The 144,179-nt window shown below is 35.9% G+C and overlaps 2 protein-coding genes across 4 annotated transcripts; both read right to left on the reverse strand.

Moving 5' to 3' along the window:
• Nucleotides 1-26,636: 26,636 nt before the first annotated feature.
• Nucleotides 26,637-106,883, reverse strand: PTGER3 (prostaglandin E receptor 3). 2 transcript variants are annotated; one of them, XM_049772058.1, is made up of 3 exons: nucleotides 105,981-106,883; nucleotides 65,238-65,417; nucleotides 26,637-26,786 (listed from the first exon to the last, which is right to left on the reverse strand). In XM_049772058.1, exons 1-3 carry the CDS (start codon nucleotides 106,881-106,883, stop codon nucleotides 26,691-26,693), a joined length of 1,179 nt encoding a protein of 392 aa, XP_049628015.1. In that variant the 3' UTR covers nucleotides 26,637-26,690. The 2 variants fall into 2 exon arrangements, with proteins under 2 accessions (XP_049628015.1, XP_049628014.1); XM_049772057.1 differs by lacking the exon at nucleotides 26,637-26,786 and having other exon boundaries at nucleotides 65,148-65,417.
• A 10,899-nt stretch (nucleotides 106,884-117,782) lies between these two features.
• On the reverse strand, nucleotides 117,783-136,191 carry ZRANB2 (zinc finger RANBP2-type containing 2). 2 transcript variants are annotated; one of them, XM_049772079.1, is made up of 10 exons: nucleotides 136,074-136,191; nucleotides 132,936-132,988; nucleotides 132,668-132,776; nucleotides 131,665-131,747; nucleotides 128,024-128,100; nucleotides 127,072-127,206; nucleotides 124,507-124,676; nucleotides 123,107-123,193; nucleotides 121,063-121,221; nucleotides 117,783-119,628 (listed from the first exon to the last, which is right to left on the reverse strand). In XM_049772079.1, the coding sequence occupies exons 1-10, from the start codon at nucleotides 136,127-136,129 to the stop codon at nucleotides 119,565-119,567; spliced, it is 993 nt and encodes a 330-aa protein (XP_049628036.1). In that variant the 5' UTR covers nucleotides 136,130-136,191; the 3' UTR covers nucleotides 117,783-119,564. The 2 variants fall into 2 exon arrangements, with proteins under 2 accessions (XP_049628036.1, XP_049628035.1); XM_049772078.1 differs by lacking the exon at nucleotides 117,783-119,628 and having other exon boundaries at nucleotides 120,702-121,221; nucleotides 132,903-132,988.
• Nucleotides 136,192-144,179: the final 7,988 nt, after the last annotated feature.

Consider the following 144,179-nt stretch of genomic DNA (forward strand, 5'->3'; position numbering starts at 1 on the left):
AATTACTACTCTCTGGCAGCCAATTGTTATCTATGGCTATTAAGAATTGGATATAATGGTAGTAAAAGGAAGTGGTAATTGACTGTAGGGCAATGAATAATAAAGCACGAACATTGATAGCCTTTAGGAGATAAAATGCTTCCCATATAGGCATAATTCCAAACTACATTCCACAAATTCAGACCAATAGTAGAAAACCGGTCAACTGGAGGTCATTTCAACTATAAAGAGTAGATGTGACAAGTTCCAGAGGAATATTTGGCAAAAACTAAAAGAACAGCAGGTTTGTAGGAGAGTCAGAAAAATATTTCTGGATTTTATTTGTTAAGACTGTTGTTTTAGAAAAACACATAGTTTAGTCCCCATGATTAATCTTTAATATCTTCTTAACAGATAAATAAAATAAGTAAACAATATTGCCTATGTAGGAATCTACCACTTAAGAGGAAAGGGAAATTTAAGACATTTTGACAATTTGTTTTTATATAACAAGATTTATTGTTCTACACTAATGAATATTTCCTACTCCAAATGGGAATACTACATATAAATGAATTTTAATATAGAACTACAGGGGTTCCTTTTACATTAATACTGGTTTCTGCCTGCACTTAGATTGGAAATAATTTAGAAAATTGGGGCCAGGGATATAGCTCAAGTAGAGCACATCCCTTGCATGTATGATATCTTGGGTGTGAGTGGCTCCAAGGAATACTAGCAAATGAAATAAAGCAATAGAAACTGTTTCAAAGAGGGCCAGAGTGTTTGCTTTGCACACAGCTGACTCATGTTAGATCCTCTGCATCCCATGTGATCCTGCGAGTCCACCAAAAGTGATTTCTGAGTTCCAGGAATATCCACTGAGAACCACCACCTGGTGTAGCCCTCCCCCCAAAAAGTTTCATAGAACTGATTAAGAAGACTAAGGCAGTCCTGTAAGATTGATATCATTGCTTCATTAAGTGTTAACTTTCATCTAAATAAACAGAAGGAATGCATGAAATCATCTTTTAAGAGTAAAAGGAGTATGCTTTATTATTTCTTTGAGATAAAATAATATTAAAACACACTTTAATGTGTTTGAGTACAGCTGGTATGGCACTTGCTTTACAAGTGGTCATTCAGGGCTCGAGTCCCAGCATTCCATATGGTGGTCTGGGCCCTGCAAGGAGTGATTCCTGAGTGCAGAGCCAGGAGTAACTCCTGAGTATCACCAAATGTGATCCAGAAAAAAAAATCACAAATTAAGGGGAAAATAGATAAGATACAGGTATTAAAGCATTTGCCTTGTATGTGCCTATCAGGTTCAATTCTACCCCTGCCATCACATGGACTCCTAAACGCCTCACAGAGTAACCACTGAAGATAGTGATTACTGAACTAGTCAGGACTCCCTGAGTACTGAGGTATCACACAATAGTATTTCCCCCACCACTACCAAAAAAGAAAATATTACAAATTAAGGTAGCACCATAAAGGAACAAATAAGCAGTAATAGATAAGAGGAAATTTTCTTGGGGTAGGAAGATATTTTGTGGAGAAGATATTTAAGCTATTAAAAATCAAATGAGTAAATGAAGATGTTTATGTAGAATATACTCTGTCCATGTAAAATTAGAATAGGACATAATAATCAACAGCCCAAAGAAAGGGCCTTATGTCTCCAGAGAGATGAATGGTGTAGGGAGAACTGAAGTGGAAAAATTATTGACAGCTATTGGTGAAAGAGTCTCTTCTTTCATGTAAATGAATGAAAGTGAGCAACATAAAAATATGTTTTAAAGACACAGATGCATTTTGTGGTTGTAGTTGCTACATTTAATTATTAATATCTTCTGCATAATATTTGAGAAATAGTGTTAAATACTAGGAAATGTAGCATTTGTAGACTCTTAATAGAAAACATATATTTTTGCCAGTTTAACGGTTTTGAATTAGAATGTGCTTTATTTCAATAACTAGGGCATCTTATATACATAAAAATTAATAATTTCATTTTATCTAAGAGTTGTGCAAATTCTTCAAGCACTCAGATATGTATCTTTTACACAAAATGTCAAAATACATTTGTAGGTATTCTAATGAATTGCTATGTTAACACTATGCAAATGGAAGGTCTTTCCACGGAATAAAACAGCAACAGCAGCAATTTCTTTTTAAATCTTTGTTTGTTTGGTTGGTTGGTTTTGGTTTTTGGGCCACACCCGGTGACACTCAGGGGTAAGTCCTGGCTTGGTGGGGAGGATCAAATGGGACGCGAGGGAATCTAACGGCGGTCATTCCTAGGTTACTACTTGTGCCCCAGCTAGGGTCCCAATAGCAGCAATTTTGAACAATGTTTTTCCATCATCTAACCGAGGCACTTTGAATGACAAATCTATTTTGTCAACTTTGCTAAAATGTCTATCCCCATATTTAAAATGGCCCTGTCCTGGTTGCTGATGACCCCACTTCACCAAGTCAACATGGAAAAACTACTCAAATTAATAAGATTTGCAGCATAGCTTAAGAGAAAATGAACCTGCTCTTTTAAAATTTACACCTCTGTAATTATTTTTTTCATTTTTTATTATTATTGAGATATATATAGGATAGGTATTCATCCTGTTCATCTCATCACTGCTCTTTTTCTTTCTTCTTTCCTTCCTTCTCTTTTCATTCTCCTTTCTTTCTTCACTTCTTTCTCTTCTTTCTCTTCTTTCTTTCTTTCTTTCTTCTTCTTCTTTCTTTCTTTCTTTCTTTCTTTCTTTCTTTCTTTCTTCTTTCTTTCTTTCTTTCTTTCTTCTTTTCTTTCTTTCTTTCTTTCTTTCTTTCTTTCTTTCTTCTTTCTTTCTTTCTTTCTTTCTTTCTTTCTTTCTTTCTTTCTTTCTTTCTTTCTTTCTTTCTTTCTTTCTTTCTTTCTTTCTTTCTTTCTTTCTTTCTTTCTTTTTCTTTCTTTCTTTCTCTCTTTCTTTCTTTCTTTCTTTCTCTCTTTCTTTCTTACTCTTTCTTCTTCTTTCTTTCTTTCTTTCTTTCTTTCTCTCCTTCCTTTCTTCCTTTCTTTCTTCCTTTCTTTCTTCCTTCCTTCCTTACTTCCTTCCTTCCTCCTTCCTTCCTTCCATTTTCCTTCCTTCCTTCCTTCCTTCCTTCCTTCCTTCCTTCCTTCCTTCCTTCCTTCCTTCCTTCCTTCCTTCCTTCCTTCCTTCCTGTGGGTGTGTACCTATTTGAGACCCTGAGACCCACCCATTTCTGGGAGGGGTCTTGGGAACTGGATAGTAGATGTAACCTTACCTGCGAGACCCTCCCATTCCTGGGAGGGGTCTTGGAAATGTTAGATAAGGCTTGGACCAAGGGAATTTGGCCCTTTTGGCTCTTTGCCCTGTCTGCGCTGCTGTGCGCTCTGGCTTCTGGGTTTCTGTGTTCTGGTCTTTGACCAGCATGGAGCCCAAAGGGAAGATGGCTAACAGGAAATAAGATGCAGGGCTAGCAAAATATTGCTGTGCTTGAAAGGTTATGAATAGGCCACACACACATGGTGGCTAGGGCTTGAATAAAGTTGTTGCTTCCTGACGCCTGACTGTAAGTGATTTCACCTGGGCCTGGGATTCGCCAACTGCATGGAGGTTGCAGAGCCACGTGGACTGGGATGGCACGGAGAGAAATCCACCGCCATCCAGCCCCATCGTTAATTATTTAATGCAAGAATTGGCGCCCGAACAGGGACCTAAATCCTGGACCCAAGAAAACAGCAAATATGGTAAGATTTCTGCTCTTCTGTTTAATTTTCGCTCTGTTCACATGCAGTCAGCCCAAAGTGTATGGCCACGTGAAGCCATGTTCAAAGATGGCCGCAACCCCTTCTAGGGGCAAAAGGGCAAATGAAAGTAGGAAAATGAAAGCTTGCATCACCTCCAGCCTAGGCCCAGGCCCAGAACTGAAACTTTGTTACAAGAAACAAAAACCTCGGCCTGTACAAAAACTGATTAAAAGCTTAAATTGGAAACGGAGGAGAAAAAAGACTGTATTTAAAGTGGACTGATTTTCTGAAAATGACCTGCGGCTTAAATTTGGATTTCAACTTTGGAAATTTCGAACTGAACTTTTAGTTTAAATCACTTGGAACTCTAAACATCCAAAAGCGCCCTGTAAAGAGGTGGGCCATAAACTGCTTCCAAAGTGCGCCCAGAGGGAAGAAGCGGCGAAAAGCTCCAAGCGGCTTGGCTTGCTGGGCTGGGCTGGGCTCAGCTTGGCCCGAAAAAGCGAAAAACCTGAAATCCACCCTCCAGCGAACCGGCAGCGGGCAGCGAAACCTGCAACCTCATGGTCAACAGAACCGTCTACGGGGCCTGAAACTATGAAAGGAAGCCACGTGGTGAGATCAGCGTGGAACAAACCAACATCTAAACTTTAAAAGTTTACAAAAGCCACGTGGTGAAATCAGCGTGAAACAAATTAATCATCTAAACTGTGATTTTAGGTGTAGGGACTAAGCGGATAGTCATATATTTCACTCATAGTTGGTAATGGGATAAGTTTTAGTTAGTTAGTGGTTAAAAAATAAAAATAGGGAGGTAATACAGTTTAACATCTAATTTCTAACCACCTGCATCTTTGTCTTAGTCATTTTCTTTATGATTTAAATGTGTTTTGTTGTCTTTCATAGTTAATATTTTCAATTGCAAAATGTTTTACTGTGTATTTTAATGTACTTAGCCTGTTTTTAAAATGTATATTATGCATGTATGCTGCAGTACTTGTGTATAAAAAAGGTATAGGAACAATAAAGTTCCCCCAATATAGTTTAAAAGTATAGGAACATAAAAGTTCCGAAATAGTGCTTGATAAAAAAGCATTAATAGAATTTTAGGTTACAGGTGTAAAGTATATTTTGCAAAAATATGTTTTTAAAAAGGGCTGGTATATTAATTTTCACTCTATTACGTTGGTGCATAAAAATATTTAAAAAAGGAGGAAATGTGGGTGTACCTATTTGAGACCCTGAGACCCACCCATTTCTGGGAGGGGTCTTGGGAACCAGATAGTAGGTGTAACCTTACCTGCGAGACCCTCCCATTCCTGGGAGGGGTCTTGGAAATGTTAGATAAGGCTTGGACCAAGGGAATTTGGCCCTTTTGGCTCTTTGCCCTGTCTGCGCTGCTGTGCGCTCTGGCTTCTGGGTTTCTGTGTTCTGGTCTTTGACCAGCATGGAGCCCAAAGGGAAGATGGCTAACAGGAAATAAGATGCAGGGCTAGCAAAATATTGCTGTGCTTGAAAGGTTATGAATAGGCCACACACACGTGATGGCTAGGGCTTGAATAAAGTTGTTGCTTCCTGACGCCTGACTGTGAGTGAGTGATTTCACCTGGGCCTGGGACTCGCCGACTGCATGGAGGTTGCAGAGCCACATGAACTGGGATGGCACGGAGAGAAATCCACCGCCATCCAGCCCCATCGTTAATTATTTAATGCAAGACTTCCTTCCTTTCTCTTTCTTTTTGTTCTTTACTTCTATCTTCTTTTTTGATACACCCTCTGTGCTCAGAAATTGCTCCTGGCTTGGGGGACCATTGAGATACTGGGCCTCAAACCCATGTCCATCCTGGATCAGCTGTGTGCAAGGCAAACGCCTAACCACTATATTAGCACTCAGGCTCCTCATCACTGCTTTTTATTTCTCCATTTTTTTGGCACATGGTGGATTTCTATTTACTCAACTTTCTATTGGCGCCATATTCTACTTGCTCTGGAAGCATGTATGAGCTATTATGCCATTTTTCTCCTTTTTTTCTACTACCGTGTCTTGCTATGTTTAAAGCATTTATGAATCTGTATCTCTCACAAGAATCACCAGTGGCCTAAATTTCTAATCCAACTCTCTCTCAGTAAGATTGAAAGAAATTGTAGTTTTAACACATTAAATTTGAAGTTCAGTTATTGCGACTGCTAATGTATAACCTTATTTTTTTGACTAGCATAGGGTACCTTCATGTTCTTGACAAGATGGAAAAATACAGATTCCTAAATAAAGCCATATGAATGTGTAGTTGGTAGAAATGAGGTTTGGATTCAAATCAAGTCTGTTTTAATCCAGTCTTTGCATCTGACTTGCTCTTCAAGCTATCTTTTCAAGTTTCTTTTTGTTTGTTGGTTTTCAGGCCACACCAGGTGATATTCAGAGTTTTCTCCTGGCTCTGTGCTCAGGTGCCACACCTGAGGAACTCTGGGGCCATATGGAGTGCCAAGGATTGAGCTCCAGTTGACTACATGCAAGGCAAGTACCCTACCGGTTGTAATTTCACTCCTTTCTGTCTACAAGTTATTTTTCTCAGCAGCAAAAAAGATATTTGCACACATTTGCCATTACAATTTAATATGCCAAATGATTAATTGTTAAAAAATACTTTGCTAAAGCAAAAATATTATTTAATAAATACATTGTGACTTGCAAAGTTGAGATTTATGCATAAAATAGCCCAGCACCAGTGTTAATTTCCTTCCACCAATGGCCCCAGGTTACACTCCCTCAGTTCTTCCCCCAAGTCTACCATCTTAACAAGCACATTTTCTGATTTAATTTTAGATGCTTGGATTTTACTATTTCAGTATTGTTGACGTTGATATTGGAAATATTACTATACCATTCCTCTAAAACCACTCATTTACCTAAGTCCCCTAGATTCCTAGCATGCTTATATCATGGCCAATCATAGTTGATGTTCAAAGAAAAAATGCTATTTTTGTGATACTTAATGGTAAATATTTTTTAAGTCTAGAAGGAGAAATTCAAGCTACAGAAATAGGAACATTTTGTTGTTTTTTTCCTTGTTCCTTTTTCTTTCCTTATAAGTCTCATGAGCATGACTTTCACTGTACCTTGATTTATTTTCCTGTGTCTTCTTCCTAGTCCTCTCTCACAAACTATTCCTGGGAAAGTGTTCAGCACTCATTGAATCATGTACAAATATAGTTGCATTTTTAACAGGAATTTACTTGCATGAAAGAACTAAAGCTATAAACAGTATTTTAAGTTTTCAAAATGCAACATTTCACCTGAAACAAGGATGGTAAGGAGGATTTTATAATTTATCAGGTGCATTAAGCAGAATATATATCCCAAGGCTATATTTATGGAAGCTTATTTAAAGTTTTTTTAAAGTACTGTCATTTATGGTTATTCATAGTTGAGTTTAGGTATATAATATTTCAACACCAAATATTTTTCATTTAAAACTCATTTTATTTATATTTATATTTATTAGAGATCCATGCTGTAGTCATTTTTGTTTCTCAAAAACTAAGAATTGTTAATATAATTTCTATATGGGAGGATGTCAAAATGGGATGAAAAGTACATTAAACTAAGCATTTCTGCCAACTTTCCTATCTTCTGGAAGACTTTCATTAAGTTTTCTTTTATGAAGATGTCCAGCTTCTTCTGGGTAAAGTATCATGAATGTTTGATAAGACCTTCTATGACTTAGAGTAGAAATTGTTAATTCTGTATGTGTCTCTTAGAAGATGACTTTGTCTTTTTATGCTTGCTACTTCTTATGTAATTTCATGGAAAACTGAAAAAAAAATAGCATTACATCTTTGTTGCAGATGATGAAACTAAAGCATGAAGCTTTACCATAATTAATGAAATTTATATGATTAGGAAGTCTAAGAGTAAAATCCCAAACTGGAATTTCTGATTTAAATTACATATCCTTTATCTGCAATATTTTTTTTTCTGTTTCTAGAGAAAAACTTTGAAATGGTCACTTACCTCTAACAGCATAGCTTATTATAGCATTTTTTTCTCACTTATTTCCTTTCCTTTGTATTGTGTGTGTGTGTGTGTGTGTGTGTGTGTGTGTGTGTGTATGTGTGTGTGTGTGGTTTTGGGCCATGCCCTGTGGCAGTGCTCAGGTGTTACTCCTTTCTATGTGCTCACATATTATTCCTGGCAAGCTCTGGGGACCATATAAAATGGGATGCTTGGGATTGAACCCTCTTCTGCCTAAAGCAAGGCAAACGCTCTACCCACTGTGGTGTCACTCCCTAAATATTTATTTTTAGTCACAGTTGTGACATACATTGTATGTATCAGAAAGAAAGAAAAAAGAGAGAGGACATGAGGATTCAGAACAGTACAAACGTGTTTTGGGGATGGGGGGTGTTCACATGCGGCGACGCTCAGGGATTACTCTTGCCTTTGATCTCAGAAATTTCTCCTTCCAGGCTCAGGGGACCATATGGGATACTTTGAATTGAACTACCATCGGTCCTTGGTGGCCGTGTTCAAGGCAACACCCTACTGCTGTGCTATTTCTCCAGCCCACAAACATGCTCTAAAAAGAGAGTTCAAGGTGAGGTACTCAACATAGTCCTATGGTTTCTAGCTAAGAATTATACCTAAAGTTTTGAGGATTTTAATTTTTCTATATAAAAAGAGAAGAAAGTGGGGGAAATGCTAATTTTAAACCATTTAGTTATTTTAAATCAATTTAAAATGAACTAACTGTTCTTTCTTACTAATATAATTTCTAAGATACTAACAATTCTCAGTCAGTTTTAAGCATGGAATAAAACCTGAAAGTTATAATAAAAACTAAGATTGTTCTCAGATAAACCTGAGTTTAAATACTAGTTTTATTACTTAAAATTATAGATCTTGGGATGGTAAGTTATTTAAGTCATAATTTAGTTAGAGTGCTCAAGTTTCTCACTGCTAAAATAGAAGTTTCTAGGATGTTATTGTAGAAAGAGGTTGATTTTTATATGGGATCGTAAACACAAGACACTTTCAGAATACAATCTTAAAAGTTACTTCTGAATTTTATTCACATCAGATAAAAGCTTATAATTCTTTGATTTCTATTCCCAAGTTTCGGAAAATTAAGTGTGTTTTATTAATTAGTTAATAAGCGTTTGAGAAGAAAGGAAGAAGAAAGAGAGAGGAATTAATAAAGAATATGTAATAAAGTTCCAAAAATATTGCAAGAGATTGGACATTTATTTTCTATTTTGGAACACCCTCATTGAAATATTATTTTTAAGATGTATTCATGGATGAAAATAAAAAAATAAATATATTTTAGTATCCTTGTAGAATTAATTTTTAGACTATTGAATGTTTTTTTTTTTTGGTATATCTAAAAGACAGATTTCTTTTTTTTTAACTTTTTTTAATTTATTTTTTTTATTTAATCAACTTTATTACATACATGATTGTGTTTGGGTTTCAGTCATGTAAAGAACACCACCCATCACCAGTGCAACATTTCCATCACCAATGTTCCAAATCTCCCTCCTCCCCACCCAACCCCCGCCTGTACTCTAGACAGCCTTTCTATTTCTCTCGTACATTCTCATTATTAGGATAGTTCAGACGTAGTTATTTCTCTAACTAAACTCATCCCTGTTTGCTGTGAGCTTCATAAGGTGAGCTGTAACTTTCAGCTCTTTTCTCCTTTGTGTCTGAAAATTATTATTGCAAGAATGTTAAAAGACAGATTTCTAAAATTCAATTTAGGGTTGGTCTCACTGCACTTCTGCTATATGCCAGTTAAATAGCTTTCCCATTATCACTTCTACATGCTTGCAACACTATCTCCAGTATGAGGAAAGATTATATTTCTTATGTAGTCTAAGTATTAAATGTGAAATTATGAAGTACATTGTAGAATTAAGCCCTTAGGATGGGCTTGGCTGTTGGTGGATGGATGAAGGGACCTTTCTCTGCCATCCCAGGCCACGTGGCTCTGCAACCCCCTTCAGCCGGTGTGTATCTGGGTCTAGGAGAGTGGCGGATATAGGACTCACTCACAGGCAGGCTTCCAGAAAGATAACATCTTTATTTGCCCTGACCAACATGTGTGGCCTATATCATATCCATTTATGCTGTATTCAGCCCTGCATAGTACCTTCTTCCTTAGCCATCTCTCTACCTTGCTTTCTCCTCCATACTGCATCCAGGCAAATCCCCCTGCCCTTCCGTTCAAAGGCCTTATCTAACCTTTCCAAGACCCCCCCCCCCCAGAAATAAAGATGTTATCTCTCTGGAAGCCTGCCTATAAGTGAGTTCTATACCTGCCGCTCTCCTAGACCCAGATACCTGCCACCTGAAGGGGGTTGCAGAGCCACGTGGCCTGGGATGGCAGAGAAAGGCACCTCCATGCATCCCCTCCATCCAAGCCCATCCTAAGGGCTCTGATACTACAGTACATTATGCATAGTCTCAGTTGGATCCTATAAATCTATTCCTCTATTTCCTTTAATTATTTGTATATGGAGAACTATCTTGTATAGTATATTAGTATACTATACATTAGTATATGGAGAACTTATAACTATACATATAATCAAACTCTATTTGGAAACCATTTCACGAAAATAATTTGATCTTAACCTGTTTACCAGATTAAGAGTTGGATGTTGTCAAAAAAATTCCTCACTACGAAAGGACAGCAAGAAGTGTTGATATGAAAAGAACTTTAGAAATATGGTGAAAGGTCCACTTTTTTTTCCAAAAACAATTGCATCACATCCTAGTAACATAGAACATGTCTTTTTAACTATGATTTTTCTTTCTTAAGTTTAGGAGAATAAATAATACAGTGATGAAATGAATTATTACAGTCAATGGAATTTTACTGGCACAATTTAAAGTCAGGATCAGAAGAATAATATTGCATTAGTAACAAGCACAGAAGAGCACTCTGTGATCTCAAATAGCCCTTGATGAACTCCAAAGTGGCCACATTGCTGGTTACAACAGCTGGACTTTGATATCAAAGGCATTAGGAAAGTTAGTTGATGCTAATACTTTATTAGCAGCTAAAGCAGAGGTACAATTTCTACTATTCTTTTTAAAACTGTTATACTGTTAGAGAACAATATACAAGTTTCACATGTCCATCATTAAAAATCATCATGCAGCTATTTTACATTAAACTTGCACCACCTAAAAGTAGTGTTGAACAAGTATCTTGCTTGCTTATGTCTGCTTGCTTATTTCCATTCTTGAGAGGTCCCTGTTTTCTTCTCCCCACCTCCTTGTTTTCATTGTGATTTACAGTACTGTTGCTGATAGGGCTTCATTCCTTACTCATTACTACTTGTTAGCACCACTTCCTCCTCCTGGTGGAATGCCTTCCTCCACCATGGATGTTGCCCTTTCCCTGTCCTATCCCTCAGCCCCCTCAAGTGGTATTTTTCTTACTAAATAAAAATGTTCTTTAAATCCATTTTTTTAATTTAATGTAGTCCCATTTGATGATCTGTTTCCACTTGCTCAGTCAGTAGTGTTTTATTATTAAAGATGCCTTTAGTAACAATGCTTCAGAGAATTCTGCCTACATTTTTCTCTACATAACTTATAGATTCAGATGTGACATTAAGGTCTTTAGCCCATTTTGAATTGCCTTTTGTGCATGGTATTAGAAAGAGGTCCAAGTTCATTTGTGTACATGTAGCTGAACAATGTTCCCAGTAACACTTGTTGAAGATTGCTTTCCTTACTCCACCTCATAATTTTTTTTCTTTATCAAAGATCTACTGATCATATGAAAGTTTGTTTCAGGATTATTTCATTGATCTGAGGTTTTAATTTTTCCAGTATCATGCTGTTTTAATTACTACCACTTTGTAGTATAGTTTGAAGTTGCACCTGGCTTGTAGCCATTGCTTTAATGGTTCTAAAAGAATTTTTTACGTTATAGGTATATAGTCACTTTCCATTTCTCTAGCCACAGTTAAAATATGTGTTTGTCCCATGATCCCCAGTTCCAATGGTCTGGCAGAGACAATTGCAACGGAATGGGGCTTCTGGAAACACAATGAAAGATGCTATCCTAGGTGCCATCCTAGGATCAGTGCAAAGACCAAGACCACCAACCACAGAAAATGGATTAAAATGACACTGAGGGAACAGAACTTCTAGAACCACAAAGAAAGACTTCATCATAAGCCCCACTCCTGGACCTGTGCAGATACTGAGATCTCTAGATATAGAGGTCTGATTTTATCACCCAGGAAGGAGCAGAAGTCTTCCAAACACCACGAAAGCACCACTGGTAGAGTAAATGAACCTGAACAGAGTATATAGTTAATCCCATGACAATATACTCCAAGAGTGGAGAAACCCCATATCTCTTAGGCCAAGTGAATTCCTTTTCGAATGACCCCAATAGTTACTGTGCCAGTGCAGGAAGGAAAAAAAAGGCAAAAAGCACAAAACATTTTTTTATATATTATTTTTCTAATCTTCATTTATTATTATTATTTTTTATTTTTTTATTTACCTATCTATTTTTTGTTGATTTCTTTGTTTTGGTGTGGTTATAGAAGTTGTTGTCCCCATTTATATTTTTTTCCTCTTCTTTTCTTTCTTTATGTGCTCTGCCATGTTTCTTATCTCAAGACCATGGTCTTTTTTGTGGTGCTTATTGTTATTGTTGGAGTCCTCACTGGATATTTGACACTTCTTATTGTATTGTTGGGGTGTTTCACCTTCTTTTTCTCCTTCGTCTCTCAAAACGATGATGAGAGCCTCTAGAAGGATTCCACCCATTTTCAGTGTATTAGACTTTTACCCCAGTTTATTACTTTTCTCTTCTTCAAACAAAACCACATAACTTGAACTATCTAGTCCTGCCTCCCAGTTAGAGGGGGAAATAAGGAAGGCACCAAGACCAAACAGGTGCAAGACTACTAAGTAGTAAGCTAGGTACAGAGGGGACCACATATTCTAGCAGCCCCGGGGGTGAGGGAGGCGGATATGGGAGGTAGGACGAAAACAGAGGTGTAGGGAGGACAAATCGGTGATGGGAATTCCCCTGATATTATGTTAATATGTACCTAAAATATTATTGTCAACAATATGTAAGCCACTATGATCAAAATTAAAATTATATTAAAAATATGTGTTTGTCATACATTAGTGTTTGTAAATTTTACCTGGAGAGATTATAAAATACAAATTACTGGACTACGACTTCACAATTTCTTATGTAGTAGGTCTGAAGTGAGGTTAAAGAATCTATTTATAGCAAGTGTTGAGGTGATGCTGCTACTACATCATTGTTGTTGAGTTTGCCTAATGAGAAGAATCACCTGAGAGGAGTTTATTTGAAAACACCAAATCTTAGTGCTGGAGTGATAGTATGGAGGTAGGATGATTATCATATTCTTCTCAGCACTGGGTTTGATCCTAAGCACACCAGCAGTGCTTTCAAGTGAAAATCCAAGAGTAAGCAAGCATACAGGTATGCTCCCAAACTAAAATTCAAAAATAAAAAACACAAAAAATCTTAGTGCCTATGCCAGACTTTCTGATTAATAATTCTCAGAAACTAGGTTTTTCAATTTTAGTGATGGAAAAGTTTGGGAAATGCTACATCAAGTTTCTCGGGGCTCCCTTTTGCTATCTGTTATTCTCCCATAAAATTCTAGAAAATGAGCTTTTTAATCTAGCAGTAGTTACATGGTCAGTTAAGAGGAACCCAAACTTTAGGTTCTGTATCTTTATCCTCTGAATCTATAGGCTAACTAGAGAAGCCACTCCTTTCATGAAAAGTTTCCTGTAATATGGTCTTTTTTTTTTAATACAAGCTGAACTTGGAACTTGAAATGAGCACAGAAATCTATCCTTTAATGGCAACTGTCCTTTATTTTATCCTTCTTGTCTCATAAACTTCATCTCATTCTAAATATTAATGGGCCCTCAGGCTATTTCCTCCTTAACTTCGCAAATACTTACGTGTGAGCTATGCTCTGGGAGTTTTATTTCAAAATTACCTACTCATTTTTACCAGGAATGTTCTTGCTGGTCCCTGCAGAGGAAATCCTACTGGTTCAGCAGGTGCCATGGTAATTAAACTCTTAAAGGATGGTTGAAGATTGGTGAAAAGCTCATAGTACAGTTGTTTAGCACTCTAATATGCCCATATGCTAGTCAAGAACAATTGAAGTTCCTGTTTCTAAAATCCAAATTCCAACCTTTGCTTCTGGGGAGATAGTGTAAAGCGTTGGAGCACATTTTTTTTTAACATGTTGGAGCCCAGATTGGATCCCTATTACTTTATTATCCCTTCTGAGCCTTCATGAATAACCTTCGAGCATAGTTCTAAGAGTAATTATTGAGCACCACTAGTTAGAAAAATATATTTAAATAAACAGAGGGCCCAGACATAGTAAAGTGAGTAAGGTTTTACCTTGCATGTAACCACTCTGGGTTCAATCCCAAATATCCCGAACCTTGTCAGGAGTAACCTGAGCACAACTGGGTGTGTTCCCAAACAAAATATACACATAAACAAGTAACTTCTTTAAAATTGAAGCATTCCAACTTATACCTCTGAGAATGTGGTGTGTCTACATATAATGACATCAAAAGCTAAGATCTTAAAGCTTGAGCTGTGGTTCTGTGGAGTTATACTAATCACCTCAAAAATAAATACAAACCAAGCTGATGAAAAAAAAAACTTCGATTTCTCTTCTTGAGCTTTCAAGATGGTCTTTAAGCAAGGCTGATATAAACACTTCAATTTATTATTTTTCTTTAAGTTTCAGGATGGACTTTAAACTTTTTACTCAAAATAATGTCATGGTATGGTTACTCAAATTTTGCCTATAATCTCCACAGGATATCTGCAATTTTACCTATAAATATAAAGATAACAGGAAAGTCAACAATTGGACAGTTATCCAGAAAAATGTATCTAATTGCCTACTTATAGTAATATAAGGATGGTTTGGACCTTGACTTATCTTGAACTATTGTTTTTTGAGCAAATATTCTACTAATAGTTGTACATTTTTTTATTCTTTTATAACTGCTAAGGATTTGTTGTGTTATGTCATAGATATATATGGAAAATATTTACCTTTCATTTACCGGTAGGGATTTGTTGTATTATTCCATAGATAGATATGGAGATGAAAACTGTCTTCATCTTAGGTAACAGAAAATTGGCAAATAAACCAACAACACACATCAATGTTTTGTATGGAAAATTTTTCTAAAAGCAATGGTTTTGAACTAAAACATGAAAGATGATTGAAGGTTTGTCACATAGGAATAAAAAAGTAGGAGCTGTTCAGACAGAAATAAACAATCAGATATGAATTAAGCAGTTTGGTTTATATAAGTGGAGATGAGAGCTTGGGTCATACTTATCTGTGTAGAAGAGATGAGAGCTTAGGCTGCCCCACAGACTAGAAAGTTATTTTAATGTTATCCTCAAGGACATATAAAATATTGAGAATATTAAGAAGGAAAATAGAATAAGAAACTACTCATTTTATTATAAAAATGTTACCATGGCAGCAAATATGGAGGATTACTGGGGAGGGTGTATCTTAAAACCTATAACAGGCTATTATGCTGAGTAAAGTAAGTCAGAGAGAGAGAGAAAGATGCAGAATGGTCTCACTCGTCTATGGGTTTTAAGAAAAATGAAAGACATTCTTGCAATAATTTTCAGAGACAAAAAAGAGGGAGGCTGGAAGTTACAGCCCACTTCATGAACCTCACCACAAAGAGTGGTGAGTTTAGTTGGAGAAATAACTACATTGAGAACTATCCTAACAATGATAATGTATGAGGGAAATAGAAAGCCTGTCTAGAGTACAGGCGGGAGCAAGGTTGGGTGGAGTGATATTTGGGACATTGGTGGTGGAATGTTGCACTGGTGATGGGGAATGTCCTCTTATATGACTGAAACTCAACCATAATCATGTTTGTAACCAAGGTGTTTAAGTAAAATATTATTTTAAAAAAAAAACAACCTGGAACAGGACACTGGCTATTAGGATAACTCAGTGGGAAATGATGAAAATCTCATTTTAAACCATGGTACTGAAGATAAAGGTAAAGAACTGAGTAAGATAAATAAGATGAATTGAACTTAAAGAATATATATATATACATATATTATAGAAGGATTAATAAATTTATCTTCTTTCCTTTTTCCCCTAAAACTATTTAAAACTATTTTACTACTTTCCCTCATATTATTTATGTGAGATCTACTTCATTACTGAATGTCTAGTCATTATTCTTTTCAGCAGGCACAGCATCTCTTTACTGAAACCACACTAAATGTATATAGAATAAAAAGACCTAAACTAATCGTTGCCCTATCTTCTAAGAAATGTATATCCTCTCTGTACTATGCTCATGCTTTCATTCTGTATTTTAATTATATTTAATGATATTGTGGTTTCTTGTAATTTCCTTCTGTAATTCTTTTGCTTATTAAAATTTTATGTTTTCTATGTACGCTTGCCATTTTAGTTGCTATTATTTTCAAAAAATACTGCACAATTTCTGTACACTCTTAAGAGAGAACATTTCAATTGAGTTAAACTAATAAATCCTCATAAAAATCAAAATCATCAATCACAAACTAAGGAGATAAGGAAAATGGCTCACAGTGGTAGTGTGGTCATATTCGGAACTTCCTGCCTCCAAAAATAAGAAGAAAAAAATCAAATATATATTAAGACTCTCGTGAGCTCATTTCTGAAGAGAAAACACAATACTTTGCTCAAGATCTTCAACATGAAAATTTTATACAGTTCTCATTTATGCGTGTTAGTTTCATTTTATCCCATAGGCTATACATATTTATCAGTATCTTCTTTGTAGAGTGAAAATTCAGCTCCTATGCCAAGATGAAAAGAATGACAACCAAAGGGCTGGAGATATAGTATAGGAGGTAAGGTGCTTGCTTGCATATCACCAACTACAGTTTGGTCCACATCACAAATCATGTGATCACTGCCAAGGTCTCTCCTAAGCACAGAGCACCACCTAATGTGACCCCAGGACAACAATAATAAAAAAAGACTTGTCATTACATACCTGTTAGCACTCTACATATTAAGAAAAAAGAATCATACATTTAAAAAAGAAATAAACAGAATGATAGTACAGTGGTTAGGGCATTTGCCTTGCATGTTGCTGACCTGGATTCACCAGGAGTGATCCTGAGCACAGAGCCAGAAGTAAGTTCAGAAGACCAGCAGAGGTGGCCCCCTAAAACATAAAAAACCCAGAAACAAATAGTGCTGGTGAGTATATGAAATGTCATTAGGAATGCAAATTGGTACAGCAACTATCTCAAAAAAATATAGAGATTCTTAAAAGATTTTAAAAAGGAACTAGCGGGCCCGGAGAGATAGCACAGCGGCGTTTGCCTTGCAGAGCCGATCCAGGACCAAGGTGGTTGGTTCGAATCCCAGTGTCCAGGATCTTTAATACAGAAACATGATACCAACAACAGAGACTGTGAAAAGTGTGTTGGCATTATGGACAATGTCTTGGATTGGACGATTAACTTGCCTGGAGCCTAGAGTTGGTCTTATGCCAGGAAACTTCAGGGATAGGATCTCTTTGTATTTAGGCCAAGGTTATTCCTTTCCATGCCTCTCATATTTTGGTGGGCCTATGCAAACAACAGTTGCCACTCTAAAACCGTTTTTACTGTGCTTTGACTTTAATCCTTAAAAAAAAAACCACTTAAAATATGAGGTTAACTTAAGCTAATATGCATGTACATGGAAATGTAAAAATTACTTGGCCTCTATGTTTAAGGAGTTATGTAAGTTTTATGGCTTTAGATTGCCTTGTGTGCTGTTAAGAAATAGTATAATGTGTTACAATCTGGGAACTTGAAGGACAAAGTAATTGTACATGGATTCTGTTTTATTTATCCTAACATTCTTTGGCTGAAAGTTCAAAGTTAAGATATCAGCAAGGGGACTTCTTCTGAGAATTATGTTATGGGTGATTGTCCTTCCACTGTAACTTTACCTTGTCCTCTTTCTTTGCATCTTTTGTTCTCATAATTCAAAATAAAAAAATAATAATAAATGAAGAAAAAATAATACATAAAAGATGAATCCCGGTGTCCCATATGGTCCCCCATGCCTGCCAGGAGCTATTTCTGAGCAGACAGCCAAGAGTAACCCCTGAGCACCGCTGGGTGTGGCCCAAAAACCAAAAAAAAAAAAAAAAAAAAAAGGAACTAGCATGCGCTCCAGCAATTCCATATCTTCTGTTTATTTCAGTACCCTTTTTAATATCCAAGACCTGGAAACAACCTATGTACCCCTCCCCAATAAGTTAACCATTAAAGATGTGCTATGTGTACACAACAGAATACCATTCAGATGAAAAAAGTAATTTTATCTTTGCTACAGCATAGGTGGATCTTGGGGAAATTATACCAAGTGAAATAAATCAGAAAGGAAAGACAAATAGCATGAAATTCACTCATTTGAAATATAAGAAAACCTAAGCAAACCTTTTGATTCTGCAACAGAATGTTGGATACTAGAGGGAAAGGGAGTAGAAGTGACATGGGGTAGGGATTTGGTTGGCCAATGGTAGATGGTAACTCGGATTGTGTGGTGTAGTATTTTCAGTGATGAGACATGAAGCTGTACTCTCTACCCTGTACACAATTTATGCAATAGGCTAAAGCACTGTAAACTTTTTTAAAAAGAAAAAAATGTACGTGTTAAAATAAAACACAATTTATGCAATAGGCTAAAGCACTGTAAACTTTTTTAAAAAGAAAAAAATGTACGTGTTAAAACAAAAGGGAATTTTGTTTTATTTATTTATTTATTTATTTATTTATTTATTTATTTTTGTTTTTTCGGGCCACACCCGTTTGATGCTCAGGAGTTACTCCTGGCTAAGTGCTCAGAAATTGCCCCTGGCTTGGAGGAACCATATGGGACGCTGGGTGATCGAACCCGTGGTCCTTCCTTGGCTTGCACTTGCAAGGCAGACACTTTACCTCCAGCGCCACCTCACTGGCCCCAAAAGGGATTTTTGTGTAGGTTTATTTTTATCTCATTTGTTTTTCTTCTAACAGCAATCATCCTCATAGTCAACAAATGTTTACAACTGCTTTCCTCTAAAATCTAATGTTGTCTCACTTGTGTTCATACGTAAAGACTGACCAATGATACATTGATAAGGAAAAGAGAAGAGAATTAACTACCAACTTAACATCAGTTTTACCCATCATATAATATGCTAGTCATCTTATGTCAACTCCCATAGATTGTAGTCTAATCACAGCCTTCTCATCCAGTTTTTATTTATAAATGTTTGATGCTTATTTATATTATAGGTACAAGATATGTATATATGGGTCCTGCCCAAAATGAGCTTACAATATAATTAACTTAAAAAAACCTACAAAAGCTCTTAAAATACATATTACAACACATATATATATAAAGCATGCCAGGTAATAAAAAGTAAATACAATCTTAAGATACAAATAAAACAAAAACATTTTTATCCATGGGATGAACCTACAGATATTTGAAGTTAACAAAATACTCAGTTAAAACATTGGTTGATACATACAAAATTAAAATAAGAAATTCTTAGTAATGAAAAACATTAGGCAACCTATACTTTATACATATCTTTAAGGTGTACAAGTTATTATAATAATATTACCATGCATTTCTTTTAACATGTTTCCAACTCCTAGTATATTGCCAAAATTATATCAACTGTTTATGTGCTTTTTATAAGTTGAAGTTTATTATTTAATTTTAAACTAAATTTTATAGGCAATAAAAAGTGAATATTAGCCTCTACAAATAACTACAACCAACACGCCTGTTGACCCATGCTTGGTGGCCCCTCATGCCCCCATCAAATTATGGACTGTTGCATGATACCGGAATCAGTTTCAGCAAAACCCCTAGTTCAAGGACAATATAGGGCTCCGTAATGCCGCAAAACATGTCTCAAACTCAACTATCACCTGTTGTCTTCAAATACCCTTGTTTTATTTCTTTTTTTTCTTTTTAAAAGATAAAAGGGTCACATGTATCTTTCTTTTGTATATCTCAGATGTATTCCCTTAACATCTATAACTCTTTTTGAATATTCTCATATAGTGACAATTTTGCCCACTAGATTAGTTATTTGATTGTTTGATTTTTCCCCTGTGAGATCTGTTTTATAAGCAATACTGGTATAAGAGTAACTTTGTATAGATTTCACGGTTATACCAAGTTACGGAAAATGTTGGACTTTATTCTTCGGCCCCCAGATGCACCAACAATATATTGTGGCATTGCTTCTCTTTTGCATAGGCACATTAAAATGGGAAAATAATACATATGCAAACAAGTTCTTATCTAATAGAGATGGGAACACAAATTTGGTAATGTAATTAGACCTTTTACCCTGAACATTGGCATAATGATTTGGCTCAGGCCTCAGAAGAATGGGCATCGCCCACACACACCTGAACAATGGATACCATCTATGGAAACAACCACAATTGTCTTTAACATTACCAGGATCCAAGCCTCTACCAGAGAAGACCTACCACTGCTTTGGCATTGACTTACTCCAAAGAGTGCTCCCAACACCCAGGTGACTCAGCAACAGTCTGCATGCAGGGCAGATCGCTCCGCATTTAATGATATGCTGAAACTAGAGGATGCTCCACATCAGTCAGACATCGATGAAAAAAATGCACAGAATCCAGAGTCTTTAAATATAAGAGTCTGATACCAACAATAGCTAAAGTGTGAAAAAGTTTCATTGGGACCTTGAGAATGATTGGAGTTGGATAGACTGGTATGCCTGGAACCCAGAGTCTGTCTTATGCCAATAAACTTCTGGGGTGAGGCCTTTTTGTAATCAGGTCAAGGATTTTTTTTCCATTTTCTCCATTTTTCTGGACCTATGCAAACATTGGCGATTGCCACTTTCACACCTTTACTATATTTTTTTACTCTTATCCTTTAAGGAAAAAAAAATACAACTTACTGAACTTAAAAACAAATTACTGTAGTAGAATGCCTGTCTCGAATACAGGCAGGGGATGGGAAGGGGGAGGGGGTAATGTTGCACTGGTGAAGAGTGGTGTTCTGGTTATGACTGTAACCCAAATATGATCATGTTACTTAAATAAAAAATATATTAAAAAGTGAATATTAATCCAACTGAATTTTAATATCCAAGTTTCAGGGACCAAAATCCACTTAAATGTTCTTATGTACATATAACATATTTATATTTGTATAAATATAAATATTTATATGCACACATGTACATATAAAAATAATGACTAATTTCATTTTCTCCTTTCTCTATGGGAGAATTGGGATAATTTAGCTTTTGATGAAAGTTCGGTCTTATAGACCTAATATTTATTCCCCATTGTCTTTTTCCATCTTTTTCCATCTTGGTTCCTAGATATTAGTAAAATTTCATATGCCTTTTTACATTATATATCTCAACTTTTCTTGCTTATTTTGAGCTAATTTTTTAAGCAAAGGATATGTTTTCTGTCAGCTAAATACAAAAGTATCAGATTCACATTTCTAATTTATTGAACAAAGGTCATTCTTAATTGCCTGAGAAATCTCTACCAAATAGTGAATTCTTACAATATCTCCCTTAATATTATTATTATTTTCACATATAGGGATTTAATATAGTGTCACATTAAATTACTCATGATTATTCTGCCTGGCTGCATATTGTGAATAATATAATTTTAACATGGAATTTTTCAAATTGAACAATCATGTGGAAACAATGGGTTTTTAGCACCTATTTATATTTCAGTTGCCAATCTTGTATGTAAATGTTATTGTGTTGAGAGTTCACCAAATAAGTAGTATGATTAGAGGTGTCAAGCAACAGCCTGAATACTATAAATCTATGAAGAAAATATACCAAAGGGGTCCTGCAAAATAGAATTTTATCAGAAAGATATACATAATAAAAATTGCTAAAAATATAATACAATACAGGGGCTGGAGTGGTGGTGCAAGTGGAACGGCATCTGCCTTGCTCGTGATAGCCTAGGATGGACCACAGTTAGATCCTCCTGCATCCCATATGGTTCCCCCAAGCCAGGAGCAATTTCTGAGCGCATAGCCAGGAGTAACCCCTGAGTGTCACTGGGTGTGGCCCAAATATTTTTTAAGAAAAAAATAATACAATATAGTAGACATCAAAACACATACCATATAACTTCAGTGTTTAGGATAGAGATAAAAAAATAATAAAGGTACTTTGATTGTTCAAAATTTAAGGTCAAGGATATATATAAACATGTAGCAGATGAGTAATTTTTATCAATGTAAAATAAAAAATCTTGAACTCAAATCTGAATTTTTACCTATGTTACCCATAGGGGCAGGCCCTCTGTAAAATTGTCCCTATTTTGTAAAAATAAAATACTTGACAGCAGCTGCATAGATCATGGAAAGATAGAGATAACAGGACCATGAATTTTATTAAGGTTGGCAAATACTACATGCACAATAGTTACATCAAATTTAAATCTGAATAAAAGAAGTATGTTCTGTGTTAATTTCATGTCTCCTCAAACACACATTTGAATGAAAATAATGGTAGTTTACAGTTAAGTCACTGGCTCAGCTATTCAAGAAGAATGACTCAACTCTTTTGGTTTATTTATTTGACAGACTAATCTATTTGATAGAATTGTTAATGGAGTACAAGTATTCACAAGATTGCTGAAAACTTGCCATCTCTTTCCAAAATGTCCTTGTTGGAATGACAACACAGTGTCTAAAGAAAGGGCACAATAACAACAACAATAACAAAAAACCACAACTAAACAACAAAAAAAGTTGTATTGAGTTAAGTAAAGAGAAAAACAAAGGAGGAAGAAAGGTCAGAGAATGTTTAAATTCTAAGGAACTAAGGGTATATGCTGAAAGATAATAGATAAAACAAAGTACTTATTTTAAGTTCACATAATCTCTTACTTCATTCAAACAAAATCTATCCCCTTATTTCATTAAAAAGCAATAAAATTTGTGGCCAGAGAAATAGTTGTGTAGATAGGACATTTGCCTTGAACACAGCCACCGAGCTGTCCTGTAAGCACCACCTGGAGTTATTCTTAAGTGTAGAACCAGAAGTAGCCCCTGAAAATCTCCTGGTATGACCCAAAGGCAAAAATAAGTAAAAAGTCTATTATTACATAGCTGCCACTTATTAATTTTTGCCTTTTGCAAGTAATTTTTACTTCTCTAGGCCCATTGTTTGGCACTTCAAGAGACTCCTTCAGGCATCAAAGACAGATCACAATTATACTGATTTCTGAGTTATTCATAGTACAGAATAAGAACACAAACAGGGATTTTTAGTTCCAAATTGAAAGCAAAAAGATCACAGACTTCAAAACATTAACATATGTTTGCAAAACATTCTTTCTAGTTCTCTTATTTATTAAATTCTTCCCTCATTATGTTTGGCTTCTCACTTTCAAACTTATAAATATTTTCAACTTTATAATATAAGATCTAAAGTAAAATATAAAGATATCTATATCAGTTTGAAGTTGGAGATAAATTCCTGGAAGATGGGTTTGTTTCTTTTTTTTTTTCCACCAATCAGTGTCTACAAATTTTTGTCCAAATTTCTTAAATATGTACTCAAATTTCATTCTGAAAAAAAAAAAAAACAGTTGAACACCCAGGACTACAAATTACAATAATAAATCTGGTCTCAGAGAGTATTATTAAGAAAAAAATGTAGCCATTAAATAAAAAACAATAAAAATGAACAAAGAATCCAAATCAAAATATAAAACTCCCCTTCTTAATTGAGAAGAACTATACAAATGAAGGTAGAATTGCAAGACGGTGTAAGGTGAGAGAGGAGTCCAACTTTGTTCCTTCATTGCCTGTTAGAATAGAAAAAAAAATGTTCTGAGTATAGGTAAGGGCACTTTTTTTTATATCTATTTTTATGATTTTATAATATCTATTTTTATGTTTTTTTTCTGATATCTATATAGACATTGAAATAGTCTTTGTCCGAAGAAATTATTTATGTATTTAAAAGTAAAAATATAAAAAGGGGTCAGAGCTATATAGCACATCCAACCAGGATTCAATCTCTGGCATCTCAAGCCTTCCAAGTAGTGATTGATTTTTGTTTTGTATTGGTTCTTTTGTTTGTTTGGTTTGGTTTTTGGGCCACACCCGGTGATGCTCAAGGGTATCTCCTGGCTATGTACTCAGAAATCGCTCCTAACTTGGAGGACCATATGGAACGCCTGGGAAATAAACTACAGTCGGTCCTAGGTCAGGGCATGCAAGGCAAAAGCCCTACCGCTTGTGCCACTGATCTGGCCCCCAAGTAATGATTCTTGAGCGAAGAGCCAAGAGTGACTTCTGAGCACTATTGCATGTCTCCCCCAAACAAACAAAAAGCTAACAAGACAAACAAATAAAAGCAATTTGATAACTGGATTTAGAAATAGGTATGTCTGTAGTTAATTTCTTTGGAAATATATCTTTTACTGATAGGGGAGGGTCCTAAAGTGCTTAGAGCTACTTTAAACACTTCAGGGAATATTTACAGCCATACTCAGCTGTCAGTATCAGCTTGGCTGTTGTGCACTCAAACAGCCAATGTGATTCGACTTGGCTTTGAGAAGAAGCAACACAGTGCCACACCTGATGGTGTTTGAGGCTACTCCAGCTATACCCAGTAGTGTTTGAGGAGTCATGTGATCCTGTGGTCTGAGCTCAATAATGAAAGTCCTTATAACACCTGGGTGTGCCCCAAAATCCAAATCAACAACAACAACAATAATATAGCTCAAGTTAGGGTGAAGTAAAGCATAGATCCATATACATTGATAATAATTTTTTTAATTTCAATAATTCTTCTGGTAAATAGTGAAACTATATATAGTCTTTAAAAAACATAGACTTTAAAATAATAAATGTATTCATATTATTTGCTTCTTAAAGCATAGTTATAGAAGGAATCAGAAAAATAGTAATTAAAGTGCTTGTCTTATGACTAAACCTAGTTTGATCATTGACTTTGTATAAAGTCTCCCAAACACTGTCAAGAATGATCCCTGAGCACAGATCATTACTGACAGAGTAAGCCTTAAGCACCTATGGATGTGGTCTAAATATCCCCTTCTAGACATATACAAATTAAACCAATACTTTGTATAAACATGGATATTTAAAAATTTAGTCTGCATGATGATATAGTTCTATTTGTCATGGTGCCAAATTTAAATAAATATTATGATTATATAAGCTATGGTGAATCCTTTCAATAGATTAACATGTAAACATTAACATTATTTTAAACAACTTGCAAATAGCCTTAAATGTTTATTTTAAATTAAATAAAATAAATTTAATTATGCATGCACAATATTATCATGAGTATGCAAATAAAATCAAGGCAATTGCAAGGAAAAGTGAAGAGAAAGAAATCCACTGAAATAATGGTGGGTACTTCTGAGTAGAGCAAGTAAAGTTTACTAAGCTGCGTTTCTTTCTAATTTCATGTACTTTTCAAAGTTTCTGTAGAGAGGTTGGCCTATTTTTTTATAATGGGTAAAGTATAATGAGATTTAGGGGAAGCATAATAACATTTACTTTGAAACATTAAAAATCAAATTGGAGTGTTTCTACTGTTAATGAGATGGAATCAAGATATCTCTCTTCTTTTCTTGCTTGCAAGAGACTCTGTGTTATAGCAAAGCAGTATAGGGAAAACTTGCATTAGATGCATATATTTGGCAGAGTATAGAAGCCCATAAAGGTGAACTGAGTTTGCCTGTATCTTATTGGCCTTTAAAAATTTTAAACTCTATTACAGAATCAGTTTACGTTTTCCCTTTAATCATATTCTATCCCTTTAATCAATACTCTATTGCCATCAAAGCTACATTTATATCTTTCTCTGAGATGCACAACTGATCATATTTTGGTTATTTCAGTAATGGAAAAAATAAATGGTCAAGGAAATTGGGCTTATTGATTGTCTACAACCTTTATAACTTATACTGAAAAGAGAAATTATTGGACCAAATATAATTCAGGGACATAAAACAAAATGATCATGTTCACAATTCACTAAAATGAGAAGTCCACTTATCTGAAAACTCAAGTGTGCTATCTTAGAAAAAAATTGGAAAATTTCCCTTTTCTCATTTAAAACAAAAAAAATCACAGAATGCAATATTCCCAGAACAATATGAATTCATTTCATTAACTTACTGTCATTACCAGAAATATTGAAAAGAGGTGTTCAAAGAATAAAATGTTCAAAATTAATATGACCAACCATCTGTCATATTTGACACTATGTTCTATTTTCTAGGATGTTCACTTATGGAAATATTCATTTTCACAAAATAGATGTCATCAAAAGGTTAAGCTATAATATATCAGCCAATGAAAAGGCAAGACCACACTGACTTCTGATGATTAAAACAAGGGAAGCTAGCCTTAAAATAGTTCCAATGGAGAGTGTGGTATTAGAATATTTGTATATTTAAAATAATATAATTAACTGTGTTATAAATCACAGTACCTAAAATAAAAATAATTAAAAATTAAAAAATATATAAAATAAATAAATTAGCCCTAAAGATAGATTTTACTATATATAAAAAACTGTCATGCAAGGTCTTTTATGAGAGTTAATCAGTAATTATATTAGGTTAGAACCCAAAATAAGAAATCTTAGTTGAAAGAAATTTAAGTGAAGTTGTAAAAATGACAGTTCCTCTAAGAAATCTTGTCCTTAATCAGGTAACTATGATTAATTTACATCTTGAGTTGTTGAAATTATTTTCAACATGAACTCAGATCATAATAAAGTGATAAAAGAAAGTCATGCGGTCATCCAAGCAGCTTCTATTTCTCACCTTTCCAAATATTCACTCCACATCAGGGTCGAGGAGCACTGGTGTGGTAAGGAGGTGGAACTAGATGCATAGTTGTTTGTGTGGTGCCTGATCTGTGAATAGACAGAGGGTTTCAGTGGACAGAATCTTGGGTTATAGCTCTATTTTGTCAGATGACACTCCTGTGAACATCATAAAGTAAACACAAATCAAAATCTATATATCAGCACACATATCTAAGATCAAGCAAATCAAGATATTTTAGATGATCTTTCTTTTCCCCCTGCTATGATCCCATACTTTTCCTAAATTATTTCCATATTTCATACCATATATTCCTTGAGAATAAGACCATATATCATGTGACTCTTAATATCATGGGCATTTATAACTTTCCTTGCTCTATGTTGAATACAAACTTAGTGAATGAAAGTGATTGGTGTAAGTAAATCTAATTCTCTCATTCAGCAACTTTCATTGACTTTTTGTTGTTAAAGACCAGACTGTGAGCTTGAGGTCATAGGTACTGCCTGGCCTTGACTTGTAATACCAATTTTGTTTTGAGCCTCATCCTGTAACCTTGGAGCTTTGGCATTGAACTTCTGGCCTGGTTGGAGAGAACCTTCAATGAAGTTTCTTGGATGCCTGAGAGAACCACTTGGGAGGTCTCCTCCCAAAATAAAAAACAATAAATAAATAAATAAATAAATATAAACAAACTAGTTAGAATGGGTTACTCTTCTAGACACCCACCAAGTTTCTTAACCTGTTATATTACTTATGTTCTTGTTTAGAGGCTGGCTTTAACTAAGTAAATATACTTGTGTTGTACTATTTGTTGGTTCAACTTGGGCATCAGGTATAATTGAGAATCATATGCCCCTCCAGTGTCAAATAGCAGAAGGTCTAAAGCAATATGGGATTGCAAAGTAATCTGTGAAGAGGTAGGCATGTGGCTGGCTGCCTGTTGTCTTTTTTCCACTCTGGTATTGTTACTGTTGTGGATATTCTACTTGTTTCACATCTGTCATTCTCACTAGGAATTTTAACTTCATTCATCTCACTTAACATCTATGGCTTACCCTGACATTAGAATCAGTCAATTATTGTCATAGTTCTCTTTTATACTATGTTTCGTCTTTAAACTTTATAGTACTGTTCAGGTTCTTCCTTTTTTTCTTCTTGGCTAACATATCAGTTTGTACTTATATGAAATTGATTTTTTTTACTTAAAATGATTGTATTCTGATAATGGTGGAGGGAAGTGATCAACTGGGAGGGGAGGAGTGCTGAAATGTGGTAAAGTACTATACATGCAATCATATGAGTAACAATACTCTAAACTGCAGTGCCAAAAGTTATACAAAAATTATTTATCATAGAGGCAGGCTGGAGGATGAGAAAGAAATACTGATAATACGAGAAGGGGATACTGATAGGGGAAGTGAATATTGGTTAAGGCAGGGGTCTCAAACTCAATTTACCTGGGGGCCACAGGAGGCAAAGTTGGGGTGAGGCAGGGCCGCATAAGGGATTTCGCTTACCGAATATTCGCAATAAAAAATCGCATTAGTAAGAAAAAAATAGCAAAAAATCGCATTAAACATTTGCATACCCCGAATGGAACTGCTGGGGTATGTGAATGTTTAATGCGATTTTTTTCTTACTAATGCGATTTTTATTACGATTATTCGGTAAGTGAATAATCGCGAATACTACGATATTTGAAGGCCAGCTGTGGGCCACAAAATGTTGTACGGAGGGCAGCTAACGGCCCGTGGGCCACGAGTTTGAGACCCCTGGGTTAAGGGATTAATGTTGGAATATTTAGTGTCTAACATTTAATCACAAATAACTTTGTAGCCCACTGTAACTAAATAAAGCTTATACAAATTATTGTGCTTTGGAAATTACATTTTATTTGACATATTAATTAAAAACCTCCAATGTGTCTGATTGGAGTTTTTGTGCTAAGACTATACTATTTCTTAAGCAAACCTTATCAAATCCTAACTATCTTTGAAAGTTCTTCGTTGTTACAGGATAAATTTCTGAAATACCTAGGGTAAATCATTGAATGACTCAAATCTAAACTTCTAGTCTATTCTATATTTCTTTTCATGTGAATATTTATTTAATATCTTAAAAGTACTCACTCCTTAGGAGAGCTGCTAACTTTCTTTTATAACTAATTCCCGTAAAATTGACATAGCATTATTTTTTTTTTTTTTTTTTTTTTTTTTGGTTTTTGGGCCACACCCAGTAACGCTCAGGGGTTACTCCTGGCTATGTGCTCAGAAGTTGCTCCTGGCTTGGGGGACCATATGGGACACCGGGGGATCGAACCGCGGTCCGTCCAAGGTTAGCGCAGGCAAGGCAGGCACCTTACCTTTAGCGCCACCGCCCGGCCCCGACATAGCATTATTTTTAAGACACCTCTTTTTACTTCTGTCCACATCAACACTTATCCATATCTTTCAATTTTTTAGAAAAATTTTATTCTTTCAATCCTATATTAATCACATAACAGTGCTTATAATATTTCATATATTTGAATATTGAATATCTTCAATATTCTATTTATTTGTTATCAGTCTCACATATGCTGGCTTATTGTAATAAACCTGACTAAAGTAGAATTTTCTCCATTTGTTTCTTTTTCAATTGTCAACATAACAAAAGCAGGAAATAACCAGATATTTTAGCATTTTGGACCATCAAGTATGGTGATGTGCTTACAACTTGTATGCTTCCCTTGACTTTAGACATGGATGGGTTTATGATAGGTTTATATACCCAAATAATACTTTGAGACTTCCTGGTTCTGTTCTAACTACATAATGCTCTTTTCCACTAAACTAGGATCAAAACACATAGTGACTCAGTATACATTTTTGAATAATTGACTGACCACAGATGAAGAACATGTGTCTATATTTTATATAAGGAACTGATTAAATTTGTGTTCTCAAGAGAAACCACTAAGGAAATAAGAAATCAGAGCAAAGCAGAAGTGAAATTTTATATTTTTCAAGATTCATTTTAAACCATTCAAAAACTGGAGCATAAATTACACTTCAATTTATCTCAGAGCCGTTGGTATAAGATAGTGTGGGTAGGGTGCTTGCCTGACAGGGTTTGAAACCTAGTACCCCATATGGTTCACTTAGGACTGCCAGTAGTGATACCTGAATACAGAGTTAGGATTAAGCCCTGAATATTACATAGTGTAATATGTACAACCTTCCACAAATTTATCCCATCTACGGAATAGTAGTCTGAGATTATTGGTAGCAAGGTGGAATAAAACTTTCTTGTTCTATTCGTGAGTGATTCTCTGAAAGTCACATGTGACCAGTTAGCAATGAAATAAAGAAGATATAGAGGGCTGGAGCAGTGGCGCAAGCAGTAGGGTGTCTGCCTTGAATGCACTAACCTAGGATGGACCATGGTTCGATTCCCTGGCCTTCCATATGGTCCCCCAAGCTAGGAGCGATTTCTGAGCACATAGCTAAGAGTAACCCCTGAGCGTCAAGGGGTGTGGCCCCAACCCCAGCCCTAAAAAAAGAAGATGATCTATACAGGTATACCAGGCATACATAAAGGCTCTAAGTGGTTTATTTGTGTGGCTTGTAAAACGAAGCAATTATTTGGCATATCAAGTATAGCTGAAGCTGGAAGAGGCTGTTCACATGTATAAATTGGGCAACAGGAAGGGTGTCCTATGGAAAGCAATCTACTTCATTCTCATTGCTGATGCCTTGTGTCACTTTAGTTTGAGGGACTTTGAATTCATATTAAAAAGCAATCTTTTAACAGAAAATTAATTATCTTGGGTAAAGTATAAAAACATTAAATTATAACCAATCATAAGTTAGTTTATATCAATTTAATGAATGATGCCTTAAATACACAAACTTCACACCAAAGCCTAGTGCTTTTCTCATTGTAGGATGAACAACACTAAGGAAGTTCTCTTGACTATTTTAGCTCTTGTTGTCATGCGATTATTTTTATGTTGCTCATGACATTTCTGCTTAAAACACTTCATAATTTCCTTGTTTCAGTCAAACACCTATGTTTGCTGTGTTCTTTACAAGTTGTCAAGTATGTATGATTCCCACTTTTCTTGCAAAAATATTAGTCTGATCATTGGACATAAGACCCAAAAGAGTTCATCAAAGCCAGTTATTTTTATTAAGCATGTTGTAGAATATATTTAAAGATTCTAGTTTACATAGAATAACTATGTGAGGGAGTATGTACGTATGTGTGTATATGCGCTTTGTCTTTTACAATTTGATTTTTAATCAAGTTATTTTATTTGGACTATAGTAAAAAGATTGACATGACTGGATATATACCTAAACCTAACCCATATTCTTTTTTGTCTATGACCATAACTTGTTAGTAAACCACAGGTTATCTATTGTCTGGCAGATGGTACCTGATGCAATAATCCTGAGTCATTCTCTCTGTCCAGTGAGTATTGTCTTTGAGGATACTTCCAGAATGTAAAGTTGCATTACAAGGCGATCCGATAGCTAATCTTAAGCAAGTAAGTAGATTTCCTGCTGCTCACCACATCAACTTATTAATTTCTCTCTTTTGTTTCCTGTTCTTAGCCAGCTAAAGTCTAAAACTAAAAATTTGGATGAAATTCTGTGCTGTTGTCATCAGAATTTCGACGTCAGATTTGTAATAACTTAAAAAAGGCTAACTAGATGCCTGAGGAACAGAAGAAATCCACTTTACCTTTCATCACTTCTGATAACCTGTGTGCATATTACAGATCATTTGATCCCAAAGCTCCCTTTCCTCTTCTATCTTTCTGTTCCTGGCTCTATTCCGTCTACTTTTAATAGTCATAGATTTCCCTTATCTTAGGAAATAAAGTACACACAAACACCTGTGCTTGACTTCTGGACTCTTCCCTTTGTTGTAAAGGCAGATCAATTCATTCTTGCCTTGCTTTACCAATGGTTTCCCTACGCAATGTATCTGTCACAGCCATTCCTTCTCCCTAAATAACAAAGCCAAGAATTGGAAGATGATACATTGGGCAGGGCACTTTCTCTGAATTCGACAAACCTGGCTTCTAATCCCAGCAAATTATATGGTCCTTTGACCCTTTCAGTAATGATCTTTTAATGAAGAGCAAGTAAGAACTGATTACACGTGTAGGTGTGGCTTCAAAACCAATAAAAAAAAGTCATGTCGTTATAATTTATTTTATCTTACAAATGTCAATTCTTTTTATTTTCTGAATTTGATACTTTTATCATCTCCATTTCACATAAGAGGAAACTGAGTCTCATAAAGAACAAGTATGCTCTGCAAGCTCACTCATAGGTAATTAGGGGTAAATAGCAGAGCTCTGATTCAAATTTAGGCTATCTAGTTGCAGAATACATGCTCTAGGCTTCCTCCCATTTTCAACAACCAATAAATGAATTCCATCTTCATGACTGTAGAACTTGTCTCTTTAAAACTTAGTATTTACTCTCATCTCTGGTATTGTAAAACTCTAAAACTTGTACTACAATTAACATATAATATTTTTAAGTTTGTCCCTCTTCTTTTATATGAAGGTAATAAAATATCATTAATCTGAAATCAACAAATTTTCAATATGTGGAAATAAAAACTGGTCAGACCTGAACATCAAACCCAAAGTCAATGACCACAGAACCTATATCTAACCCACAGCAAACTGTATAAGTGGGGACCAGTTATACTATTATTCTGGGGGGGGTAAAGGAGGGTGATATAGGATGCATGCTGGGAACAGGGGTGGAGGGAAGACATCACTGGTGGTGTGAATGCCCCCGGATTCGTTGTCACTATGTACCTTAAATATTACTGTGAAAGAATTGTGATTCACTTCGGCCACAATAAAAATTAAATAATTTTTTCAAATGTGATACAGTTAAATGGGCAAAATACTACAGTAAGATGGACAAAATTTGATTTAGTCATGTGATGCTGAGGAAGATACACTTACTAAATGTTGAAAAGTAAATCTGAAAATGCAAAGTTCTGATATCAAATTCGTTTGAACTGACCCAGTAATAAAATTTGTCAGGTACTTCTTAATGTTTGCCTTGAAAGAATTTTTGATCAATTGGGGAAGTTGAATTATTAAGTAAAGAATGCTCCAGGGTAGAAGATAGTGGATGTTGTGATCATCTAACAGATTAGAATTTACAGTCCCCTGCAAGCTGGAGAATTCTTTTGTAATGCTAGACACAAAAATGGTGGTAAAGAACTGTAGAAGTAAGAAAAATCACACAATTTAAAGCTAAAATGAGTAATGAGCATCCTATAATACAAGTGTTCCACTTACAAATGAAGATATGAGTTACTTTTTATAATCTCATAATTTGTTAGCATATGCCTATACCATCATTAGACCCAAGAGCCAATATATAAATTCGTCTCACTTTCATTGTTTTTAGAGTTTCTTTGGGGATGTGGAACATACCATACACTACTCAGAGCTTACTCTAAGCTCTCTGTGCTCAAAGATCACTCCTGGTGGTGCCAAGGGGGAACATACAGGATGTCAGATATTGAACCAGAGTCAGTTATAAGCCTTAAACCATAAACTATCTATCTAGTACTTTTGGTATACTTTTAAGCACACCCTTGACAATAAAAGTTTTTAAGTAAACACTTTCATAAAATTAATGTTGCATAAACCTAAAATAGGGGAATCACTGCATTTTCATAAATGACAAATTATAGAGCTAAGAAAAATTATATTAACCCATAAACTATCTCTTTAGTACTTTTGTTATATTTTAAACACACCTTTGACGATAAAAGTTTTTAAGTAAACACACAAAATAACATTGCAGAAATCTAAAATAGGGAGTTATTGCATTTTCATAAATGACAAAATTATAAAGCTGAGAAAAATTATATAACCTACTCTAATCTAAAACTAGAAACCAGGTTTAGAGACTAAGTTTTAGACTCCTAATTTGTTATTTTACTGTGAAAATACAACTTTCTGATAAGAAAAAAGAAATTATTAATTACCCTATGTAACAGATAAAGCTAGATACAATACCTCAGCAAAATGGGAAATGTTGGGAATACACACAGTAGGCACTTTATTTCTTGGCATTATTTAAGAAGAAACCACTATTCCTTCTTATACTTTCAAGTATTTCACTCCCCCCTTTATTTCACCTCTTTAAGTTTAAATTGCTATAAAATTTGAAATATTTTTGCATCTGCATTCATCAGTGATATTGGTCTGTAATTTTCTTTTTTGGTAGCGTCTCTGTCTGGTTTAGAAAACAACCCCATTCACAATAGTGCCACACAAACTCAAATATCTTGGAATCAACTTGACTAAATATGTGAAGGACCTATACAAAGAAAACTATAAAACTCTGCTCCAAGAAATAAGAGAGGACACACGGAAATGGAAACTCATACCCTGCTCATAGATTAGCAGGATTAACATCATCAAAATGGCAATACTCCCCAAGGCATTATACAGATTTAATGCCATCCCTCTAAAGATACCCATGACATTCTTCAAAGAAGTGGATCAGACACTTTTGAAATTCATTTGGAACAATAAACACCCTCGAATAGCTAAAGCAATCATTGGGAAAAAGAATATGGGAGGAATTACTTTCCCCAACTTTAAACTGTACTACAAAGCAACAGTTATCAAAACAGCATGGTATTGGAATAAGGATAGGTCCTCAGATCAGTGGAATAGGCTTGAATACTCAGAAAATGTTCCCCAGACATACAACCACCTAATTTTTGATAAAGGAGCAGGAAATCCTAAATGGAGCAGGGAAAGCCTCTTCAACAAGTGGTGTTGGCACAATTGGATAGCCACTTGCAAAAAATTGAACTTAGACCCCCAGCTAACATCATGTACGAAGGTAAAATCCAAATGGATTAAAGACCTCGATATCAGCTCCAAAACCATAAGATATATAGAACAGCACATAGGCAAAACACTCCAGGACATTACAGGCATCTTCAAGGAGGAAACTGCACTCTCCAAGCAAGTGAAAGCAGAGATTAACAGATGGGAATATATTAAGCTGAGAAGCTTCTGCACCTCAAAGGAAATAGTGCCCAGGATACAAGAGCCACCCACTGATTGGGAGAAACTATTCACCCAATACCCATCAGATAAGGGGCTAATCTCCAAAATATACAAGGCACTGACAGAACTTTACAAGAAAAAAACATCTAACCCCATCAAAAAATGGGGAGAAGAAATGAACAGACACTTTGACAAAGAAGAAATACACATGGCCAAAAGACACATGAAAAAATGTTCCACATCACTAACCATCAGGAAGATGCAAATCAAAACAACGATGAGATACCACCTCACACCCCAGAGAATGGCACACATCACAAAGAATGAGAATAAACAGTGTTGGCGGGGATGTGGAGAGAAAGGAACTCTTATCCACTGCTGGTGGGAATGCCGTCTAGTTCAACCTTTATGGAAAGCGAAATGGAGATTCCTCCAAAAACTGGAAATTGAGCTCCCATACGATCCAGCTATACCACTCCTAGGAATATACCCTAGGAACACAAAAATACAATACAAAAATCCCTTCCTTACACCTATATTCATTGCAGCACTATTTACCATAGCAAGACTCTGGAAACAACCAAGATGCCCTTCAACAGACGAATGGCTAAAGAAACTGTGGTACATATACACAATGGAATATTATGCAGCTGTCAGGAGAGATGAAGTCATGAAATTTTCCTATACATGGATGTACACGGAATCTATTATGCTGAGTGAAATAAGTCAGAGAGAGAGAGAAAAACACAGAATGGTCTCACTCATCTATGGGTTTTAAGAAAAATGAAAGACACCCTTGTAATAATAATTTTCAGACACAAAAGAGAAAAGAGCTGGAAGTTCCAGCTCACCTCAGGAAGCTCACCACAAAGAGTGATGAGTTTAGTTAGGGAAATAACTACATTTTGAACTGTCCTAATAATGAGAATGTATGAGGAAAATGGAGAGCCTGTCTAGAGTACAGGCGGGGGTCGGGTGGGGCGAAGGGAGACTTGGGACATTGGTGATGGGAATGTTGCACTGGTGATGGGTGGTGTTCTTTACATGACTGAAACCCAAACATAATCATGTATGTAATTAAGGTGTTTAAATAAAAAAATTTGAAATATTTTTGATAATTACTTCTCATTAAGAAAGTATGTGTTATACCTCATAACTTGATAGTTTGTCTTAAAATCCCTATTCTCACTTATCACCAAACCCAAGGTATATTTTCCTTCTTGTATTTTTTAATGTTTCTGGAAAATATATGCTTCTCTTATAATACTGCATCTTGTTTCTGCTCCTTGTTTTCTACATTTTCCTTTATCATGACCCATTGTAACTCCTTTGGTCCTCTAAGTTACTTCTGTATCTCTAATTTCTACTATTATAAGTCATCAAAAAATCTCATAGTTAGCCATAGAAGAAAAGAGATTCAATTATGCATTTGGTATAATCATGGGCCCACTAGTTATTTGATATGTGACCTGGATCATATTATTTAAACTTGTTGAGTTTTAATTTTTGTTGTTTGTTTTTTGGTTTTTTTTTTTTTGGGTCACATCTGGCAGCACTCAAAGGTTACTCCTGACTCTGCACTCAGAATTTGCTCCTGGCAGGCACAGGGGACCATATGGGATGCCAGGATGCCAGGATTCAAACTACCGTCCATCCTAGATCAGCTGCGTGCAAGGCAAACTCGCTACAGCAGTGCTATCTCTTCGGCCCCGAGTTTCAAGTTTTATTCTCAGCTAAGTAGAGACAATGGTAGTAATTATCTATTAACTGTGGGTAGAATTAAGTTATAGTATATGGGAAATATAAAACTTGACAAACTAACACAAGGTAAGCTCTCAGTACATATACATTATTACCAGTTAAATTGGATATGTCATTCAGTAACCAGGCACCATCTATAGGCCCATGTAAGAGAAATTCCTCTGTACAACCATGCTGATAAGTCAATATGACACCAAATTTATACTGAGTCTGTACATCCCAAACATACCAAATTGGACAAAGTATGCAAATTTATAGTATAGATCACCTCTGATCAAAAACTAATGAGTTAATATGAAAGCAATTTCCTCTATAGAAAAAATAAATTTGGAAAAGTTGAGAAAATGAATATGTAGCAGCAAGATCAGAATTTTGAGGAAGCAGATACTCTAACAAGTAAAAATTATGAAAATGTATAAAAATTAGAGGAGAAACAATGGCTATGTGTCTAACAATGGTGAAAGACTATTTAGAAATTATTAATCCTAATTATTAATTCTTACTTACCCTTCTTACCTAGGTTCTTACATATCCTTCAACTTATGTATTCTAAGCTGTAATGTTCTGCTATAATAAACACCTCCTTGCTTGAGGTAACTAGGGACACATTGCATTTATCATCTCCCAAAGGAATTAAATAACTAAAGAAATGGCCCTGCATTGGAGGCATCATATCTTCTTTAGTAGCTGTCTCCATGTCTATCAGTCAATTTGTCTCTTATTCACCCTCTACACTGTCCCCACTGATGTCTCCTACTTTTTTCAGCATATAAACAGTTTTAATTTCTTTCAAGAATAAGTTTAGGGACTAGAGAAAAAAGACTATGGGTAAGAAGCTTGCCTTGTTTGTTGTGACTGACCCAGATTTAATCCACAGCAGCCCATATGGTCCTCCAAGCCCTACCAGGAGTGACCCTTGAGTGCAAAACTATGTCTAATCTCTAAATAATCACTAGGTTTTGCTCCCAAACTAAAAAAGAAATTCAAATAAAAAATTCAAATCTCATCTTCCTGTGATTACCTGGGTATCACAACATACCACATTAATCTGTATTTTGTGCAGCTTAAAATGTACACACTATTCTTTAATATATGAATATCAAATGAATAGAAAACAAGACCTAGGACCCAGAAAATGGCTTGTGCAATTTGATACTTAAATGTCAGTGTCTTAGGATGACTTTGCCCTCTGAAATTATTCTGCCAGATATATTTACAATATTTGAATTACATTTACAGTTTGAATATTACAATTATCACAATTGGACATTCTACCTCCCATTGTGGGACTATCATTCGTTGACTCATTGTAGTAGTCCTCCTCCTGACACCTGAGAAAATCAAGATGTTAGCAGCAGGGTCAGAATTTCAGGCAGCATTTTCTCATATCCAACATTTGGTTGAGATAAAAACCAGTATATGCATGACTCCTACTTATTTAGTGTCTGGTATATTCTAAAGTCATAGGTCATATGTTAAAGAAAACCTATTTATTACATTCAAATGTGACAGATCTATGAAGAAGTGACATGACATCTCATTACAGATAAATATGCATCCAGAGATGCTGCATATAATTGCTTGTTATTTTCCTGTTACCCTTGAAATCAAAATCTATTTCATGGCATACAGGGATCCTATCTACTTTTCACAATTCATTACATTTGCTCCTTTCTGCTCCTCTTTGAAATATGTGTCTTTTGGAAACTTGAGGATACTTTTCATACTGTTCCCTGTGTCCTAAATGTTTCCAACTATTTCTATTAGAAACCTTTTCTTAATTTTCTGATGTTGACCATGTTGATGACCCATGTTCTGGAGAGTCTTATTATTGCCTCTCCTTGCAAGCAATTCAGCAAAAACAGAGGTAGCAGTGTAATTCATTTGGGGAAGTTCAATTTTGTTGTTGCTGTTGCTTGAAAAAATTGTTTAATGTATCTTTTGCATTTTGTTAAGTGGAAGTCAGCGAGCTAGGAAGAGAAGAGTTAAGATAGAGACATGTACTCTCCAGACCACTCTAAAAGGCTGCCTTCATGTAGACAAGATAATATTCCTGAGATGTAAACACTGCTTTTCTCATTGCTTCCTATGTGCGTGCGTGTGTGTGTGTGTGTGTGTGTGTGTGTGTTTTGTGTAAAATGGGATAAATTGGGAGCATTAAGTGTTAGAGTAGATCTTGAGATTTACAGTCCCAGAACTCAGAGAGTACCCTAAATCAAATATAATATGATCAATATGACAAACATGTGAATAGAGCTGAACTAATTATGGTGTCCATTTGTGAATGGCTCTGAAAGAGAATTAATCCATGAGAAGATTCAGAAAGTGCTTTATCTTTTGTGTTACTTAGAATGTACTTGAATTATTTTATGTGATTGTAAAGTCAAAGAATTTCATGTAGCTATAATTGAAAATAACTGGATATAGATTGAAAAGCAAGATTTATATATGTATCTTGCCCTTTGTTCTATACCATATATTCTAATAATTGGTATAAAGAATAGACCCAATAAACAGTTGCTGAGTGAGTGAAATAATAATCTGTTTGTTAAGACTCAAATTTTTTGAAATTTGAGGTTGTATTGAAAATACTCTTTAATTTCAAAGACTTGAGCCTAATATCTGCTGTAAAACTAGCATTGTAGAGCTAATTTTGTGATGTACTGCATATGCCCAAGGGAGGTTTTTCCCTTATACTTGAAAACCAAGTACACCTGGTAAAATTCACATCCTGCTTTATCTTTTATGTACTCCTTGTCTCTGCAAAGGTAAATCATGCAAAAGAAAGACCAATTAATTGTTATCAACAGTACACTGGAGATTAACTCTCTCCTGTACAATTTTTTGATGCTCATTGTCAGTGAATTTAGTTTGTTTCACAACTGGAGTTCTCTGACTCTCAGAACCAGAACTATCCCTAGAACTAAAATCAAATCATAGTTCTTAAAAGATTCTGGATGTTAGGCACTATGGTTATGCAGAATATAAACTGGCTCAAATCCACAAGTATCTGTGGTTTGAGGAATGAAAAATGAAAAAATATTGCTATGATATACAGCATATGTATGATTTAGCTATTTCATAATTTAAGGTAACAGTTGATTTACATGATAACATAATATTTAAAATAAAATTATATTAACTATTCAAAAGTATTCTCTATTAATTAAAGAGTAATGGTGTAATAAAAATTTAAAACTTACCGTTTAAAAAAGAAGTATTTTTAAGCAGGTATATATTCAAAGGTGATATATAATGAAATTGTGAAGTTCAAAAGAGCAGGAAAATAAAATTTAGTAAAATGATACTATTCTTTAAAAATTTTAAGTGTTTCTAATTATTGTCTTGTATCTATAATACAATTTTGAAGGGGACCTTTAAGACAGATGATTTTATCCTGGTAAGAGGAGGGGAGCATATCTGACATGAACAGGTGACACTGCCCTCATTTTTCCACCACTTTTCAACCAGAGTTGCTCCAGCTTTACACCTAGACACAGGAGAGTAATGAAAGAATAGAAACCTCAAATTCAAACAAGGAATAGACACAGCTTCACCGAGAGGGCTGGCAGATATGTATGAATACTTTAGAGGAAAATGGTGGAGAACAGGCTGTGATGGATCTGAGTGTCCTCTTAGTTCCAATAGTAGAGAGATTATTTAGAGAGGATATTCCCCAAATTTTCTTGTCTGCTACCTCTTTTCAAAAAATATTCCCTATGTATCGGAAATATACCTTACGTAAGTGGACCCCAATTTCATCAAGTACTATTATTGTTACCCTGTATCATCCAATACCTTCCAGGGTTGTACCACTTTGGGAAGACTCTTAGTTTTTTGTTTTTTAGATTAATACATTATAAAGATGACTGTGAAGGAAACTGAAACAGTGCCAAAATGACTAACAAAAGAAGACAATCCTGGGACCAGAGCAATAGTACAGCAGGTAAGACATTTGCCTTGATCCAGGTTCAAACTCCTGCATCCCATTTAGTCTCCTATGCCTGCCAGGAGTGATTTCTGAGCTCAGCGCCGGGAGTAATCCCTGAGCACCACCGGGTATGGCTCCAAAATCAAACAAACAAACAAACAAAAGAAAACCACCATCCTAATTACAAACAAGAGAGGCACTAATGCCTAAAAACAAATTAAATCTATTAATAATTCTAAGTACTATCCTGTGACATAACCATATGTAACTGAACATTATTAGTAGAATTGTCAGTACAACATTATACCAAATTTTTTTTCTTATTTTGTGTGTGTGGGGTATCATGCCCGGCTACGGTCAGGGTTTACCCCTGGCCCTGCACTCAGTAGTCATTCCTGGTAAACTCTGGGAACCATCTGGGATGCAGGGATTTGAACTAGGGTCCGTCCCATGTTGGCCGTGTGCAATTGCTCCGGCCTCTTTTATACCCAAGACAAATCACAGGACCTGTGCCTTAGATGAAAATCAAAATCACATGGAACAGAAGATATGAAGTAAGTCAGAAGAAGAATAAATACAGGATGATGTTACTTAGATGTGGTATTTAGAATAACTGTATAAAGGAATGCAATGATTTAGATGGTGGTTGTCAAGAACTTCTTGGCCCCATCGTGTAGTGAGAGAAGGAATGGCATTGAGTGGAGGAGGAGAAAGACAAATGTGAAATAATGGGGAATAAGGAAAAAGAAGATTCAGGTACATTGTGGGGTTAAGAAGGAGAGAATAAAATATCCAAGCTCAGAGTCAACTACAGAGACAACAGTAATAAAATCATGAGACCCAAACTCTTAACAACAAAACCATTTTAAAAACAGTCTCTTACAATGGCAGGTTGAGGCTCTGGGCACATTGGATACTGGTAGTGAAAATGGTGCTGAAACCTTGTAAGTCTAAACCTCAAGTGTGAATAATTTTGTAAATTACAATGCTTTAAGTAAAATTTTTTAAATAAATAAAATACAATTCACAATCATAGTATATTACCAAGTAGTTAAGAAGGATAAAGTAAGATCGAAGATGCTCATACGCATGGTAATTGCACTAAGTAATGAATTTCATGATAAATCAATGCTCATTCTCCAAGTCATGCTGATTTGATTGATTTTTGTGCACTTCAATACTCTGGAGGATTTCTTAATCCTTGAAACAGCAAGTAAGGTCACTCTCTTAGGCAAAAACACATATTTAGGAAGTAAACTGGTTCGCTATTCTATGTTCTTTGCATAGTAACTACCAACATCCATCCAAAAACAATCAAATTAAACAAGGATCACTGTGACACTGCTGATTATGATTGTGTACTAGTCAAGGCTTATTTTGTATATCAAGAAAATAACCAAATGAGAAAAGAAGGTCAATTAATTTAGCACTCATTGATCATATAAATATATCTAAAAATGTTCTATGCTTTCTCTATCACCAATATAAATATTATAATTTGTCTATAATTAATAGCATTTATTATTTATATGATTTACATACATTAAGTGGTTATGCAAAGACCTAATTCTAAATTTATTCCCATTCCTCTGAGATGAGAGTAAGGAAAAAATGAGTAAAGTCCTGTCAGTCATAATTTGGTCATGTGAAATATGGAATTTTTGTTTGTTTGTTTTGGGGCTACACCCAAGGGCACTCATAGGTTATTCCTGGCTCTGCACTCAGAAATCACTCTTGGCAGGCTCTGGGGACCATACTGGATGCTGGAGAGCAAACCCAAGTCCATCCCAGGTTGGCTACGTGCAAGGCAAACACCTTACCACTGTGTTACCACTCCAGCTCCTGAAATTTATTTATAATAGTAGTTTAAAAAGTAAGTGATTATGGGGCCAGAGTGAGAGTACTATAGGCAGGGCACTTGCCTTGCATGCAGCCGACCCCAATTTAATCTTCAGCATCCCAGATGATCTCCTAAGCCTGCCAGAATGAAGAACCAGGAGTAACTTCAAAGTACTACTGGGTGTTCCCCCACCCCATCAAAAAAATTAAATTAGGTGGTTACTTTCAAATACAAACTAATATAATAAACTATTTGTAAGCTTCTTTTGTTCTAAAGATATAACTACAATCTTCAAGGAAGATCCTTATAGATTCTCTGACATAAAATAACTCATGTACAGAAAAACATGGTCCACCAGACCACACCAAGAATATAACTTCTTATTTCACAACCAGAAACCAACTAAATATTTAATGCAGCTAACATTGATTCATTACTGGCGGGTACCTGATCAACCCACATACCTGCACTTTTGAGGATAGGAGACAAAAATAACTCATGGTGTTGATAGAATAGGGACGGGGAGGTTGAAGCTGCAGCCAGTAACAGTCAAGTAAAAAGCCATAAATCAGGCAAAAGGAGAACCAGGACTCATGACATTAAAGTCTAAAAATCTAATGAGCTCCTTCATTCAGAAGGAAAAATGTGGCCACCTGAAATTATTTGCTGTGACCAGACACAACCCCATAAATTTTAGTAGTCATAGCATGGCATGTTGAAGTCCTTTCATCCACCTCTTGATAATTCTGAGAAATAGACATTGTCACCTAGCCATCAACTCCAGAAACCTGCCTTGCAGTTCAAGCCCACCAGAGGGAGTTTCAAAGCAGCATAAACCCCTAATTAAGGGAAGACCCAAAACTTTTAGAGAGACACAACACCAGAACTGTCTTAAGCTCTTTCACAGATGACAGATTACTCCATATGACTCTCTGAAGTTGGATACTATAACAAAATAATCCCAGCAATTTTAGCAGAGCAGCAAGCAACGTTTTCTTGAAAACTTTGTCATTTATGGAACTATCTTTAGGTCTGAATAGCTACTGCTACAAAAGCAGCTACTACAGAAAAATGCCTTGTTCCTAATATTTCACCACTACTTTCTAGTACACATATTAGCTTTATGTTTCCTATTCTAATGTTGTATGATAGTTTTCAAAAGGTCTCTATTTTTCTAATATAATTTTTTAATCTGCTCTTCTACTTAAACCATAACTGATAATCATCTTTATTGATAGTCACTAATAATCAACTTCACTGATTATTTCCTCTGTGAAGTTGAATCTGCATCTTGTGCTTTTTGTGAAAGTTTTTTATTAAATTTTTGCTGGTTTTCATATTCAGAGTCTTCCTTGGAAATATTTTTATGATTTCAATATGTGGTGAAGAACTCCTTCTTCTATTAAATTTTCTTCTAATTTCATTGATATTCATTATTTATTAGAATATATTTGATGTACTTTAATTCTTTTTCATGGTTTGTGTATTTGATTCTTTTTTGTTGTTGTTGATATTGTTTTGATAGCCAGCACAATATGTCCCTAGAGATGAGGTGTGTTGACTTCAATTGGAATCCTCTTCACTTACTGTCTTAACTGGTCTTCCAGCTCTAGAAGCCTATGTAACATTATGCATGCATAATAAGACATCTCTCGGGGCCGGCACAGTGGCGCTAGAGGTAAGGTGTCTGTCTTGCCAGCGCTAGCCTAGGACGGACCATGGTTTGATCCCCCGGCGTCCCATATGGTTCCCCAAGCCTGGAGCGACTTCTGAGAGCATAGCCAGAAGTAATCCCTGAGCGTTACTGGATGTGGCCCAAAAAACAAACAAACAATAAAAGACACCTCTCAAAATACTTTCTACAGTATACTCAAGAAGAATGAGTGTACATTAGAAATTGGATACTATGACAAAATAATTCCAGCAATTTAGCAGAGCAGCAAGCAGAGTTTTCTTGCACACTTTGTCATTTATGGAACTGCCATTTATAAAAATAGAGCCAAAACCACACTCCACAAATGTCATCACCATGTCTGCACTTAGCTCATTCCAAAGACTCACTCTGTTCTTGAAAGACATGTAAACCAATCCATGAAAAAGCATGGGTACTTTGGCCTCATAGCTGAAAACAGGAGAGAGAAAAAGTTGGCCAAGTATCCTCCTGCTGAACTTCATCAGCTGTATCCACACTTGCCACTTCACCAATGGATCATCTTCATCACTGATCAAAACTCAAGTTTCTGATTTGTGCTGGTATTTGTACTGACTAGTACTTTGACTAGGACTAGCACTTCATTGGAGTGAATGCAGTCACCCTCCCTCCACTTTCTTGTACTTTCAGAAGACTTGGCAGCTAAAGCCACACTCCACAAATACCAAAATATCAGCCACATAACTTTGAAATTCTGTACAAAAATTTTTTTCAATACTGTTATCCCAGTAGGATCACACCAATTTTGATGTCAAAGCTGATTCAATGTCACCAATTTTTATAAAGAAAACATAAAAATCATTCAGAAATAGCTTAGTAAACCTTCTAACAATAACTTCATTGAAAGATAAAATAATTGGGCTCAGAGAGATAGCACAGCGGCGTTTGCCTTGGAAGCAGCCAATCCAGGATCAAAGGTGGTTGGTTCGAATCCCGGTGTCCCATATGGTCCCCCGTGCCTGCCAGGAGCTATTTCTGAGCAGACAGCCAGGAGTAACCCCTGAGCACCGCTGGGTGTGGCCCAAAAACCAAAAAAAAAAAAAAAAGAAGAAAGATAAAATAATTTTCACAAATTACAAATAAAAAAGAATTGATACATGATATAAGAATATGTTAACCATAGTAGAGTTTAGGCTCACTTGTCATGAAGCCATTCTTCCCCTTATATGTGCCTGGGACATTCAAGGTAGAAGAGAGAGAGTGTCAAAAAAAAAAAAAACAAACTTGGAGTTTTACCAACTATCAGCACATTGAAATAGAAAGGCAGTGAACACACTTAATTAAATAATGTAAATTGGGTGGATTGAGAGGGAATGCTCAATCAGAAATGAATAGGTTAGGTTTGAATCTGGTGAATTGTAAATAACACTGGTGAAGTCAGATCCCAAGACAAAAGACACTGGTGAAGCCAAATTCTGAGCCAGTCAAGCACTCACAAAGAAGCAGCCACCAGCCACTTTGGAAGAGTACCTCAGTTTATTATTGGTGGGAAATTGATATTTATATTAGGGGGGCATAAAGCAGGTGTGTGCCTCTGTGTTTAGGAAATAGGGCAAAGAAATTAGGGAAATCGGGGTGCTGTGCTCTGGGGGTTAAAACAGGATGTGTTTAAAGTGATTAGCTGCAGTGAATAAGAACACATTTAATCATTTCACTTAAATTTTTAAGAACTCAGCAAATAAGAAAATACTAATTTGGAGCCTTATTCTTTGCTGTGATTTTTCTTCAGAGGAGAATGCAGTTTCTAAACACTTAGCATAGTGACAGTTATCTTAGAAGCATTTGATGAGTGATATTCACTGCTTCAAATTATTACAAAACAGGGTAATAAGGCAGCAAGTAGTGTGTTTGTTTTGCATGTGGCCAACTCATGATCATTACCCAGCACTCCATGCATTCCCCTGAGTTGGCCAGGAGTGACCCCTGAACACAGAGCCAGGAGTAAATTCTGAGCACTACCACATTGTGCCTCCATATCTATGTCCCCCAGAAAACAAATAATATTACAATTATATGACTCAAATGATCACTATTTGATTCTGAGAAGTGCTCTTTGAAATTAATTTTATCATATATTTGAAAATGAATTTATAACAAAAATTTTTTGCAATGAATATACATATAAGACCACTCTCCCATTTCTAACAGTGAATGTGGTTATTCAAACTAAGTATATTTCCTTCCTTTCCATATCCAGCCTCTAAGGACTTAACCTTTTCTTTTATATACAGTGTAACATATTCATTTTAAATTTACTTTCTTTTTCTTTTTTGGTTTTTGGGCCACACCCGGTGACATTCAGGGGTTACTCCTGGCTATTCACTCAGAAATTGCTCCTGGCTTGGGAGACTATGTGATATGCTGGAGAATTGAACCGTGGTCTGTCCTAGGTTAACACATGCAAGGCAAATGCCCTACCACTTGTGCCACTGGTCTGGCCCCTAATTTACTTTCTTTTTTTGTATCACTGTACTAGGTCTAGTATATCACCACCTCTATCATCACCCAAAGTGGAATGTATCATAGATAATGTCAAGCAAAATTCCTAGAGAGTCCAAGAAAGCTCCCTCATCCTTTGTGCATACAGAAAATACTAGTTAACATAATCTTTGTGATAGGAAACTTGTGATACCTTAAGAGGCTGAGTGATAATACTGTGGGTATAGCATATGCCTTACACATGGTCAACCTTGGCTGGATCTCTGGCATCCCATATGGTCTTGGTCCTTGCCAAGAGTGATTCCTGGACACCAAGCCCGAGTGCCACTGGGTGTGGCCCCAAATCACAACCACAACAACAACAAAGAACTAGAGAATTTTCACTAAAATACTCATTTTCTTAGAAATTCACAAAGCACAGAAAAATGAACTGGTCTTAATATAAAACCTAACTTTTATTTGTTGAAACCTATTTGACACATATTTTTTCCTGCACTTTATTAATAAACTCAAGGGTGCTGGAGCAATAGCACAGTGGGTAGAGCATTTGCCTTGCACACTGTCAACTCAGGTTTGATCCCTGGCATTCCACATAGTTTCTGGAGCCTGCCAGGAGTAATTTCTGAGTGCAGAGCCAGGAGTAACCCCTGAACACCACCAGGTGTGGCCCCAAAATAAAAACCAATAACCAAAGCAGAAAAGAACATTACTAAGCCCAGGATGTAGTTAGGAGACTTAGGGAAAATAGGATCTATATTTTCTATCTGAAAAACTAAAGGAGAGACTTCAGAAATCATGTAGCTCAGGAGTGCTTCAGATTTTTTTCAGTCTTTGAGGCAAATGAATGCTTAGCTCTTTAACTGCAATTTGTTTTGCAGAGATTTCTGCAAGAAGAGAAATGAGATTGAATACAAGCTGAGTGAGTAGATTGGATGAGCGACAAGAATGAATGGGGAAACTTTAGACTAGTGCAGAGCCTGAGCTGCAAAGCTTTCTCAAGCCTTAGTCTTAAGTCTTAAATGTATTGATAGTTCTTAGTTCAGCATTTTTGCAAGTCAAAAGGTATTTAACTAAAAACTGAGAACAGAGAGTTCTTGGAAGTATTTATGTTATACTTGGTCAGCCTGTAACTTACAGCTGTGTTGCTATACAAGACAGTATAGGGCATTCAAAGACCAGCCCCGACCGCAGCCACCTAGATGAACTTGACTAATTGCAAGCCAGCATTGATAAAGAAGACAAAAAAGAAAGGTAAGGCAAAACAATGGAAGAAAATGTAAGGTACCTAATGAATAAAAACAAGAGAAATAATCTCTGAATTATAGGAATAACAGAAAGGGAGTAAAAAGGGAAAGGGGAAGAACTTGTAGTTAGGGAGATGAAGTTAGATGTAGTTAGAGATGTTCTCTAGGAGATTGGTTGATTTGATTTCCACCGAGCCTCCAGACAGGAAAGGCAGTTCCCATTACCATGTCCGATTAGGACAGGGGGGAAGAGTTCCAGTTGTAGAGATCCGCAGAAAATAATTCACACAGTGAACAGGTACAAGAATGGGTTCGGGAAATCCAGTGTTCAAGCAAGGAATTCAAACCACCCAAGCTTTCTGCTACTAAAATGGAGTGCAGCTCAGTGGAAAAAGACCAAAGAATGAGCCTCTGCCTCCCTGACAAGAATCAGGTCCCACCTAGGGTGGGAGAATACCAAGTAAGGGATAATCCAATATAATCCAATATACTATCCAATATACTAATCCAATATACTATCACCAGATCACACCCTAGGGTGGAGTACAATTATTGATTAGGGTAGGATCAGTAACCCAACAGGGAGACAATAGCAGAATACTTTCTCACTCTCTGGAAAGAGGCTGCCATACAAATCCAAGAGGCAAAAAAGAGTGTCAAACAAAATATACCCTAACAGAACAACACCAAGACACCAAGACATATGGTAATTCAAATGGAATTAAGAAATCCAAACTTTAACCATCTAAACTTAAAATGGGCCTTTTATACTGGCAGATTGGGGGCAAGGATGGTGATATGGGGATATGGCGTTTGGGGAATATTGGTGGAAGGAGGTGGACTCTGGTAGTGGGATTGGCCCTGATTCATTTTATATATGAAACCCAACTATAAAGGACTTTGTAAATCACAATGGTTTTATAAAATAAATTTTAAAAAATAAAGAAACTCAGAAATGAAAAAATAAACTAAAACTTCTTCTTACTCATCTTTACATTTTTCATTTGTACAACTCATATGATGCATATTAAAATCAATGTGAAAGATATTTCTATCTACCATACTTTGCACTTCAAAGTCTTTATTGGCTTGATCTTGCCATGGAGGTGAAGGAGAGAAAATTGGAGGGTCTGGATGCTAAGAATAACAAATGTGTTCTCTCCTTCAAGGAGTTTACAGCTTCCTAGTAGGGCTAGAAATATGCATGGTTGTCTAAAATGCAAATGATGCAATAAGAAGTTATCATGGAGACATTAATAAGGTAAAGCTGTAGCACCAAACCAGGAATTGTTCATTTGTCACTTGGGCTAGATTTTATTGAATGAGTAAAATTTTTTCAATTACCAGATTAATTAAGTTTCTCAATTTCCAGATTAATCTGCAAGCATAATACTGAAAAGCAAATAAAATGAGCAACTTTGAGTAAGTGAATATATCCAAGGTTTGTGTAATGAGTACTCATGGGAACATCAAAGATTTTTAAGGCCATTATCTTCATTATTTAAGTGAAAAATTAAAACAGGCAATGAAAAGCACAGGTAGGTTGAAGTTTAACTCCAAACACTACACCTGGTCTTCTACTTTAAAAATATAGCTGACATATAATAGTTCTGTGTGAAATATAATGATTTGATATTTTATAAATGGAAAAGTTATTATTACAATAAGTCTAGTTAGCTAGTTAACATCTGTCACCACATGCAGTTAAATGTCTTGTTTTAAGATTTACTCTCCCAGCAACTTCAAATATAAGTACAATATTATTAATTATAATCACCATGTTATACATTGTACTTATCTATACAGTGTATCTTATTCATAAAAGGAAGTATATGCCCACCTTGTCGTAGTCTTGATATATTTTCTGTGAAATTGGAATAATAAAAGGGCTTTATAATACCATAAAGGTTTGATCAAATAATACTATAAATAATCCTACTAAAATGTTTTAAAATTATAGAAGAATTATTGTCAGTCATTTATTTAATTTTACTGGTATTTTTAACATCTGTATCACTAACATCTAATACCACTACTAATAGTAGTGTTAAATAAATTTTTACAAGGGCAAGTATTATCACTTACTGTTCATATTAACTATGTGAAGAAAAAATAATTTCTTTACCATTTGCTTAATTTCTATAAATTTTTATTCTTTACATTAAAATTATGGTATGGCATGCATTTCAAATAAGTACCACTTTATATTGAATTGAAATCTATTCCAACATGCTTTCATTTGTTTTATAAAATATTTATATGCAAGGCTCCCTTGGAGAAAAAATAATTTATCTACTAACAATTGCGTCATTTCATATTTAAACTTTACCACAATTTATATCTGAATATAAAATAATCCATCAATATAAAAGTAAGGCATTATTTTTACATAGCTATTCATTAAGATATAACTTTTGTTAAGAATATGATGAAGCATTTCATTTATTTCCCCAAAAACACTGTACTTTATTACATACATCTATATTTTATTGATAAATCACAAATGTTATGGTGCTTTTAAATTAGTTTCAAATTCTAAGTGAAATAAATTGCCTTTTTTTTTTGGTTCCTATGAGGAGACTCATATAGCAAATAACATGAGATTATTGTGTTAAGTTCACAACAAATAGACATTATTTGATGAGGGGGCATTACTTATTGAATACATCTTAAATTTTAGTTCTATAAAAATTTTAGCAACTAATGCCTTTAATCTACAGTTACCTTAGGGAATTATATTAAGTTCAACTCTCAATAGTTATTGGATTCTTCAAAAATTAAGTGTTACATTTTTTTAAGTGTTACATGTTTATTGCCTTATATCCAAAGTGACAAATGCTTGAAGTCAACTATTCTAAAGATAATAAACATGAGATGTTGAAAATTAAAAAAAATATACATGAGTATGTCATCTAATTAGAATAAAAAATAGCATCATTTATTTGGAAAATAGTTAACTCCTAATTACCTTGGACTAAAACTGATATTGAAATATTAGACTCAAATCTGGAAACTCTAAATGATAAACCTGTCTTCTTAGGACCTAGACTCACATGAATTAATCTAATTAAATAAATGTGAATGACTAAATTAATCATTTAATTATTCATTTAGTGAGCAAAATTTATCAAAAATTTAAATAGTTTAATTATCCTTTCTTTGGAAAAGTAGATATCACTAGAGAAATAATGGCTTTATCAAAAACTAAGTTGTTTTTGCTTTGAATTCAATTACTACAAAGGAAAAGATCACTTCTAGTTTAAATCTATGTATTTTGTCCAAATGCATCACAGTTTAAAGGTTCTATGGTAGTTCCATTTTGAAATAATTTTACTGTTAAGACAAAAATAAATGACAATAAAATGACATTAAATAAATCATTTTTCTGCCTGTACAACCACGATATATAAGCATTTTGTGCATGTTATGATTATTATGATGAGGAAAATTAAAGTGAATTACATGAATAATAGTCAGCATGTATTATCTTTTCCAGTATTTACAACTGCCCTAGATACTATACATTATTATTGTCACAGTCTTTTACAGATTAAGGAATTGAGATAGCAAAAGCATGTTTATATTAAATAGTGATGAGATTGCATTGACCAGTTGAACGGATTCTCTCTTGGTTGCTTTTTAGACAAGAGTTGTCATCTGAAGTTTCACTTCTCTCCCTGAATTCCACTGAAGGAAGTGATTGTAGTGAATTTTTTTTAAATACTTCTTCTATTCCTCAAAAAATAAAAAAACTACCGTATTTTCTGGCGTATAAGATGACTTTTGAAACAAAAAAAGTCAACCGAAAATCAGGGGTCGTCTTATACGCCGAGTATATCCCGAAAAATGTTTCAATATGCTGCTAAATGAAAATTGTTTGAATATTGCCACAAAACGAATTTTCCAACTTGGTCCTGAGCCAATCACTGCCAGGCTGCTTGGACCGCTTCTCTAATTTAGCCAATCTAAGCAGACTTTTTATGCATGCAAATTATACAGTGTTCTGTACCCGAATCTACACTGTAAAAAGCCTGCTCAGATTGGCCAATATCAGAGAGGGCATCTATTACAGTATAACCTTTGAACCTTTGCTTGTTGTGATTGGCTCACTGTGGAAGATACAGTTGCAGCACAGGAACATTCTGTCTTATACAGCAAAAATAGGCCTAAACCTATGTTTTAATTGTAAAATTACGGGGTTATCTTATACGCCCGGTCGTCTTATACCCCGGAAAATATGGTAGGTCTGCCTAGAACTGATCTATCAACTCCACTTTCCAGTATATATTTGAAGGAATTAAAATCATGCCTCTTAAAAAGAAACATTTGTATTTTCATATATATCACAGCATTATTTACAATAATCAATATTTAGAAGCAACCTAGATATTTATTGACAAATACATAAAATATAATATTTACTTACATAATGAATTAGGGTATTATTTAATCACAAAAACATGGAAATAATGCTATTTATGATCACATGAGTGAACTAGGGCATTATACTAAGAGGAATAAAATAAACAAAGACCAATATTGTGTAATTTCACTTGTATATGGGATCTAAACAAAGCCAAATTATAGAAACAGAGAACATATTGTTCTTTGAATTCCAGAGGCAGGAAGTTAAAAATGGAGGAATCAGACAAGGTTGCCTCTTGGGTATCTTCAAGGATATCTTTTTCTCTGTTTCCCAAATGACTGACAAATGAGAAATATTCTCTAAATTGTACTAAATAGTTCTTCACCCAAAGAAAGGAGAACAGGATTTTCATGAAAAATAAACATTCCATTAGAATTTCTGGTTATTCTAATCATTTGATTTTTTTCATGAATGTTTTTATTATAATTTAGTTTCATCAAACAAAATTTACTAATTGCATTATTTTAAAAACACTATTATTAATAACAAACATTATTAAGAACTCTCATGCAAATTGAATAAAAGCAGACAATAATAAGATATTTATCCTTCAAATGTTTTCTCTTAGTAGACACTCATTTGATTTGGTTTCATTAATTTCAGGTTAATAAAGCATTTTTTAAATAAAGATTGATATGTTAGTTGGGTTGAGCCTCTTCTAAGGAAAAGAAAAACAGCTCATGAGATGCCTGAAATTGTTCACTATTATTGAAACTGTATTTCTAGTAAACTGTATTATACTAAAGGTACTCCAGGAAGTATCAACTTATAAGTTATACTTTTATGGATGGGCTGCCTTATTAACTCACTTCCGAGTTCTAGTTATGAATAGGCTGATTGTTTCCCTGAGAAAAAAATATTCTGCAGTGCTCTAGTCAATTGAACCAGTTCTGTGGGAAATTAGAGCAGATGGTTTAAGTGAAAATTGCAAACTAAATCACAGGTCATATAATTTCAAAGAGATTTTTGCCTACTAGCAATAAGAGAAAACAGAAAGTTGAATCAGAGGAAAAAAGGTTTTTGTGTTTCTCAAGGTTTTTTGGTTTTTCAAGGAGAATGTCTGAAATTTCAATTGCTGAAATTGATTTTCAATGTTTGAAATTGCAATGTAATTATGGGAGAAAGTTATAGCACATTTCAACATTAAGCAAGAGAAGCGCATGAATGTAGAAATTTAACTACTGACAGAACCTTTTTGCTCCTTCTCCTGTATTAAGATCATTGGCACCTTCTCAGGAGCCCCTTATTATTAAGAAGCCAACAAAATTTTTACTTTCAACTTCCAGTTATGTATTTTAGCAGGAGAGGTTGAAAAAAGAAGAAACAAATAAATAAGAGTTAAAGGACTGAAGTCAATATATACCTAATAAGCCAAATCATGATTAAACCCTTACATTTCTTCAAAGCCCACAGGCCTGGACAAGAAGTGAAGCAGTTTTCCTGAGCCACCAAATGTTATCAGGTGATGATATTTTCTCCACTGCAAAACTGGACCTGCATATAACAAGGATGGGTCTGAATGTTTTTATTAGTGTGCATAATCCAACAATGAACATCCAGACATTCAGAAATTACTGAATCCAGCATAAAATTCTTGAACAAACATCTGCCATCCAAGATGGCTCTGCGCTCAGAAGTGCTCAGAGGTGCTGGGGGATCAAACTGCCATCCGTTGTGGGTCAGCTGCTTGTAAGGCAACCACCCTACCACTGTGCCATCGCTCCAGTCCCTTATTTTTTCTTTTTTTTTTACCTCATATTTATTTTTTGGGCCACATCTGGTGGTGCTCAGGGGTTACTCCTGGCACTCAAGGATTACTCCTAGTAATGCTTGGGTAAAACATATGGGATGCAAGGGCTCAAACCTAGGTCTGCCTCATACAAGGAAAGAGCCTTATCCACTATAATGTCTCACAGATTTATTTAAAACAATTCTCTTTTTAATCTAGGAGTCAGTTTCTATTTTACTAAAAGCTCACTTTAAAGTAGGTAGAGTTAAAATGATTGAATAATTTAGGAAAGAGGAAGACCTTAGTTCCAGGAAAAAAAGAGCCGCTGATAAAAGAGAAGCAAAACTATGACTTGTGGAGAAACCTAGAAAAAAGTTGTACTTTAGAAAAAAAATTTTTTTAAATTGTTTTATTGAAATACCATGGTTTAAAACATAAAGATTATCAGGTAAGTTTGGGTACATGGTAAACTTAAAATTTGATTATTGACAAAAAAAATCAAACAAATTTAACTTGATATTATTAATTCTAGAAAAAAAGTGTCTGAAAATGGAAGTGACAGTATTCTTCACTGACTTAGTAGAATACATCTACTGGGGCCGGAGATATAGCATAGAGGTAAGGTATTTGCCTTTCATGCAGAAGGTCATTGGTTCGAATCCCGGCATCCCATATGGTCCCCCGAGCCTGACAAGAGCGATTTCTGAGAGTGGAGCCAGGAGTAACCCCTGAGCGCTGCCAGGTGTGACCCAAAAACCAAAAACCAAAAAAAAAAAAAAAAAAAAAAACCAACAAGATTACATCTACATTGTCATAAAAGTGAATAATGATTCTATTACAGTTATGCTGTAAGTGTAATGGTAGAATGAATAGTACATTTGTAAAATGCTATTTCATACCAAAAATATTTGGAATAAAACTGAGTAGTAATATCTACAGCACAAAGTAGTTGGGGTGGTGTTAGGGTGAGTATATGGGTTTCATTTGTTTTAGTATCATGATACTATGATTTAAAAATATAACATTTAGGAGGGCACCAAGACCAAACAGTCATATGAACATTGAGTAGAAATAAAAAATGATCAGACTTGAACACCAAATCCAAAGCCAACTACGACAGAAACGATACCCGATATACACAGAAGGGACCACTTGTACTAGGAGCCCAGGAGGTAAAAGAGGGACGATATGGGATACAGGCTGGGAACAGGGGTGGAGGGAGGACAACATTGGTGGTGGGAATGCCCCTGATTCAATGTAATTATGTACCTGAAATACTACTGTGAATGATTTGTAATCCACTTTGGTCAAAATAAAAATTATTAATATTAAAAAAATGACATTAAACAGAAATGTAAAATTGAGATCTAATGAAAATATACATTATAGTGTATATAGAGAAGTATAATTTACAACCATCAATACAGGATTCTATTCACAGCTTTAAGGATTGGCTTAAAGAATCATTAATTTTATATCAGTAATATCTCTAAGTAGACATATTGCATTCCCACTACAAGGTTCAATCAATAAAGCTGCTTCAATTCAAAACAGCAATGCAGAGATTCACATTCACAAATATAACATATTTGTATTCATGTGTACACACATCATAACAAAGTTAACGTAGCAGAAGGTAGCATGCTATCACTTAGCTTGTTTATGTAAAAAAATTGCATTTTCAAAGATGGGGCAATTTTTTAAATTGACTTTAAATTGCTTCCTTTCCAATTTTTCCTGCTATGTCTGTACAAGATAAAATTAAAACAAGCACTTAGTTGGAAGGCAAATGCTTGTTTAGATAGCATATTATAAAAAAATGGTCCTTTCACTTTCCAATTCAGTTTTGGTGAGAAAAACACCATATTACTCACTATTAAATCATGGCATCCTTCTAGTTGGGATTGTTATTTCTTTCCCTCATGAGAGAGCAATAAAAAGTGATTGCAGTTATTTTTAATAATTCCACTTACTATTATCTTGATTTACTATCATAGACATATAATGAGATGCCAAGAAATGCTGATATTTTAACAAGGAAATAACTACATGGACTTAGTTTTAAGATTTTAGTTTTCTAACCAAGTAAAGAAACTTATGTTTTTTTTTTTGTTTGTTTGGTTTTTGTTTGTTTGTTTTTGGGCCATACCCAGTGTTGCTCAGGGGTTACTCCTGGCTGTCTGCTCAGAAATAGCTCCTGGCAGGCACAGGGGACCATATGGAACACCGGGATTTGAACCAACCACCTTTGGTCCTGGATTGGCTGCTTGCAAGGCAAACGCCACTGTGCTATCTCTCCAGTCCCAAACTTATGTTTTTTGAATCATAAAAACTTTATTGAAGTGTGAAAAATTAACCTTTGTCCATAATTTTCCATAATGCCTGTAGGTAAACTTCAGGAGAGTTGTATAATTTTTGTCTTAGTCTTTTACATTTTTGTTTTGTTTGGTTTTGGGGTCACACCCAACAATGCTCAGGGGTTATTCCTGGCTCTATGCTCAGAAATTGCTCCTGGCAGGCCCAGGGGACCATATGGGATGCTGGGATTCGAATCACTGACTTTCTGCATGCAAGGGAAACATATTACCTCCATGCTATCTCATCGGCCCAGTCTTTTACATTTTTAATGAAACTCCAATTCCTGAAATTATAAATGTAATGTTGATACTAGAGACTATGACTTGACCTCTGTCATTGAAATGCTTTAGACCTGAGGTATTGCAGACATGTAGGAATTCAGGGAAGTCAGGCTAATAAAAAGATATTCATCCAGAATTTGACTGATGTTTGATCAAAAGTACCTTTCAGATTAAATAAGCCTGCTACTGCTCTGTTCCAGACATGGTCTTAAAAAATTAGTAAATTAGTTCTTTCTTGTTAAGCTACCTATCCAGAGATGTGAATTAATTAAGAGGACTTTTTACAGATTTTTTTAAAGGCCTTGAGAGAAATAGGCTCATTTTCTTTAGATATATCATTGAGAGGCATATAACCCTAAGGCCTCTTATCAAGAACAAAATAGGTATTGGAGACATCAATAGAAAGACAATACATTCTGAGAAACCGTACCTCCTGGTTTATGAATAGGCAGGTCTATGTGATTACGGAAGTGGATCAGGGACTTTAGTTATCCCAGCATTGTTGGAGTGGTAGTGCCACATTTTTGTGCAGTCAGACACAAACTCTGCCTGTGACCTTGGGAAATGCCAGAATAATGCCTAGTGGCACCAAGATTCCTCACCTGTTCTTGTCCTGAAAACTTCAGATACATAGAATCCCTTTGGAGGCATTGGATTTTGCCCTAAGAAGTTCTGGGCTATAAGCAAATACACCAGCTGTAGTACATGTGGAAATGTGGGATACTTTTCTTTTTCTTTTTAAATACCACTAAGAATTATTAGCATCTAGTGAGTACAGACCAAAGGTGCTTCCAAACAGCCTAAAATGCATAGGACATTTCTTTAAAACAGTATCTGACACAGATGCTTAAGTTGTGAAATACTGCCTAAGCCCATGGCACTTTTGTGCCATCTGAGAGGTTATAGAGGAGTGTTATTTGGAGCTACAAATATCACGGGGTTACCAAACATTGGATGGTAGCCAGTGGGCACCATAAAATCTGGGGGAGGGGTGAGAGTTATGGGAGAGTCTAGCAGAGTTACTTGGACCACAAATACCACAGGGTTACCAGATGCAGGAATAACTGTCTTCAAAACTGTGCTTCTCTTTTCAGTTATTACCTAGTCCTTTTCTGAAATGAAGACTAATCTCACCTCCTCTAAAAGCAATTTTCTCTATTAGCATTGCTTTCCCCCATATGCTCTTGTGTACTTACCCTAATTGCAGCTTTAGTCAAATTACTTCCTATTCCCCTGTTAAATTAGAAATTCATTAAGAGCTAGTTTTTTAATCCTGTATTTTAGCGTTTAGAGAATGATTGATATTAAACAAGCATGTAGAAGGAAGAAATAAGTTGGAGGACTGAGTACATTTCTGAGAAAAGGTGCTCCAAACTGGTTTTATTTAAGACTGATATACATGAGCATATCAGTCTTCAAAGTTATGGAAGGATGTCAGAACCCCAGGTCATCTGGGGGGCAATGCCATATTTGTTCATGGCATCTTGGTTCACTATCATTGTGGTGGAAATTCATGGTTTATTAAAAGGCAGCCTGAGTAATCTTTACATGGAATGCTACAAAACAGTCTGTGGTTACCTTAAAATCTGGTGCAGAATTGGTAGTATTGGGAGGAAGAAGGTCTAGAAGGGAGGAGTCAAAGACAAAGTTGTTCCTTAATGTCTTTTCTTAAGAGTAAAAGAGACAAGCTCGATGTGTTACTTTTATGTGTGACTTTGCAATCTACATTTCACAGAACTTTTTCCTCTGGAAAAATACAGTCACTTTAATTTGCTAAATAATTGCACAGAACAGGGTAGTGGGGTAGCCCCGTACTCATTTATTTCTACCTGTAAATGGTCTCATACCAATACCTATGTACAAGACTGTTGAAAAGTCTAAGCCAGGGTAATTCCATATGTTGGCAGTCTTCTGGTTATATGGAAATTTTAGTTTTAAGTGAACAAAATTTGGAAGATATATAATAAAACATTGTGTGGGGCCGGGGTGACAGCACAGTGGTAGGCCGTTTGCCTTGCATGATGGGCATGAGTTTGATTCTCGTCATACCATATGGTCCCCAAGCCTGGCAGGAGTGATTTTTGAACATAGAGCCAGGATTAACCCCTGAGTGCAGCTGGGTGTGGCCCAGAAACAAAACAAAAAGAATTTATAATAAAAATTTCTGGGACTATCACATGAAAAAGAAAGTGGGAATGTGCCTCATGTGTTTCTAACAAGACAATACTATTTTGCTCTGTCAAATATTATATATTAGAGAATATAAAATAATTATAGAATATAAAATAATTGATTCAGAGAGCACAATATTGTATCACATTGTGCTGTCATTTTGGCAAATCATGTTAAAGTAGGGTTTCAATAAAATATTTGATACACTTATAAGTAAAATATTCCTGACATTAGTTGATATCAGGAAATAAAGACAGGAACATTTCAGAACATTCAACTTTATTTTCCATTAACAAACACAATATAAATAACATACATTTATTAAATACATAAACTATGACTTGAGTGCCATCAAAATTCTGATCTACTTTTATAGTCACTATTTGTTTGTACAATATTCAACACTGACCAACCTCTATGACATACTAGGAAACATGTCTAAATATATTTATGATAACACCCTAATAAACTTTCATGGAAGTTTTCATGGAAGACAAAAGCACTCGTAAGGAAGGACGTTGAGTTGAAAAAGCAGAGAAACTTATGCTGAGCTTTACATTCTTTGTTAAAGTACGAATGATCTCAGTTCATTCTTAGATAGCCCACGTAAAAAGTATTTAAATTCCTTCGTGAGAAAATATCAAGTTAATTATAGTCTATTGGTAATGTGTTTGCTTAATGAAGTATTTGATTTGATGATATTTGAACACAGAGCATTTGATAAAAGAAGGGGCAAAGGGGAAATATTTTTTACATATATATATAAAAGAAGATTGAAAGGAAAATATAGCAAACAGTGAAAAGGACACTGGTGATGACTGCTTCATCTGATAAAGTTCAGGTGTGTGAAGACAAATACAATCACTTCCCCTCTCTGTAGGTGGTGTAACAGATTTTTAAAAATTCAAACATATTTAGTTTTGAAATTGTTACTGCAGTTGAGGCAACAAGGTTACAAGAACATTAACACTTATAATTATGTTTTTGGTGCAGAAAGTTTTTGCCCCCACTAAAAATGAAGACTCAATTAAGCCAGGAATATACAAGTTTTTCTCTGGATATTCTCTACCTCATCCTCCATGCCTTCTCTATGTAAATGTCATTTCAGATGCTGAAAAGATATTAAAGTGTATTAGGTGAGTCATATTTTATTCTCTGCTTAATTGATCACATGGATGTCTACAGAGAGAAAAAATTATTTAAATAAACTTTCAAGTAAATTGTAACAGTTGTCTACATTATGTCTAGATATTGGATCATTTGAATTAAAAAGCAAAGATATTCTAATTATGAAGCAACTGAAAAATAAATGTAATAGTTACACATTTAAAAATCAAGTTAGTAGCAAAATCATCTCCAAAAAATCCTCATAAGGTATAAAGGACTAATTTCTTCCTGATGGTAATATCTTTTTTTCCTATCTTTACTCCCATAATAAAATTTTTCATCAAAGCTGACATTAGCATACAAGCCAGATCCACTTCAAAAGTTTGGACATTGACATGTTAGAAACACAAAGCTGTTTTTTTTTTTTCTCCTATTAAAAACAATCTTCTCTTCCCCCATATAAATGTTTCTGTTACTTTCTCTGTGAGAGAGCAAACATGTTGGAGGCAAGGAGACTGTGGGAAAAGTAGCATTCCTGATGAAGATTGCATAAACCAGCCAATATTTGCTTTTCTTAGGATATGAAACTGATTGATGTAACGTTCTGAAAATAAAGTAATTTTATTAACAGAGAAAATATGTGCTGCCTAAAAAAAAGGTAAGTATATGATTTGCATTTGTCAAGAATCAAAATGTGATTTATAGTAAGATGATTTGCATACATTTTCTTTTAAAAATTATCATCTTAGTAATTATGCAAAAACATAGGAAAATATTTGTGCATTCATTGTTTAAAAGAATATAGATCTAAGGTCACAGAAAAAAATGTGAGGGTGCTTGATGGTATTTTTCTGTTTTGTTTTGTCCTATTTTGTTTTATTTTGTTTTGTTTCAGGACCACACCTAGAAATGAACAGGCTTAAGATATACTCTGAGCTCAAGGATAATTTCTAGCAGTGCTTGGGGGACTGACCATATGTTGTATTAGGGATTAAAACCCTGGTTGGCTATGTACAAGGCACCTTACCCAGTGTTTTATGTCTCTGATCTGTGGTCCCAGTACTTTTCTGTTTTACTTAAAAAATAAGCACCAATTTCTTCAAAAAGACTTGAGTCTAGAATTTAAAAATAAATCATAGGTAACTTTGCAGCCATCTTTTGTCACCTTTGCTCTACTCTTTACTTTTTTCATTTAGCTTAAAAGTAAACTCAATTTTAAAAATGCATTTAGAACAGACATGAAAGTTATTCAATTAATCATCAACTGAAATCTTTTGGGTGAGAATAATTCAGATAAATATGACCTTTGGCATGGAATAAATATTTATAACAATGCTTTGATTTTAAATGTTTGATTTTAAAATGTGTCTCTATTTCTGTTTCAGTCTCCTTATGTAATCTATACCTATTTTCTTCAAATATTTATTTAGGTGATAATAGTTTCTAACAAATGCATGTCTGAGTTTAAATTTCATAACTGGGTTCTACCATACTATTCTGAAACATCACAAATATATGTAGCCTCTTATTTGCATTTTATTGCAACTCAGAGTTTTTTTTAGTCAATACGCTATGTATTTTCAGTTCTAAGCAGATACAATATTATTCATTGCACAATTTTGTACATTTATTTTTATCTAAATTTTAGTATATTTGAAATATACAGAAGCACAAAACCAGTATTGCCATAAAGAACTTTAAATATTTGGCATTTTGATTACCTTAAGCTTTTAAATACATAGGAAGGTAAGATAGAAATTTTAACTATTCCATATTTTTAATAAGCTTATAATAAGATTCCTGTGCTCTCTGTCATTATTCAAAAAAAACTGGTGGGTTATTATATGAAAATAAGTAGATAATCTACTTCTAAAATTTCCAAAGAACAAACAATTTCTACCTTCTGTCTCTAAAAAAACCAAAGAACTATTAAGTGATGTCAACATGGGGAAGACTGATTAACAAGACTGATTTTCCATGTTAACATGGGAAAGTTGATTATTATTTTGGGGTCAAAAAGAACAAAATGTAAGAGGTATTAGATAAATAAAAGGCCTTCTTTGCTTGAAAGTATAATACTAAAATGGTATCACAGACTGATCACTTTTTAAGTGTTTTATCAGTGTTCAATTTGTATATTAATGTTAATGTTGTCAAGGTTTTAAATTTCTGCAATTGTATTCTGAAACATAGCAAAAAACCTTTTCTATAATACCAAAGAGCTAAGCAGACAACCTTATATTCTTTTTTGGTTCATACCCATTTAAATTTGAAATGATTTAATTTCTTGGTGTACAAATATCTTGGTGTATGATAGTAGGTGGCAAATTTTCGAGCTGGTTAGATAGCCCAGCTATAAGGTGTTTGCCTTGCATTCAGCCAATCCGGGTTCAATTCCAACATCCTAATGGTCCCCTGAGCCTGCCAGAAGTGATTTCTGAGTGCAGATTCTGGAGTAACCCGAGTACTGCCGGGTATGGCCCAAAAATTAAAAAAAAATTTTTTTGTCAAATCTTGAGAAGATACATTCTGTTCCTCTGGCTTGAAATATTTTAAAGATGTCTATTATATTTTTTTCACTGGAAAATCAATATTTTTATGGGTTATTTTGATACTATACTTCTCTATGAAAGAGTATTGTTCTATAAATTAAGTATATGAAAATCAATACTGTTTGGTAAAATTTACAATAACTTTTTTATATTATAAATTTGTATATTTTATAATTTATAAATGTATAGATTTATAATCTATACATTTATAATGATATATTTTTAAGTAAAAATATATTTCTATAGTATGCTCACTTGCTTCTTTGCATATGGTTTCCTGGGTTTCTCTCTTTTTTTATTACTAGAAATTTACTTTGTAATTAAAGAGAAGTTTCACATTGTTTTGTCTTCATAAATGTCTGTGGTTTAAAAGTAATATTTCTTGGACAGTAATTTCCATTACCAGTAGAAAGTATCAGTCTTTTAAATTATTAATTCAAATAAGTGATCTATTTGCAGCAATATGATACTATACATTTGAAGATAAGTTTGTATTTCTACAATTAAATGAGATCATTAACTTTATCAGCTTGATGGACTTGTACTGGGATGAGGCACTTGAACTATCAAGAGGGAAATAACCAATTTATGTTCATGCAGAGTTTTGTTTCTTGATTCAGTAAACAAGTATCTGTTGGACACTTTCTATATTCGAAGTAACTAGACTAGGTACTGAAAGGAATAGCCAGTTATATTTACACCACTCAATTATACTTTGCTTATAATCTGATTATTATCTAATGCTAAAAGATAACTCATGAAGTAAGACCTCTTCATTATTAGATCATTTAGCAGCACTTAAAGTAGTTGGTTTTATGTCAGATCCCACTGAGGTGACCAGTGGGATAATCCAGTCTACGTATGGCACAGAGATATAAGACTTTACTAAATATTTTTCATAAAACTTAGAGTAGAATAAAATTAAGAATGAATTAGGCACTTTTAAGAAATCAAGTTTTCTCACTTAATCTTACATGGTTATTAAAATTAATTTTGTGAAAAGAAAGAGAGAAAAGAAAAATATTTACCAGAGAGTAGGATTGAGAGCTAGAGGGAAACTGGAGACATTGATGGTGGGAAATGAGCACTAGTGAAGGGTGTTGTACATTGTATGATTGAAACTCAATTGTGAACAACTTTATAACCTGTGATACCTCATGGTGATTCAATTAAAGAACTTACTTATAAAAATTTATTTTCTTAATTGATCTCGTCTATGTTCATATAAATCTCACAGACATATTGAAACATTATGTTAGTTTTACCCCTAATGTCTACTGAACACAAAAGCAAACATAATTTTCATAAATATGTCAAGTTTTATAAATTAACAAAGCAGTAAACTAACTACAAGTATAAATCTGCATAAGAAATTGTTAGTGAAACTGCAAAATGAATGCTCAAAAAAAGAAAAGAGAGAGAATCATTTGTATAAATTTGAATTAAATGAGTGCAACATTTGTTGGGAAGATGTTTTTAAAAAGTGAAATTCTCAAAACAATATAATCTACTTATGTCACAAAGTTATAAAGTTGAACTATCAAGATTTGTATACATAAAGATTACAAGAAAATATTTAATAATAAATATTTGGCTAGAACTATTTTGAGGGGAAATGAGGGCAGGGAAAGAACTTGTGTCAAGGGGGTCAATATTTTTCTTATTTTACAAACAGGCTAAAATATGGAAAAACTTTATAGAAACCTCAAAAAACATACTGGTTTTATAATAATGCTATGTAAATATTCAAAAGAGTAGAAAATAACTTAGGTGGAAAAAATAATGAAATTTAATTAAACATCTTTACACACACACATACAAAGAGAGAGAATGCACAAGAGAAAACTACTACATTTAGAGTAGAACACACAGACTTTTGTAAAATCAGTTCAGTAACTCTCAGATCATTTTTATGAATCTGATCTAGGCTTGTAGAAATTCAAAATGTATTCAAAAGAATAAACACTTAGCAATTTTAGGCACCAAATCTTTCATATTTGAAGTTAATAAAACTAGCAGTAAAGCTAGCTATCAACCCAACCAAAAATCAAATTTTATAAATGTCACTTTATAAGGTTAACAACTGATTCATATATTGACAAACATTTAAATAGCATTGGTATCAATGATTGTTGTGCATATATTCTACTTTTTATCATTATCATTTTGGGATAACTCCTGGTGGTGCTAGGAGGTTACTCCTGCCTCAATGCTCAGGGATTATTCCTGGTAGTATTTGGGGAACAATGAGGATCCAGGAATTGAATTCAGGTCCTCTACAAAGCAATTACTCTGGTGCTTTGAGTTATCTTCTTGATTTATGTACAATTTTTAAAATCATAGTTCACCACTTTGGAAAACATAAGGGAAAAGAGAATGACACTGAGGGAGAGAGAAAAAGAAAGAAAGGAAACATTAAACAATAAAAGCCTTTTACAAGAACAAACCATTGTCTTGTCTTCCATGACTAACTCACTCAATACTCTATGTATTTAATATATGGGAAGACTGATATTCTCCCCACTCCATGCCACCAAGACCAAGTTAATTTACAAAAAAAAAAAAAAAACTTTCAGCCATAAATAATCGTATATATACTCAGCTACAAATTACAGAGAACCACTTAAGCCCTAAACTGTTGTTAATGTATTTCCTTTTGTGTTTAAATACTTTTGGCACATAGGGTACTATCTATATTAAGAACATTTAGCCTTATAGTAAAAATTCCACTTGAATGCATAAACCGTGGCATGCCTGACATGCCTCAATTCACAGTATGGTTTAGGCTATTTGTTGCCAAAAGCTGTGAACATGCAAGTTGGCTGTGCAAGTGTTCTTTTTCATGCTCCTGTCTGTATTATTTCATGGGATAATGAGATAGGCTGCCCTTTCTGACCATCACTGGAGCAGTTGGAGACAGCATTTGCTACCTGGCAAAACTTCCGAAGAAGGATCTTTCTTAGCAGCAGATAAACCCAGGGATCCAAGATCTGGTTCAGAGAAGCTAGGCGAACAGCTATTAAGAAGAAATTGCATTCTGTCTGCTTTTCTGTCTGCATCTTACAGTGCTCAACTGATGTCTGATTGAAGATCATCTTCAGCATCATTATCTAGAAAGAAGACAAATAATTGTTCCAATGATTAATAAGATCATCTGCATCTCCTCTGCTCGGTACCTTGCATACAATGAGGTTTATAATAAATTGGTTGCCAAAATTCATTTAGGTAATGTTTACAGTCATGGAACACAGTTCTGAATTTTAGAAGACATTCCTACGAATTTTCCCACATTTTTGGCTATTTGACATGATTCAGTTTTCCAAAAAAGTGCATGTTCTCAGGCCCTTATTGCTTGGGAGTTAAGAAGTCTGAAAAGAAAACATGTCAAAATAATTAATCTTGTTGCAGAGGACACCAAAGTAGGTTGACACCCAAGCGAGAGTCAACACTGCTCTAAAATCAACACATATTTAGCTTAATCCTTCAGTAGCTCTCAATGAAGGAATGCACTATAAAAAGGCAGAACAAGAAAGAATCAAACAATGATAATATTACTATTTCCATGAACATCTTCTAATTCCTTATGATTTCCAAGACACTGTCAAGATTTCATATACATCTAATAAATAATAAATGAGGTACCACTTCCCTACCCCATTTTTAATTGCATAGTCAGAGGCTTGATAATATAAAATAGTTGAGTCAGACTTAAACTAAATTTACTAATAACACATGAAAGGCAGTTTTTTAAAATATTTTTTGTTGTTTTGTTTTTTGTTTTGGGGCCACATCCAGTAACGTTCAGGGGTTACTCCTGGCTCTGCACTCAGAATTAGTCCTGATAGGCTTAGAGGACCATATGAATACTGGCAATCAAACTCAGGTTGGCTGCAGGCAAGGCAAATGCACTTCCAGTGTGCTATTTGGTCCTTTTTAGATATTTATTGTCTCTCTCCTTCCCCACACCCACACATACTAAAATATGACCCCATAATTGAACAATTTGATACCATTTATTTTTCACTCATATAGTCCTAAGCAGCTCTACCACTATATATTTGCACATGGGAGGTCCTTAAATATTTGTCAATACATATGCATTGTATGATATATGTATGACATATTGTATGAATATATTATATACAATTAAAATATAGGTAAGCCTAATACTAAGTTCCACTAAATCCTTTCCCTTAAACTCTCCAATAAATCTTTATATTTTTTAAGAAGATAATCTAGCTAATCAGATAATGAAAACTTTGATAAAATCCGAACTTGGGGTCATTCCCAAGTCATGCTCAAAAGGTCTAAAGATCCCACCAGCAATTCTCCCAACCAGGCCAATGGTTTCAGTGCATGATAAAGCTGTGCTGCTTATACAGGCCACCCTATATTGAGGAGGGCTTCTTAGGTCACCCCAGGGAGTGTTTAGTGGCCTCCAGGGCAGTTTTCTGCAATTATTGGAAGACTATGTACTACAGAAAATTCAACCAGGTTCAGGCACATGCAAGTGGTGTTACTTCAGTACTATAGCCATGCCTAGAAAGTTATTTCATATGTACTAATTTGACACAAATAAATGCATGTAACTATTCTTAATATTAATGAGGATGTGAAATGATGAGAACTCTTTTATACACTAGTAGTGGGTCTGTGAACTGGTGTAACTAGCTGGAAAACTGGGTACCATTCATTTGCTAGATTCTAGCAATAATATTCATAGGAATATATTGTCCCAAATTTCTGCTCCAAAGTTGAGTATCTCACTGGTCATCACAGTATTATTAATAAAATTAAAAAGGAAAAAAAAAACAACAAAAATATAATTCACATTTGCAAAAAAAAAAATTCTGACTCCTAAGAATTAGATTCTAAATTTGTCTTTCCAGATATGCAAAGTTATTTAGTACTTAAAATCTGCTGGGACCAAATTGCGGTATTGGAGTAGGTAATAATTATATCATTGAATAATACCATTTTGATATAAATCATTAAATGTACTATTAAAGCTAACATCACTTGTTTGTTTTTAATTTACTTTAGGTGTAACTATTAGAAAGTTTTATATATAAATATATATTTTATATACATTATATAATTATACAAATGACCATTTGTTGCTCATTTCTACTGAATTAAATCTCTCTTTTTAGGCCCACTCTTACTTGGATGTTCTATATACTCAGGTCACCTATTTCAAATTGAAGTCAACATCCCTGAACCTTCAAAACATTTAGAACCACAAATTCACAGTCCCAATAATGGGTCCTTTCATTGCTTTACAGTCATCTAGCCCAATTCATCAGTCATCACTTGTGAAGGGGGAAGGAGAACTGGGCCACACCCAGCTGCCTCAGGACTCACTCCAGACTCTATGTTGAGTGATCACTTCTGGCAGTGCTCAGGTGATCAATAACGTGCCAGAGATTAAAACTGGGTCAACTGTGTGAAGGTAAGTGCCTTACCTGCTATACTCTCTCTTTGGTTCCATCAATTATCTTTGAAGTCTTTTATCTCATATTCTTCAATACCTTCTGATTTTATTTCAAACTCATCTGAGCTCACCTCCTTCCCTTGTCTGAATTATACTAATAACAGAAACACTTACAGATAATAAATATACAAGTTATTCAGAGTTCAAATCCCAACCCCACTCTAACCATTCCTATTTATAAAGCCCTCAATGTGGTGTTTCTGGATAGACATCACAAGTTGCTAAACCAATTCCTGGCAAAATGGAAATTTCCGAGTTTGGCCCATAGGACAAACTGAGGCAGATGCATAATACTTGACCATATAACTACCTAATACCTGAATTTAATTTTGCTTCTATGAACAAGTAAAAAGAAGAGAATGAGGTGGCCATTCTGTAATTTTTTTGCAAAAAACTTTTTCACTTGGAGCTAGAGTAATATTACAGAGTTGAGTACTTGCCTTACACATGGTTGACCTAGGATCAAAACCAGGGACACTATATCACCCCTGAGCAGCATCAGATTAAACGCTGAGCACTTCTGGATGTGGCCCAAAAGTTTATGAAAGAAAACCTTTTTTCCAAGGTTGAAATGAAGGAAACCTTTTTCCAAGGAGCTCATTAAACAAGTTAAAAAATCAGCTGTACATAGAAGTGAATGTTCAATGAGGCATTGTCAAAATAGCAAGAAAATGCATACCCATAAATCTCAAATTTCAGCAGAAAACTCAATAAAGTGAGATCTGTTTGTAAAACAACATGTATAAGAATTAAGTTAAAAGAGCTAAATACGGGGCTGGAGAGATAGCATGGAGATAGGGTGTTTGCTTTTCATTCAGAAGGTCATTTGTTCGAATCCCGGCATCCCACATGGTCTCCCGAGCCTGCCAGGAGCAATTTCTGAGCATGGAGCCAGGAGTAACCCCTGAACGCTGCTGGGTGTGACCCAAAAAACAAAAAAACAAAACAAAACAAAACAAAACAAAAGAACTAAATACAAGTACAAAAGCCATAATACAGTGGTAGGGTACATGTCTTACTGGCAGCTGACCCAGTTTCAATCACTGTACCACATATAATCAATCCCTAAGTACTTTCAGGAGTGATCCTTGAACACAGAGCCAAAAAGAAGCCCTGAGCACAACTGGGTGTGACTCAAAAACAAAAAAATAAAATAACTGAACATGAATTTTGCAGAAGGCAGTGTCTTTATTTCTGTTAAATATTTATTTACTTTTTATTTATCTATTTATTTGAGGGGAGGCTTTTCAAATGGTTCACAGGAAACCAGGGGTACCTCTTGGACAATTTTTGACCAACTGGGTCAATGGTTTAATGTGAGAGGGACCACACATTGCCAGTGTTAGAATTAGGATCAGCTGAATACAAGGTAGGTGTTTTACCCAATGTACAATTTCTGTGTGGTTTATGAGCAATAACTTAATATAAAACAATTAAATTGTGATTAAAGTTGAAATTTATGATGGAAGGCCAAACTATAGTAAAAACAAAACTATGAACAAATCCCTAAGCACACTGCATATATTTTATTTTGAACTGAAGAAACAAAACGGGAACAAATACAATATGTGGCCTGCGGGTCATAGTTTGAGGACCGCTAATCTAGGACCTAGATTATCTGAGTGAATTCAAGATCACATAGATCCTTGAAATCTCAGTGTCATCTGTCCCAGCTGTGGTTGACATTACCACAATGAAAAGTGAGTGGTTAGAAAGGGCTAGATTGCTGGTTTTGAGTGAGGTAGTGCATGGTAAGTTTAAGAATGTAGATACCCTCTAGAAATAACAAAAGACAAGAAAATGACTCTCAAGTTGTCCTCTAGCCTCTAGATTCTAGAGTCTAGACATCTTGATTGATATTAGCCCAGAGAAGCCTATGAGAGCTCTAGGAGAAATCTGCATTGTTTTAGAGTTAGTTAGAAATGAACAAACAAACAAACAAACAGAAAACACCCCACCGAGTGAGCGCTTAACTCTAATTGATGAGAGATTACAATATTGCAGGAATGAAGTTGAAAACCATTTAACATGGTTTCAAACAAAACACTATAGCAGACTTGTTCATCTTCTTAGAAATTTTTTTCTTAATCTAAAGTGAAAGTCAATGTCCTCTTACTTCTGTCTAAATTAGTTTTTTAAATTCTCAACATGTAAAAATAACTTTATTGTTCCAATGAAAGGGGTTAGATTCAGTGTATTTAGCTAAAATTACCTTTCAATTTGTTTGCCTTTAAGGAAAATATTTGTCTTCTATTCTTTTATAAACTATTGGAAAAATTTGATCTTGTTCTTTCTGCTCCTCATTTCACCCAATAATTTTGTATATTCGATCATTTACCAGCTTCTAGGAATTATTCTTGGCTTAACTAAAAAAAAAGCTAAACATTCAGTTCAGCTTCATTTATATAATAATTATATAATATAATTATATAGAATAAAACATCAGATGTCTCCAATTTTATAATCAAAATATTCATAAATTATTTACTAAAGTGGGATTTAAATCATATTACACAGCCTTGATCATTTAAAATGATTTTTAATAATTAAACTTATTTTTATTAAGTTAATATGAGTTTCATATACCTTATTCCACTTATCCCATTGTAATTTCCTATAATTTACTCTTGACAATGCAGTAATCATAAAATTATGAAAACAAACTCTTGAAGCAAAAGTTGGCATATGAGGAGAGACATTTTAGCTTTTCCCAGAAATTTTGAGATGTGCAATATGAAGATAATTGGAATCAGAATTAGTGAGCATGATATATTGTTGTTTCCAAATGGCAAAAATAGGGTTCTGAATTCTTCATCTAATTTTGAAAATAAATGCAAGTTAGCACCCATCTGTTGACTCCCTGTATTTAAGGAGATAACAGCAGCTACAATTTTTGTAAACATTAAGTAGTCACACAGGCAGAAACCCTTTGGAATCAATATTATTAGTCCAATTCTACTCTTTATAAAGGAAAGAAAAACTAATGATCAGCACCACGGTTTCCTTCCTCCCTTCCTTCCTTCCTTCCTTCCTTCCTTCCTTCCTTCCTTCCTTCCTTCCTTCCTTCCTTCCTTCCTTCCTTCCTTCCTTCCTCCCTTCCTTCCTTCCTTCTTTCTTTTTTTTCTTTCTTCCTTTTCTTTCCTTTCCTTCTTTCTTTCTTTCTTTCTTTCTTTCTTTCTTTCTTTCTTTCTTTCTTTCTTTCTTTCTTTCTTTCTTCTTTCTTTCTTTCTTTCTTTCTTTTCTTTCTTTCTTTCTTTCTTTCTTTCTTCTTTTCTTCTTTTCATTCTCTTCTTCCTTCTTCTTTTTCTTTCTCTTCCTCCTTCCTTCTTTTTCTTTCTTCCCTTCCTTCCTTCTTCCTTCCTTCCCTTCCCTTCCTTCCCTTCCTTCCTTCCCTTCCTTCCTTCCTTCCTTCCTTCCTCTTCCTTCCTTCCTTCCTTCCTTCCTTCCTTCCTTCCTTCCCTCCTTCCTTCCCTTCCTTTCTTTCTTTCTTCTTTCTTTCTTTCTTTCTTTCTTCTTTTCTCTTTTTCTCTTATGTTTCTATATTTCTTTCTCTATTCCCCCTCCCTATTTCCTTCTTTCTCCTTTTATTTTTTTTGTAAATGTATATATATGTACTCTGTACAATCCATTTCCTGCTAAGCTAGCTTTATTTCACAATCTGGTCAAAGCTACAGCTCTTCTTCCAATATCTTCTTTAGACTTTATGTTACTTTCCCTGGCCCTCTCTTCTCCCAGGTAATAGCAGAAAATTTTTCTTGCATCCGCTGATAAAGAGGAACACCAGAATATTAGTGATCCTTAGGAAGGAAGTTGGAAATTATATATAATAATTATTATATTTTATATTAATATAATAAATTATGTTATCACATATGATATGTAATTATTATATAAATATAATAACATATTTGGATTCACACCTGGTAGTGCTCAACGGTTATTCCTGGCTCTGCACTCAGAAACACTCTTGGCAGTGCTCAGAGGACCAGATGGGATGCTGGGATGAAATGTAAGTCAGCCACACATAAGACAACACCATTAGCCACTGTGCTACTGCTCCAGCCTGATATTGTTAATGAGCTAAAAAAAAACTAACTAGAAAAACTGATTTTAGTGCTCTTCATTTAGAATTTTATTTTACTTGCTGCAGGATTATGACTACATATTAGAAAATGTTCGGGCCTGGAGAGATTAGCACAGGCGGTGTTTGCCTTGCAAGCAGCCGATCCAGGACCAAAGGTGGTTGGTTCGAATCCCGGGTGTCCCATATGGCCTCCCGTGCCTGGCCAGGAACTATTTCTGAGCAGACAGCCAGGAGTAACCCCTGAGCACCGCCGGGTGTGGCCCAAAAACAAACAAACAAAAACAACAAAACAAGAAAATCTTCAGCACTCTTTTTCACTCTCTGTTCAAAAGTATTTTAGCATATAGACCACAGAGAACCTATTGAAAATGATGTTAATAAATCCAGAAAAATGATTTTAGAGCAGAAAGTTAAATTGGTTATTTGTTCTTGGGTTTCCATTATGTGACTTTTGACTTTTATGTGTTTCCAGTTTATTACTCAATGTAAGTGTAGTAGGAAATGTCCCTCATGAACAAATCTTATATATGATGTTTTGTTTTCCATACCAGTTTGTTGTATGGAAAAACATACAGCAAACTAGTATTTAAGGAGTAACCTGCTCTACTGGAAATTCTCTTTATAGTTTAACCAAGGTAGCACATTATAACAAATTACAAACAACGTTGGACACTTAAACCACTTAATAACATAATTTGAGTTTCACTGGAAGGAAACTTCACTGTAGATTGAAAAAAATAATTAGTCCTTTCCATCTGATTGCAACTCTTTTCATGATACCAAATTATCTAGCATCCAATGCTTTAATTTATTAAAAAAACCATGGAATAAACAGCTTATAAAGAGTAAAACCATGTATGAAGTTAGTTCTTTCATCTTTACAAATATGTAATTTTTATAATATTTTTCAAAACACTGAACTAAAAATCAAAAGTCAATCACTGCATGCCAATATCCTCACTGTTTATTAAATCCATTCATCAACAATGCACTTGATTAAGAGACTCATATATTTCTATGGCTAAGTTGCTTTTTGGTATAGTTGAAAACTATACCTTACAGCAATGTAATATGAAAAAGAAAAGAGGTAGAGTTCAAGTAGTAGAGCACATTTTAGCATTTGTGAGGTCCTCAGTTCAACTTCATAGGAGCTTCATATGGCCTCCTGAGTGCCTTTTTCCTGTAGCTCTAGGGGCCACAAGTACCTCATGGCTGAGCACTTCCAGAAATGGCTCTGGGCCACTAGAAATAATGCTGGTAGGCAGTAGGGACTAAAATATGTTTTAATAAGCTTGTTTTTAAAAGGCAAAACACACAGGCTAGAAAATAACATTCTTTGTCAGGAAATAATCCAAATCTTTAAATAGAAGAAAATAGAAGAAAGAGGGAAATTACAAGGCAGGATGTGAATAGTGTAAGGGTATAGGTGAAGCGTTAGTAGAATTAAGCGAACACATTGACCATAATGTGTAAGACCTTTTCTAAATCTGTCACAACTTAAACTGATGTAGAAGCAGTAGTAAATTAACTTTTGAATTTGAATTTCTCCCTTCTCTGAAACAGGAACAATGCAAAGCTTATCAAATATCTTTCCCATCAAGTAGCACTGTTGCAGAAATTAAAATGAGGATAATTAGCACCATGGGTTTACATGACACGCCTTTCTCAAGCCTCAGATCATTGCATTATTATTACACAATGAGTTAATTCAGTGACAGGAAAAAAGTGCATGTCTAAAGAAAAGCTGCCAAGGAAAAGAATTTAACCTACTTTTTGGTGCCAAAAATGTGGCATGTGACCATTATATGATTTTTTAAAAATGCACTGGTATTAGTGGGGCAAAGTAGAACCAGGGGTGATGATTATGCCATAATACCCTCAGAATGTGTCTGTCTTCATTAGATTTCTACCTGAGTATAGTGATCTTCCCACTTCTCTTCTCTCCTCCACCCCCCCAAAGAAAAAACCCTCAAATTTTGGAGGCCACACACCAGGCAGCACACAGGGGGTTACTCCTGGCTCTGTGTTCAGAAATTAATCCTGGATGCTCAGGATCAAACCTGTGTCAGCTGTGTGCAAGCCATACCTTCTGTGCTACCTCTCTGGCCCATCCCTCAAATTTTTAATTAAAATGTTTAGGCCCAGGGAGGTACCTCAAGTGGTAGTACACATGCCTAAAAATATTCAAGACTATGCTTTCTCATCAGTACCACATGCAATTCTTATCAGGACCTCACCAGAACTACTGTAATATTGGAAAGCTCTAGCAGCCACACCCACATCCCACTGCTGCTGGCCATCTCAACTGCCCAGTTTCACAGCTTAATGACTTATCTCAGACGAGATGCCAGGCTGATGAAACTGACAGGTACACTGGCCTCCATGTTGAAAACTTTGGGTCTCCTGAGTGTGGTAGGGGTAGGCAGGAATGAATCATCCCAGTTCTATAGATCCCAAAGCTCCGGAAGCATGCAACACCTCCAAATTCCCACCATACTGACAGCCCAGTAGAAACACAGAAATTATACAGGAAAATAGCATAGAAGATAACTAAGCTCACTAAGCAAAGAACCATAACACAGAAGGTTCAACAAACAACAATTAGTCCAGCAAATCTTCAGATAATAACTTTAATAACTCCATTGTCAGATGTAATAATTTTCACAAATTCTCATTTACTGAACTTGTTCATAATTTCGCATGGTTATAATAAGTAGTAGTAAGTTTGGAGGATAGATGGGAAATAGGACCATCACACTGGTGATGGAACTGGTGTTTAGGACATTGAAATGTCTAAAAGTACTGCATTGTGAATGATTTTGTAAACCACAGTGTTAAAGTAAAAAGAAAAAGAAAAGAAAAAATAATATGAGTAATAATAATATGAGTAAAGGCCCAAAGTGTAAAATCAGGAAATTTATTACACAGTATAATCCAATTAAAATATGTAGAAAATAGTGGGAGTTATCTGTGTTTGTGAATTAAGAATATTCTATTTTTTTCAATAATGTTTTTTCTTTCTTTTCCAAGTTCTCCCACAATAAACATGTTATTTACACACTAAGGAAAGAAACAGTACAGTTAGAGTCATAGAAACTTAGGTATAAACATAATATGTTAATTAAGTAATTTCTATTTTAATCACTTAAAGGCCTTCCAAGCAGTTTACTGAAAACCTGGGGGCCCCTGTCTGACGATACTCAGACAACTAGGCTGGCAGTTCAATGCAAGGGCCCCATAAATTGCTCAGGTCCTTAGATTACCAGGTCTTGGTGGAGCCTCAGGACTAATTGTGGTGATTCCTAGAGGATCATGTGGTATCAGAGCTCAAACCACATTTAAGACTTGCACTTATACTCAAATCTTGCTAACAAATTATTTTTTAGTAAAATGATAGTATCCACAATTCATTCCTTTTTGGATAGATGCTGTGGGAGATTTTCCCTCTGCAGGAGTTCCAAATAAACTTATTGTGATCTTTTATTTAGGAGGGATACTAGGTGACTAAGGACATATTAAATTTTCTAGCCTATTCTTTTAACCAAATCAACAAGTTTGGTCTAAGCCTTTCTCTTCACTTCCTTTTTCCACTCCCTCTTTTTTTCCCCCTCACTTTCCTCTCTGTCCATCCCCACAGTGTTTAATTCACACATGCTCTGTTATAATTCAGCCTATAAAGAAAGCAGGACACTAATTACCAAATTCAGCCTCTGCAGCTATTCCTCCCTCCTTATTCATTCAGATTTCCTTGAACAATTCAGACCTCCTCGAACAGAGGTTCAAATGGAGTGGTATTTCATTTTGTATCTAAAATTCCTATTTTAGCTATGTTCTAAGTCTTACCTATCAAGAATTTCATGGGGCTGGAGAGATAGCATGGAGGTAAGGCATTTGCCTTGCATGCAGAAGGTTGGTAGTTCAAATGCCGGCATCCCATAGGGTCTCCTGAGCCTGCCAGGGAGCGATTTCTGAGCATAAGAGCCAGGAGTAACCACTGGACGCTGCCGGGTGTGACCCCAAAAACCAAAAAAAAAAAAAAAAAAAAAAAAAAGAATTCCATATACCATTATTTTCTCATTAACTCCTATTTTTGTGGGGGAACACCTGGTGACACTCAGGAGTTACTCCTGGCTCTGCACTCAGAAATGTTTTACTGGCAGACTCAGGGTACCTTATGGATCCCGGGTCCATCACATCAAGGCAAATAGATCTAACCCTGCCCCAATTAAACTCCTTTTAATCTTCCCTCCTCCCTCCTCCTCTCCCTCCCTCCCTCCCTCCCTCCCTCCCTCCCTCCCTCCCATCCCTCCCTCCCTCCCTCCCTCCCTTCCTTCCTTCCTTCCTTCCTTCCCTTCCTTTCCTTCCATCCTTCCTTCCTTCCTTTTCTCCATTTGGCAAAAGGGAGGTTTCCTCATTAATCTTTTAACATACAAAAATTTTTCCCACCCTGAGCAAAATGCAACCTGTAAAAACACCACACTTTCCTGAATATTCACTCCAAAATTAGTAGAGATTTCTCAAAGGAGTTGTCTAACTCCTTGTCTTCACTGCCAGCACCTGGCTTCAGTGCCACACAAACTCTCCAGAAGGGCTGTTCTCAAGGTCAACATTAAGGTTTGGAAATCACCCAAACACTTACCAGTCTTGCTTGACTCTCTCTGTTACCTCAGAACTAATTGGCTGTACTTTTTTAAATACTTTATTCCCTAGGCATCAAGTTGCCAAATATTCAAGTTACCATTTCCTAAATATTCAAGTTGCCATCAGCTCTAATTTTTTTGGTGGTTGCTTTATTTCTTACCATGACACTGTCATCTCTCTGCTTTCTGCTCTCCTCATCCCTACACATGGCCTTCTTCCCTTCTCTGGCCCCCTCACTGCTGCATAAGGCCATCTTCCCATCTATCACCAGGTCTCTATATTCCTAAAATGTTATTATTATAGAACTTCCTATATCTCTTCTCCTAGTGAGTTGAATTCAGACTACTCTTTTCCTTTGTCTGAAACATCCAGGTTTTTGTTATTCATAATGTATCCTCCTTGCTGTTTTTTTAAGAGATGCATCTAAGATAAAATATGTGACTGTGTTATTCCACTTTGAAAGTTCTATGGTATTTTTTCAGTTCATAGTTTAAACCACTCTTTCCCAAAGTGACTAATGCCCTTGGGTGGGCACTGGAACACTGAATCAAGAGTTCCAATAGTTAGCTTCAAATAAACTTTGTGGGGAGCTTTCTGTTTGCTTTAAAAAAAATAGATTTCTAGGGAGAACCAAGTAACTTTATTTTTCTCCCTAAAAACAGGATAGTAGGCCAAATAGATTTGAGAATCTCTGATTTTAGATCCTTTAAATGAACAAACCAAAACTCATCATTACTCCTGCTAAACTTTTTACCTTTAATGTTTACCATTCCTTACCCTCTTTTATATATTTTAATCACTTCAGACTGCTTGGATTTTTTTTAAAATAGTTTTCCTTACTTGTGGATTTTAATAATTTATCTCTATTCCCCTTTCCAAAATTAGCTCTGACTTTAATTCGTCTGGCCTTGAAATCTCAATTTATATATTTTTCCTCAATCAAATATAACGAAAGGCAAAAAGAAAATATGCATAACAATATAATCAATATAAGAATATTATAAAATATGTAATGAATAGGATTGCAGTACTCTTTAATTGCTGAAATCAGTGCAGTCTGATATACTGCTAATTTGCAAATAGAAATCTTTCATAGAGATAAAATACCTAAATGCAACACTTTTTGTTTTACAAACATGTAAAATATTTCTCAAAGTCCAAAAGATAACATATCAATAATATTTACTTACAAATTTTTCTGCTAACAATAGTTATTATTGACTTAAAGACTTCCTCACATTGCATTTAATTCATTTATTTTACCAGACACAAGACACACCTTCAGAAAATTTACCAGCTTTCTTTATGGTTCACTCTGGTTTTGTTAACTGTAAATAGTGACTAAATAAATGTACAGTGCAAGATCTTCAACATGAGGGGACTCAAAATGCCACAAAGCCATCACTTATTTCTTTGACACTAAGCAGAAAAATATTGTTTTTTCTGATTCTATTAGGAAGGTTCAGCCTCTGGTTTTACACTTTCTAAAGAGGATTATATTGACTGATTTTATTTACACTTGTACTTCTTGATTTTAGTGAAAGAGAGAAAAACTTGAACCATTTTTGCTTATTTTCTCTCCTTCTCAATCTACCATATATAGCACTAAAAGCACTTGAGTTTTACATCCTTTTCACAGTTTTTCTAGAGTTATCAGATATGGAAATATATTGTAAGCTGAAAATTATCATAGTCCTGGTCTTTACAATATAATAATCAGCTGTATTTTCTCTTGTTATTGCATAGAGCGATAGTGGCCATAGTATTTGATGCTAATAAAAGATTTTCACTGTCACCTTCTAGGTATATGATTTTCAATTGGAAGAATGTAGTTAGAAAAAGCACAGAGGGATAATTTACAATGTTCAGTAATAGGCATAGGCCCCCCCTTTTAAACCAGTCATTCATTCTGGTTTATGTAGTAGCCTCATGTTACATTTTCATAAGCCACTCTTTTCTGTTATCTACTATGTATGTGACAGGTATAAAAGCCAGCAAGTGGCATATGATATTTATATGCAAATGGGAAAACTATTTTTCAAAATGCTCTTCAAAACTCTTGCTTTTCATTTCCAGAGAATATGTAACTTTGCAAAGTCACTGAAATGATAGCCAGCATTTAGAATTTTTATACCACAGTTCAGAGAAGTTTTAAGATTAATATCGCATTAAATATGATGAAGGAAACTGGAAAGTTGGAACATGTATGTCCTCCCCTTAGGTTGTTTTTTGTTTCATCTAATTATTTTTTTGGACTTATACATTTTGGTCTTACAGCAGAGCAAATAAGAACCAGAAGGAAGCAAACATAAGAAGGCTATTTACCCATGTCTCAAATGTCTACCTCCTATGAGAATTATAGATTTCTATGAGAAGATAAACAAACCCCAACACCTGAATACATTAGCTCTCCCTGTTTTTAATATGTGAGTTAGCTGAAAGTATATTTTCCTATGGGTTCCTGTGGAATATATTAAATAAGAAAATATCAGAGTAATCCTAGGACTTACCATTTCAGATAATGCATTTGCTTATTTCATTTTAACACCTACATTTAATTATTTTCAAGAATATTTTAGCAGGAATTGGCAAACAAATGTCATTTTGACTTGGAAATTTCTAGTTCCTTGACCCCACTGAACCAAAACAGCTGTTTTTATTTCTCTGAAGAGATTAATTGCAATAGCTTTTCTAGCCAAAACAATTGAATAATCATTGATCTAATGCAGCAATGTTTGAAGAAAAATTATTCAAGCCAAAAATGTAAGCCACATGTATCCTTTTAAGTTTTATAGTAACCACATTTTTAAGTTGCTAGAAACATGTAGGATTGATTTTGATAATAAATTTAATTATCAAGCTTATATGAAAATTACTGAAAAATATATAATGAATATAAAAAGTATTTCTGAAAGTATTTTACATTCTTTTCCTGCATAATACTCAAGTATTTCAAGTTCCAGTTCTTACATTTCTTCTTTTTTTTTTTTTTTGTTTTTGTTTTTGGGCCACACCTGGCAGTGCTCAGGGGTTACTCCTGGCTGTCTGCTCAGAAATAGCTCCTGGCAGGGATGGGGACCATATGGGACACCGGGATTCAAACCAACCACCTTTGGTCCTGGATCGGTTGTTTGCAAGGCAAATACCGCTGTGCTATCTCTCCGGGCCCTTACATTTCTTCTTTTTCCTTTGTGATGGGAAGAACTAATCATGTTTCAAGTGTCCACTAGCTATTCATGGATAAAAGGCTACTACACTGGATAGGCAGTTCCACAGCTTTATACTTTTTAAAGTTCTTCCCTACATAATCTCTCAATTAAACCACATGAGTATTATCACTGTAATGTCCACTATTGATTGCTGACACTTATTCTCCTCTCATCTACTTCTCTTCTATTTTCTTTTTTTTTTGAATATCTTGATTACATAAATGATTGTGATAAGGTTTCAGTCATATAAAGATCACCCCTCTTCACCAGTGCAACATTCCCGCCACCAAAGTCCCAAATCTCCCTCCATCCCACCCCACCCCCACCTGTACTCCAGACTATTTTCATTAAAACCTATATGATTTAATGCAAACCCTACCTATAAGCAGACTATCTGGATTAGCTATGATAATGTGATATCACACTGGGCAATGAAGTCAAAAAGAGAAGATCCCTAAGAACTTCTGGGGGGAAATGTCTTTATTTTAAGAAACAGTCATAGATAAATTCTTCCTCCAAGAGGTGAACGTGGAAGTGTGTACTCGCATTCTTCCTACCACCAGAGGGGGGAACAAGCCACAGGGAGATAGAAGGAAGTCAACCTCAACATAATGGAAAAGATTGGTTCTTCATGACAATGCTGAACTTCTGGATTAACTAAGAAGGCTGCCCTACCCCAAGATTTGAAACTTTATTATTTTTATTCCCAAAGAACAACATCATACCAACTCTATTTAATAAAATCTGAGGTCAACGAAACATAAATAAACTGTTTTTTTTTAAATACTCTTTCATTTATTTTATTTTTTAAATTTAAATGTCTTGGTTTAAAGGCATTACAGTTTTTTTCCACAGATAAAGTTGTTGATGTTTGAGTTACAGTCATGCAGTGTATAACAACCTTCACCAGTGTACATTTCCCACCACCAAAGTCAACAGGTTCCCTCTCCTTTCCTAGATACCCTTTTCCCTCTCACCCACATTCCCCAACTTTGCCCCTTCTCTCTTTCTCTCTCTCTCTCTCTCTCTCTCTCTCTCTCTCTCTCTCTCCTCTCTCTCTCTCTCTCTCTCTCCTCTCTCTCTCTCTCTCCTTTTTTGACATTGTGTTTTGTACTACTGCTAATGAAGGGATGCCATGAATGTCCCTTTCATATTAAACCATTTCCTATTGTAACTGCACTCTCCACTCTTTGTGGCAAGCTTTCTACCATGGATAGTCCTCCTAATTCTCATCTTTTGTCTTTGAATATCATCCCCACACTGCCTTTTATTTTCTTTATATCCTAGTGATGAGTGAGATCATTCTATGTTTATCCTCTCCCTCTGACTCATTTTACTCAGAATAATACTCTCCATGTCTATCCATGTATAAATAAATTGAATAATTACACTTTTCCTAATGGCTGTATAGTATTCCATTGTGTAGATATTCCAAAGTTGCTTTAGCCACTCATCTCTTGTCAGGCACCTTGGTTGCTTCCAGATTCTGGCTATTGTAAATAGTGATGAGATGAACATGGGAGTGCAGAGGAAATTTTTTGTATGTTTTTGTGTTTTGTATGTGTTTTGTGTGTCCTAGTAGTTGATATTGCTAGTTTATAAGGAAGCACATTTTCCTGTTTTTTTAAGGAATATCCATATTATTTTCCAAAAGGCTGGACTAGATGCCATTCTCACCAGCAGTGAGTAAGAGTTCCTTTTTCCTGCATCCATGCCAGCACTGGTTGTTCTTGTCCATTGTGATATGTGCCATTCTCTGTGATGTGAGATGGTACCTCATTGTTATTTAGGTTTGCATTTCCCTGATGATTAGTGATGTAGAGCATTTTTTATGAGCTTTCTGGCCATCTGTATTTACTCCTTCATTCTTTTCCATGGGTCAGGTTTGCTCAAAACATTACAATAAGCATGAAAGAAAAAAATGATTTCATTGTTAAATCTTGATCTTTCCATAAGATAGGCATCAAAGAAAAATTTACATTTTAAGCCTCAATTTATTTTAAGTAAACTATAGTATAAACCACGTTATTAATTTCTGAGGGATGAAAGCATTCAAAACTTAATCTGAGATTGAGGTTAAAGATGAAGGACCCACTCCTGAGTAAGCAAACCATGTGTGAAGTGTACATGCGCATAGACTTTGCTTCCCAATGACTTTATGAAAATGCCAGAGTGATGTGTAAGATTAGAACTAGTCAGATTCGTTGAAGGTTTCTGCACTGGTATTTAAATAAAACAAAAATGTTGGCATAGCTTCAGTGCCTTTCCATTTCCTGTTTAATATCAGAAATGCTTAAATGGTCTTTGCCCTGAGCTATTTCCATGATGGTAATCACCTGCTTCAGGGCATTCTCTCTGGGCTCTGACCTCCAGGTCCAGGTAGAAGCTTCCATTTCCACTACATGGAGGTTAAAACTGAGGGAGGAAGATATTCTCATCTTCCCTGGTCAGCCCTGCTCATGATCTGGTACATCCTGGGCAGTACAGACAGGTGAAACTTCTCAGCATCTTTTGAAGCATGACTTTACTATTTTTCTAATGTTGCTAAAATGTCCTATTACTTGCTATCCCAGGGCATCTTCACCAAATATGCTTCTTGATTTTGAGTTTGGAGAACAAGGATTAGAGAAGATGTTTTCCTCTGTTTCCTATCACTGTTTCTAATTATCTTTTTTCTTTCATTACAAAACAGCCTTGCACTTCCCACCCTTGTCTATCTTAATTTCTTAATCTTTCTAAGAACTTTTAGAAATTCTTTTGTTTTGTATTAACCACAGTACAAAAACATGAAGTTAATAAATAAAGGGAAAGGCATAACATTTTTAAATACTCATGTATTACTGTATAAATATTCACTAATCCTAAGCTAAATGATAGCTTTTAAGTAAACAATATTTGAATTTAATTTGCTTAGTACTATTACTCCATTAAAGTATATTTGAAGAAAGTGGCTAAACCAGCAGAAAAAGAAAAGAGATGAAATAAATAATTAAACAGAATCTACCTCAAGGATTTATATGAAAAATAAAAACCAAATGTGAAATATAAATATATCATACATGTATTATACATAAAACTCTAAAAGCCAGAAATTAAATCTCAATATTCTAATTACAAAGCAAACGTCATTTTTACCTTATTATAATAACTTTTTTATTGAGTCCACAAATCACTAATTGAATGGCTGCTACAGGTTAGGATTATTTATAAACATGTAAAACAAGATCTTTGCTCTTAATCAGTAAATCAAGTAAATAGATGAACTATTAACAAAAGGGAGGCCATACAGTTTAGTGCTTTATCACAGTCTATAAAATCAGACAGATCTGGATTTGAAAAATCAACTCTGCTTAGTGTTAGCTCTGTGTTTGTGAGAAAGAAATTTAACATCTCAAAACCAGTTTCCATTGCTCAGAAAGGAAATACTATTATTCCAGAATATTACTGACAGAACAAATGAGTTTATAACTGTGGGATGTTTAGCATAGTGCCTAGTTTGTCTACTGTGGGTAACCATCTTCATTGTCAAGTAAATTTGATCAGTGTAAATATAACTGTTCATTAATTATGCATAATTAATACATTGTTATAGCACTTGGATACTAGCACCAAGAGGGGCATTTCTATCAGTTTCAGGGATCCAGGATCGCACCTGGACAGCAGATGCTTTCGGTGAGAGATTTGAAAGACAAACTTCATATTCCTAAGTGTGAACTCAAGGAATTATTTCAGTAAGTGCAAACTGATTTTTATGACTGAAAATCAGACAGTAGGGAGGCACAGAAAAATGAGAAGTAAGTGCAGACAAATCCAAGGTTTTACGGATTATACTAAAGAACTTTAAATCTGTTAGTCTTAGTATCAGGGTTCTAAATAGCAGCATGCCTGAATTCCATGTTGGAGTGTGGCTGTGAACACAGGACATTAACTAAGGCTCTTTATCTTCTCCATAGTAACAAGGAAAAGAAAGATGAAAGCAGGTTTGCAAGATTCCCAATAGCTCTTCATCATGCTGGAAGTTTTAAAACTGTCAAAACAAATTTTCTAACTTTGACAAGAGTCAAACACTTTCCTACTAAGCAAAAAGAACTCAATAAACATTTTTATTTTTTTTATAAATAATTTAGTAAAAAGAATAATATTTGTGAATTGTACTAGCTGAAAAATGTTTGCCTAGAAAAACTTTACCACTGTCTGTGTTTTAAGCCAAGAGTCGGGCAGAATTGGGTCAAATTGATGGTAAACCTTAACAGGAAACTCCTTGCCTATGTGTTTCATGGGGAATGGGCTTTTTAACAGGACTGGAGGACAAGCAAAAATTCCTCTTCTACAAAAATTTTCTCAACATGTTTTCTAAAAACTCAACCCTCTAAAAGGCCAAGAAATTGACAAATCAACAGATACTCCAAAAAAATTTTGTTTTCCCTTTTTATGGGTCACACCCAGCAGAGCTCAGGCATTACTCCTGGCTCTGAGATCAGAAATCACCCTGCGCAGGCTCTGGGGACCATATGAGTTGCCAGGATTTGAACCGAGGTCCATTGGGGTTGGGAGCTTGGAAGTGTGCAAGGCAAACACCCTACCACTGTGCTATGTTCCAGCCCTCCCACTGCAAGAAATTTTGATCGCTATGTGGTATCTAACATAGTCAGCTATAGTCTCTCTTCTCTCTCTGTCTCTCTATCTTTCTCCTCTCCTCTCTCTCTCCTTTCTTCTCTCTCTGTCTCTCTCTCTCATTGGACTGAAGCCACAACTGATTGTGCTCAGTGATTTTTCCAGTGTTTGTATTCAGGAATCAATCCTGGCAGTACTCAGGGGACTATATGGTGTGCCAGGAATCCAACCTATCTACATATGTCATGTGAAAGGCAAGTGTCCTACCCATTGTAAGATTGCTCTGGTCCTCTCTTTACTACTTTTGACTTTGGAACTAGAGGCAGAAACTTTTTCCCATTCTAATGATTATGTCATAAATCACAAAGTTACACCTGACTAGAGCAAAGGACCAAATCTAATCAGGTTGCTTGAGCTAGAACTGGGTCACAGAAAAAAAAAATTAGTAAATGCCTGTATGGAACTTAAAACAAATAGTATTAACCACTGGTTATACCAATTAGTGTGAATGTCAGTAACCATTATGTACGAGAAGTGAGAAAAGTTTCCCTAGAAGCAATTAAATCTAAAACTAACTAATGAAAGCTCACTGTGAGGTATATTCTAAGCTGGATTCATTTGGGTAATATCACTGTTGAGTTCACATGTGTAAATAAACTGGGGCCCTCCCTCTTATTTCTTTAGCTACCAATCTGTTTCCTGGTGAGATTTATATAACACTTTTTAACCAATCTTGGTTTCTTTTTTTTTTTTTTTAGGAGTAAGGAACATTACATATCTTAGTAATTTATCAAACAACTCAATGACTCAACACAAACCAACCTTATAACATTAATAAAAACTTAAGATCAACTAAATTCTCAAGGAAAAGTTCTGTACTTGTTGGAATTTCAGTAGGTACAAGTAAAAGATATAATGTAATAAACCAAATTGATACAGAGTTGAGAGTATTAAATTAAACAGATGCAAAGCATTAATTCTCAAGTACTTGCACATCCAATGTAATCCAGGGGTCTCAAACTCAATTTACCTGGGGGCTGCAGGAGGCAAAATTGGGGTGATCCTTGAGTGCAAAGTCAGTAGTAAGCCTTGAACAAACTGAAAACTTAAAACAAAACAAAACAAAAATAGATTCCTCTAGGGCAGGGCCACAAAATGTTGTACAGAGGGCCATTTGTGGCCCGTGGGCCGCGAGTTTGAGACCCCTGTTAATCATTGTAATCACTAAGTACCTTTTTTTAATATCCTTAGATATTTTACAATATTTTCTCTATCACAACACATCAGTAAGTGCCATGAATGTATGCATGTATACACTCGCATGTACGCACACACCTTGGAAGACAAAACATAGAAACCAAAGAAATATCTAAAAGTAAAGCATCAGTTGAAGACTCAGGTTCAAGTCCTGGACCACATGATCCCTTGATTAATGCACCAAGAGTAGACCTTGATTATTTCCCTGGAAGTTGCATCTGAGCACCACATATCTCTCCACCTTCTCCCCAAGTTAATACAAATATATAATTTAAAACATTGCGTGATAATGTCTCCACTGGATGGATTAGATGATAATGAACCCAAATATCTTATTATTGTCCAAATTTTGAAGTATTTTTCTCTGTGTTCTATGTGGGAGAACAGTTCCATATTAAATTTCCAATTCCACATCTCATGACGTGATTCATTAGATGTATAGGTTCTTAGGTCACCCAATGATGTGTCTCCTAGCAGCTCTCTATGTATTCAAAGGGTGACTAATCCAAGCTAAAGTATTCATGTATTTTCTCCAAAGTTTGATTTTGACAGAGTAATACAAAGGAAAGGGAGGCTGTCAGACATTATATTCACATAGCAGTATGTAGCAATAAGGCTTGACACTTAGCAGTTAGAATATCCTGAGTCTTGACTAATTGCTCTCTATGAATCTTGTGAATTCTTAATATCTTTTTCATATATACCCTTTAAGAATATGCACACCATTATTCATCTCAGCAGTCAGTACAATAGCAAGGTTTGAAATCAACCTTGATATCCAACAAGATGTGATACACACACACACACACACACACACACACACACACACACACACACACACATATATATATATATATATATATATATATATATATATATCTGTGAGGAATGGTGAAACCATGCAATTCACTGAAACATGGATGAAACTGGAAGATATGTTAAATGAAGTTAAACAAGAAGAAGGAAAAAAAAGGACTATATTATTTATATGTGGCATTTAGAACAATTGACTGAGGAAATGCAATGATTTAAAGGTGGGAGTACCTATATCACCCTTGGCCCCAGAGTACAGAAAGGACAAAGAAAGAGATCTCGTGGTAGGGGTGGTGGTGGTAGTGAGGGGAGCAGAGAAGTGAGAGATTAGAAGCAACAGGAAGCAAGAGTCAAGGAGATTCAGGTACATTGGTGGTGTTAAAGAATGATAGAACAAAATATTCATAACAGAGTCAACAATACAGAAATCATGAGACCAAACTTTAACAACCAAACATAAAAAGGTGCCTGTCAAGGTGGCAGGTTAGGAGTGGAAGTGTAGGAAAGGGAACTTGAAAAGATTGGTGGAGGAAAGTTGGCTCTGGTGGCAGGATCAGTGTTGGAAATTGTATGTCTAAAACCCAACTATGAACAACTTTGTAAATCACAGTGCCTTAATAAAATAAAATTTAATACTAGCTAAATAAATAATTGTTGCATTAAAAAAGTGAAATTACAATTCCATTTGTTTATTGTAAGTTGAAACCTATTAACCAAATTCTTTAGGGGAAATTTAAAAAACACAAGACTTGGCAATGACCTCCAAAGCTTTGTTATGTCCATTCCTTTTAAGTGAATCCTGAGACAAGAAGTCAAAATGGGAATGCAGAGAAGCCTCATTTGATGCTTTTATCTCCCTCAACTTGCCTTGTCTTTTTTGTTTGGTGTCAATTTTTTTCAGGAAGTTATGATTCTCACTGCATTCTTTTTTTTTTTTTTTTTTTTTTTGGTTTTTGGGCCACACCCGACATTGCTCAGGGGTTACTCCTGGCTGTCTGCTCAGAAATAGCTCCTGGCAGGCACGGGGGACCATATGGGACACCGGAATTTGAACCAACCACCTTTGGTCCTGGATCGGCTGCTTGCAAGGCAAACACCGCTGTGCTATCTCTCTGGGCCCTCTCACTGCATTCTTTTGTAAGAAAACTTTACAGTTCTCTCTGCATCTATTCAAATTCATGTCTCAAAGTAAAAATAGCACCTATCAGATAAAACTTAACCCTGTCTGCCAACTATAAGGTGTTTAAATCTGGAAGTCACTTCCTTCTTAAAGAACTAAATGAAAAGCCATTGGTAGGCATGCACCCACCTCACAACCAAGTAGAGAAAAGGAGGACTTTCCTTCCTGTGAGAGTCACAGGACAAGGCCTAAATAAACTCTAGTATAACTTTTATTTTGTTTTGTTTTGTTGTTTTGGGCCACACCCGGTGACGCTCAGGGGTTACACCTGGCTATGTGCTCAGAAATTGCTCCTGGTTTGGGGGACCATATGGGACGCTGGGGGATCAAACCACGGTCCATCCTAAGTTAGTGCAGGCAAGGCAAATGCCTTACAGTTTGTGCCACCGCTCCAGTCCCTAGTATGACTTTTAAACATTACCCCAAAAGTCCATGCGTAGATACTTTCCACCACTTCACTCCAATCCCAGCTGTTTCTCTCACTAGACTACTTCATTAATTCTGTCTACCTTGGTTGCTCTGTTCTTACTCTTGTCATTCTGAAACTCAGTTTTCAAATAGTTTCCATGATTCTTTTAAAACCAGAAATCCAATAATGTTCTCATAAAGTAATAAACTTCTTAATGTGACCCTACATTTCTGGCCCTTAATACTGTCTCTGACCTCAATAATAGCTTTCTATTTCTTCTACTCTAATTTCTTTAGTTACACTGCCTTCCTTTCTATCTTTTGATAGAAAGGTGAGGATTTTTCTATATTCTCTGTCTAGAATGCTCATCCTGCAGACAGTCCATCTATGCTTCTTTTCTTTCATTTAGAGCTCCAATTAACTATTATTTCTTAGAGATATTCTTTCCCCAACAATCCAATCTGAGTTTTCCAGTCTCCCTCTAACCTACCACACTATTAACTATTATTTCTTAGAGATATTCTTCCCCCAACAATCCAATCTGAGTTTTCCAGTCTTCCTCTAACCTACCACACTACTTTACTCTCTTAATCAAATTCATCACAAATATAAACTCATTATTGACTTTCTTTTTCCACTAAAATGCAAGTTTTCCAAGACAATATTTCTAAGACCCAAATAGTGCTTAAAACATAGTAGTACTCAACAAATCATTACAGAATTCACGAATAGTTAAATACTTTCAAATTTGGTTCCCAGTTTTATAACTGCATTCAAATTTGACAGTGGGGAAACAGCAATGCTATTTTAAAATCACAGTTTCAATATCTCCATGGAATAATTTGGTTAATATCACATCCCTTGAAGACAAGGGTTATACCATTGTTCTGTCAAGTCCTAGCACAGTACCTCATATGTAAGTGACATTGAACAAAGTGACAGCTAAATGAAGTGATATCCTGGTTCTTTTGTTTTTGTTTTTGACCCAAACCTGGCAGCACTCAGGGGTTACTCCTGGCTCTACGCTCAGAAATCGCTCCTGGCAGGCGCAGGGGACCATATGGGATGCCAGGATTTGAACCAATGACCTTCTGCATGAAAGGAAAAATGCCTTACCTCTATGCTATATCTCCGGCCCCAATATCTTGGTTCTTAATTCAGATACTGTCAAGATTATTTTATATTATTTTGTTGTTCATAGGTTCAGTAGAACTCCTTTGTATAGAAGTATTGAATCATAATTTTTATTTGAATCATAATTTTTAAAATAAAATGTCTTTAATTAATTAAATTTAGTTTTGTTCCATATAGACATTCTAAAATTAGTATCAAAGGGTGGAGCAAAGGACAGACAGTTTTAAGTGCAATAACTATAAAGGAAATGATTGTTATGGTCTAATTTAAAGGGTAGATCAACATGATTTGGGTTGGTCTGAGACAAAATGACTTCAAGAAATAGGTTTGGCCTTTGAATCCCTACTTGCATCTCAGTGTTCTGTAAATTAAAGCAACAATTATTACCTCATACACTTGTTTGAAGAAAAAGGAAAGAATTTGTGCAAGGGATGATGGATAGGAAGAGAGAGTTTGGCACAATGTTTGGGTCTAAGTAAATTTTTTGCACTAAAGCAACAAATTTTCTATAAGAAAAGTGCTCAGAGTTTAGACAGTTTTTTTTACCGAGAACATTCTGAAGAGATATCAAATATTAGTTTCGTTGTTTCACTAAATAACCTTTGTGAGCCAAGAGACTTAATTATGTGAACCCTCTTCTTTTACAAATGAGAAACAGAGTTCAGAAAAGCAATACAACTTGCCCAAGATGAAAGACAAATTCCTATTTTTAATCTCCAAGGCAATCTGCCATGCTGTTCCTCCCTCCATCATCTTAGTCCCTTTTTGACTCATAACATTTCTCGGCATTCCCAAGAATACTCCAGCAAAAACATATTGACTTACCATTCCCACCACACAACTCAACATTTCCTTCTATTTCTGCACAAAATAGCCTTGTCAACCCTCACCTCACCAATCTTATGCCAAGCTCTGTCCCTCCCTTTTTCAAGAGCAACATTTAAGAAAGAACAGTTGTTTCTTATTAATGCTTCTCCATCTCAATGTTCCTCAGTTCTCAAGACCTCTGACATCCTATTTATCTAATTTATATGGTGACTTAAGTATTAGCAATATATGAAATGAATTAAATTATTTTTAAGGCTTTTAGATACTTTTCACAGTAGTTGAGATAAAAATGACACCAAATACAAAGTTTATTTAAAAGAGCTCAATATTAGACCAAGATTCATAACATACAATAAAGAAATCATTGAGAGAACGCTCCAGGATATGACCTCAGAGGAGTATTCAGTGATTTAACTTTATAGGCAAAGACAAAAAAAAAAACAACTAAAAATAAACCAAAGGAACTAGATCATGCTAAAACTTTTTTATGACAAAACGAAAGCAAAGCATCAAGTTAAAAAATATCCTCCATCAGCTTATAAGGTGCTTTCCTTGTACAGCTGAACTAGGTTCAATCTCCGACACCACATATTGTCCCTTGAGTGATCCCGGAGCATAGAGCCAGGAATAAGTACTGAGTATCAACAGATATAGCCTGCAAACCACGACCACCACCACCACCACCACCACCAATATCACCAACAAAATCTAAGGAATAGAAAAAAAATTTATACTCCATACATCAAATGAAAGCTTAATGTTAATTGTGAAACACTTGCAAATACAATAACAAAACAAAAGCCCCAGCCAAAAAAAAAATGGGGAAAATAGATAAACAGACACTTTTCTGAACAAGACACAAATGAAATAAGAAAGAAAATTTTTGTCACTTATTATAAACAAAATAGAAATCAAAATGACAATGATTGTCATTTCATGAGACACCAATGAGAATGATATTTACAAAAAGAAAAGAGTATAAATGACCGGTACGGGCCCGGAGAGATAGCACAGCGGCGTTTGCCTTGCAAGCAGCCGATCCAGGACCAAAGGTGGTTGGTTCGAATCCCGGTGTCCCATATGGTCCCCTGTGCCTGCCAGGAGCTATTTCTGAGCAAGACAGCCAGGAGTAACCCCTGAGTACTGCCGGGTGTGACCCAAAAACCAAAAAAAAAAAAAAAAAAGAAATGACCGGTACAGGAGAAGGATGTGGTGGAAAAAGAAACCCTCATTCATTACTGTTGGCATGTAGCCTCTGGCACAGCATTTATGGAAAATATTATGGATATTTCTCAAAAAAAAGTCAGACTTGATTTTATAGAGCCTAGCAGCACCACTTTTTGACATCACTCAAGAGCACAAAACATTAATATAAATATATATATGTATATATTTATCCATACACATAAGTTCGTTGCAGCAATAGATTTGGAAACAATCCAGATGTCTAATGACAGATGAGTTGATAAAGTGTAGCATATATGCATAATAAGATACAATGCATCAATAAGAAAATAAAATCTGTACTTCATTGCAACTTGGATGAATCAGGAAGGTATCATGTTAAGCAAAATAAGTCACAGGGAGGACAAACACCATATTATCTCACTCACCTGTGATAAATAGAGAAAAAAAATCCATTGAATGATCATAAACCATTGGCTTTAGGTTACAAAACTGAGAATACCATGCAATGGCTGGAGGTGATAGAGGAAGAAGCAAACTAGAAATGATGTAGGGAGACTGGTGGAGGGTCACTGACAAAGGTGTTGGCAAGAGGTAGTAACTATGTCCACCAAAGCCATAAACATTCAAAGTAACCTAACGTTTTTTTCTTTTATAAAGGTAAGATATCTAAAACCCCCAAACAAAAATGGAAAGGTTCAGCTCAATTTGACTTTCTCTATACCCAGAGCTTCACCCTCAAGGTATTATCCCTTTTATTCACACTCATTAACCCACTCCCTTTCTTTATGCGCTATTCTTCCTTCATGAAGCATCTTTCAAGACTGATCATAAATGACAATGTTTCCAAGAGCCTTTACTTCCCCACTCCACTCCCTACTGAAGAGAGATAAGGTCCCTCTTTAACATTTAACATAAGTAGGGACTTTCCAGAAGTTGGTCTCTACCGCACTTTCCCTTTACAAATGTTACGGGTGATCATTTGCTATGACAAATAAAATATGAGTAGGAAGTCTGTGTGCTAAAACAAGAGAATATCATAACAAAATTTTGCACAAGTTACTTGAGAAGTAGTAAATCATCAATCTTAAAAAAAACCCAATAACTTCTGGGAGAATAAAGAGGTCAAGAAACCTAACTTCTCCTAACTTTTCTTGAAGTCAAGGAATTTGGAACAAAATCTAGTTTTTGCTACATTTATTAAGAGAGGAGAAAAAACCAAAAGAACATTCATTAAAGCAAGACAAACTTGTATGGAAGAAATATTAATATAACCTGGCTCTTAAGAAGTCAAGAGTGAGCTGGGGAGATAGCAAAATAGTAAGTTGTTTTTACCTTGTATGCAGCTGACCTGGGACGAACCCGGGTTCAATTCCCGAATTCGATTCCCTGCATCCCATATGGTTCCCCAAGCCTGTCAGGAGTTATTTCTGAGCACATAATCCAGGAGTATCCCCAAGATGTGCCCCCCTCAAGAGTGAGAGAGAGAAAGAGAGAGAGAGAGAGAGAGAGAGAGAGAGAGAGAGAAGCCATAAGACTGATCATATTTGTTTGTAAGAATGATTGCTTATTTACTGTTCATCCTCCTAATCTGACTGATGAAAGGAGTTATTAGCACACTATGGCTCACTATTTAAGCTACAAAATATAATGCAGGTTGCATAATGCTCAGTGAGAAGTAAAAATCATTCAGAATATGCACAATGCTACTCAGAGATATTCCTTTATTTTTTTATTTTAGAGCCATAAACTTAGCTTTGTGATCAGGGATTATTTTTTTATTCTTTCCTTCCTTCCTTCCTTCCTTCCTTCCTTCCTTCCTTCCTTCCTTCCTTCCTTCCTTCCTTCCTTCCTTCCTTCCTTCCTTCTCTCTCTCTTTCTTTCTCTCTCTCTCTTTCTTTCTCCTTCCTTCCTTCCTTCCTTCCTTCCTTCCTTCCTTCCTTCCTTCCTTCCTTCCTTCCTTCCTTCCTTCCTTCCTTCCTTCCTTCCTTCCTTCCTTCCTTCCTTTCTTTCTTTCTTTCTTTCTTTCTTTCTTTCTTCCCTCCCTCCCTCCCTCCCTCCCTCCCTCCCTCCCTCCCTCCCTCCTTCCCTCCTCCCTCCCTCCCCCTCCCTCCCTCCCTCCTTCCCTCCCCCCTCCCTCCCCCTCCCTCCCTCCTTCCTCCCTCCCTCCCTCCCTCCCTCCCTCCCTCCCTCCCTCCCTCCCTCCTTCCTTCCTTCCTTCCTTCCTTCCTTCCTTCCTTCCTTCCTTCCTTCCTTCCTTCCTTCCTTCCTTCCTTCCTTCCTTCCTTCCTTCCTTCCTTCCCACATCCAGCAGCTCACCGGGGTTACTCCTGGCTACAAGTTCAGAAATCGCTCCTGGCTTGGAGGACCATAAGGGATGCTGGGGATTGAACCTGCGTCCTTTTTGGGTCAGCCACGTGAAAGGCAAATTGCCCTACCAAGGGATTATTCTTGATAAGGGCTTGAGAGACCATATGCAGTGCTAGGGATCAAGCCCAGTTTAGTCACATGCAAGATAAGTACCCATTATACTATCCACTGTACTATCTCTCTGGCCCTGTTATTAACTTCTTGGTACACATAACTATGAGAGTCAATCTAGATCACCTGCATCTCACCAGGATGAACAGAGCAGCAGGCACAAGGCAAGAATTCAGTGATGGTTTGATTGGATAGAAGAATACATAATCTAAGACTTTGTATATCTGCCCCTCCTTCTTGTATATAATAGAATATGTCCAACAGGGATGATTTGATATATTTTGAATCATAGGAAGTTAGAACTGAAAAGAAGGTTAGAGTTGATCATTGTTTTCTCTAATTGATAAGGAAATGGCTAAACAGAAAAATAAAGTTACTTCTATCATGTGATGGAAAGACCAAAACTACAATTTAGCTCTTCACTCCTCCAGTAGCTTATTCTTGACATGTTCTCATAAGCTTCTTCAACCTCTTCCAGTTATCTCAGTAAACAGAGGAATCTTTAGTACTCACTAGCTATAAAGTTGTTGACACACTGTCCTCGTCTATTTGAGAATACCTAAATATATTTAGACATAAATGTACATGTACATGATACTTGACCAAACAAGGGAGTGAGAAAACTTGATATCAAGAGTGCAATGAAAGCCCCATTGTAAGTCTTGTGTGTTCTCCACAATTTCATTTTGTTTGATATAATCTCATCATTTTACATGTTAGCTATATATATATATATACATATATATATATATCTTCAAGTGTTTATGAATAGTACCATAGTCTGAATCACAGAAAATGAAAAATATTCAGAAAGAGGCACAACAATGTAAATTAACCCCTTTGGTAATTGTAAAAAAATTATTAAGAATAATATTTTTAAATTATACCTGGTGTTGGAAGCATCAATAAAGGTTAAAATCAATGATCTTCCTATTATGTTTTTATTTGTGTTTGTTTTACTTTTGTAGTGTTACCAAACAAGACTTGTAAACTAGAAATGCTCCTTAGCATAGGATTTATCTTGTACTTACATGACTTACCTAAACTAATCATTAATTTACTTTTTTTCTAATAGCATTGAAGTATGGAAAGTCAAGTATCCACTTCCTTTTCTGTCACTATCTTTTATTTTTGTATTTATTCTTCTTCAAATGCTATCATAAAAAATTAGTAGTAGTTAAAAAAAACACATAGATAGTGAATAAGTTCCAGTATCAACCATTTAAATATCCTACTTATAAATCCTGCCTAAGATAATGTCTGGGACAGACACTGGATGAAAAAAAATACTTTGTGCTATTATATATTGCAAATAGCATTATTGACTTTTCAGAACCTGGTTAAACTCTGCTTCTCACACTTTGATCTGATTAAAGGTTGTGTGAACTCAATTTTGGACTATGTTTGAGGTAGAGATTGTGATAAGTTTCAAGATTTCTCATCATCTGGGACTAACTAAGGGCAACTAAGGTTTAGGCTCTACCCTTATGAAGTTTGTAGTAATTGAATGTACACTTAATTCCTTTCAACATTTATGTGAAGACAGGTCACAAAAATTCAAGAAAACACTTTGATAAAAAGAGAGAGTATGTATGAGCTGGAGGTAGCACAGTGGGTAGGGTGTTTGCCTTACATGCACTGACCCAAGTTTGATCCTTGGCATCCATATGGTCCCCATAACCTGCCAAGAGTAATCCACAAGCATTTCTGGGTATGGTCCAAAACAAATCCAACAAACAAAACAAAAAAAGGATGCATTCTAGTCCTGATGCAGAGTTTTTCAGTGTACCAGAGAGGAAATGCACCTTCAGATTTAAAGAGAAAGGGAAGATTCAATCCAGCACTTTTCAGATTTAGAGTTAACTGGCAACTGTTAGGGAAAAAGGATTCCAAGGCTGAAAGAATGCAGGAGAGAGTAGGAGGGATGAATTATAGTACCTTATAAAAATTTATGTGTATGCGGTTTATCATTTATTTTATTTTGTTTTTTTTAAAAGTCACATATTCCATCATATCCCTCCCTGCCCCTTAGTAAATCTTAACTGATTAAGCTGTGAAACATCACTTGTCTCTTTTCTCTAGTGGCTTGGGAGAAAGGTGTATCTGATCATAAGAAGTCAACATTATTTAGTGAAACATCACTGTAGGATTCCTAAGATGTAAAAAACACTCTTGATTATTTTTCAAACACACACTAATTCTGTGAAATGGATCTCAGTAGGAGTTTTCAGACTTTCTGTGCACGCACACAAGTAGTTCACAAAGCTATCAAGTGAGTTGCTTAAATTATCTAATTATTTATGTGATGATATCAGACTGTCTTTTTTTCAGACTGTCTTTTGATGTTGTTAGAAGGCTATTCAATTAATAAGCGTATTTTGAGCATATCTTCAACAGCTATCAATAATGATAGTTCCAGGGTTGGAGAATATCCAATGCACAAGACAAATATTTTACCTGGTGTCAGAAGAACAAAAAGTCAATTACCTAATTGACTAATAAAGAGTGGCTAAAACTTTGATAGGGGATTATTGGGTATGTGCTACTAATGGGATTAAAGGGTAAAATCATACACCCATACAATGAGAAGGCTTCTTTAACAAAATGAATTCTGGTTTAAGATTTTTGTCAATCCCAAAAAAAAAAAAAAAAAAAAAGGGCCCGGAGAGATAGCACAGCGGTGTTTGCCTTGCAAGCAGCCGATCCAGGACCAAAGGTGGTTGGTTCGAATCCCGGTGTCCCATATGGCTCCTGTGCCTGCCAGGAACTATTTCTGAGCAGACAGCCAGGAGTAACCCCTGAGCACCGCCGGGTGTGGCCCAAAAACCAAAAAAAAAAAAAAAAAAAAAAAAATTTGTCAATCCAAAGTGTTTGGTTGTTTGGCAACTATTGTTGAATGGCTAAGAGGATAGTCTGAGGCTAAGACATGTTCTGAATTAACAGAACAGAAACAAAGAATATGTCCAATTTCTTGAGCCTGTAGTTGGTCTTAAGGCAGGATGCTTCATGGGTAGGGACACCCTGTTTTTTTTTAGGCCAAGTGTATTTCCTTTCTAATTTCCCCCAACATTTGCTGTGCCTATGCAAAAACAAACAAACTGCAACCCCCCTTTTATTTAATTTTATTTTTATCTTCTAGTAGGGGCTCCCACCTTTTTCAAAGAACCTTAGAACATGAATTATTTTATTTTACCTCATATTGAGAAAAAAAAAGAGGATGGGGGCTAGAGGCAAAGTGGTCTCAGGTGCATTGATGGAGTTACCACAAAGATTGGTGAGCAAAGTCAGAGAATAACTACAACAACAATTATCATTACAATGGTAGTGAGTGAGAGAAATAGAAGATAGACAGGGGGAATGGGGACATTGGTGGAAGGAAAGTTGCACTGGTGAAGGGGAGTGTACTTTTTCATGACTGAAACCCAACTACAAACATGTTTGTAATCATGATGCTTAAATAAATTTTTTAATTAAAAGTAAACAAAAAGGACAAAACTAAATATCCAAGCCAAAGTCAATGACAATAAAACCAAGAGGCCTTAACTTTAACATCTAAACTTAAATGGCCTGTTATACTGACAGGCCTTGGGGGCAGAGAGAAAGAGAAGAAAAAGAGGCAGGCAGAGGAGAGGGTAAAGGAAAAGGTGGGAGGGAAAATGAGGAAACTGGTGGAGGGAAATGTGCACTGGTGAAAGGTGTTGGACATTTTATGACAGAAATTCAGTCATGAACAACTTTGTAACTGTGTATCTCATGGTGATTCCATTAAATGTTGTGTATAAATAAATCAGAAAAAAAATATATAAAACAAAAAGGAATATGATGGTAACTAAAATACAAACTCTTATTCACTTCTATGAAAAGGAACTGAGGAAGTTCTGGAACTTGACATTATAATGTTGATTTTAGACTTGTGAATGGGATGCAAACAAGAGAAATGAAAACCAATGGATTATAAAAACACTGCACAAATGTAAGGGGACATTAGGGAGGATTTCCTGAAAATTGATCTATGAGACTCATTATTACTCATCATTACCCAGATAAATCAATCTGTTATAAATATTTTTTTTTTTCAGTCTTTAGGCCACACTCAGAGGCACTCACAGGTAACCCTGGCTCTGTGTTCAGAAATTACTCCTGACCAGTTCAGGGAACCATATGGAATACCGAGGATCGAACCAGGGTCGGCTGCATGCAAAGCAAATATCTACCCACTGTGTTCTTGCTCCTGCCTTGTTACAAATGCTTTTTGCACATATTCATGACTATAATTCTCAGAAAACCAAACCTATGGAAACTTTCATAATTTAATTATATACCTTTGTTGTTCTTTTTAAAAGAGAAAGGCCAATAAGTCACAATTCTGGGCCATCTGAATTTCTTCAAATATCATGATTTAAGAACTGTTTAATTCTTGGCTCTCTCTGATAAACTCATAATAAAACATATTTAATTTGTTAGCTCTATTTTATGTCATTCATTTTTTTATATTGGCCTCTGATGATATCATTTAAATAATCCACCACCACTATGTATATAGTGTTCAAAAGCCCTTATCACTCAGGAGCTCTCCTCTTACTATAAATAATTTTGCACACAGTTCCACTTCCAAATCTCCCTTACTGGTTCATTGAATCAGGATTTTCCAAGAAAGAGAAACTAAGAATAATATAAATTTAAAAAAAATCTTAGATATTAGCAGTTTTACCTCTTCACGTTAGAAATCTATGTTAGAGTGGCTACTAAGACTAGAATTTCTGTCCTAAATTGCTAAACAAGCAAACAGACAACAACGACAAACTGAAAATATACTGAGTCATATGCACTGAATCAGAAATATGTTTCAAATATTTTTTGTACTTGAGTTGTTGGTTTGATACCATATTAAGTAAATGTGGATTAAGATGCAATGCATGTAAAAATTCTTAGCACAATGAATAGGACCTAGAATATTGGTATGAAAATTTGTTGAGCTAATCACTCCATTACTATTATCACTACTATTTCCTAAACAATGTCACTAACTTTTTTCTTCTCTGACTCATCCTTTCTCATTGTGCTACCCCTAGGCTTTAACTATCCATAAAAACAGTAACTGATCTCACTTTTTCACATCTCCTCCCCAAATATACTCACATGAAAGTTCTACCAAGCTTTTTAAAAAATCTTTCTCCCCTAGTAAAACAAAACAAAACACAAATAGAGATACTGGCAGAGAATATTCCTCATTCTGCTTTCATTCTAGCTCCTTCATTTTGACCCCAGGAACCTTTCCAAGAAGCCATTTCTCCCAAGACACCAGTGAACAGGCTCTAGTTTATTCAAGCTGGCTTCCTGGGCCAAACTCCTCTCAGTTTCAATGCCAAGCAATGCTTGACCCTTCATCCTAGAAGCTTACTCCAGCAAATATAGAGACAAAACCATTTATTACATCACATCAGGTACTGGTCTTTACTTGTTTCATTCACAAATGTGGCAGTTTTGCTTTTCAAAAAGAATCATAATTAAATGATACATTTTTGATATCTTAAAGTTGTGATTATATATATACATGTGTGTATAAATATATATACATCTTTGGGGGGACTGTGCCCAGCTATGCCCATGATTTAGTCCTGAATCTATGCTCAGAGATCACTCCTGGTAGTGTTCAGAAGATTATAATGGATAAAACATGGGAATCAAACTAGGGCTGGCCACATTTAAGGCAGGTAGTCTAGCCACTGTGCTCTCTCTGTGGCCCACATTCATTTATATTTTTATATACAGAGCTATAAAAAGTCTTTCTACAGTAGAGAACACAACCACCACTGGGAAGAAGGGGCACTGGCACAATGGAGACAGGGCAGTAGTAGCCTTAGTACAATTGGAGGATGTTTTCTCTTTGTTCATTTAAGAAGGAAAATTTCCAAGTGGTGTGTGTGCAGGAATGGAGTGGCAACTGAGACTCATTTTTATCTGCAAAGGAGATAATTGGCAAATAACATGGGAAGCTTTGTCAGTTAAAATCATATCACTCTTCATAGCCCATGCTACTGATCTAAGAGAGAATAGAAGGGTTAAGGCACTTGCCTTTCATATAGTTAACACTAATTTGATTCTCAGAACTATATATATTTCCCGATCACTGCTGGAGTCATCTATGAACACAGCACCAAGAGTAAGCCCTGAACATCACTGAATGTCCTCCCACAGTCCCATACATCCCCCCAAAAAAACCCAAAGTGTGTATTATTATACAAAACCACTATCAAAATACCAATATCCCTGCACCATGTCCATTCACTACCCTTTTCTCTGATTATCCCTTTTGCTATAATGACCACATGCCCTGTAGTTTTGTTTTGGTTTGGTTTTGCTATCATTTTGTCCATTTACTTGTTTTTTAGGGGCCACAAATTGATGCTCAAGTTGGATTTATGCTGTACTTGGAAGTGTGGCATGCTATACTGGGTACAAAATTCAGCACCTATCATGTGTTAGGTATGCACTTTACAACTTGAGTTATGGCCCTTGGGACAAACCTGGAAGTGCTCAGGAATTACTCCTGGTTCTATGTTCAGAGGTTTCTCCCTACAGTGCTGAAAAACCATGTGGTCTTAGGAATTAAACCAAAGCCTCCTTTATGCAAATAAGTGGGAGAGAGAATTCAACAAACTGAGCTCTTTCCCCAGCTTCTCCCAGGCTAATTTTGAGTAAGTCTATTCAATAACTTTTTTCTTATGATACCTAAATTGTATTATAAGAAAGTATAAAAGAACTAGAAACCACTGAATCATCTCAATTCTATATTTTTGTTTTGTTTTGTTTATTTTTTGACCAAAATTAGCAGTGTTTGAGTTGGTAGGTTATTCTTGGCTCTGAGCTCAGGAATCATTCTGGAAGGCTTGGGAGATGACATAGAGTGCTGGGGATGAAACCCAGGTTGGCTGCACTATCTACTATACTATCAATCCTGCTCCAAAATAATCTCAATTTTTATAAGAAATTATAGAATATTTCCCACAATGTCAATTGATATGTGTAATCATTTTTCTTGTAGCAATATTCTGAACAGAAAGAGCAAAAGCCATATGAGCAAAAATTGTATACTCATTTATGCTACTAAACAACATTACATGAACAAAATTACTATCACATATATTTATCATATATAGTTATATGTAAAACAAGTTTCATATGTCTAAATACAGCAACATTATCTTCTTTTTTTTTCTCTTTTTGATTTTTGGGTCACACCTGGCAGTGCTCAGGGGTTACTCCTGGCTCCATGCTCAGAAATCACTCCTGGCAGGCTTGGGGGACCATATGGGATGCCAGGATTTGAACCAATGACCTTTTGCATGGAAGGCAAACACCTTACCTTCATGCTATCTCTCCGGCCCAGAAATATCTTCTTTAATTGAAGTTTTCTGTTTATATTTGTGGCTATTGGGTAGGGAACTTGAGGATTCAAGATGAAAGCCAATGAGAGCTATTTTTTAAACCTCATTTTTAAGTTATTTTATTTACTGTTTTTAGGATCACTACATTAGTAGCCAACTTCCACCTGTTTGAGAAGTGCTATGTTTTATGAAAGTATAAAATGTATTCACGGCTTATTTTGAACCATACCCTTAAGTTATTCCTTCTTTTTGAAAACTTGGCTATCATGTCAAAAAAATAACTGAACATTTTGATGAGTGTAGCTCATAAATAATAAAATGCTAATAGCAAGTGGTCTTGGATGTATTGGCAGGGAAATAAATAAGGACAGAACTAAACATCAAGCCAAGGGACCTAAACTTTAACAATTTAAACTAAAAGGGTCCTGTTATAGAGCCAGGGTGCTGAGGGTGGTGGGGTAGGATGCACTCTGGGTCTATTGGAGGAGAAAGGTTGACACTGGTTGTGGGAATGGCTCACTGTATATCTGAAATTCAACTATGAAGAACTCTGTAGATCAAAATTGTTTCAATAAAATAAAATTAAAAAAATACTGCTAATAAAGCATCAAATGGATTGCAGTACTGAGACAAACAGCTAATTCCAACAAACTTTGATGTCTCACGTAAAGTTACAAAGAACTGGTGATTATTATGTAACATCACTTAATATATATATTATATATTATTATATATAATATATAATATATATAATTAATATATATATTAATATATAATTTTCACTTAATATTAAGTAAATTCTCACTTAAATTCACAAATTTTGCCAAAGCTTTAGAAAAAAATTTAAAGTTGGGACCTTGCATGGGCCATCCCCACTTTGATTCTTTATATCCCATATGGTTCTCTGAGTTCCAAGGCATTTTAGGTGTTATCCCTGTGCACAGAGCCAGGAATAAATCTTGAGTTCTATTGGGTATGGACACCCAAATAAATACATTTTTTATGTTAAAAGAAAAACAAAGATGTTTATTGCACTTAGACAAACATTTATGGCTATCATGTAGTTGGACTTGATAGAGTTTGGCACATTTTATTAATGTAGTAAATCTCCATTGAAAGTTTTCTGAGTGTTATAATTTAATATTTGAAATTGCCTTCAGAGATAAGATATTTAGTGTCTTTCTAGTCATTTGGTGTTTGAATTATTTATTTTCATAAATAATAAAATGTATCCTATTTCCAACTCAACAAAAGCTAATACACAAAATATTTTACTAGAATAAGAGAGAAAAAAAGACATAAAATTATTTTTGAAAAAGATACCATGGAGATAAAGCATTTGCCTTTCATGCATAAGGATGGTGGTTTGAATCCTGGCATCCCATCCCATATGGTACCTGGTGCCTGCCAGGGGCGATTTCTGAGCATAGAGCCAGGAGTAACTCCTGAGTGCTGCCAGGGGTGTGACCCAAAAACCAAAAAAAAAAAAAAAAAAAAAAAAGAGAGAGAGAGAGAGAATAATCTCTGACTTTTGCATTAATACAGGAAAATAAATTTACTATGTTCTAGTGTTTTTATTCTTATGATTCGCTAATTTATTAAGAAAGCAATTTTGCCAGTTCCTTTCCTTTGAAATAATTCCAACTTTGTACTGTAGATTCTTCTGAAGATATCTGGAGATTTCATTTCAGCAATGTACAAAACAGAAGATAGAATAATTTCCTTCAGTTTAAAAAGTGTCTATTTTGAAAACCATGAATTTCTCCTCTTTAGTTTGCTTACAGGTTGATTTCTTAAAATGCTAACTGTAATATGTTCTCAGATGTATTTAGACAAGCAAAAGTATTGACACCAATAAAGTATCTGATCACAAACTAATAAAAATATTATTTGAATGACAATGCTCATTTAACTTAAATAAAAACTAGTTCCAAACGGTATTCAAAGAATGATCTTGGACATCCTAAAAAGCACAATAATTTTCATAAATACTCTAAATTCCTCTTCATTACCTCGTGCTCAAATATCCAAATCAAAAGTTTCAGGATAAAAGTAAGTTTATATTAATTTTATATTTTATATATTAATTTTTTTCTATTTACAAAACCCCTGCCTATCTGAACAGTTATGGGCAACCATTTATTTAAATTACTCTAGTGAGTTTTTTTTTCATATATAGAATGTGTGAGTAAAACGAACTAAAAAATGTGGGATTAAAATAACAAGTGTGAGGGCCTGGAGAGATAGCACAGCGGCGTTTGCTTTGCAAGCACCTTATCCAGGACCAAAAGTGGTTGGTTCGAATCCCAGTGTCCCATATGGTCCCCCGTGCCTGCCAGGAGCTATTTCTGAGCAGACAGCCAGGAGTAACCCCTGAGCAATGCGGGGTGCGGCCCAAAAACAAAAACAAAAACAAAATAAAATAAAATAACAAGTGTGAAAAATTCAGATATGCAGTCTTTAATGTAATACTAGTGACTACATTTTAGGACTATTTAACATTTAGAATTTTTTTCTTTTATACTGGGAGATCATCTCCAGATTTTATTTCTCAATCACAAAGTGAGTATGTCTAAAATCAGTGCTAGTTTGATATCATGCTGGTGACACTGGCTGACATTCTAGGCCCTGAAATCGTGACCAGACTGCAACTTGTGAGCAGTTAGAGCCCAACATGACCCTCCTTTTCACTTTATGTCACTGCTCTGAAGTCAACACTTTGGTTCTAAATCCATGGTATCATTTCAATACAGGTATTTTTGCAATGCCTGTTTTGTCAAATAAATGTAAGAGGGAAAAGGAACTGTTATTTTATTCTTAAAAGCTAGAGATTTAAAATGATACCTAGCTAAGAACATATGACAAGATTAAGAGATTATGGAATATATGCATAATAAATACTTCTTAGCTATAAGAAAACACAAAATAATTCAGTATCCTGTCATGTGGATGGATCCTGAGAGTATCTAGCTGAATAAAGTTAATTAAGAAATGATACAGGAGCCGAAGAGATAGCATGAAGGTAGGGCGTTTGCCTTCCATGCAGAAGGACTGTGGTTCAAATCCCGGCATCCCATATGGTCCCCCGTGCCTGCCAGGGGCGATTTCTGAGTGCAGAGCCAGGAGTAATCCCTGAGCAAAGCTGGGTGTGACCCAAAAACAAAAAACAAAATAACAAAACAAAATAAAACAAACAAAAAAAAAAGAAACGAACAAATACAGATGATACCACAAATAGGAAGGGAATAACAAATAGTTACATATAACAAAACCTGAGAACTGGTCTACAGAACTGATTTTTACCATCATTTTACCATCGTGGGAACATGAGGGGAGAGGACACTGAGACAATGGTGGTGGAAGAGAAGAGACACTCCAGTGGCAAATGTGGTTTAAGAAGGCTATATGCATGAAACCTTGTCATTAATATATTGTAAAACATGGTCATTAAATAAAATTTCAAAAATAAATAAAAAAATTAAGAAATGGAGCTATATCTGGTATCCAATATCAGTGTTCTTACAGCCACTGAATTTAAATTTAACCATTTAAAAATGGTTAAAATAGCAAGTACTATGTTTGGAAGTCCATTACTGTAAAGTGTTGCTTTACTGTAACCAAAATTGGCAATAACAACATAAAACCCTTCTGGGTGGGTTCTTGAGCCTTCAAGTTTTTAAACAATTGCCTAATACATTTCTAGATCTGATATATAACCAGTTGAAACCTAGAAAGTGGTCAGGTCCTTCTTTGTGTAACATGAAATGTTAGGCTTGGTAACCTGGGACCTAATTCACCAGAAATTAATTAGTAAACGGCCCTGTCCCAAGCAATCTCTAGCTAGAAGAGTCACAGAAGAAAACATTGAAAAGTGCAATAATGGAAAAACTGGTAGCCAGTGTAAGCCAAGCTCTTAGAAACATAGTTTGTTTCCTGGATATGTGTTCTTGTCAAAAGCTGGAGAAAATTGAAACTGCCACCACCCAACCCAGGATTAACATTGCCCCCAGCCCTGCATTGCTGTCAAAAGGGCAGGCAATGGCTGATCCAGGGAGTTACTAGATTTGAAGGTTCCCCCTGACTGTTGGTCCAAGATCTTACAGGGCCTAGAGAAGTGCCAAGACTCTCTGGACTATCCTGCCACCAAATCAAGAGTGAACCTGCAAAGGGCTTCAAGCTGCTCAGGGAGAATGTGTAGTGGCTCAGAAGGGGCAAGAGAGTTGAGCTGATCCTCAGGTGGCAGATTACTTCTGCAAATCGATCATGACCCGGCATTTGAAAGATATTCGAAATGAGAAGAAAAGTAACAACACTGCTTGCTCATGCCATGCTGCTCCCAGTATACCCAGAAACAAAAATAAACTGGATTGTTATGTGAATGGATCTGGAGAGTAGGTAGCTGATTGAAATTAATTAAGACACGAACAGATGCAGATTGATTCCACATATAGGAAGTGAATAACAAATAGTCACAGGTAACAAGTCTGTGTTCTCTCTCGAATGCTTATCGCATGTGCTTGTCTATGTGTCTTTCCCACTCAGAAGAAGCCCGTGTTCACTTTCCAACAGGTACTTGTCTTTCTCTTCCCTCACATCTTTCTAGAAAAGTTTCAATAAAAAACTTTCACCAAAACCAAACAAAAGTGAGTGAGTGTGTGTGTGTGTGTGTGTGTGTGTGTGTGTGTGTGTGTGTGTGTGTGCATATAGAAATATAAAGATACTTGGGTATCTTCCTCCCAAGAGCCCTCTGTGCCTTGCTTTCACAACCAGAGTTGAATGGCACTTACAAAAGTGCTCATCAAGTGAGGAAAGTCAACTTTGAATTCCAAGCAAAGCTGCTCCTGGCCAGTAAAGGCTCTGGAGCTGCAAAGGCACCCCTCCCTCTCTAGAGAGACTCCTCTGGCTGGCATGCACGCACACCCACCCTGTTCTTCCCCTGGCTTGGCAGCTACCTACCAGCAAGGGAGACCAGCAGACAGACAGCACGCACATGATCCCCATGAGCTGGATGGCCGTCTCGGTAGTGATCCGTCCCCACTGGGCGCTGGACTGCGACGCTGTGGCCTTGGCTCGACAGCGGGACACCAGGGCCTTGATGGTGGCCAGATTGCACGCGAAGGTGACAGCCAGCGCCAAGAGCCCCAAGAAGGCAAAGGTGGAGGCAAAGAACAAGTTGCCCCAGTGGTGCGGAGAGCTGGTGCCGTTGCCCCTTCCCCCGGTGCTGATGAAGCACCAGGTCCCGGGCCACTGGATGGTGTACTGACCCACGCCCACCACGGGCAGCAGCGCGAAGGCCAGCACGGCCAGCCACACGGCCAGCAGCACCACGCGCGTGGCGCGCGTCTTCATGTGGCTCGCGTACCAGTGCGGCGCGCGGATGGCCAGCGCCCTCTCCACGGCCATGGCGCTGGCGATGAAGAGCGACGACAGCCCGAAGACGGTCATGGTGAGGCCGAAGAAAGTGCACAGCCTGCCCGACGGGTCGAGCTGCTCCCAGCGCTGTTTGGACAGGTACACGACGATGACCACGGGGCTGGTGAGGAGCTGCCCCACCAGGTCGGTGAGCGCCAGCCAGCCGATGCACAGCAGGAACGACTTCTTGCGCTTGCTCTCCCGACGCCGGTAGCTCCGCGACACCAGCAGCATGGCCAGCGCGTTGCCCACGAAGCCCGTGAGCAGCATGGTGATCGGGAAGGCGACGGACACGGAGCCGCAGTTCTCCCCGCGCCCGGGCGCACGCGTCAGGTTGCCCCACGCCTCGGAGGAGGGGGACCCGTTCTGGGCCCACATGTCGGGGGAAGAGTGGTTGAGGCGCGTGCAGAAGGGGAAGCTGCCCCCGGGACCCCGTGTTTCCTTCATGTTGCTTTCGAGGTGACGGAGGACTCGAGCCTGGAAAGCAGCAGCACCAGCAGCAGCAGCGGCGGCAACGGGGGCTGGCACCGGGGATGCGGTTGGCAGCGAACGTTAGAGGCGGCGACCCGGGCTGGGGCAAAGGCGGTGCACCAGCCCTCCATGGCACCGCTGCCTCCTTGAGTTAGGTGCCCGCGCGGCAGGCAGTCACAGCCTGCTGCAGGGCTTGGCGGCACCCACCGGGAAGCCTCCAGCTCCGGGGCGCGCGGGGGCTGGCCCGGGGCTCCTATAAGGCCTATAAGGTGGGCGGGGCGCCTGCGGCGTGGGCGTGAGTGGGGTGGAAGGGGAGGGAGATGCAGAAGACACCGAGCGCCTCCAGGCTGCTGCTGCAGGACCACAGCTGGCTCCCACTTTCTGCCTGAGCTGAGAATAATATCCCCAGGAAGACTTTTTCGAAGGTCCCTGTACCCGGCCAGAAGAAGGGGTGATGCTCGGTCAGGCAGGCTCCACTTGTCTTCCAGTTCTGTGCCAGAAGAGATCTTGTGGGTGGCAGAGGTTAAAATCTCTCACTAGACTTCCCTCACCCCGGAAAAGTTGCCAAGAACAACCTGAGCGTCTCTGCTCCCTCCTCATCCAACTCTAAAATAAGAGGCAGATAGTTTACCTAGGATTCTTTTGTGTCTCTGGCAAGTGAAGTTCGCAGACCCTGCATCATCATCACCCCACTGCAATTTAGGCAGAAACGATCCTTTGTGACGAGCATGTAGGCTCAGAATTCTAGACCAGACGTGTGTCTGTTGATTATGCATGCTGTTCCATCTCCCAGGAAAATACCAGCACTGTAAACTTCGCCTACTTAAAGGAATCTTCCGATTTTGATCTAAGAGGCCCCAATCACCACCGCCTTTAATCCCCGATGCCTACAGACAACTTGCCCCCTTTAAAAATCAGCGAGGACTAAAGTAGGTTAGAGTAGGTGGCAATCACTTGCATACCTGAACTAGTGAAATCATCTGTCTATGGGAGATGGAAAGGTGTGGAGAGATAGAGAAACCTGCTTTTAAAAAACCGGTCTCAAGCCCTCTTCCACCCTTTGTTCCTACTGATACAACCAAGACTAGGTTCTATGAACGGCTCAAATCATATTGAATTTTTGCCTTGAAATAAAACAAATTTAGTGAAAAGTTAAATTACCAGCAACATTTTGCCAATGTTTATTTCCACAAGCATTTTTCAGTATTTACAGAAATCTTTGAAGATCCCATCTCTAGGGGCCGGGAAGGTGGCGCTAGAGGTAAGGTGTCTGCCTTGCAAGCGCTAGCGTTCCGGCGCCCCATATGGTCCCCCCAAGCCAGAGGCGATTTCTGAGCGCTAAGCCAGGAGTAACCCCTGAGCGTCAAACGGGTGTGGCCCAAAAACCAAAAAAAAAAAAAAAAAAAGATACCATCTCTTTTAAATCTTCCTCTTCCCCCTTACACCCTCATTTACAATCAGGCAACAGGTTCTGTGAAGTTAAAGATGTGAACAAGTAGCTCAGCAATTCACTTATTATTCCTTATCTTAATTGAAGCATAATGTGCTTCAGTGGTTTTTAACCTTTTGACTCTTGTAAACTAATGTAAAAGGACTAGTTTTGCAGTGTTCTAAGGCAAAATAAAAAAACAACTAGTCTTTTGCATGCTTTAAAATATATTACAAAATGGAAGTTGCATACCATATATTAAACTATTACTTTTACCCAGTTAACATGAAATTTCTGCTAACCAAAGTTAAGGTTACAAACCACTGCTTTACTCTCTATACCAGGAGTCCTCAAACTTTTTAAACAGGGGGCCAGTTCACTGTCCTTCAGGCTGTTGGAGGGCCAGATTATAGTAAAAACAAAAATTATGAACAAATTTCTATGCACACTGCATATATCTTATTTAGAAGTGAAGAAACAAAACGGGAATAAATACAATATGTGGCCCATGGGCCGTAGTTTGAAGACCCCTTCTCTATACCATAATCACTGCCAAATAAAAACCAGAACAGTTGCTTTAAAAAAAAAAAAAAAGAGGGTGTGTTTTTTATTGACACTGTCCAGAAAATAAAGATTTAAAAAATGACTTACTCTATTTTTCTCATTGAGAAATTTCACCTAATCATGTAATGCCAGAAAGATCATTACTCGGTCTTCATTGTTTTTCTTTTTTAATATCTTTATTTAAACATCTTGATTACAAACATGATTGTAATTAGGTTTCAGTCATGTAAAGAACACCCCTAAGCAAGCTCCCTTAATATTTTTACTTTTCCTACCTTAGTTCACACATTTTAAGTGATGAGTAGTAGATAAGAATGAACTATGAACTATGACTTCCTAAATTTTCCTATTTTTCCCTGGGAAGTTAGAAAAATAGTTATGTAGTTGTTAAACACAAATATAAACGTATTTTATAAGTATTGCTTGATATTTTTCTCTTATTTTTTCTTTTTTTTTTTTTTTTTTTTTTTTTTTTTTAGAGCTTGTTTCTGAGTCACACAGTGGTTTTTGGAGCTTACTCCAGGCTCAGTACTCTGGATACTTATGGCAACTATCTGGGTAGTGTATCTAGTACCAGGGCTCAAATAGTTTGGCCCATGAAAGGAAAGGACCTGATCAGCTATACATGTTGGCTCCTCAGATGTAAATTGACAATAGCTAGAAATTAATTTAAATAGCTAATAACTAGAAAAAAAACCATTCTATTGAAATCTTCCCCAAACTTTATTAGTTTGAATGTCTAGTAATTGGAGTTTTTACATCATTTGAAACATAGTGCCAAGTCTTTGTTTTGAATGTTAAGCACCATGATTACAAACATGTTTGTAGTTGAGTTTGTTAGAGAAAAGAGCACCCTCCTTCACCACTGCCACATTCCCACCACCAATGCCCCCATCTCTCTCCTCCCCCCGCCCCTGCCTGTATTTGAGAAAGGCATTCTATTTGAAGTATTAGTCTTGATGTACACTTTTCCCAATGTATCAAATTTATATTTCGGCAACAAAATATTCAAAAAGCCAAGTTGAACTTACATTTAAAAAAAATCATTCTTCTATTTTTAAAAACAGGAGCCGGAAAGATAGCGTGGAGGTAAGGCATTTGCCTTACATGCAGATGGTTCGAATCCCAGCATCCCATATGGTCCTCTGAGCCCGCCAGGAGTGATTTCTGAGCACAGAGCCAGGAGTAACCCCTGAGCATTGCCGGGTGTGACCCAGAAACCAAAAAAATAAAAGTAAAAAAACATATCCATGAGGGGTTGGAAGTGATAGCACAGTGGGGTGTTTGCCTTCAATGTGGCCGACCCTGGTTCAATCCTCTGTATCCCATATGGTACCCCACCTACTAAGTGTAATGTCTGACCGTAGAGCTAGGAGAAACCCCTGAGTTCAGCTGGATGTGGCCTCTCCCAAACCCAAACCAAACCAAAAAACCAACAAACCGTAAAGAACATATCCATTACAGTACATGTTATAGCCAACTAGACTGTGAGAGAAAAAAAGTCGTTTTTTAGAATTGTTATTCTTTTGGGGGTGAGTAGGGGGAAGGTTGAGCTGCAACTGGGCAGTGCTCAAGGATTACTCCTGACAGCACAGGGAGACCATATGAGGTGCCAGGGATTGAACCTATGTTGACTCTTGCAAGGCAAATTTCCTACCTGCTTGCTATGCTATCACTCAGGGCTCAGTCTTTTTCTATTCATCTCAGATGCTGAATGCCTTCACCTTCTACTTCATCCTTGTCCAGTTGTCCGCTCTGTGCACTCTCATCTTGTAAACAACTAATCTGCAGGAGTCAATCAATAGAATCTAACTGGTGCTTTTTGGTACTACAGCAGTACACTATTGGTCTAAAACAGTAGCACCCTCTAGTGACAGAAGTTGTACACTATATAAAGGTAAAAAAAAATTTAAATGTCTGGCAGTACCCTATTCATAGCAAATTTAGTAATTTAGCTTTCTTTTGATTGCATAAACTGACATTATAACCAAAATAGTGGGAGATTAACGGTTTTGAGTACTAAAAGATTAGTCATCACACATTATTTTAACTGAAACTTTGCCCCAGAAATTGAGTACCTTACTCTTAAAAATTTTGCACCACGTGTCACGAATTAAAATAGTTGTGAATTTCTTTTTAGAACTCTTAATGACATGTACTTAAAAATCAGAAACAGGGGCCGGAGTGATATAGCACAGCGGTAGGGCATTTGCCTTGCATGCTGTTGACCTATGATGGACCTTGGTTTGATCCCCACGTCCCATATGGTTCTCCCAAAGCCAGGGACGATTTCTGAGTGAATAGCCGGAAGTGACCCGAGTGTCACCAGTGTGGCCAAAAACCAAAATATTAAAAATCAGAAATAATTTTTTAGTTTCATATAATCTGGCCCGTGATTACATCATGAATGGAAAATATACATAACTTTTATATACATAATGCTGAAGTCATGATGCATTATTTCAGCATTCTAAGTCATATTTTTTTTTCTTCTGTCCTACACTGTGCTACTAGGGGTGCAAAAGAAACAAGTCTACTTTGGTTTTACCTAAAAAAAAAAAAAAAAGAGCACGCAGGGCCGGAGAGATAGCATGGAGGTAAGGCATTTATTTGCCTTGCATGCATAAGGACAGTGGTTCGAAACCCGGCATCCCATATGGTCCCCTGAACCTGCCAGGAGCGATTTCTGAGCTCATATCCAGGAGTAACCAACCCCTGAGCACTGCTGGGTGTGACCTCCCCCCAAAATTAAAACAACAACAACAAAACACTGTTCACTATGACTTTGTAACTTACAATCATGCTCTAATCCTCACTTCTTGGCATCTACCCTAAGTACCTCAAAACACATTTTTTAAGATTGTACTCTTTATGTTTATTGCAGTTATTCACAAGAGACAAAATCTGAAAACAACTCATTTCAAGAGCAGATGAGTGGATAAGCTGGTATAGATACACAATGAACTACTACTACTCAACTATATAAGAAATCACAGAATTTGTTGCAATCTCTGGAAGAAATGAGAAGGTATGTTGAGTGGGTTATCAGAGAGAGAAAAATACAGAACAGTAAGGGAATAGTTAATAGTTGGACTGCCAAATTGAGTTTGCTAATAGGATGTGACAGGTGGGGACCTTGAGATATTAATGGAGATGCAAAACTGGGTGCCAACCTGCAGTACTGTATTCAAAGGCCACCCCAGTCCTCAGAGGGTCAGTCATAAACCAAATGCAGTAGCACCTCATACTGTGTTCTAACACTTGAACTATATCTCCGTCTTTGCTATTTGCCTTATTTTCTGTGTGACTATTGCTATTCATTCAGACTAGCCCAGAATCTACTCATGCTTTCCTTTATGGCTTAAAGACTGTAAGTTTATCACCTAATTCCTAAAACCATTAGTTATTGTCATCAACTATGTATCTTTAAATACATTCATACATCACAACCTAAAAATGAGGGCTTGAAATTTCAAAGTCACAAATTATAATTTTTAGTAAGTGGTAATAAGTGTAATGAGAAAATTCCTTTCCTTTAGGTACTAAATCTCTATATAGTCTAGAACTCAGGTTGGTTCCAAATATTAATCCACAAAATGAACCACCTTTCTTGGGGAAAAATAAAAGGCTAATTTTGAGCTATGATAGTAAGATAAATACAATCTGACATCTTGCACTGTCAGAAACTATTCAAAACACCAAAGGATTGAGACATTTCAGAGACACGCAAACCAACTTAAAAACATCCCAATGGCCCCAAATGAAGTAATCTGATCAACATTATGTATTTAAGAAATCATACTAAAACATGCCATACTCTTCAGAAAGTGGAGCACATTAACACTAACCTTCTTAAGGTATGCAAGACTGAACTATTGCCCAAAAATAGTCTGAGAAGGAACTTGGAAGTGGAATCTCAACAAGTACATTTTATTGATAGGGTTCTTTACCTGTTAAATTGCTGACCAATTACATCACAAAAAAGTACTCCAATTAATAATTATCCTGTGATCAATATTTCCTGTATTAGAACTCAGAATAGAAAATGCAGGGGGGGGGGATTTCAAGTTAAATCTAGAGCCAACAACCATAATAGACTAGTACATTATTACAATTTTTTCTTGGGTTTTTGGGTCACACCTGACAGCGCTCAGGGGTTACTCCTGGCAGGGTTGGGGGACCATATGGGTTGCCGGGATTCGAATCACCATGCCTCTGCATGCAAGGCAAACAAGCCCTACCTCCATGCTATCTCTCCAGCCCCCACATTCTTACAAATTTATAATATGAAAAATTAGATCATGTGGGGCCATTTGCGACTTGGTGAGGGGCACTTAGGGGTCACTCCTGGCTCTACTCTCAGAAAACGCTCTTGGCAGGCTCAGGGACCATGTTATGCCAGGAATCGAACCTCAGCAGTGTGCAAGGCAAACACCTTCCTGCTATGCAATCTCTCTGGCCCCGTTTGCAAATTTTCTAAATTCATGCCAATGTTACTTAAAACATGGCCCTACACCCTTTCCTTTGTTTATTCCAAGTTATTTTCCGATTATTTTATTTTGAAGACCAATAGTACACAATACGTCCACACACACACACACACACACACACACACACACACACACACACACACACACACATCCTACCCCTACCTACCTGCAACAGTCCAAGAAAGCTTTCAATGTTTACTGATAGGCAATAACTGCAACAGCCCAAGAAAGGTTTCAATGTTTATTGCAATACTAAAAAGTGGAAATCAAAGTGTATATTTCAGATTGGTAACCATGTAAGGCCCCCAGTTTTACTCTTAAGTGTGCACTATTTAATGTTCAACAAATGTTAAGCAACCAAATTGAACCATGCATTTGTCAAGTCTTCTGTATACCTAATTTTTCATATATTCAGAGTGAAAAAATCTTTGATTCTTTAGCTCCATGTATTTTGAAACTCAGTATGTGTACTTGAATCACTTATGAAATACAAACCAGTCTCCTGTTTAGCATTACCGCCTTTGCTATTTCATGCATAAATATTTGTGTATATTTTGTGTATTCATTTATTGAGGTAAATATGCCCTTTAGATGCGGCCCCCAGACAGATACCTTTATTATAAACACGAGATCTAAATTTGAACTAAAACAAATAAAATTTTACTTAGTTCACATGTCTCACATTGTTTCTTAACCCTTTAAAGAGCTTAATTTTTAGGCAACAATTAATGTACAGATTTCTACCTGGGATATATTTTTTTGGGGGGGTGTACCACCCTGTGGCGCTCAAGGGTTACTCCTGGCTCTGTGCTCAGAAATTGAACCACCATCAGTCCTGGGTCGGCTCGTACAAGGCTAACGCCCCACCACTGTGTATTTCTCTGGCCCTGTTAAAGAATCCTGTTAATAAATTTTCAGATTTTGAGAGGCCAATTTCACTGATATTCTTATAGTTTCTACAATATATAGGATGTACACTGTCAGTTATTTTAAATATACTACACCATCTTTTGCTTTGCCTCTGGCACCAAACCATCATTTTTATTTACCAGTATTTTCAATTAACAGTACTGTGTGCTCAAATGCTTTTTTAGTTGCTTTTGGGCCATACCTGGAATTACTCAGGACTTACACAGAGTAGGTTCAGGAACTCTAAGGTGGTATTAGACACTGAACCCAGATGCATGCAAGTGCCTACTTAACTATCACTCCAGCTCCTGTACTGCAGTTTTATCAAGGGCTTTAAAACATTAGATTGTGTAACAGCTAAGACTTGGAATCAACCTAGATGTCCAATAGCAGAGTGCTATCATGATGTGGTGTGGTATATATATACATATGTGTATATATATATAAATATATATATATATATATATATATACACACACACACACACACACAATGGAATACTACATAGCTGTAAGAAATGATACAATCTTGTAATTTGCAACATATATGAAACTGAAAGGTATTATGTTAAATGAAGACAAAACAAAGATTATCAATTATAGGTGTAATTTATAGTAACTGCATGAAGAAACACAACGGTCTAAATGTTGTTTCAAATCATTGGCTCCAGAGTCTAGTTGAGAAGGAAAGAAATTGAGTGGAAGAGGAGAAACACAAATATGAAAAGAGGGGGCAAGGGGCCAAGCAGTATCAGGTGCATTGGTGGCATTAAAAAAGGACAGACCTAAATATCCAAGCCAAAGGCAACAGTGGAATCAAGAAACCGAAACTTTAACAATCTAAACTTAAAATGGACCTATTATATTATTAGACTGGGGGACAAGGAGTTATGGGATAAACCTGGAGAAAAATGGTGGAAGGAAGTAAACAATGGTGGTGGCATTGGCCCTTATAATTGTATGTCTGAAATCCAACTATGAAAGACTATAAATTGCAATGGTTTCAAAAACATTAAAATAATTGTGAACTAAAAGTCTGACTTCCAGTATAACTTGATTTTTGTTTCTGTTCTCGCTGATGTTTTTTGAAATTTAAAATCTGAAATATATCTATCAAATGAAAATAACTATCAATCTAAATTTAAATATGGCTGGTTTTAAAGAAAATTATATTATTACAAATTCTAATACTGGGGGACAGCAATTAAGTCAAACAACTTCATATTATCTTTAGGTTTGTAGATGCCCAGTCTTCATGATAATCTAAGTGATCACGGCTATTTCATTTTGAGGCTAGAAACAAAATTCTGTTCTGAGTGAAACGTGAAGGTCTTAATTCAGTATTTTCCATCATCCTTTGTACTTAAGAGTTCACTGTGGACCAGTTTCATGTTAACAGCATTATGTGTGGTTCCTTCTTTCCCCCAGTTTCCCATAGCAACACTGTTAGGTTCTCTATACAGAATTAAATGGATCTCTTGTTAATTAGCTCACCTCATTCATCAATTAACATAACCTGCAAGAGTACTGAATGAAGTCCAATTCCTTAAGTTTTTTTTTTTTTTTTGGTTTTTCGGGCCACACCCGTTTGATGCTCAGGGGTTACTCCTGGCTACGCGCTCAGAAATTGCCCCTGGCTTGGGGGGACTATATGGGACCCGGGGGATCGAACCGCGGTCCTTCCTTGGCTAGCGCTTGCAAGGCAGACACTTTACCTCTAGCGCCATCTCGCCCCCCAATTCCTTAAGTTTTTATCTTTTCAGGTAAGACCAGCTTTCCATTTGATCACTTTATGTTTCTCATATTTTTCAAGAACAATCCTTTACTAGATTGAGGTTAACAGGAAAGCAGTTGTCCTATACAATTTTTAGCTTCAAAGCTAGGTCCCTTTCACCACTTGAATGATAATCTTTTCCTCAAAATCCCAAGTGTTTTAATTAACTACTAGAGTAAATATTTATTATAAATACATTAAGTATCTTCTAAGGCTGGTATACTTTTTAAAAATGCCTAAAAAGGGCATTCAAATATTACTAGTTACTATATACAGGAATAAATTAGCTTTTGCATTTGCACAAATGACTTAACACCTTCAACCACTAGGTGCACTTCAAAAAGTCTAAAAAATAAATTAACAGTTACTCATCACTTTCAGTGACTATATGAATATAACCTTGGCTCTAAGTACTACTTGGATACCAATTCTGATCATTTAATGGTCAAGACTCCTGATAAGGTGTCTAGCTAAGGTAAAATTACTTTCCTTGTCCAAACTCAATAGATACCTAATAAATATACCTTCTGTGATCTACCGTATTTTCCGGCATATAAGACGACTTTGGAAACAAAAAAAATCAACCGAAAATAGGGGGTTGTCTTATACGCCAAGTATATCCCGAAAAATGTTTCAATATGCCGCTAAACGAAAATTGTCTGAATACTGCCACAAAACAAATTTTCCAACTCGATCCTGCACCAATCACTGCAAGGCTGCTTGGACCGCCTCTCTAACTCAGCCAATCCAAGCAGGCTTTTTATGCATGCAAATTAGACAATGTTCTGTATGAAAATTACACTGTAAAAAGCCTGCTCAGATTGGCCAGAGTCAGAGAGGAAGTCTATTACACTATACCCATTGAACCTTTGCTTGTTGTGATTGGCTGGCTCACTATGGTACAGAACGTTCTGTCTTATACAGTGAATATAAAACTTATGTTTTAACTGTAAAATTAGGGGGTCATCTTATAGGTCAGAAAATACGGTATATTTCCTTTCCATTGGAGAATGAAATTGATATAGGAACCAAATTAAACCTGCCAATATAGGAAACTGAAATGAAGAATATAATTTCCTTAGTTTATATGAAAGAATTCAATAAAAATCAAAAAATATGGGGCCGGGCGGTGGCGCTGGAGGTAAGGTGCCTGCCTTGCCTGCGCTAGCCTAGGACGGACCGCGGTTCGATCCCCCGGCGTCCCATATGGTCCCCCAAGAAGCCAGGAGCAACTTCTGAGCGCATAGCCAGGAGTAACCCCTGAGCATCACAGGGTGTGGCCCAAAAACCAAAAAAAAAAAAAAAAAAAAAAATCAAAAAATATGGGCAGAGCAAAAGCACAGCAGTCATGGCATTTGCCTTGGATGAGGCTGGCATGAGACTGATCCAGGCTTGCATTTTAATGACCCAGGTTTGAACTCCAGCATCCCATATGGTCACTATATGGTCTCGAAAGCCTTCCAGGAACGATCAGTAGTAAGTAATGCCTGAGTGCTGCCAGGTGTGGCCCCAAAATCAAACAAACAAAACAAACAAACAAAATAAAAATAAATACTTAGAAGTTAAAAGGGACAAAGTCAGGAAATGAATTGTGAAGACATATTTTACCAATAGGATGTAGTCAGTGAATGAGACATTTTCTCAAGATCCAAAAACAATTGTAAAGTAAAATTGACTGTAAGGAACTTAAGAACAAACATTAAGTCAGAGTTTAAAATTCTAATTTATTTCTAACAAACACCACTTGATGCTTGACTCACAGGCTTTATTAACATTTGTCTACAGTATCATTTCTTTATGAAATGAACTAGTACAGCTTAGTTAAACCAAATGAAATCATAATCATCTGAATTGTCTGTAAACTACTATTAGCTAAATTTATAACCTTGCATTTGTTTAGTACAGCCAAAGTTTTAAATACAGAAAGCACAAGATAAACCAATGGTAACATGTGGAATCTAGATCATCTGGGCAATTTAGAAGGACTTTTAAAAAGTCTGAGGCACAATTACAAGAGAGTAAAAGTTCTTGTGCAACCTACAGTAATTGTAGCAAAAACAAATTAAAACGTTAAAAATAACGGGAAGTTCATTGTAAAAATACTATCAAAATATTTCTACTTCAAGATATTTTGTTTTCATCTTTAGATCAATTGAAGAGAAAATTCATTTATTTTAAAATAAAAAAGCCATAAAATTTTGGTCTGCCTACTAAGGAAGTACTTTTTAAATGTTTCCATTTTTTCAATTGATGTAGACATTAATGTTGGGGGAAAAAATTAAAAACAGGTAAAAAGGGTACTGCGTCCCATGACAAAAAGTCAGTTCCAAAACACAATTGCCGATTTCCCTTAATATACTTACCTTGTATTGTCACTGTAGATACTGTTAAGAGAAACCTTTTTTTTTTTGTTTTTAAACCAGAGACAAAAAGAGCTTAAGTGACCAGATTAAAAAATAAAACTCTGGAAGTATTTTAAGCCATAAGATATTTCAAGTAAATAGGAATAGTATTATTTCTTGTTTCTGGCGGAAACAAGCATTAATTTCTATTCTAAAATTTTTCTTATTCAGTGTTTAAACACATCAAAGCAAATACTCTTTTAATTCACAATCTTTCTTTTGATATTTCACAAAAAAAAAAAAAGAAATATTACTTCACAAGTTTTCTTAAATTTTCTCATTATGACTTTGCTTTGTTATCCCATTGTGATATCTGAATTTTTGAAGGGTATCGCAAAAAACTTCTTATATATTAATAAATTTTGGGAAATAATTTTCTTATAAGACAACCATAGCAGTAGTGAAGAGATGAATTTGTTAGACATTCTCAAATTATGAAACAGAACTCAAGAAATAAATAACACCTTCCTCCTGCTGAAACTTACAGGTTTTTTTTTTATATTAAATGTTGTGATGCATGAAAGTACAACTGTGTAAAAGACAATGATTCTAAGGCACCCTTTATGAATAGGGAATTTTAATGTTTTCAGTTGGCTGTTTCACAATTAGATTAAACTTCTTTTCTAAGAATCACTTTTGATATCTGTTAATAAGACAGGTTGATAATCTTTTTTCAGATTAACATAAGATTGTTACCAACAACTTTACCAGTCTGGTCTCCATGCCTACAGTCAGGCAAACTAAGGTAATCTTGTCTTAAGTCAAAATTAACATTGTAAAGATAAAACCAAAAAATCAAATAAAAACAAAACATTCTATTCTGGTTGATGACTTTAAAATGAAGCAAATAGTTGTAAATAATAAATAGGATATCTATTTTTTGGAACATTATGGCTTAAAATACTATTTAATTTTAATTTTACAAAAAAAAACCCCACAGTTGTATTGTTCTGAAAAGCAATGAAAGGCATGCACCTCTACTAGCTGATTTAGCACTTCTGACCAAGTAAGACACCAACTTCTTAAAAAATATGCTTCATGCACTGCACTGGTTTGGTTTTGTTTTGTTTTAGATGGAAATTTTAATACATTATTTCTTTTTCAAACTTGAACGGGAACCAGAATGGGATGATCCAGAAGATGACCTGTGGTGCCTGTAAAAAAAAAAAAAAAACAAAAGTACATAATCTAGCAAACTGAAGTTAGGTATCAGCATTCATTCATAAGAGACTATATAAGAATAAATAAGTATCACTCTGGCAAAGAAATTAAAATCATAGATCCACATACATGTAACATGAGCCCAATAATAGCATTAATATTAAAACTACAATTTAAAATAACTTTCCACTTCAAAATCTAGCCTTCTCTTAATTACTTAATATAATTAAGGAAACTCTTGCAAAAACACGTAAAACAACATACACAATAAAGGCATATAAATTTGATCAACCTTTGATTCACTAGAGTTGTATATATATAAAACATTAACACAGTAGGCTCTCTCTTTTTGTGTATCAGTACATAGCTAATTATACTTTTAGTCAAAGTCGTACAAAGTGATTATTTTAGTGTTATAGTCTTACAGATAATATAAAAAAAAAATCAATATATCAACCTGGGTAAAGTAGTGGTGTTCCGAGGGGTTGGCCCTGGGGCTCAGGATTGCTTAGCGTTTTCACCAATCACCTGGCTTATGGAATAGAGAACATGTTCATTAAGTTTAGATGACAACAAAGGGGGGGGGGATTATATGTGGCTAAGATAAAAAAAAACTGTGAAAGGGGTAAGAAAGCAACAGATGCACAAAAATAAACTAGTTTGTGAAACCTTAACACTAAATTTCAAATGTGCAGAAGCAAAATTTATTCTTTTCTAAGTTGAAATTTTGAGTAATCCTATGATTGAACCCAACTATAATAAGACTTTACTTAATTCTTATACAAAGTCAGAAATGATGTGAAAAAAATTGCTAAGATTACAAAGGAAGCCATTAAAACCATAAAATTAGACAATGAGAACCTCAATGGTTGAGTAAGTAGCATTTTGTTTAAAAGAACACTAATACTATTTTCCAAATTTTAAAAATATCAGTAAATGTCTTTAAAAAATAGGATTCAGACTGCAACTTGAAAAAAGTCTATTAGCTACAAGAACTTTATAAAGGGCATGAATAACAATCTGCTATAAAAATGTATACACATGTATTTCATGAGGACACATTTTCAATCAGATACACATTGAATACTATGATCTTATTTACTGTAAAATCCACAGCATCGATAAATATAAAAACCTCTGAATCAATCCAATAGTTTTGAAACAAATATTAAAATATTGAGAGTTGGTCATGATTATTTACAAAAAGAAATGTAAACAGCAAAAGTGATCTGATAGTGGTAACTGGATAGCTGGCTTAAGCTCTAACTTCTCTAAACAACCTGATAAAGGAACACAAAACAGATCTTTTTGAAGTTCAAAGTTGAAAAGTATCACTCAATGTTTAAAACCTAATTCTTGACTTTGAAGTTTAATTATCTATCAACACACGTAAGAACACCCATTCTTATTTCTACAGAAACCCAAACCTTTCAGGTGACCGTGATCTTGTTCGTCTTTTTTTGCGATCACCAGATGAAGAAGATCTAGAACGACTTCTCTTTCTGTTCCTCTCAGGAGAAGATGATGAACTTGAATAAGATCTTTTTCGTGGGGAAGAAGAGCCCCTGTGGGACCTGGAGCTGGATCTTCATTAATTAAGAAACAAATCAAACATTTCATTAAAAGAAGAAATGAATAGGTCACTAAGTTAACAACAGTTCCAAAAGTAAACAAATAGGATTTGTAACTATGAAAATTTTATGAGGAATACTTACTGCAAACTCAAGAGAAGATGCCTGGTTCAACCATGAAAACAATTCTATTTAAATACAGTCAATTTCATGTCTTTCTAAAAACTTAAGTGTTCATCACTAATAAATAGAAACCACTTTAATAAATTAAAGTAGAATTTTACTAAAAAAGACTTTCATTTTAACATGCACAAAAACAGCAAAACATAACTTCATCCGCACTTTTATGTTTAGGTAATAAATTTCTTCAATTGTGAAAGAGTAGCTTATAGCCCACCTCTTAAGGAAAATAAAACTAACATTTTCTGGTGCAATTTTATGCAATATATTATTAAGTCATGGTAAGAGCAAGGAGGGGGGAATAAGAATGAAAAACAATAGTTAACTACTAAACCACTAAGATTCAAATAATAAAATGAATTACTTTAAGCTTGATTTATGTTAATATTTACTTATGAATGACCACTATGAAGTATAAAGTGTTGACATTCACATGTTCAAGGCAGAAATGTACAATTATTTAAATGCTAAATTTTCTTCATTTGCATTATTTTGGTTGAAGGGTTTTAGCTTAAACTTCCCAAAAAATTCACCTTTGGGCTTAAAATAAAATCAGAAAGCCCAAAAGGAGAATTCTTTGGAAAGTTATAAGCAATGGAAAATTGTTAGGGGCGAATATGGCTGTACTGTAAATTTAAGTTAGTGTTCCCCAAAGGGAACCAGTACTCAATGATTTTCACTTAAGAAGTACTAACACATTCATACAAACTCACTGAATCCTTATTTTTATTGGCTTAATTCAAGGGTTTGTCTTATTTCCCCCCTGCATATTGAACTGCAGCTGTCCTCTAAAGTCAGATTTGGCTTTAAAATGCCACTTAACAATTTTAATAAGAAAACAGAAAAGATACACTAAAGTTTAAAATTTCATCCAATTACAATCTTATTTTCTTATCCATGTTAGATGCCTATAAACAGATCAACAAATTAACCTAAACACTGAGAAAACCAAAATGAATAGTATTTTAAACAAAAGGGGATAAAATGCTGTCTATACAAATTTTACTAATTCAAAAGATAAATACTTCTCATCAAACTTACTTCCATTAATAAAGAACTTTGAGTAAAGGAAACCAGTGTTATATTTTATAAACCACTTACATTATAGTTTCCTTATATAGGTCTGACTACATGCAACTTGAAGTTGACAACAAGACCACATCATACTTTATCCTAAACATTTCTTCTATTCTTGATTTCTGAGATTAAAGTGTCCTACATATTTTGTTGAAAATATTCTGTGTAATCCTATTGTACATGAATCTATCTAAAACTCAGAAACTATTTGATATAAATTGGAACAATGTAAATACTTAAACAATTGCACTGCAATACAATCTTTTAGATCCAATTATTTTTCTTTTATAATTCAAGTGGATCTTTCATAATTGTTTAACTTTAACTTAAATTATAAATTTAACACAAATATCCTCAACAATGATGAAACTTTGCCTCATTTTACTTCTTCATATTTTAGCACAAAAATAACAAACCTTACATAATACAAAATAGCCACCTTAAATCAATCATGGGAATGTCTTGGCACACTGCTGATAATGGAAACATCTCAAGGTGAGAAAATTAAGCTGATGGCAAGGGCATTAGTTTTCTAATGCTAAAATAAAATTGACAAGTAGAAGCAAAATAAGGAAAAAAGCAGCAACACCTGCAGCCTTTAACTATTTCTCTCTGATTTACAGAGAGATGCTACCTCATTCACCTTGATTTCGACCCACGAGATCTCGAACGTTCTCTGGAACTGGAACGAGATCTTGACTGCGAACTGGAAGAACTCCTTGAACGGGACCTAAAACAACATGGAAGGATTTTTTTTTCTAGAACAACATATTTACTTTTGTGATATGAATACTGAAAGAAAAATATTAGAAATCATTTTGTATTTTAATATTTTTAAAACGGTATTTTAGAAAATTAAACTTTTTTCCTATTTTAATATTTATGTCCAAATTTAAACAGTTGTTAAAAATAACTATCGGTGTTTGAGTCTGACTTCGTTACTCAAAAAATTTAAGACTACATAAAACATCAGCATCATGTTTTAATATTCATATTAATATTTAATAGCCAGCCAGGTTTTAAATGGTCAAACTTGTATATTTAAATTTGCTATGTCTCCACTTCTCTCATAAAATCTATTTTCTAGGTCTCCAGCTAGCCTAACGAAATAATTATAGGTATATAAGTTTTAGTTTCTATACTTTTCTGCCAATGCATAGCTAAATGGAAATATCATAACAAATCTGTCAATTTTACATATTTACAGTAACAAAACATAGAAAACAAGGGGTGATATAATCCATTTTAATTTGAAAAGCAAGAAAAATAACTCTATTCATCAATTTGGCCCTTAAAATAACCTGTAAAACAAGATTACACTTTCATCTTAAAACAACTTTTTATATTGTTCTTTCAAAGAATCATTTGTTTATAATTATCTATTTGTTAAATAATTTTGTAGCTTATTTTTATTTCTAAATGCCATTAAATTCACTGCTAACGGCTTCACAAAACCACGAATTCTTCTAAACTGTTGATACGGGATTCTTTTTTTCTCAGCCAATATTTTATTTTTATTGTTAACAATAAAATAGAGGATATTCAGCACTGCTAACAACATTTTCAATTAAATCCTTTATTCTCAGACATCTTAAAATTATGAATATTAACCAACTAGAGTATGGCTCAGCATGTTCTTTATTTAGAATATCTGTAACAGAGATAAATTACAAAACCATTTAATATAAAATCATTTGATGCCTGAAAAATTCCTGTCCTAGATTTTAGCATCACTAAAAATATAAATCCTTATTCAATTAAAAACTTTGAAATGTAACTTACATAATTAAATGTCACTATGTGACTGAATTTTAATGTATTTCATAAAAGTATTGTTAAACTAAAGATGCTTCAAATCTGAGTTTGTGACAACAGTATCATGTCATTAATATAGAATAATTTATCTTTCAAAAGATAATGAAATCTCTAGAATAAAAAGGAAAACTTATTCAGTCAAAACAAAACAAAACAAAATTTATAAATAAGGAAGTTAGATACCGACATTTTGACTGGTGTTGTTACCCTTGACCTGTACCCGTTTACCTGGACCTAGACCTTGAACTTGAGGGGGAGGATGAGCGAGATGAAGATCGTGAATGAGAAGATCGAGACTTTGAGCGGCTTCGTCTATTAGATTTCTTTTTATTACTATCTTCTTCTTCACTGGCATCAAGATTATATTTTGAGAGATCAGCATCATCTTCATCCTCATCCTAACAGAATTTACATTAAGATATTAATGCCACCAGTTCTGTATACCAGATAACTTTGTATAGATATCACATTTGTTTGTTTTTGGGCCACACTCAGTGGTGCTCAGAGGTTACGCCTGGCTGTGTGCTTAGGGATCATTCTTCGCAGTGCTCAGGGGACAATACTGAATGCCAGGAATAAAACAAGGTAAGCCACATGCAAAGCAAATGTCCTACCTTCTGTACTACTAGCCCCTACCTGCTGTACTGACTCTAGCCCCCTGTAATAGCTATCACTTTTATCAATGAATTCATTCAAAATTTTGACATCTGAATACTAAAGTTTTTATCTCAGTTTATTAACAGCTCAATGACTATTTTAGATAGTACTTATTTCCCCCTTTCCTCTTATAAAGCATTCACAAATAATATGTCAAGAGTGTACAGTTCTTTTTATTTATATATTTTTTGAGGTTAAGGGAGTTGGGCATATCTGGCTATGCGCAGGGCTTACTTCTGGCTCTGCACTAAGAAATCACTCCTGGGAAGACCCTACAGCTGCTCTGACATCAATCTACTCAAAAAAAAATTCCCTTAACACTAAGAAGACTTAACAAAAACAATGACCTGCTTACTGGACAGGGCTTGCTGTATTGCCCCTTAATTGTGAGGTTTGTCTATAACACCACCTGGAAGCAATCCTCTATGACGGAAGACCCTACCACTGCTCAGACATCGTCCTGCTGAAGAGACTTCCCTTAACAATGAGAAGACTTAACAACGACCTGCTTACAGGACAGGGCTTCCTGCATTGCCCTTTCATGGTGAGGTGAAACAAGAAGACACTCCACATCATGACTTCAATTTAGGATATGCAGATTCCAGAATCTTTAATACAGAAACATGATACCAACAACAGAGACTGTGTGAAAAGTGTGTTGGCACTATGGACAATGTCTTGGATCGGACGATAACTTGCCTGAAGCCTAGAGTTGGTCTTATGCCAGGAAACTTCAGGGGTAGGATCTCTTTGTATTTAGGCCAAGGTTATTCCTTTCCATGCCTCTCATATTTTGGTGGGCCTATGCAAACAACAATTGCCACTCTAACACCATTTTTACTGTGCTCCTTTGACTCTAATCCTTAAAATGCACCCACTTAAAATTTGAGGTTAAATGCACCCACTTAAAATTTGAGGTTAACTTAAGCTAATATACATGTACATGGAAATGTAAAAAATACTATGCCTCTACTGTTTAAGGAGTTACATAAGTTTTATGGCTTTAGATTGCCTTGTGTGCTGTTAAGAAATATTATGTGCTACAATCTGGGGACTTGAGGGACAAAGTAATTGTACATGGATTCTGTTTCATTTATCTTAATGTTCTTTGGCTGAAAGTTCAAAGTTAAGATATCAGCAAGGGGACTTCTGAGAATTATGTTATGGCTGATTGTCCTTCCACTGTAACTTTACCTTGTCCTCTTTCTTTGCATCCTTTGTTCTCATGATTCAAAATAAAAAAATTAAAAAAAAAAAAAAAAAAAAAAGAAATCACTCCAGGCAATTCTCTTTCTCTGGACCAAAAATCATGCAATTCTACTCAAAAATTCTAAAATCATTTTAAGTCAGTGCATAACGTTTAACCTTTCACTATGTTAAATTTCAGGTATTCTCCCCAACTCTGGAAACTGTTTCACCATTAGCTCAATATATTGACAGCTACCATTCTTAAAGCAAAGACCAAAGAAATGTCATTTGTCTTTCAGAACCTGCTTTTTTTCTCCAAAATTGACTTTAGTTTCATTTGAGAATGTCTTGAAAAAACTAAATGTACCATTTTACCCTTTATCAGGATCTAAAAGTAAAATTTGGCTGAGCCACAGAAGAAACATCAGAAGACTTAATGTTTTTGCTTTTTACTGCATTGTAATTATCTGCACTATGAATGATTGGGTAGGGGGGAATGCCACACCCTGTTGTGCAGGAAGGGGTCAAGGCACTTGAGTTGCAAGCAACAACCCTAGTTTGATCCCTGGTTTTTCAAGTACAGCAGTAATAACTTTTTAGAATACCACTGGGAGTAGCCTCTAAGCGCCACCAAATGTGGTCTAAAAAAAAAAAACAAACCAAAAAAGACAACATAGTTCCTAGTTAGGAAACATTTGAAAGTGCTGGCTTCACCAGTTTTTTAAACCTGATTGTTTTTGATTATTTGGGTCTAAACTCATATTAATTTTCTCAGTCTTCACCTCTAACTCAAATGAAATAAAAATAGCTCTTCTATAGATCTGTTATCATACTGTTTATAAAACAGAATAGTGCTTGGAAGAGTGTAAGCTCAAAACCTTTGCAAAACTAAATTATACAAAATGTATTTTTGCTTCAAAGCATAAAATACAACAGAAAACTGTTTACCTCATCTAATTTATATTTGGAAAGATCTCCATCCTCATCCTCTTCTTCTCCCTCAGATTCTTTATCTTCAACTTCCTTTAAAATAGATGCAGGACCAACTGCCTTCCCTCTGTATTTTTTCTTCTTACGTCCAAACTACAGAAAAAGTCATTACATTACATTCTGTCAGCTGAAAATCCAAAAACTTTCTTATATATTTAATTCAATGTATATATTTTTAAATTCATTACTCCAGTTACAGTTAGGTCAATGATGATTATCTACAAAGCTGCTATAACCCTACAAAGAAGTCATTAAAACATTTCTACAGAAAAACAGAGTGTTCTTACTCATTTGTGGGATATATGTATAAAAAAATTAGATAGCATGACAACAGAGATGAGGGCCAGTCCATGGCAGGAAGCTTGTCATAATAGTGGAGGAGTACATTTACGTGCAGCCAGGACAGAGAAAAGACCACTATGACAATGTTAATTGGAAATAATCACTGAACAAGAATTGGGTGCTGAAAGGCAATAAAGTGATAGGCATAATATCCCTTTAGCAACAATGCTAAATGGGTATCTAAAAGCAGGTAGAGGGAGGAAGGGTGGGAGGACAGAGAGGGAGATGAGGGGAGGGAGTGAAGGAGGGAGGGAGAGAGGGGGAGAGGGGAAACACAATGAGAGAGGGGAAAAGAGAAAGAATGCCTGCTGCAGAGGCAGGCATGGGGGAGGGTGGGAAGGAAACTGGGGACATAGGTAGCAAGAAATGTGCACTGGTGAAGGGTGTTGTACACTGACTGAAATTCAATCATGAACTGCTTTGTAACTGTGGGAAAACGGTATTAAGTGCAACCATATAACCACTGTGTTTAAATAAATTAAAAATTACATAAAAGCTTACCCCTGCATTTTAAGACTATCTTCAAACATGTTTCAGGTTTATAGTCACCATATACACTGTATCTTACCTCATCATATTCACCATCAGATTCTTCTCTTTCTATGTATTCAACATTTTCTCTTTCATTAAAACCACCTCCATACCCTAAAATAAAGAGCATAAATGATTATCCTATGGAAATCACTAAAATAACAAAACTTGTACAAATCACCTCTTATCAATAAAGTAAATTTTAACAGTGACAGTGCTTATCCATCTAATAGCCTGTAAAAATAAAATGAAACCTGATGGTTTTTTGTTTTTTTTTTGTTTGTTTGTTTTGTTTTTTGTTTTTGGGTCACACCCAGCGGTGCTCAGGGGTTACTCCTGGATGTCTGCTCAGAAATAGTTCCTGGCAGGCACGAGGGACCATATGGGACACTGGGATTCAAACCAACCACCTTTGGTCCTGGATCGGCTGCTTGCAAGGCAAACACCACTGTGCTATCTCTCCAGGCCCCTGATGTTTTTTTTTTTGTTTTGTTTTTTAAATCACTATAGAGATGATTGACCTTAACTGGAAAATACTTTTAACCTCTCCCCAATTTCAAAACATCCTATAACATTATGTTACACATTATGTTGTACACTTGAACTAATGAAAAAGTATAATAAGGAAAGAATAGCTGTATTATTATTTAGATTTTGGTTTGGGGCCATCATATCTGAGGGTTGAAGGAAGGCACTCCTCTTCAGGCTTTGAGCCAAGGTCAACCCTGGGCTCCAGAAAGTAAAACAAACCCTTGACCAGCAAGCCATATCCTCAAGTACCCATACGGCTTATTATAATCCTTTGTCCACATTAATAATCCATATTTGAAAAATGACAGACAAGATTTAGAAAATGAGTCATATCTCATTTTTCCCTGTATACAAAACTACTTTAAAATGAATGTAACAGTTTATCTTCTCAAGATACTGTCCACAAAAAATCTGTTCATAAGACTACTAGGGCATGCTGTGTGAAATTTACAGCCAATCTACTTCATGAACGCTTTCCTTATACGTAATGACATCTGGGGCCAGAGAGCTAGTATAGAGGTTAATGAACGTTCCTTGAGTTCCATTGACCCCAGTACAAATCCTTGGTACTACAGCACAGCTGAAAAAGAAATACAGCAGCTATTATGGGGAAGGGGGAGGCGGGGTAAGGAATAAAATGATTACTTCCACTAAGTAGTAGTTATAGGTGAGTTAGAGGAATAATGGCAAGAACTGTGTTTCTTTTACAAAGAGTGTCTTGGACAGAAAGATAGCACAGCAAGTTGAACTACCTAGCATGTGGAAGACCAGCATTGCAAGTGGTCCTGAGCACCATCACAAGGAGAAATCACTGCACCAAGACAGTAATAAGCCCTAAGTATGAATTGTAGTATCCAAATCAATATATATATTGGAAAAGACTGCTTTGTACAAAAATGAAGGAATCACTAAGATTAACATGCATATTGTTGGTGATATCTTAGAAAGAGCACTCAATTGATGAGGCCTGATAAAAGAAAATCATGTTTAACCTTGACCATGAGTTTGACATTTAATGGTACTATTTGAAAAGGCAGCTGAATATTTTAGATTAGAACCAATAGAACATTTGGATTTAAAAATATCTCAAGACACAATGTGGCCTGCAGTGTGTCAATGGTAAATAAACAGAGTTTCAGAATTCCAAGGAATGAGCAGTAAGTATCCCTGGGCCCTTGCATGGGAACCACAGATCCCATAGACCGAGAATCGTTGAAAGGGGCACTCTCACCCTCCTGATCACTTTCTCGGGAAGCATCCCATCCTCTCACTCAAGACCCATGCCCATAAAAAAGAGCTTAGGAAGTAGGCCTTGAAGAACTCCAACATTCTAGAGATAGGTAGTAAACTGTAAAGGATGAAACAAAAAACAAAAGGGCATCAATAAATCAGACATGCCTGAAAGTGTTAACAGGAGGATTAGGGGGCTGGGTGGCAGAAGGGAGAAACTCTTGTCATTGGATAAATCCACCTAATTGGTATAAAGGCAAGATCACGTCCTGAAAAATGAAGAGTAGGGTTAGGGTCTAAGGACTGAAATGGAAAAATATCTCTGACTTTCAATCATATTGTCAAGTGAGATGTGAATTAGAAAAAAAATAAATGGAAGAAACATAGATTTTCTGTTGAAATCTGGACAGTCCCCAATGGGTCTTTTATCCTTAGTAAAAGAGTTTAAATTACAGAACTAAAGAAGAAACAAAGTAGATTACCAAATATAGGACTGATAGTGTAGGAAAAAAAACAAAGTCTTCGACTATAGCATGTCTGAGTTGAATAAGATTAGATCTAAATCATGCAGATACCATAGTTATGTTATTGGCTGATAATGGAAAAACTGTATAGGTAAATATTTTCATCTTACTGATAACAAGAAACAGAACAATTTTTCAGGGTAACTGTAGTACCATTTTAATTAACCTATAGATTTTCAATACCAATTCCAAAAGAACTTCAAAATTTGTAATCTGTATTTTTAAATAATTTCTCAAATGATTCCAATGCATAGCTACATTTACATATTACCAGAACAATATTAATTACTGCCTTATAAAATTACTTTAAAATGTCTTTTTGTCCTTAACTAGGATTGTAAATTTAAAAAAGGTATTACTCTTATCAATAACCAAAAATCTAGACTACTAGAGGAAAGTTATTACTAAAATTAACTTAATGTTACTACTTCTTTTCAGTTGAATTTTGTCATACAATGTTCCAACACTCATCCCACCCCTTCTCATCAATGTTTATTTCCTGCCTCAATTTTCCCAGTTAACCTCTGGTTCTACCCTCAGTGGCAGGCATGTTTCTGTTTTTCCTTATAGGCACTGTGGTTTGCAATATTGTTACTAAAGGAGCATCATGCACATCACTTTACTTCATTTCAATTCCCAATTTTTGTGATCATTTCCAACTATTATTTTGATAGTGGCCCCTTTTCTACCTTAAATTTTACTATTTCTTAGAATAAGGCGTCCTTGGTGCCAGAGAGATAGCATGGAGGTAGAGCATTTGCCTTGCAAGCAGAAGGACAATGGTTCGAGCCCCAGCATCCCATATAGTCCCCAGAGCCTACCAAGAGCAATTTCTGAGCGTAGAGCCAGGAGTAACCCATGAGTTCTATATTTTGGGTGTGACCCCAAAAAACAAACAAAAAAAGAATAAGGCATCCTTTACTGTGTATTGTAAATTATAAAACCAAAGATGACATTCCCATGTTCATTGGGGGGGGGGGAACAACCAAGTTAAATAATGGCAGTGTGTGGAGAGATAATAAAAGGGTTATGGTGCCTGTTTGCATGCGACAATGCATTGCCAGGTGTGTCCATTTCTCCCAAAGCCAAACAATGGAAAAGGACTAAGCTCAAAAACAAGCACATGCAAAGCAACATGACATAGGGAAGACCCAATTTAACCCCAGCATCGCATAATCCTGGTATCACAAGAAGCGACGCCTGAGTAGAGATGGGAATAGCTAGCTGCTAAAGCACTGCCTTTTAAACCTCTTCCTCCCCACATTCCTCCATCAACTATAAACAACTGGAGAATAAACAGAATCTTTAAATTACATTTTTCTTATGACATTAGTGACACAATTATGAATTACATTTCAAATTATTTTAAAAACAGAATGCAATTGTATCTTACCTGTTCTTTCCTCTAACTTAGCATACTTTGGAGTATTACACATGTTACACTCTGATCTTCTGGCCCAATTCACATTACTGCAACTTTAGAAGTGATAGAAGTAAAAAGTACTGAACTAGCAAACTCTAGAAAAATAGAACATTTTTAAAATTCTAGAACTTTAAAATAAAACTAAAATGAAATCACTATCAGAAAGAAATGTTTACTAAGGATACTAAAAAAAAGAAAATATACAGTGAAAAATGTGCTTTCCAACAACAATCTGAACTATTTAAGCAGAGGCAAAGACTTAATGCAGTATGAAGCATGCTTCTGTTAATTTTATAAGGAATATATAATATAATTTTATCTTTAGAGATTCTCATGCCTTAAGTGGAAAACCGATATTTTAAATTGAGTTTAAGGTTTCACTTCACTTTTAAGGTTTGACCTCATGTAAAATAACTTTACATTTTAAAATTTCCTTTAATTTTTGCTTATGATTTTACTTCAAGATTAATTTCATTGCCCAGAGGGAAAAAATTGGGGGGCAACTATTTCAAATATACATATAAAACTCAGTGATTTAATTTATTGCTAGAAAATTCCATAAAAAATTTATCAACAGTATCAAAAAATGAGGTAGGCTCTATTCTGATCTAGTCCACTTTCACTTATATTTGATTTATTTGCCTAATATAATTATTTAGAAAAGTCAATTTGAAACTCAAAACCAAAATTCTAAAACTAACTTAATAATCCCTATGAAATACAACTTACGATTCTGAAATTTGCAAATAGACAAAATGAATTTTATGGTATATTTCACATAACTCTAAGAAAATATGCTTTAGTGCTTACATTAACAACTATTAAAATTTAAGAGTTAGTTATGCAACAGATTTTATTTAAAAGTTTACCAGTTTGTTAATGTTAATAAGAAAAACTGGTAACACAAGTAGTGTATAACTAATAGTCCCAAGCTAGCTATTTTATTATGGTTGAGTAGATTTGAAATACTTACGTTTTACACTGCCAGTCATTAGCACTAAACAGACCTCGGCTTTTTTCTGCAAGTGTCTTTCCTATTTCAGTGCCCCCAGCTTTCATCATTTTAGCCTCAGTTGTTTTTTCTGAAAATAGAAAGTTAATCAGTATCATCTGGGCAAGTAAAAATGACACCTACAAACCCATAGAAGGTAATCAACATCATCTGGGTAAGTAAAAAAAATGACCCATGCATGAGCATGCGTGCATACCTCCCCTTATTAGAACCTTCGTTAGCTGCTTACCCCGACCACATCTATTACAGCTGGTTCTTCTGGCAAAGTTCACATTTCCACATCTGAAAAGAGAGTAAAAACATTTGTAGTTATCTTTTAAGTCTCAACTGAAATACATGTATACAGATTTTACATATGTAGATACAGAACTTCCCATGTCACCTTAGTAATGTTAAAAAAAAACTCCTAATTTAGGCAGAAAAATATAAGATCTGAAGCCATCAGTGCAAAATAAGAAAGTCCAATCTTTTACTTCATAATTACATAATTCTGGTAAGTAATTTAGGATTTAGGATTGTTATGCTTCAGAATGGCATTGTTTATTACAAAATTTCTTGCATAGTGAAACTTGACTCTACTTCAAGAGTCGGACTGGACACTAGGCAATTTAGAAACATTTCAAAAATTAACTCCCTGGGCTGGAGAGAGTTTAGGGCCTAGATCGCAAACCTGTGGCACGCAAAGGCCTTGCAGCTGGCATGCGGCGAGTGTGCCAGTGTCTGCTTTGCAGCTCACCTGGCAACAGGGCCGGACTGGCCATTGAGAGGACGGAGCAGTGTTCGGCAATTTGGGAACTCAGGCTCAAAAGGTTAGCCATCACTGGTAGGGGATAAGGTGCTTAACTTGCATGGCAGAGCACTGCACAGTGTGGCTCATCCATCCCCTGGCACTATAGAAAATGATCCCCATGTAAATGTGGCACTCCACCTTACTCCCAAAATAAACACCCAATACAGAAAATATAACATACATAAAAAATGCATGAAGAACTTCAAAATCCTATGAGAATTAGATAAATCAGAAGTTTCACAGATCTTTATTAAAAGCTTTTAATGAAGATGTTTAAGGGGGAAAAAAAGATTAGTCATAATGACTATATTTAGGTTCAGCTTTTTTGTTTTGTTTTTGGGCCACACCAGCAGCACTCGGGTTATTCTAGCTCTGCGACCAGAAATCGCTCCTGGCAGACTTGGGGGACCCTATGGGATGCCAGGAATTGAACTGGGTCAGTACCTGGTCGGTAGAATGGACGGCAAACTCTACCGCTGTGCTATATCGCTCTGACCCCAGGTTCAGCTATTTATAAGAAAATATTTTCGGGTTATTTATCCAACCTGTGGCTTTTTTTTTTTAAAGACAGTAACAACCAATCACTTTGAACTGATATAAGGCTGAACAGTATATCCCTTTTGTGGGGGGAGGATAAACCACATTAAGTCCAGAGCCTCAAACTCTGCACTTTATTTCTAGCCCTCACTTTGTAATAGCAGTTAGAAACAGGAAAATTACAGTAATTTAGGGGTATTGGCATATTGGTAAATGTATACTAAGTACTCTGAATCCCAAATGAAACTTAAAACGTTAAAAGGCTGGCTGAATTTTAAGTAGTAAACACAAGCAAAATAAGAAAGCAGTCAAAGTAATTCTTAAGAGTCCCCCCCCACCTTTAAAAATATTATTTTGAAAATGCTTTCTGGGCATAACAAAAATAATCATTCTATTCATAGGCTGCGCCTGAATTGGGAATCTTTTTAGAGCGACACCTCAACTATTTGGGTATGATGTCATTCCATACACTGTCAAAAATCACTGTGTGTTAGAAAACTGCCATCATGAGAAGTGCGGAGAGGTTCACAACCATTTGAATGTTTCAACCTACGGGTAGCTAGTTAGCATCAGTAGTAAAGCAAGTCACAATTATGACTGTCTTTCCCTACAATATAGACAGACCTAAAAGCCTTCAGGTACTCTTAATCTTCGTGAAATCGAGAGCCGTCAACTTACATTTTAAACACACACACACACATACACACACACACACTTTCATTCCACTGCTTAGCGCACTGAAATGACACGAACTTAATCCTTCATGGCATTAGATGATTGCAAAAGAGAGTGACAGCTCTCAATAGACGAACGAATATGTATGTATTTGCTGCATTCCAAGCCTTCTGGACACCATGCTGCTATTTCCTATACTTTCTTGCCAAGGGAGCAAACAACCCGCTTACAGGTAGGTCGGTCATCCAGCAACAGTGAGACTGGAATGAAAAACCCCAATTGGGGCTGCTCCCTGCCTCCCGGACCCACCACCCTAGTGCTATTAACTCTCCAGGAAGGCTCAGTAAACTCCGTGCCCAGCTTCAAAGACTTTCTTTTTATCTTCGAATGCATCTAAGTCATGCCTTCCGTTTCCTTTGGAACCTTTTACTTTGCCGAACAGCCCATTCCTACCCTCCCCATTCATTCATTCCTTCGACACGACTAGCGGACCGTTTAATATTCCAGACGACAGGAGGGAGAGAGAGTTGAGTAGCTTCCACGACAGTCTGGGAAACTGAAAACAGACACGTTGCTGGCAGGGTGGGTCGCTGCAGAAGGCTGGGGAAGACTTCGATTTCCACCTAGGGGGGCTCAAGTTTTTTTTTTTTTTTTTCCTTCTTCTTCGAGGGGTAGGAACGAAGTCGGCCGGGAAAAAGAAATCAGAAATTCCCCTGAAGTCCTAGCAGGGCTGAAGTGGGTGGCTGGGTGGTTGGGGATCAGGATGGGGAGAAAAAGTTAAGCCCCAGGACGAGGGGTCGAATGAAGGCGGCAGCGTCAGCAGCAGCAGCAGCCAAAAGCTGCCAACGGAGAAACTGGAGACCGCCGACACCACCACGCTCGTCCCGCGAGCCGCGCGGTCAAGTGGCCACGAGCGGAGTCACGTGACGCCTCGGGGAGCCAAGTTGCGGCGAGCGGGGTCACGTGACCCCTCGCGGCTCCAACCCCGGAGCCGGCCACATCTACATCCGGGAACCCTGGAGAGAGGCGGCGGCGGCGGGTGGGTGTGAATGGCGTGCGTGCGTGTGTGCGTGTGTCTGTGTGTGTGTGACAGGGGGAAGGCCAGGACCGCACGCTCCGTGTCGGAGCTAGAAGGTGCAGGAAACACTCGACACAAAGATTGTAGACACAGCTCCACGCAGGCCCGGGGAAGCCACCTTCTGGCCCAGCCGCCTCATTCCGGCTGGAGGCCCTCGCTCTAGAAATCGCACAAATAAACCGGCCCAAGAGCAGCAACAAACATGAGGAAGCGCCCCACCAACACCACACACACACACACATCCCAAGACGATCCATCTCAATTCCCTACTCTTCCCGGAAACTCACTTTTTATCCGGGCAAATCCAGTCCCCGTCACTGACTCGGAAATTCTTGGTCGACATCTTGAACGCAGCCACCACAGGACACCCTCAGCGACGTCTTCGCGGGAGGGAGGAAGCGGGCTTGGGGGCCATCGGCTCTCGAGGCTGTCCTGAAGAATGCCTGATTCGAAAGATCACGCAACTTGGTTTCAGAGGGAAGGCTCAAGCTCAAGTTGAGATCTCAGTTTTATTTTTCAGAGTAGTATGTCTGAAAAAAATTTTCCCTAGCCGAAAAAGCTAGAATAGCGATGCTTTCTTTAGCGTCAGGTGACAGGCACGTACAGGGACAGCCCAGACGTTTAGGCCTCCGTGGCACTAGAAGGCTCGAAGAGCCCCCTATAGGCGGGAGGACCCCACGGAAAAGTACTTCCGGCAGAGTGGGCGGGGCTAGGGAGGCGGAGGCGGAAGTGACTAAGAGCATTTTAAGTCTTCAGGCTTTACCTTTAGGTGCTCAGAATTTAAAGGTTTCCAAAAGTGCGTTTCCCTTTTTGAAAAAAAAAAAAATTACTTAGCATTTGCACTCAAATCCAAATTGTTTTAAGAGGAAGAAACAGAATTTTGCACCCCAATTGCACTCCAGCTACACTTGTTCCCTCCTCCCTTGCGGGTCCACTGTGGAGGGGAGTGGGTTTATTAATTATTTGAAAAATTATTTTAATGAAGGATTTAAAAAAAATCTCTTTTTGCTTTATCTACGTGGAATGTTGTTCAGGAACATGATTTTTAAGGGATTTATAAATTATGTAAATTGCAGTGTGTTCAAGATTACAGACCAATCATTTTAGAACAAAGTTAATGCCAAATACGTCAATTTAGAGACTAAAAATTAACCAAATCTTTTCTGTTTCCATCTCCTTGTCTTCCTCTAGAAGGAACACGCTCTTGTTCCATCTTTGGGTTTGTTTCTTTTTGAAATTTTAGTATGTATACATGTATATTGGATAGATTGTTGGTTAATTTGATAGATTGTTAGTCTTTACATGGATAGTTGTGTAATCATCTGCAATTTTTTCCAAACAATAATTTACTTTTATTAATTTTTACTAGATCGTTGTATTTGCATATACTTGTGTTTTATTTTACTGCCACATAAAGGTAATAAAATGAATTGTTTAAGAATTTATCCCTTTTCGTTTTACTGTTTTCTTAGTTAAAATTTTAACAATGGTATGAGACTGGAGAGTACAGCATGTATGACTCTTGAATAAAACAGTTCAATTCTCAGCACTCCATATAGTCCCCTTTAGTTTGTATGGTCTCCAGCGTTGCTGCAGGAGTAATCCTGTGCACAGCTGTCCCACCCCCAGGATTAGAACGTTCTTGTCCATGGATTTAACAAATATGCAAGCAGTTTTCTGGAATAAGCATATACAAAAGATTGCAGCTCATTTCTAGATATAACTTTTTTAAAGCCTTTGACATTTGTAGCATCTTTCTCATGTAAAGGTTCACAGCTATTTGTTTTATTTTTCCAAGAATTTCTTATTTTTTTTCATTTTTTCTATATTGAGTGATTCCTGGAAAGGAATATGAATGACCTTTTGGGGTCCTGATAAATACTCTTTGTCTTAGTCTGGGTTTTGGTTATATTCATGTTTTTTTTTAATAAAAATTCAGTAAGATCACATTAATGATGTGGGCATTTAAAAAGGTTCAGTGAGTTTTAAAAATCATTACATAGATTTCATATATTTCTTATTCCCTCATTTTGTAAATGTTTGCTAAATATTATAACAATTACATTGGCAAGAGAAAGATGCCAGATCCTACCTCCCGTTTAAACTCTGAGTATCTCTCATAAGTGTATACCTTTTAACCCTAATGGTAGTTGAGGTTGATACATTGAATCTTAATAGTCTTACATAATTTGTAGTAAGGATCACAAAGCTATTAATATAATTTTAAGTTCTATAGTTAACTATAGAGGATTTACGATAGAAATCTAGTTTTCAAGATTAACATTAGACAACTCAGGAACTTTTCGTTTACTTTACTTTGTCTTTTTCTGTTTTTTCTTTTTTCTTTTCTCTTACCTTTTGTTGTTGGTCTCTTACTGTTTTCTCTCCCTCTTTTTCCCTTTCTCTCTTTTCCTCCTTTCTTCTTTCTCTTTATTTCTTCTCAATCTCTCCTTTTTTTTTCTTCTCCTCTCTTTCTTATACGGAGCTGTACTCAGTTCTTAATCCTTTCTCTATACTTTGATAATTCCTGGCAGTACTTCAGTGACAGTATGTTCATCCAACTTGAATGGACTACATGAAACACAAATACCTTAGTCCTCAACTACTTATCTTTCTAGCCCCCAAGAATTTTCTTTTAAAGATAATTTTTTGTAGTTTAAGTAACAATAGTGTTAAAATTTATGGTTTTGTGTAAAAATTAATGCACTTTAACCTTCAGAAAAGTGCTCAAGATCTACCACCTCCATTTCTAATATTCTTTTCCTTGCTCCTTACTCCCTCTTAAGCAAATATTTTTTCACATATGTTCTGACAGATACAATGGGAAAACTTGCTATTCTGAAATAATGGGAAATAATTATCTATAAAGTCTCAGCTATTAAATTTGCTGCAAGAGTCATAATTGAGATGCTAAAATAAAGTATTTTGGTTGGCTAGAATTTTTGTTAACCTATGGCACATAAATCTATATCATAAACAGTCTGAAACTAACTTAACAAGAATTCGTAAAATGTTTACTCATTTTATTGTTTTCATATAAGTAGGTTTAATTTTTTAAATTTTTTCATATAAGCAGGCTTTAATGAAAATAACAAGGCATGTTTAAAAGGAAATTGAATGATGAATCAAGTCACACTTAAGAAAATTCCTAATTTTATTCTTGGTATTCATGGAAAGTAGGGTAATAAGGAACATTGGAATTGAGTTTAGGAGTAGCATGCAATTATCAAATCAACTTATTCTTAACATCTGGTTTCTATTTGTGATATTAAAGTGATCAGCAATCTCCTATATCCAGTCCATGTACCTGCTGACCTTTCCTTTTTTTTTTTTTTTGTTGTTGTTGTTTTTTGAGCCACACCCAGTAGTAGTACTTAGAGTTTACTCTTGACACTGCTCAGGGATCACTCTTGTGGGACTGGGGGAAGATATGCTAAGGGCAAGGCCAATGCCCTTACAGAAATTCTACTGAGGTCCTTTTCTACTAATTTCTTTTGCCTGTTAACTACTTACAACATGGGAAAGTTTCAAGAGGCTTACATCCATTGTTATGCTTAAACTCCCAATAATCTTTAGGATAGGTATGAATTTTGCTTACAGATAAGGAAGTCAGAGTTTATAAAATTTAAGCTATTTGTGAAAGGTTGTAAAATTCAATATATTATTACAGCTTTGTTTGGATTCAAATTCCAACTCTACTACTTGTTAGTAGAGTTAACTCAGTGACCTTAGGCAAATTATTTAGTCAAATGTATTTTGTTCAACATATAATTAAATAGATATGACAAAAAATGACATCTGTGGGGCAGAGCAATAGCCCAGCTGGTAGGGCACTTGCCTTGCACGTGGTGAAACAGGTTCAATTCCCTGTCATTACTGAGTCTGCTAGGATTTCTAAGCACAGAGCTAGAGTAACTCCTGAGTACTATCATGCGTTGCTTAAAAACCAAAAAAGGAAAAAAATGAGAGGAAGGGCGATAGCACAGTGAGTAGGGCATTTTCCTATCATGTGGTCAACCCAGCTGTGGTCTTCAGCATTCCATATGGTCTTCAGAGCACTGTCAGGAATGATCCTGGAGTACTGAGCCAGGATAACTCCTCAGCATCACCAGGCATGGCTCAAACACCCCACACCCCTCAAAAAAATGGCATCTTTATTTGGAATTTTAGAAGGATTAAGTGAGAAAAATAATTTAACATTAATCCCTTCAACAAACAGTTAAAAATTATTATATTATTATTCATTTAAAAATACATAGTTAAGGGGCTGGAGTGGTAGTACAGCTGATTAGGCACTTGCCTTTCATTTGCTTAACTGGGTTTCATACCCAGCACCCCATATGGTCCCATAGCTCTACTGGGAATGATCCCTGAAAACAGAACCAGAAGGAGGCCCTGAATACATCTACGTGTGACCCCAAAACAAACAAACATAAAATCAGTTAATAAATTATGATCTAGTAAATATATTCAGGAAATGCAGCAAAAATAATAATCGTTTTCTGAAAGAACTAAACATTTTCTGGGAGCATCACATCAAGAGAATGAGGATACAACAAATACATTACATGATAAACAAGAAAATGTAAAATAAGCACATATCTGACAATGATAAGGAAGGATTATTTGCATTCAAGTACTACTGCTAGTTTGTCAAAGAAAAAGAAAATAATTCTAGAGAAGAGAAATTTGCTACATCAGAGTTATCCTAATTTGAAAGGAAAAATATCTCATAACCAACCATTCTCTCATTTTGTACATGCTGACGAAACAATCCACTGATTGACCATTTTCTCTCTGAATACATTTAACCTTCCAAGTCAAATTACCGATAGTGAATTCTCCATACAGTTATTCTTTCTAAATTTAGTTTTCTTTAGAAATTGAAAACTTGGTAGTTAGAGGTACCATTATAAAGACCATTTCTTAATGGTCTTTATAATATGTCGATTTCTAGGAGATTAATTAATTAGATCTGGTACAAATGATAAAGTTTAGTTTTTTTCTAAAAAATTTTAGTCATAATAATTTTAATACTATTAATAACACTTTTAGGCATACAATGTTTTAAAATTGAACAGACAAATAGAGAATCACCATTAATCTAGACAAGTGGAGCAATTAACTGATAGCTCTCTTACAAGACTGCATTGAATAATCTTCCTCTAAATCAGGGGTCTCAAACTCAATTTACCTGGGGGCTGCAGGAGGCAAAGTCAGGGTGAGGCAGGGCTGCATAAGGGATTTTACAAAAAAAAGTCCTCAAACGTCATTACTAACAGTTTTAATTATTTATTCTGAACATGATTATTTTTTCTGAACATGAATAGAACATTGAGTGAAGATCATGAACAGTTCTTCTGAACATGGCATCTTTTGCCTATTCCTTGCTGCCAGAGACTTGACAGTGCTTCTTCTCACAAATCTGAACCACATTTGGCTTTAGAGAGGAAGCAGTTGAGACCCTCAGTATGGCTTGAAGAAGATCAACATTAAGTCTAGACCTGTACTTTGACTTATTGAAGTTCAATGTGGAGAATAACTTTTCACACAAACATGTGCTCCCAAAAAGGCACATGGTGCACTTGAACATTCAGGAAAGCTCAGGGAAGCTGGGGGGCAATTCTCTCAAAAATTGTCCATGCATGTCTGCTTTTCCACTAATCTCCCTGAACTTGGCTTTGAGATCAGAGTTGCATTGCAGGTCAATGAGCTCCATTTGAAGCACAGAAGGGGCATCTTGCACATCAAAGGAAAAGGGGTTCACAAAAATTTGCAAAGTGGCTCTGTGCTTTTTGAAGTCTGCAAATCTGTGATCAAATTCCTTCTCTAGCTTAAAAATAGCATCAACATATTTCTCACCACTGAATGGTATGCCTGCATCCACAAGTTCCTTGCATTCTGGGAAATGGCAAAGGTTTGTCTGAGAGCTGGGATTTCCATAACACAAGTTTTGTGGAGAATGCTTTCACATTGTCATAGGCAGCCCTGATAAGCTGCCCTGGGCCTTGTAACATCTTGTTTAGTACATTCAGCTTATGCATGATGTCAACAAGAAAAGCTAAGTCCATGAGCCATTTGTGATCGCTCAACTCAGAAACAGCATTCCCATCCTTCTCCATGAAGGCTTTCACTTCTCTCAACTCAAAAAAATCTTTTCAGGACATTTCCCCTGCTGAGCCAACATACCTCAGTGAAATAGAGCACATCTCCATATTCTGACTCCATTTTCTTTAAAAAAGCACAGAACCTCCTGTGCTTTAAGCCCCTGGATCTGATTTGGTTGATGTATTTCACAACAACAGACATGTCACATTGTCACACGGCAGGCATTTACTGCAAAGGGCCTGCTGATGGATAATGCAGTGAAGAGTAATGGCCTTCTCTACACCCTCCTCTTCAAGTTTTTTTTGAACAAGTGCCACCAGTCCATTTTTCCTTCCTGTCATTGATGGTACTCTATCGGTTATTATTCCTCTTCCATGGCAAACCTGCATTCTCAATGGCATCACACAAATGCAGAAATATCTCATTAGCAGTGGTCTGGCCAAACATTGGAATTATTGTGAGCAACTCCTCTGTCAATTCAAAATTGCAATCAACACCACAGACATAAATTCTGAGCTGCGCAGTGTCTGTTATATCTGTGCCCTAGTCAAGAGCAACTGAGTATGCATCAAAACATTTGGCTTTCTCACACAGTTGATGATAAATGTCACTTGACATGTCAGATATGTGCTCTGCCACAGTGTTAGCAGAAAGGCTGATTTTGCTAAACTGACCTTTCTTTTCCGGACAGATAATACTTGCAGCCTGTAACATGCATTTTTTTTTTTAACAAACTCTCCTTCTGTGAATGGTTTCCCCTACCTTAGCAGTCATCTCACTAACCATGTAACTAGCTTCGACTGATGCAACATTCTCTTTGGTTGCTTTCTTGAAGAAATCTTGTTGCCTCATTAGACATGCTTTAAGACTGGCAACCTGCTTGTCTCTCTCATTTTCTTGATATTTTGCACATTCCTCAGCATGTTTAGTTGAATAATGGCGTTTCAAGTTGTATTCCTTGTGCATTGCGACTATCTCTGAGCAAATAAGACGTGGGGATGCCTCTGTGCTCAACAAAGAAATACTACGTCTCCCACTTTTCCTGAAATTGTGCTCGTCATCAATCTTTCTCTTCACTGCAGGCTTTGATGACATCATGATGAAGGTATGACAAAATCCAATTCTGTAATAAATTTCTCTCCCTTTTCTCCCTTAGGTCTCCAATAATGCAAGGGACAGCGGGCAGGAGCAGTAGAAATGACGTCTGCGCTAGGCGCAAAGTATTCGCAATTATTCGCTTACCGAATATTCGCAATAAAAAATCGCATTAGTAAGAAAAAAATCGCATCAAACATTTGCATACCCGGAAAGGAACTGCTCGGGTTATGCGAATGTTTAATGCAATTTTTTTCTTAGTAATGCAATTTTTATTGCTATTATTCCGTAAGCAAATAATCGCAAATACTGCGATATTTGAAGGCTGGCCGTGGGCTACAAAATGTTGTACGGAGGGCTGCAAACGGCCCGTGGGGCCGCGAGTTTGAAACCCCTGCTCTAAATGATTCGAATCACCCTATAGCCTATGATCATCCTACAGGACCCTGGAAGTTTGATCTAGCCCTGAGTAGCTCCTGGCAATGAAACAGCTCTGCACTGGTAGCCTTGGGCATTCAGTACTGTCACATATGGCTCCTATTTAAAAAATACATTTTGAAAAGTTTATATTCTAACAATGTACTTAAGACCTAAACAGTTCAAGAGAAGATATAATTTGAAGATATGTTCATCTTTATCCATGCTGAAAATCTGTTTAATGTTATAAAATTCTAAAAGACAATTAACATGATCATAAAACTGAATGATTATATTTTCTCGTGAACTTTTTTCACTAAAACTTGATTTGTGGTTATTATGAACAATACATGATAACAACATGAGGGTCATTGAAAGTCCATATTCACGGGAAGTAGAATAGATACTGCCCTGAGATAAGTAATGATGTAATCAACATTAAGTAAATGTCATTAAGAACTTCAGGGTAAGACATTTGTACTCTTTCAATTAGAAAACTTTCCAAAGATATGCTTTATGAATAGTAAGTTGCTACCTATCTCTTGCAGTGAAAGATGAAATTAGCCAATGTTAATCTCAACTGTAAAGAACAAAGAGTGGTTCCTGGAAACTGGGAAAAATTTTTTTATGTGTACTGATTCAACAGTACATAATCATGTTAATGTATTTTAAAAGTCTCTGTAATTTATTTTATAGTCCAATTATTACTAGAGTTTATTTCTACCCTTCCCTGCTATATATTCTACTCCAATATGCATTTAAGATGCTAGAGG

Source organism: Suncus etruscus, chromosome 4, assembly GCF_024139225.1.
Source record: "Suncus etruscus isolate mSunEtr1 chromosome 4, mSunEtr1.pri.cur, whole genome shotgun sequence".
NCBI classification, from domain to species: Eukaryota; Metazoa; Chordata; class Mammalia; order Eulipotyphla; family Soricidae; genus Suncus; species Suncus etruscus.

Bases quoted from the DNA above. Each gene is read 5' to 3' on its own strand.
- ZRANB2 (XM_049772079.1), bottom strand. From the start codon at position 136,129: ATGTCGACCAAGAATTTCCGAGTCAGTGACGGGGACTGGATTTGCCCG. The intron at 127,207-128,023 runs GTAAGATACAGT...CTTTTTCTGTAG, and splicing joins CTGATGGTGAATATGATGAG to TTTGGACGTAAGAAGAAAAA. The intron at 121,222-123,106 runs GTGAATGAGGTA...TAATTAATGAAG, and splicing joins TCTCGTGGGTCGAAATCAAG to ATCCAGCTCCAGGTCCCACA.
- PTGER3 (XM_049772058.1), bottom strand. From the start codon at position 106,883: ATGAAGGAAACACGGGGTCCCGGGGGCAGCTTCCCCTTCTGCACGCGC. The intron at 65,418-105,980 runs GTAGGTAGCTGC...TCTTCTTTCTAG, and splicing joins TCTGCTGGTCTCCCTTGCTG to ATAATGATGCTGAAGATGAT. The intron at 26,787-65,237 runs GTAGCAAATGCT...GTCTATTCACAG, and splicing joins TTCTTCGGAAGTTTTGCCAG to ATCAGGCACCACACAAACAA.